The sequence below is a fragment of the Lissotriton helveticus genome, chromosome 1_1, assembly GCF_964261635.1.
Source record: "Lissotriton helveticus chromosome 1_1, aLisHel1.1, whole genome shotgun sequence".
NCBI classification, from domain to species: Eukaryota; Metazoa; Chordata; class Amphibia; order Caudata; family Salamandridae; genus Lissotriton; species Lissotriton helveticus.
Window position 1 is genome coordinate 1,289,169,648 of NC_136057.1, and position 144,179 is coordinate 1,289,313,826.

The following is a 144,179-nucleotide window of genomic DNA, read 5'->3' on the forward strand; positions in this document are numbered from 1 at the left end:
CAAAAGAATCAATGAAATGGGCAACAGATTCCTTGAAAGAGGCTATCCTAAGGAAGCAATCAAACACGCAGAAGACCGTGTAGCCAAGATATCAAGAGAAATGGCACTCACAAAATCATCAAAACCGAAAGACATCAGGATGGTTTTAGTTTCAAAGTTCTCCACATTGAGTGCAACCTACAAAAAAATCATTTTAAGACATTGGCCTATTTCGACAGTGGAACCTGATTTTAAAGATCTGTTCAAAACTCCACCCATCTTTGCATACACCCGTAATCAAAACATCAAAGAAATACTGTCCAAAGAACCACAGAAACGGGAAGCATCTAAAGGAACACGTCCGTGTATGAAGTGCAACAGTTGCAATAACATCATCAGAGGCAACACAATCACCCACCCCATGAAGGGTTTCAGCATCAAACTTAATGTTGATGCTACATGCGACTCATCTAACTTGATATATTTACTTAAGTGTCCATGTGGAATGATCTACATCGGCAAAACGGAAAGAAAAATAAAGGTTCGTCTTAACGAACACAAATCTAATATTCGAACCAAAAACGCAAAGTCTAACATTGCTGTACACTTCAATGAACAATCTCATAACGTGGCACAACTGAAATTCATGGTACTGGAAATTATAGAGAGAAAAGAGGGCAAGGACAATAATAAATGCTTATTGCAAAGAGAATTAACATGGATTTATCGCCTTCAAGCCATGCAGCCATTTGGATTGAACGACAGGATCGAATTTAGCTGTTTTATTTAACACACCATTTGGTGATTTTCTAATGCTATATATCTTTTGTGAAGCCTGTTTAACATGTACATGATGTAATGTTTTTACACCATTCCACATTATACTCATTGCGACCCGGATTACAAGATGGCCGCCACAGTAGTTGGCTGCTTTTAGTCCGTTCTTTTTGTTTGTTTAATCACGTGACCCGGAATTGGCTAACCAACCCTGTTCACGTTTGTTATTTTACCTCTCACCCGGGACCGTCGTTGCAGAAACCCATAGCCGTAACGAAGATCAGAAGCCTTTATTCACTAAGTAAGTCGGTGTTACACCGCCATGGTAATATCGTAGTCTCCCTTACGAACCGTTTTGTTTATTCACCCCGTTTTACCTCCTTCGTTTCAGCTCCAGCGTGTATTGAACTTTCTGAAGTCTTTGAAGTAAGTTCATGCACTTGCATGGTGTTTATTCACGAATCACTGCTCGTTCACTTTTAGTTTATTCGGGGTTTTTTGACACTCGCGTACACATGAGTACACCAAGCTTTGCGCGCTTATGTTTGTTAAAACTGTGATGTTGTACATGTTAATGACTGGTTATATCTTGATTTCGTAGAGCTCCTGGAAAAAGGGCTGGGTAGCCCGAAATGCATTGGAGCATGCATAAAATACAAATGGATTTCATTGCTTGAACATTGCATTATGAACTTTAAACCTTCGTTGATATGAATATTAATATCCAATGAACTTTATCGAAAAATAAAAAAAGACAGTGACATAAAGAATTTGACTGGGAGTCTTATATACAGAACCTAAGGAGTGCCCCTATTGCAGGGATGCATTCATAATCTATGTATGCACGCACTGAGCAACAATTTATCAACGTGACGGACGGACACGTTACTTGCAGGAGCACCCAACCGCACTCAACAAACACAAGCTGTGAGAAAGGTTTTATCAAATTGCTGTGCACCTTGCCCATCACTTTGAACCCCTCCACGCTAAGCCACTCCAGTCATAACACTCCACACTTCTCTATGCCACTCTAATCTAGGCCACTCTACTCCACTCCACTCTACAACACTCAAATTTATGACAATCCACTCTACAACACTCCATGCTACTTTACTTCACTCTATACCACTCTACTCCACTCTATGATACTTTACTCCACTCTACGCTATGCCACTCCACTGTATGGCACTCCACTTTACATTACTGCTCTTTACTCCACTTAATGACACTTTACTCAACTCTATGCCCCTCAACTCTACGACCCTTCACAATTCGCCGCCACTCTATGACACTCTACTTTACTCAACTCAACTTCACCCCATGCCACTCCACTCTTGCCACTCTGTGCCAGTGTGCTACACTTTACTCCACTCTGTGCCACTGTAGGCCACTCTACTCCACTTCACTCTAGGCCATGCCACTCCACTTAACGTCACTTCTCTCTCCTCTCCTCTACATCTTTACTCCACTCCTTGACTCTACCCCACTCTATGCCACTCTGTGCCACTCTATGCCATTGTACAACACTCCACTCCTTGACACTCTACGACACTTTACTCAACTCTACGCCCCTCCACTCTACTCCACTCCACAACACTCCACTCCATGACACTCCACACTACACCACTTTCCTCTACACCCCTAACTTTTAGCCATGCTGAATAGCAGCAACGCAGGTGTATAATATGGCTAAAATACATTGGCAAAGCCAATAGCTCTAGCATATCTTACATCCATTGGCTTTGCCCACAATACTTGTTTTCATATGCTTTTGTCAGCCCGCGCTTCTCACTGTCATCAGACAATTTGCCTACTGTTTCAGATTGAAGTAATCGATGATACAGTCCAATAGAGGACGAACAACACACCCAAACAGCCAACAGAAAAACACTGAGACAAACAGTGGCGTAGCTAGACCTATGGCCGCCCATGGTGGCCCCTGCATGTGCCACCCTGCGGCCGTGTGTAGAAGCGGGGGGCAGGGGGTTGCTGTTGATTCCCTTGGCGTCCGCCCCGCAATGGCCGCAGGTAAGAGCGGGGGGAAGGCTGATGCCCCCAAAACTTGTGCCGTGCAGGGCGGAAAGCCGCCCACTCACCTCCCCCTGGCTAAGCCACTGGAGACAAAAGTACTCCTGTGGATTCATTTAAGATGTGATTGAATTAGGTGTTGCAGCCAATTGCTAGGAGCTTTAAAGCAAAATAAGCCAATGACTGAACATGGCTGATCCAAAGCACCTTCAAGTAAGTATAGATACATTGTGTTAGCCATGAATGGCGCAAGTGCTGTTTATGTCAAACCTAAAACAGCATGGTCTGACTAATACTGTGTTTCCCCTCCTTTTCTGGGAGGCTTGCTTCAGAAGGCGGATGGTGCTTCTGGTGTTTTTTTAACCGTATGGTTTGCACTGAGTGATCTGCTACTGGGTAGTTTGTTGGCTCGCTATAATTTACAATAAACGAGCCTTACGATTTTAGTCTCTTGCTTTGTTATTCTGTATTTGAAATCGATTAAAAAACGCAGAGCATCAAAAAAAGTTGATCTTGTATCAAGATTGTCACGAAAAGAGTTGGGGGGGTTTAGAGAGAACAGTTGCCCATAAGAACTTCAGGAAGACAAATAGAGAACAAATGTAATCGGGAGAAGTGGAGGAAGGAAGGGGACGAGACGAAGGGGGCGGTGGAAAGGGGAGAAGGAGCAGAATGGTGGAAAGGAGGAACGAAGAAGTAAGAATGAAAATAAAATGAGACTGGGAGGGGGGAGGTAGGAGGGCCAGGGGAAGAGGAAGAAGGACGGAGGAAGGGATGAGAGATGAAATAGGGTTGCGTGAGGTCTGCAACACAGAGAGAAGAAAGGATGAAGGTGAACACAGGAAGCAATCAACACAGAGGACTGAGGAGGAAGGAAACGGCAAGAATGAGGTTGAAAGAGAAGAAGGAGAAACTGTGGTACACGGTGCACGTGGGAGAGAGCGTAGTGGCACGTTTTGGAGGAGAACATTTTTAATAAAGTAATAATAATAATGAGAATTATTCTTACCTGTTTTGAGATAGCGCTTCATGCCGCACTTCGGCCCTTGTTAAGTGCTGTAAATATACAGCATTACTATTACCCAATTCAATCATAAAATGCATATTTATTCTAAGTGCATGGAAACAGTTCAAATACATTATTAACAGTATTAGGAATTTTTAGGATTCACAGTACTTCGGTGCAGACCTATATACTAAAAGGAACAGTCTGCGGGTGTTTAGTGGAGGATCTTTGACTGAGTTGTTTATTTTGTGTGTACTTCAGGAGTATTCCCTGCTTAGTGACAGGTCAAAGGGTGTACTGCGATCTCTGTGTTTTTTGTAAAGCGCTCGATCGCCGTTGGGTAACGTACGCGCTTTATAAAAATGACTAAATAAATGTTGACGCACGTTACATTTTTTTCTTTAATTGGGTTATGAATGGGTGAATTAATTCCTTTTAGTTAACGCCTCAGGCCGCCGATGGCGAATGCGATCATTAGCACGTGTTCAATAATGGTCTGTGTTTAACCCACCTTCCAGTGGCCCTTGCTGGCCCGCATCGTGCGTGCGCGTGTGTACACAGACAGCTCACATATCAGACCGAGCGCCATGAAGGGTCCTGCCCTCCCCGAAGCCTCCTGTGTCCCATTAGTTGAAAGTACACCGGGTGGGAGGGGCACAGCTCTGAAAAGCAACCCCCCTAACTAAGTAGGCAGTCAGAGCAGACAGTTTGCCAAGGGGTTCATGCCTCCGGCTGCAGGAGGTGAGTACAGTCGGTATCTTTTTTTCGTTGCATAACGTTAATGTTACATGCATTTTTTGTTAGCCAGCTGCCCCAACAAACTGGTGGGGTTTCGTGGTGGAAGAAAGGGGCCGTAATGGGGTGACCCTGCTCATTATGCCTGCCGCTCTCCCGGTGTGGGGAAATAGATCATGGTGCGCCTATGGAATGTGTACCGCTGGTGTTGTTACTATAGATTTCCATGTCACCGGGACACCTTGTTTCCCTTCGGGCCGTCAATTTAGCAGATCGGTGTATTGGGGGTGCTGTGGTTTAGTTTCCGCCCAATTAGACAGTTGACTACAACTGAACGCAATGCTTTGCATAAGGAATGCGCAGGACTCGAAATCAATGCCCCAGAAGCACAGTCATCCTAAAAAGCACAGGGACTTTCTGTGCTTTACTCAGATACGCCCCTGTTTTATCACTGCGCGCATCCTTACCATCTGTCTGATCGGCCTACATGTGGAGCCATTCTCCTGTTTACCATTACACTGTGTTGTTTGGTAGATGTAATATGCAGCTAGGTCCCTGGTTATTCTGCACATGTATTGTACGGTGTGCGGTTCTGAGTTGTGTTATCAATACCCATAAGTAATCGCTTACCACACCAGGGTATAATATTGTGTGATTTGTGTCGTATGCAGTCATATTTATCACATTGGAGGTATTGAAGTGCGTGTGTAAAACACAGGCATGTCTGTTCATCCCTGCACATGTATGTTCGGTACTATCTATACGATATACAGCCATGCTCTTGTTTATCATTCTTTCAGCTCACTTAGACATACACTCTGACAGCGGGGTTGGTGATATTCATACAGGAGACGCGTTGCCTTTGCTGAAGTTCGTGCTTCAATTACATATTATATTGAATGTTTTAATTAACACGCACTTGGGAGGTAAAAACACTAGAAAGAAGTGAGACGGCAGCCGGATATATATTGTGTGGCATGGGAACTTCAAACGTGCTAATTCTGTTTGTGTTGGGGCCAAAGAAGCAACAACGCAGCTTGGCGCTGTAATGGCTTCAGTATGGCGTGGGGCTGGAGGGGGCTTCTCTGCACGTTTTATGCATACCTCCTCAGGCATAACGAGTTGTAAAAGTGCCCCCTGTTGCTGCAGACCAAAGGGGACATATGCAAACACTTAAACACACACAACTCCTGCCAGGATGAAATATATGGCTCTTTGTAGAATGGGCCCTCGTGAACGGCCCTCGTGAACTTGGTCTTGCTAAAATGCGTCACTGATGTACAGCACAAACTGCTAGAACATTCCTTGGTTAACAGAAAGATTAGAAATCTCTGGCGCTTTTCCCTGTCGCATATACAAGGGCAATTATACCTTGGACGGTGCGGAATGCCAATGCGAGTGTCCTGTGTTGGTTTGTCAACATGAAGAGGCCTGCCTGCTTACATTCCAATCTGACGCCATATTGTTCAGCAGGAAAGAGGGTTGTTGCTCCCCTGTGATGGTGAAGGAGAATGATTTACGTGCTTTCCTAAAGTTTGAGTCTCAAATGGTCCCATGGTTATTCTGTGAAACTCATTAATGGCTTGTGTTCCAGAAGTACTGCAGGTCTGTTGTGGTACAGACGAACGTAAACCAACTGTTTATGACTGGGGCAAGTTATTAGCATTTGTTATTGGCTGGCTTTGCCTAGGAATTGTTTGGTTTGTAACTAATTGCCTGCTTCAAAAGCCGAGTTTTTCGGCTGTCAGTCCAGCATGGCTCAAGTGATCCCAACAATGGACAGTAGCAAAATAATGAAGTTATCTGTGGGTCACAGGTTCGAATACCAGCAAAATAGACCGAGTATTTCATCCTTTCGAAGTTTGTTGGGTGAGTACCACAAACTGGGGTCATAGTAACATCTGTTTTTTACAGTGCTTAGAAATGGCATAAGAGCAGTATGAGATGATATATAACAAATACATATTATTATATTAGAGTTTTTTGTTTTGAAGCACAATATCTGAACAAACTGCGCCTCCCTAAAGAGGGGTACTGATTGAACTCTATTGAAAGTGAATGCATATGTGATTTTCGTTTTAAGTCCGGTTTCAGACAGCGTTGTTTTGATGAAATACCTCATGTATTTGTTTCTTCAAAAAGTACACTAAGAAGACGCAAACTGTGCATTGGGTCAGCCTCCGGCAGACATTGGCTCTCATATGTTTTTCATGGTTTGTCATTGCTTGGATGCCAGGTCTATCGAAGCTATGGCATTTCGTGGATAATTAAATATTTCATTTGAGTTCCCATTAGGTTATGGAAAAGGGGCATCAAGTCGTTTTTTTGTTAAACTGCCGATGTGACATGATGTTTAGCTTGTAAATGAGGGTTAGTATGTGTTCTTTTATGCATTTACTTTGCAGGCACACTAACATTTTAATTTCAGATTTTTTGTGTGCAGGAAGTGCATGTTATTTGAATTCCTTAGCCTGTCCTAAAGGCACATTGCTATTCTGTAATCTTGCCTGCACATTGTTAGACCTGACATTGTTGGCGTGGGTTTCCGCTGTATTTTTTTCTGCCTTTTGCCTCCTGTGTTTTTACTGTGTGTTGGACTTCGTTTTTGCTGGTCTAGATGCTTTGGGCACTTTGCCACTGCTGTTCAATTCCAAAGTGCACGTGCTCCCTCTATAAATTGTTGTCATGGATTAGTTTTTCCATAATGGGCTTATTTGGTATACTGTTTATTTATTTATTTATATTCTTATATAGCGATACAAAAGGGCTGAAGACGGCTGTAATGCCAGAAACCGGTCCTCGGAAGCTTGTTTCCGGTCCAGGGAAGGCATGGCTTGGAAGTTCGGGCTGGACTGTTCCCATGAGGCACAGGGTCAGACTGATTTGCATATAGCCATGTCTGAACTGGGGTGGCGGAGTGGGCTAAAGAACGGTGATGGATCAAACCCAGATCTTTTGACTGGGTGTGAGTGTTTGATTGGTTCAGATGCTCTGTCCATCACCCACCCCCCCTTTTATATTCTTATATAGCTCAGGATTTGACCCCCGAAGGGGTATCTCCGCGCTTACGCTATTGCTAGATATGCCCAATCAGGTTTTGTAATCTGTAATGTAATTAGGAAGTCGAAAATAAATATGTTTTGAGAGACTTCCTAAAAGACTGGAAATTAGTATTTTGTTTCAAAGTAAAAGGGAGTGAGTTCCAAAGAGTGGGGCCTTTATGGGAAAAAGCTCGACCTCCCTGCCTAATCCTCTTAATCCTGGGGACCTGAAGTAGTAATTGATTGCTGGATCGCAGGGAACGTCCAGGACAATACAGGTTGAGTTTTTCAGTCAAATATTTAGGGCCAGAGCCAAAGAGACTTTTATGTATTGTGCAACAGATTTTAAACTTAACACGTTGCCGGACAGGCAACCAGTGGAGTTTGTTCAAAAGGGGACGCGAGGGAGTCCTAGGCAAAGCATTGAGTACCAGTCTAGCCGCGGTGTTCTGGGCCACTTGCAGTCTATTGAGTTGTTCCTCATTGGCCGAGATGAGAAGGCCATTACAATAGTCCAGCCTGCTGACTACAAGAGTCTGGACAAGTGTCTTTCTGTGGCTATCGGGCAGGATTGGAAACACGCGCCTTAAAAGTCCAATGACACGAAAGCAGGATCCGGTAACCTGACTGACATGTTCTTTAAGCAATAGTGCCTGATCTAATCGCACACCAATATTCTTTACAGTCTGTTTAGGGCTTGCTACTGGTCCTAAGTCCAAAGGCCACCATTCTGGGGACCATAGGAGAGGGGCCTCCCCGAACAACATAACCTCTGTTTTGCCTACGTTGCATTGGAGGCAATTTGAGGCCATCCAATCTGATACTGCCCTCATACCATCTGCAAAAAAGTGTTTTTTATTGCAGGTGTGAGGGACTGAAAAGGGAACAAAAGCTGGGTGTCGTCAGCGTACGACACCGGGGTGAACCCATATGTTCTCACAATGTCAGCCAAGGGGGCCACATACACGTTAAAAAGTGTAGGGCTTAGACATGAGCCTTGTGGCATTCCCTTGGTGAGCTCCCTTGAGATGGAATGGAGGGAGCCCAGTCTGACTCCTTGCGAGCGGCCTGAGAGAAAACTCTCCAACCAGGACAGAGCCGCACCTCCTATGCCCACCTCCCTCAGACGACCGAGAAGAATCTCATGTGACACCGTGTCAAAGGCAGCGGATAAATCTAACAGCACCAGAATCATAGAGCCCCCTTCATCCAGTGCCATCCTGATGTTATCGGTCACGGAGAGGAGGGCAGATTCGGTGCTGTGATTGGGTCTAAACCCAGATTGAGAGTAGTCTAGACCCTCCACTGCCTCGATGTATTTAGACAAATGTGTGTTCACATGTTTCTCGGTCAACTTGCTAAGGTATGGCAGGAGAGAGATGGGTCGGAGGTTAGAAAGGTCTGTCCATGGAAGTGCCGCGTTCTTTCAAATAGGATTCACCACCGCTTTCTTCCACTCCATAGGCACCTGCCCCTCCCTGAGAGAAAGATTAATAACTGATTGGATCTCAGGTCCAAGCAGGGTACTCAGGGAGGCAACCATTTTGGCAGGCAGGAAATCATCAGGGGACCCCGATTTTATATGACTGATGAGGGAGGAAAAATCAGAATCGTTGACTGCTGGAAAAGTCATAAGTTAATTCTCACCATATGTGGACACTTGAGAAGGAGACGGGATATTATTCTTATGACTAGAAGCCTTCGTGATTTTATCATAAATCATGTCGATTTTGTTCTCAAAAAACAAGGAGATAGCATCACAGAGGGACTGAGAAAAGTCATCTGGACTTTCACAGGCTACCGGTTTTACAAAAGCCTGTAGAATTTTATACATTTCCTTGGAAGAATTACCCGCCTCAGCAAGCTGCTGGGTAAGAAAATTTCTTCCTTGCCAATCTAATATTTTTATAATAGTTGGACTGGGCGTCTAAATATGCTTTGTTACTTTCCTCAGTTCGAGTTTTTCTCCAGAATTTCTCGAGCTTTCTACATCCCTGTTTCTCTGTTCTAAGAGATTCTGTATACCACACTTCTTGCTTGGAGGTGGGGTATTGTTTATGTAACTTCAGAGGGGCCAGCACATTAATTGCCTCTGTTTAGTCCCTAGTACAATGTACTGTGTGTGCCCAGGGCCTGTAAACCAAATGCTGCTAGTGGGCTTGCAACAGTGATTGTGCCACACACCCAAGCAGCCTTGCAAAAGGGTCTCAGGCCTGCCATTGCAGTGTCTGTGTGCAGTCTTGTACTGTCATGTCGACCTGACAAGTGCACCCACTTGCCAGGCCCTAACCTTCCCTTTTCTTACATGTGAGTCACCCCGAAGGTAGGCCCAAGGTACCCCTGTGGGCGGGGTGCAATGTATGTGAAAGGTAGGAAATGTCCTGATGTTTGTGGCACATCCTGATAGTGAAATGCTGCCAAATTCGTTTTTCACTATTGAAAGGCTATCTGTCGCATAGGATAGATTTGGGAGTTTACTTATACCAACTTATTAGTGTAACTGCCCATGGGAATAAGATAGGAAAATTGAGTTTAGTATGCTTGAACTCAGAATCTAAAGATGCATCTTTTAGTAAGGATTATTTTTACATTCTGGGTTTGAAAATACCACTTTTAGAACGTATTTTTTTCTTGCTTAGTCATCCAGTGTGCCTCTGCTAGGGTTGTGTATTGACTGTCTGGCTTTGGAGTGACAGATGCTGGGGATGTGCATTCTGTTCAGACAGTCTCTTGGGGCAGGGGGGGGGCAGGATGTGAGGTGTGTTCTGCCTTTCCAGGGCGAGTCAGGGCTGGGCTGAATAGACCTGAGTTGCATTCAGAGTAGGGAGGAGGATATTTCTTTCACACCTGAATGGGCCTGGTCTGCTGTGGACAATGCTGTCTCCAACTCCTGCCAGGAAGCTGGGCCAGTGAGGACAGAACTGTTCTTTTGATGAGCACAGGCACTCTCTACCTCCAGAGAACAAAGGATTTTGTACTATTAAAAGTGTGACCCAGACCCCTGAACTTTAGATTACTTCTGGAATTCAAGAGGAACCTTTACCAAAGAGAAGAGCTGGGAGAAGCTGGAGGAGAAGTACTGCCCCTTTGCTGTGTAGCTGTTTCTGCCAAGGAGAGGAGCTGTGTGTGTAACCTGCTTGACAAAGTATCTTCAAGGGCTTGAGGTAGAGTTTGTCCCCTGTTTAAGAAGTCTCAGGAACAGCACAGCCTTCACCATCCCTCTGGGCACCGTCTCTGGAAACCGCTGGTTTCAGTCACCGCAGAAGAAAAGAGCAGCCAAATCTGTCACCTACAATGTCAGTGGTTCCGTGTCCTCTGGGCACCGCCACACTTCGCACCGCATTCTTGGTCTCACCAATGACGCTGGGCGATCGCTACCGAGCCGTTGCTTGCACCGTGTCCTGTGGGCCCCACACTCCACACCACCTTGCTTCAGTCTGCCCGGATGTCACCGACAAGTCGATGCCTGACCCGAACATTGACTGGCTCCTTCGCAAGCACCGTGACCTGCCAGCACCGTCTCACTCCACATCTTAAGTCTTGGTCTCACCGACACTGCTGGACGACCGTCACCATGCCATGAGGGCACCACACGCTGCATTGCTTCCACTTCAGGTTGTAACTGTTGCGGTTGCCCCAATCAACTCGTACCAACGGGATCAGCCGCAACGAGAAAGGTACTGTCTAGGAGTCTGATGAGGCTTTAGCTGTCCTGTACTGGTGCGGTTGGCTGGAACTGTTAGACTCTGTCTTTTTCAAGCATCAAGGTAGCCCCAGGTGGAGCTACAGACTCGGAAGAACTTTGTTTTTAAGCTATTCTTTCAAATTGAAGGTTATATTTTTACAGTATTGTATCTTGGATTTTTGACTTATTTGATCTTGTTGGTTTAGATACATTTTGCTTATTTTTCTAAACTGGTGTTGTGTCCATTTGTAGTGTTTTTACTGTGTTACTGTATGCATGCACAAATGCTTTTTTACACACTGCCTCTGAGATAAGCCTGTCTGCTCATGCCAAGCTATCAAGGGGGTGAGCAGGGGTTATTTTAGAAGTGTATCTCCCTTACCCTGACTAGGAAGAAGGTCCCTACTTAGACAAAGGCGCAAACCATTGCCAACTAGAGACCCACATTTCTAACATACATCATTTGCTTTACTTTGCTTTCATGATAACATGTGGTTTGATTTACAGCTTCTTTTGCTCACAGAGAAAAGATGTGCAGGCATATAGTTTTTTAAAAGATGCAACACAGTATCCTATTGTCAAAATGATCTACTGTGCAATAATCTTCTGTGTACACCTTTTCAGTTTGTCACCTACAGCGCAAACCTTATTCTCTGCCTCCTTGGTGGGGATTGTCCAGCATTTGGAATCTTGAGGACCCAGTGCTCTCAGAGTGAATCCTGAGGAAACTCAAAGACAGGAATGATTGTGACACTTGACAAGAGCTTCACTGGAACTTGATCAGAGACTGCTTAGAGCTGCAGTCCATTTTGTTAATACCTTTCTTTTCAGAACATTTCAAATAAAACATTTAACGGGCCACCCCATCTGTGTACAGAATAAAACCTTTGTCCGCAGTAACAGTATCTTCACCATCACTAAGTGACAGTGATAGGAAGATACATGACATAACAAGTCTGTTCCAGAACTTCCAATTGGTACAGTGTAACTGTGTCCTAGTTGTCCATCCACCGGCTTTGTGTACCTGTACAGTACAGTACTGTACCAGGGAGGTAGGAGACTCTGCACAATATAACAAAGTAAAAGGGGTCAAAGTGTGGCAAAACAGTGTCAATCAGTGGCGGCTGGCATGGCTCACAAGAGTGGTTGGCGCGCGGGGAAAGGTGCGCAATATTAAAAAAAAAAAATCTTACCTTGCCGCCGAGTTACACGTCTCTGCTCCTGCGCTCCTCGTCGTACTCGAGGAACAGGAAGCACAGCCTGGCCCCACTAACCAAACTAACCAATCACAATGCTGCAATGCAGCATTGTGATTGGTAGGAACCCTGCCTCCCATGACCAATCACAACGCTGCAATGCAGTGTTGTGATTGGTCTGGGTGCCCTGGTGTGATGCTCTTCCAGGGAATGGGATCCTGGATATGTTCTCCATGCAGGCTGTAATGCAACCTTAATGGAGAACAGGGAGAGGCACATGACTGTTGTGGGCGGCCCGAGAGGTCCAGCCAAAATGTCATGTGCACTTAGGATGGTGGAAAATCACTCCTACCGTGCCCAGCTCCGAGAGCATAGCAGCTCCGCCCTCCCATCCGCCAGCCCGCAAAGCAGCACAAACCACAAAATGATAACTCAAAGTTATTATTATTTTATGTTTCTACTTCGCACTGCTTAAAAGCAGTGGGGCGACACTTCTCTGCCAAAGAGGAGCCGCCACTGGTGTCATTGATAGATGGATACTCAATGCAGGACAGTATAGAGGAGCATAAATTAGGAAAACATGATAGGATTGCGCCATGTACAATCTAAGGGGGAGGGGGCAAAGGGACACAATGCTGACTGTTGCAGTGCCACTCCCCTACCATCTCGCCATCTCCAGTGTCTACCCAATATCCCAAGTGGGCACTTCATATCCACGTTAAAATAACCCCAGTCAGGACAACATGACCCACAAGCTGCAGTCCCCTTGAAGCCTTCCGGAGTATTGGTGTTAATGCTCTCACTGCAGGTCTGAGCTTTTGTCCCTTATTTTCACTGAAAGTTGGTGACCAAATGTGCCTGAAACCTTGCTTGACTCTGCATAGTTGGTTGCTGAGTTGGTTTTGGCTACTTGGAGTGATCACAATACTGGATCTCATTGCAGCTGTGTGCAAGAACATGTCTAGTCCTCATAGCAATGGCAATTAGCATAGGTCAGGCTAAGAGCAGGAACAAAGTTTGTACTAGTTAAGCGTACAGCTATTAGGCAAGTCTGCACCAATTGCTGTACACCACAAAACTTTGAGGAAAGTTGGAAGGTCGTTCAGGGAGTCAAACATCTGGGAATGAGTGGTGTAGGAAGCCAGACAACACTTGTCTCCATGAGTTTGCACTTAGTTCCTCACTCTGATGTGTGGATTAATGTACGTGAGCATGATTTTTGCTTTTTGCTTCACTGGTTTACGACTTTCCCTGGCTGTGGGCCTGCTAATCAGACCCACAGCCTAGCTGTTCTCTCTCTAAATTGACATCCATGTACTTTAAGTGCATTTACCAATTGGTACTGGGCCACCTAATCAGTCCCTGTACAGTGTACCTTAGGTATCCAGGGCATAGGTCTACCCAGGGCTTACCAGGGGCTGAAGCATGTATTATGCCACCCCTGGCTGGACATCTAAAACTGACACAACTGGCTGCACGACAGCTGGGGCAAGGTGGTGTAATCGCCCCTTGCTATAGATGTAGTATACCTATATCTAACCCTAAAATGGACACATATCCTCCTATCAGTCACTCCTATGGCAAGCCTTATCAATCCTGAAGGCAGAGTGCTTGGATTTATGTGAGATGGTGCTCTAGCATGAGCTGAGCCTGTCTACAGCTTTCGGAACCAAGTCCTTTAGCTGTTTCCATGATAACGCTATACCATATACTCTTAAGTGCATTATCAACCTCGCGGTTAAATGCTAACTCTGGTATAACATTATCAAAACATGTCGAGTAAGGTGTCATACGAATTGGAATACTACCCCCTCGCCAATTCTGGCGACGGGGGTAGCATTCCACCCTTCTAGAGGGGCACGACATGTATGTAACTGTGAACCCCGGTTAAAGTTAATCCGAGCCTTGGCATCACAAAATGGATGCTGCCACCATAGACACAAGTCTGACCTCCTGCTGCTGGGAGTCCTTTCAGCGAGGGAGGCTTGGACAAAGGGTTTCCTGCCTTGGGAGGTGCTAGCACCACCCCAGACAGGATTTTGTGTATTGGGTAGGATAGGCCTGAAAGGAATGAGACATGCCTGGGGCACACAAGGTGCCCTGTGCATACACCGGTTCAAACCAGTTGCTGGGGCACTCCAGCCCCAGCTCTGGCGGGAAACCGGACAAAGGATAGGGAGTGTAACCACCTCCCTTCCTGGTCCCACCCAGGGGAGGGACCTAGTCAGTAGTGCAGCCCCCTTTAGCAGGATAAAGGTAGGAGCTGGTCCCATTCCAAATTAGATTATCCTGAACAATTCTACAAGAAGAAACTCTGGATTTCGACGTTCTGCTCCCCAGAAGACTGAAGAATCTCCCTTGTGGACAAGGAGTGTCCACCCTGCAACTGCAGGCACCATCAAGCGTCCAGCGGCTTCACTTTGTCGTCTTCCCTCGAGGATCCAGACTTCAGAGCCCGACGAGAACTGGATTCCCAGACCTCTCCGACCTCAACTCACATCTGCAGCAAAGCTGAGACCCGTGGGTGTGACGAGACACATGGGACCGGCCATCTTGAACGAACCTGCACTACGCTTCCAGCACAACTCCCGAGGTAAACTCGACCAAGTGCTTTGGGGATTGAGAAGCCCCAGCCCCGAGCAGCCCCTGAACCAAAGATCAGCCCTCCAGCATCCACGAGATCTGCGTGGGGCCCTTCTGCTTGTTTGCTGCTCGATGTGTTGTCTGGTCACTTGCCGGCTGGCTAGTGGCCTCCTAGACGACGAACCTTTGAATCTTCACTGCTGGTCTGGTTGCTCCAGACTGGCCCTTGCTCCCTTCCAAAAGAGGGGCACCCCGGACTCTCCTAGTCCGCACCAGACGTCTTTTCCCTTCACCGCGTGGGTTGCCTTTGCCAAGGCCTGTTGACTCCAATTCCGGATCCCACACCGCCGACAGCGAGAGCCTGTGTGGGACAGCTCGTGCCTCCATCCTGGTTGTCGAAGACACCTCCTGGTCCACGTGGCTGCAGAGTCAAGCGTCCACTCTTCACCTGATCGCGACAACAGCGCCTGGTTCCTTCCTGGTTCCACACCGGTCACTGGCTAGTGACTTTGAACACTGTCCCCTCTGCTTTCAGGTCCTCTTCTTCACCGATCCACCCTTGGATTGCACCGGACATCTTCCTCCTGGTCGCCTGCAGCATCTTTTCTTTCAGGCTCCATTGACTTCAACGCGAGAACCCGACACACTTTGGCACCTATGCACCCGCAGCCCGTGGGTGAGGTAACGAGAGCATTTCAGTGCTCAAGGGTAGTCTAACTGTCCTAGTGTCCCGTTCCACAGTCATTGTCGTCCTAACTAGTCAGGATTGTCCGTACTTACCTTTTACTTGAACTGTACTGTCCATAGACGTTGTTACGCATCTCGCGTGTGAGTTCACACTCTGCACATGCGTTCCGTGGGCCTCCTATTACTTACCTAGAGTTAGTGTAGTGTGGTCCCATCGATCCAACAGCCTCTGGACAGCTGCATTCCTTTTATCGACTTTCACATTCCACTTACTTAGTATATGGTTTGTCGTGCCCCTAGGGCACCATTGTAATTTTGTGCAACAACTTGTCGTATTTTTCGTAAGAGATTGTCATGTGCTTAGCCCTCTGACCTCATAAAGAGTTCAGAGGTGTTGTTATTAATAAATATACTGTTTATTTTCATAACAACCTGTGTTGTGTCCTTTCATCTGGTATTCAAGGGATTATATTGTGGTAAAACAGCTGGCTTCACATGCCAAAAGAGTTTAGCCTAAGACTGCTTTGTCCATGCTACCATTAAGATAGCTGGTCTATAAGGTTGACTTACAACCAATCACCATAAGGGTTGTTTGGACTGATACAAGGTGATCACTAGAACTAGTGAGCATCATATATCAGGCCAACTTCTCACATTGGTGTGCAGCGGTTGGGATTTGAGCTTGCTGTTGTTTTTACCACATATAATCTTGAAATATCATTTGAAAGATCACATAAGGTACCTAGGTACATATAACAAGCTTAGAAATACTCTGAGTTCTACTGAACCAGCTGTTGTAGTAGAAAGGGCCTAGCACACCCTGACTACAACTCTTAGCAAGGGATCAGTAGGAAAACATATAGTGTAGGTAGGTGCATCACTTACACCTCACTAGAAAGCATGTCTACCCATGGAGAGTCCTCAGGGACTCCCCTAGTGGTTAGTGACCCTCCACAGGCCCTTTCCAGATATGCAGCTCTCAGTTTCCAGGAGATGAGACAATTGTGTACCTCCAGGAAATTGAAACAGGGTTCTAACCCTACCACTCCTTTTCTGTTAGGTCTCTTAGAGACATATGATGCCAGAAGGGCTGCTAACACAGACCCCTCTAATCCAGATAGGAGCATGCCCCCCTTAGAAGGTACTCCTGGAGATCCAGACCTCCCTGAAACAGAGAATGTAGAGGAGGAGGAGGAAGAAGAAGAACAATCTGAGGATGAGGCAGACAAAGGTCCTGTGATAGTCATCAGACTCACAAGGGCCAACTTAGACCTATATAGGGAAGGAACTGGGGGACCCCCAGTGCTGAACCTAAGCAGGCCTAACCATGGAGTTAGAAGAGATAGGTCTCATTCTAGGGACTCCATTAGATCTGTGCACTCTCGTGCCTCTCATGAATCTGCTCAGAGGAGGAGGAGTTCCCCTCAGAGGAGAGAACATGATGGCAAAGATGAAGGAAGCTAATCTGAGGATCCAAAGGGAAGAACTTGCCCTGGCCAAAGAGAAGCTTGCCTTTGCTAGGGAGCAACAGTTGAGTGGGGTAGTCCCCACTGGTGGCAGCAATATCCCTAGGGATAGAGACAGGAGTTTTGATAAGACACCTGAGTAAAATAGTGCCCTCCTATAAGACAGGAGATGATGTCCACAAGTGGATACCTGCTTTGGAGAGAGCCTGCAAAGTACAGCAGGTACCCCAGAGTCAGTGGGCAGCTATATTGTGGCTCTCCTTTGAAGGTAAAGGTAGAGATAAGCTCCTCACTGTTAGAGATGAGGATGCTAATGATTACCAAGTCTTGAAAACTGCACTGATTGATGGGTTTGGCTTAACAACTGAACAGTACAGGTTGATGTTCAGGGACACCCAGAAAACTCAGGCTCAAGATTGGACTGACTTTGTTGATTGTGCCACTAAGGCTCTGGAGGGCTGGTTACTGGGAAGTAAAGTTACTGATTACACAGGATTGTATAATCTAATTATGAGAGAGCAAATCTTAAATAATTGTCAGAACCAGTTGTTGCATCAGCACTTGATTGACTCAGATCTGACCTCTCCCCAAGAATTGGGAAAGAAGGCAGACAGATGGGTCAGGACAAGGGTCAAGCAGCAGAACCAGAACCAGGGTGGTGGCCAAAAGAAAGCAGACCAGAAGGGTAATGAGAATAAGCAAAATGACCAGAAGTCTTCAACAGGGCCCCAACAACCTAAGGAGGGTGGGTCCCAAACTTCCCAAAAGAAGAAGAATGATGGTCCTAAGAAACCATGGTGCCAATACTGTAAAAGTAAGACTCACTGGTTTAGTGAGTGCACCAAGAAAGGCCAAATTCCTACCACTACTGTCCCTAAGACACCTGCACCCCCTAGTACAGTTAGCAGTGGTAGTGTACCTCCCAAGGCTATAGTTGGGTTAACCCAGGGAACTGAGGTGGGTTCTGACTTAGTCAGAATTCCTACTCATGCAGTTCTTGTTTGTACTGGGGGCATGGATATGACCCCTACTGTAAGTCCTAGTACTCTGGGCAAATACAGGCAAACGCCTTTAATTAATGGAAAAATGGCTCAGGCCTACAGGGACACATGTGCCAGTGTCACTATGGTGACACCAACATTTGTGGACCCTGACCAGATCATGCTAGGTTCAGACTACCTAGTGACCAATGCTAGCAATGTCACTACCAATCACAGTATGGCAGTTGTTAATTTCTCCTGGGGAGGGGTAACTGGCCTCAAAAGGGTTGTAGTTAGTTCAGACCTCCCAGTAGATTGTCTTTTGGGCAATGATTTGGAATCCTCACTGTGGTCAGATGTGGAGTACAGGACTCATGTAGAAATGCTAGGTCTCTCCTCACATGTCCTTGCTGTGACTAGGTCACAGGCCAAGAAATGCCCAGCTGAACAAGTACTGGATCCTGGAAGAATGGACCAGACACTACCCAAGAGAAGGAATGGTAGGGTTAAGGCAGAGCCTTCCCCCCTGCCTCAGGTTGAGGATCAGCCCTCTCAGGAGGCTGACCCAGAGACCCCAGAAGGAACTGTCCTAGAAGAGCTTGAACCTGAACAGATTGAGTTTCTTGGGACAGGGGGACCTTCCAGGGCAGACTTGAGGCAGGCCCAATTAGACTGTTCTTCTCTTGAACCCCTTAGACAGCAGGCTGCTGCTGAGGCTCCAGGGAATGCTACAGGTGCCCATAAGGTATATTGGGAAGATGGACTCCTATACTCTGAGGCAAGAGACCCCAAGCCTGGTGCTACCAGGAGGCTGGTCATCCCCTTGTCTCTTAGAGGTTTCCTTCTCACCTTAGCCCATGAGATTCCCCTTGCAGGTCACTTAGGCCAGAACAAGACTTGGGACAGGCTTGCCCCACACTTTCACTGGCCTCATATGGCTGAAGACACTAAAGAGTTTTGTCGCTCATGTATCACCTGCCAAGCCAGTGGCAAATCAGGTGGCACAACAAAGGCCCCCCTTATACCACTACCTGTGGTGGGGGTACCCTTTGAGAGAGTGGGGATAGACATTGTTGGACCAATGGACCCCCCAACAGCATCTGGGCACAGATTTATACTGGTGGTAGTGGATCATGCCACCAGGTATCCAGAAGCTATTCCCCTTAGGACCACTACAGCTCCTGTTGTGGCCAGGGCCCTACTTGGAGTTTTCTCCAGAGTGGGGTTTCCTAAGGAGGTTGTCTCTGACAGAGGTGCAAACTTCATGTCAGGATACTTGACTGCTATGTGGAAGGAGTGTGGAGTAAATTACAAATTTACCACACCCTATCACCCACAGTGCAATGGGCTTGTTGAGAGATTCAACAAGACCCTCAAAGGGATGATAAAAGGGTTACCTGAAAAGCTTAGGCGCAGATGGGACATCCTTTTACCCTGCCTCCTGTTTGCTTACAGAGAGGTCCCACAGAAGGGGGTTGGTTACAGCCCTTTTGAGCTTCTGTTTGGGCATCCTGTAAGAGGACCCCTATGTCTTGTGAAGGAAGGATGGGAGTTACCTCTCAAAAAGCCTAAGCTTGACATAGTGGACTATGTACTTAGTCTCCGCTCCAGGATGGCAGAGTACATGGAGAAGGCATCCAAAAACCTTGAGGCCAGCCAAGAACTCCAAAAAGCTTGGCATGACCAAAAGGCTATCCTAACTGTGTATCATGCAGGACAGAAGGTGTGGGTGTTGGAGCCAGTGGCCCCAGCAGCTCTCCAAGACAAATGGTCTGGACCCCATACCATCATTGAGCAAAAGGGAGAAGTCACCTACTTGGTGGACATGGGAACTCCCAGGAGCCCCCACAGGGTGCTTCATGTGACTAGGCTCAAGGCCAGGGCCGGACTGGTGCTTTCGGGCACCGGGCAATCCCCCGGTCGGCTGGAGGGGGTGGGGGCCGGTTTTGGATCAGGGGGCCGGTTTTGTGTCTGGGGGCCGATTTTTGGTCCGACCGTCACAGCGTCAGTCACTCACTTCAGAGAGAAGAAGTCACGAGGTTTTGTTTGACTAGTATCGCCAGCAGCCAAGCCTGATTGACCGGTGAGGTGACAACCTAAACAAACTTTTCAGGAGGAGTGGAGGAGGAGGAGGTGCCTGTGCGCAGCGCGCAGGCAGAATTATGCCCTGCCTCCTCCTCCGGCGCGTCTGCGCGCCTCTAGGGTGCGGCTGATGCTCCCGTATGCGCATTGGACAATTAAGTGCGCAGTCTGCCCTACACGTTGCAGACCCAGCATCAGGAGTGACGAGAGCGAGAGGAGTAGAGACTGTCACCGGAGCAGCCGGCCATAATTTAATTATTGGTACTGGCTAGCCCGCCGAAGTAGCCCCCCTGTGTCTGCCACCACCAGCAGCAGTGAGTAAGTGTTTCTGCCCTGGCCCCGGTTACACTACCAAATCAATTAATCATGACCTGTTCATGACTCATGAATGACTGTCTTAAGGTATTCACAAACATTTGGGGGGCGTCGCGCGGTGGTGGTGGTCTGGAAGGAGGGAGATAAAGATAATGATTCCAATCCGACCGCGTTACCAGTGTGTAACATACAGAGCTGTGCTGTGCATATACGGCCACTCAGTGGTAAGTTACCACTGACCGTATATGCACAGCACAACTCTGTATGTTACATGAGGCCTCTCGTCAGCTAGAGCCTTGTTCAGCCTTGCCCTGGCTGCTTGCTTCTTCAAAAAGCTAGTTACATTCTCTACATCAGGCAATTCTTATGCCTCCATTGTCATCTCTGGGCCCGCCCTGGTAGTCTTACTGTACTTCAGCTCTGGCGCAAGCCCTTGGCTGCAGAGGTGTTTCCCAAAGTACGGGAGGAACATCTACTTCGGAGCACTGCCTGGAACTGGGCGCCACAGATGTGAAACACTCTGCAGACTCGGCCGGTTAACAAAATCTAGCGCCTAGCTTAGAGGGAATCCAGTCAGGTTATCGAGTGTGCTGTAACAGTGCAGTGATTCTTGTGAAATTAGCATGTGACAATTGGCCGAGGTCTATGCCCGCAGTACAGGAATGCACTAGTGTTACTTACAGAGTGGAACCGTGATTTAAACAGTGACGTAACAGAATTCAATTAATAATCCAAACAATATTAAGGATGTTTAAGGAGTGCGAATGTTAAGGCTGCGTTTAGTGTTATTCAAACAGCCTGTCCACGTAGGAAAAAGCACATGCTTTTATTTCAGCAATAATATAAATAGATATTTTTCCATTTGTTTCATAAATAATTATTTTTTTCACAGTGGGATGTAACCCAAGATTGAAGTAGGAGTGTACACACTAGTTACAGAGTACTCCCATTTTCAACATTCACTCATCTCTGGACACGCTCGAGTTCCCTACAGTGAGACAGGAAGGTACGGTCTAGCGCCTAAATTGTGGACCGCAGGACAGGGACGCTTGCGCTCTCTCAGCTGCTTCCACACTTCACATTTTCACAAGCATTTTGTGCTATTGGTCAGATTACTTTACCCTCTATGCCTTGTTTCATTAATTGTATATAGTTATATACCACAACCAGAAACGCTTAGAAACGGGCCGAATCTAGTACTGTGCGCTATGTGAATACTTCCACGTCTGAAACCCAGAAAGTGGACAGGTTGCTCGTGTACAAAGCAGACGGTAACCCAGCCTAATGAAGTATGGTGGTTCTCAGATCTGGAAACAGTAACCGGGTGCCCGCAAGTCACATGATTGCCCCAATTCGGTTCTGAAAGTGCTCTCCTAAATCCTAAGGACTTAACTGGGGATAAGACGTTTTTAGGATGTGCTTGCCTCTGAGCACTTCATAATGACAAACGTGGACAAACAAAACAGTAACCCGCAGATTGATATCCACTCGCACAATACAACCCCTCAATTCATCTGTGCCCTGCCAAACCACCGCCATCAGTATTCACTATTCACACCTGCCCCATCCCCTGCACTCACCGTTCCAGCCTCCTTCATGATGAATGATCCTTTTAACCTGCACGTTGCGGACTCCGAGGCTTCTTGTCGGGGCTCATGCTACCAATCTGTCCCTTGCTCACTTTGCCACTGGATTCAAGCAAGCCGGGCTGAAGACGGCTGTAATGCCAGAAACCGGTCCTCGGAAGCTTGTTTCCGGTCCAGGGAAGGCATGGCTTGGCAGTTCGGACTGGACTGTTCCCATGAGGCACAGGGTCAGACTGATTTGCATATAGCCATGTCTGAACTGGGGTGGCAGAGTGGGCTAAATAACGGTGATGGATCAAACCCAGATCTTTTGACTGGGTGTGAGTGTTTGATTGGTTCAGATGCTCCGTCCATCACCATCCCCTTTTGTACCACCAATCTGACTTACAGCAGCTGAAGACGGCCTAATGTGTAGAACTGTTGAGATACTACCTATAAAACAACATCCTACAATGGTTCTGTGCTGTGTTGCTACCTCGACGGTCACTACATCAACCTGTTAATGATATAAAAATGATCATAATTTTGACAAGGCCACTGCCTCGACCTCCCTTGATGATACCTGACCCCTGACCTGTCACCTGGCAATTTAAGTGATACTATCTACATCTTCACTAAACGTATCTAAGATGGAAAAATATAGAGACAATCTCGCCTGTGAGAGGTATTGGCTTTCTCAACGTTGTTTAGCCATGTCACACAGCAGCGTGGCTGCAGGGCAGCATGACTGAAAGTAAAAAAATAAATAAAGCAATACGACATTGTGCTTTTATTTTTGTGAGAAATAGGGCAGGAAGCGAGACAACATGAGGGAGGAAGGATGAGCATGGAGGGCAGCATAGACAATGCAGGGTGTGAGAAAAGAGTGATAGGATACTGGCAGCAGCGCCAGCGTTATAGTGCTTTTTTTTTTGTAATTGTGGGTGGAGGAGCAAAACAGACAACGGAGGAGCAGGCACAACATGGACAATGGAGGTAGAGTGGGTTATTATGGCTAACGTGCAACAGAGAGAGGGCAGGTGAGGGGTTGAGACATGGACAACAGAGTGCAGTGGCAACACAGAAAATGGATAGGCAACACAACCATCAAAGTGGAGGGTGTGTTGGGGGTCAATACGGAGAACAAGGGGCTGGTGGGTGGAGGGCAAGCAACACAGACTGAGACAAGTGAGGGAGGGTGGACTGGCGCAGCATGGACAATGAAGGGAGAGCAGGTGGGATGAACATGGACATTGGCGGGCGAGCAGGTTAGGGCAACATAGGCAGTGGACAGAGGGCGGGTGAGAGGTCAACACGAATAATGGAGGAAGGGCAGGTGCACACATAATAAAAATAACAAAATGTAAAGTTTTGAAATAGTACATAAAACAGCAAGTAATCCAATCTTTTTTTTAACATCGGTTCAACTATGAAATAAGATCTGTACCGTTGCTGATCCATCCCAATATATGATCTGTGCAAATCACAAGCCTGGGTTGTGTTACAGAATGGTACGTAAATATCTAATGTCCCAGAGCAATTTTTAAACATCAGAGCAACCATAAAATAGGATCTAAACCAGTGCAGCTCCCCCTCAATATAGAATCTGTGCAAATCCCAACCATAGGTTATGTGCAAATAACAGAGAATACTAGAACAATTACTTCATGAATTGCATAAAAGATTTGAAAAGATTGAAAAGAAAGTTATAACTTTTTGAGAGAATTAAAAGATGTTTAATAGGATGAGCGTAATCTCTAAACTACTGCTTGTCAAATTGTGCTTGTCTTGTACCAGACAGCCTGTAAAACCTTGCTTACAGAAAATACAGTTGTGGGGGCAAATGTTGCTTTTTAAAATGGTGTGAGCCAAATGAGAGGGGGTATACAATATTAGTCTCAGAGCTCCGACCTCTAGCTAAAAAAGTGTCACCACTGTGCACCAGACACTCTTAGTCCCAGATCTCCTTCAGCTGCAAAAATGCCACCACCCTGCACCAGACCCTCTGGATCTCCAACAAGGAGGTGAACAACTACCACCTCTCACCAGCAGTGACTACTGTCTGCCACACTGTTGGCAGTTTCATGGCAGAAGCGCAGGTGGCAAACAGCTCAAAGAGGTCATTGGGTAGCTGGCCCCTTTGCTCAATCCAGGGCCACTGTTGGGCCACGGGAGGTCAAAACAAGGCTCTAGACTGTCACATAGCCCCAAGCAGCACCAGGTGCGGGCCAAAGTCACTGCGTTGTGCGCTCAGCTCAGGAATGGGTAGCTCATTGAAGCAAGACTGAACAAGGCGCTAGCAGGCGACTGGCATCAGCATGCCCTACTCCTCCTCCTGCATTTATTTGATTTCACAGCTCAGCGCAAGGACTGACTGCCTGCTTCTGGAGTGTTAGAAAAACTTGTAGTGTATGTATTGCAATCCATACTGTTCCTTACTAAAGATATTGATTTGTTAACAACTAAACTGCAATATGGCTAACACATCAGTGTGACTGTAGACTGCGCAGGAGGGGCGAGGAAGGGATAGAAAGAGCCAGGGGGGTGGGGACTGGGAGGTGACAAAAGAGAGTGGGAAATGTACACAATGAATATACATTCCTCGTGGGAAGGAGCATGCCTGAAAAGAAGCAGTGGGGTAGCTAGGGGGGTGGTACAACACCCCGGCCGGCACGCATTTTGGGGGCAGCGGCCTCCCTCATCTATCATCTGCCAGCAGTCTCGGGGCGGCAACACCCCGCTCCTCAATGCGTTTGCCACGAGGGGGCGGCAAAGGGCGAAAATACTCACCATCATGTACACACATAGCTGTGCATATATGGAGGGGGCCCGTGCCCCTCAGCCTGAGATGTGCGCTCAGCTCCGCCTCTCACAGGACTCCTGTGACAGGCTGAGCTGAGCGCACAACTCCGGCTGAGGGGCTCGGCTCGGCATGTACACAGCTATGTGTGTACACGCTGATGACAGGACCGTCGCGGGTGCAGGCAATAAATCAAACATTTGTAATTATGATGATGAATCAATCATTATCATGATTAAAATTTTTGCTTTGGTGCACATGGTGCGGGCGGCCAGGTCGGCAGGCCACGATTAAAGTAGGAGAACTGAACTAAGCTAATGCAGCAGGCTGGCTGATTTGTTTGTTCTCCTACTTTAATCACGGCCTATGCATGAGTTGGATTAATATTAGTGATCAGCAATTGCTGTAACTTTGAGGGATTGGGCATGGAATCTGTAGGCTGCAGCGAGCTATTTTTGCTCTTAGTTTGAGAAACTATTCAGTGAGATGCAGACACAATTTATTGTTGCAAATCACTTGCAGAGCCAGAAAGGCCATCTTTGTAGTACAACTGTACACGGTGGTGCAGCCTGCAAACCTGACCCCATGGTGTCCATTGAAATTGCCATATCATGTGCCTTAGTGATAACTCCTAACAGTAAAATCTACTTATTTTTGACTAAAAACCCAGTTGTGTTTAAACCTTGGAGTTAATCGTATGATCACACATTTGTTTGCACTTTGAGGCCCTAAGGAAAGTGAGGCTGACAAACGTGAAAAAAAAAAGTTGTCGCTTCCTTTCGATCAGCTGCAGTTTACAACAAGTATTGAAATGCGGAAGTGTCCAAGTTTAGTCCAGGAAGGCTGGATCCTTGGCTGGTGTTGGAATAAGCACAGACTGTGTAATGTGTTCCATTTCAGACTCAGTGGATGTCCATTTATCTCATGTCCCTAACCTTAAAACGTCTCTATGACTATGGACCTTTTGGTTTAAGTGTTGCCTGCTGTCAATATTGGAACATATAGGTAGCACAGTCGTGCTCTGTCTGGCATGCATGTTGCCTCATAGGTGGCTGAAGCGGAGCCAGTTGGGGTGTAGAGATGAAAGGAAGAAGAAAAGACAAATGCGGACAGAAAAGGGAACAGTGTGATCTCTCTCTCGTTCTCTTATCTCTTTATCTCTCTCTAGCTCTTTATCTCTATCTCTCTCTCTCTCTATCGCTCTTTCTTTCTCTTGCGGCTTTCTATCCCTGTATTTCTCTCCCCCTATCTCTATCTATCTCTCCCTCCCACTTTCTTTCTCTCGCCCCTCTCTCCCTTTTTCACTCTCCCTCTTTCTCCCTCCCTTCCTCCCTCTCTCTCGCTCCCTCACGTGCTCTCTATTTATCCCTCTCACTCTCTCTATACCTATCCCCCTCTCACTCTCTCCCCTTTTCTCTCCCTCCCTTTATCCCCCCTCTCTCCCTCTCTATCCTCATATCTCTCTTACTCTCTATCCCTTTCTCTATATCCTTTTCTCTCTCTCCCTCTCTCTATCCCTCCCTCTCTCTCTTTTGTATCCCTGTATTTCTCTCTCCCCTCTCCCTCTCTCTCCACCTCCCTTTCTCTCTTACCTCTCTCTCCTTTCTCCTCTCTCCCTCTATCTCCCCTCCCCCTCCCTCTCTCTATCTCTCCACTATCTCCCCCTCCCTCTCTCTATCTATCTCTTTCCATCCCTCTCCCCATCTTTCTGTCATTCCACTCGTTCCTCTCTCTCATTCTCTTCATCTTTTTCTCCCTCTACTTCTCCCTTTCTCTTCTTCTGTCTCCCTCCCCAGTGGGTGGGTAACCTGATGTTCTTTAAGGTCATCATCTACTGTTTACTGTGCTTTGAAAGTTGATACAATTTGAATATGTAATGAAAAATGTGCTGTCATTTTCCCAAAATTTCTAGGGGGGAGACCCCCCAAACCCCCCTATTAGCCATCGGCCTCGCTCGCTCGCTACGCGCCGGACAGGGGCTGGCTCGCTGCGAGCCGGATGGGGGCTGGTCTGGCAAAATTTGCCAGGGCTGCTTTCAGTTCCCAGTCCGGCCCTGCTCAAGGCATTTGTCAACAGGGAGGACATGGGCTTGCTCATGGCCACAGATGAGGGACAGGAAGAAGAGAGTGACCCTCTCCCAGACCTGCTCACTCAGAACCCTGATGATGGGTCAGTAGATGGTGTAGTCTTTTCTGACAGCTTCTCTGAACATCAACAAGAGGATTGTAAACAGGTTCTTCAATCCTTTAGACAAATGTTCTCACTGACCCCCAGTCAGACAAACTGGTGCACCCATGAGGTGGACACTGGTGACAGTCTGCCTGTCAAGAGTAAAATCTACAGGCAACCTGACCACGTCAGGGACTGCATTAAGAAAGAAGTCCAAAAGATGTTAGAATTGGGAGTCATTGAACCCTCAGAGAGCCCTTGGGCCAGTCCTGTAGTTCTAGTGCCTAAACCTCACACCCAGGATGGTAAGAGAGAGATGAGGTTTTGTGTAGACTACAGGGGTCTCAATGCTGTCACTAAGACAGATGCCCATCCAATACCTAGGGCAGATGAACTGATAGACAAGTTGGCTTCTGCAACTTTTTAAAGTACATTTGACCTAACAGCTGGTTATTGGCATATCAGGTTAGCTGAGGATGCCAAGGCCAAAACAGCATTTTCTACCCCAGGAGGTCATTACCAATTTGTGGTGATGCCCTTTGGTTTGAAAAATGCACCTGCCACTTTTCAAAGGTTGTTGAACCGAATTCTCACTGGGTTGGATGACTTCTGTGCAGCATATCTAGATGATATTGCTATCTTTAGCTCCACCTGGGAGGATCACCTGATCCACCTGAGGAAAGTTTTGGAGGCCCTGCAAAAGGCAGGCCTCACTATCAAGGCTACTAAGTGCCAGATAGGGCAGAGTCAGGTTGTGTACCTGGGCCACCTTGTGGGTGGAGGCCAGGTTCAACCATTGGAGAGCAAGATACAGGCCATAAAGGACTGGTCTCCTCCAACCACCCAGACACAGGTCAGAGCTTTCTTGGGCCTGTCTGGTTACTATAGGAAGTGTGTCAAAAATTATGGGTCCATTGTGACACCACTTAATGACTTGACAAGCAAGAAAATGCCAAAGAAAGTTCAGTGGACAGTTAGCTGTCAGAAGGCATTTGATGACCTAAAGCAGGCCATGTGTACTGCACCTATTCTCAAGGATCCTGACTACTCCAAAGCCTTCATTGTCCAAACAGATGCATCGGAGTTGGGTGTGGGAGCTGTTTTATCTCAACTGAATATTGATGGTCATGACCAGCCCATTGCTTTTATAAGCAGAAGGCTGACCCCTAGAGAGAAACGTTGGTCAGCTATTGAGAGGGAGGCCTTTGCTGTGGTTTGGGCCCTGAAGAAGTTGAGGCCATACTTGTTTGGAACTCACTTCAAGATTCAGACCGACCATAAGCCCCTCCTATGGCTAAATCAGATGAAGGGTGAAAACCCCAAACTTCTTAGGTGGTCCATTTCCCTACAGGGGATGGACTTTACAGTGGAGCACAGACCAGGCACTGACCATGGCAATGCAGATGGTCTCTCCAGGTATTTCCACTTAAAACAGGAAGACTCACCTGGTCAAGGTTAGTTTAATGTCCCTAAGTTGGGGGGGGGGGGGTTATGTAGGAGAGTGGGGTCTGCAATCCTATGGTCACCCCAGATTTTTGCTTTTTGCTTCACTGGTTTACGACTTTCCCTGGCTGTGGGCCTGCTAATCAGACCCACAGCCTAGCTGTTCTCTCTCTAAATTGACATCCATGTACTTTAGGTGCATTTACCAATTGGTACTGGGCCACCTTATCAGTCCCTGTACAGTGTACCTTAGGTATCCAGGGCATAGGTATACACAGGGCCTACCAGGGGCTGAAGCATGTATTATGCCACCCCTGGCTGGCCATCTAAAACTGACACAACTGGCTGCACAACAGCTGGGGCAAGGTGGTGTAATCACCCCTTGCTATAGATATAGTATAACTATATCTAACCATAAAATGGACACATATCCTCCTATCAGTCACTCCTATGGAAGGCCATATCAATCCTGAAGGCAGAGTGCTTGGAATTATGTGAGATGGTGCTCTAGCATGAGCTGAGCCTGTCTACAGCTTTCGGAATTAAGTCCTTTAGCTGTTTCCATGATAACGCTATACCATATACTCTTAAGTGCATTATCAACCTCGCGGTTAAATGCTAACTCTGGTATAACATTATCAAAACATGTCGAGTAAGGTGTCAAACGAATTGGAATACTACCCCCTCGCCAATTCTGGCGACGGGGGTAGCATTCCACCCTTCTAGAGGGGCACGACATGTATGTAACTGTGAACCCCGGTTAAAGTTAACTCGAGCCTTGGCATCACAAAATGGATGCTGCCACCACAGACACAAGTCTGACCTCCTGCTGCTGGGAGTCCTTCCAGCGAGGGAGGCTTGGACAAAGGGTTTCCTGCCTTGGGAGGTGCTAGCACCACCCCAGACAGGATTTTGTGTATTGGGTAGGATAGGCCTGAAAGGAATGAGACATGCCTGGGGCACACAAGGTGCCCTGTGCATGCACCGGTTCAAACCAGTTGCTGGGGCACTCCAGCCCCAGCTCTGGCGGGAAACCGGACAAAGGATAGGGGGTGTAACCACCCCCCTTCCTGGTCCCACCCAGGGGAGGGACCTAGTCAGTAGTGCAGCCCCCTTTAGCAGGATAAATGTAGGAGCTGGTCCCATTCCAAATTAGATTATCCTGAACAATTCTACAAGAAGAAACTCTGGACTTCGAAGTTCTGCTCTCTAGAACACTGAAGAATCTCCCTTGTGGACAAGGAGTGTCCACCCTGCAACTGCAGGCACCATCAAGCGTCCAGCAGCTTCACTTTGTCGTCTTCCCTCGAGGATCCAGACTTCAGAGCCCAACGAGACCTGGATTCCCAGACCTCTCCGACCTCAACTCACATCTGCAGCAAAGCTGAGACCCGTGGGTGCGACGAGACACGTGGGACCGGCCATCTTGAACGAACCTGCACTTCGCTTCCAGCACGACTCCCAAGGTAAACTCGACCAAGTGCTTTGGCGATTGAGAAGCCCCAGCCCCGAGCAGCCCCTGCACCGAAGATCATCCCTCCAGCATCCACGAGATCTGCGTGGGGCCCTTCTGCTTGTTTGCTGCTCGACGTGTTGTCTGGTCACTTGCCGGCTGGCTAGTGGCCTCCTAGACGACGAACCTTTGAATCTTCACTGCTGGTCTGATTGCTCCAGACTGGCCCTTGCTCCCTTCCAAAAGAGGGGCACCCTGGACTCTCCTAGTCCGCACCAGACGTCTTTTCCCTTCACCACGTGGATTGTCTTTGCCAAGGCCTGTTGACTCCAATTCCGGATCCGACACTGCCGACAGCGAGAGCCTGCGTGGGACAGCTCGTGCCTCCATCCTGGTCATCGAAGACACCTCCTGGTCCACGTGGCTGCAGAGTCAAGCGTCCACTCTTCACCTGATCGCGACGACAGCGCCTGGTTCCTTCCTGGTTCCACACCGGTCACTGGCTAGTGACTTTGAACACTGTCCCCTCTGCTTTCAGGTCCTCTTCTTCACCGATCCACCCTTGGATCGCACCGGACATCTTCCTCCTGGTCGCCTGCAGCATCTTTTCTTTCAGGCTCCATTGACTTCAACGCGAGAACCCGACACACTTTGGCACCTATGCACCCGCAGCCCGTGGGTGAGGTAATGAGAGCATTTCAGTGCTCAAGGGTAGTCTAACTGTCCTAGTGTCCCGTTCCACAGTCGTTGTCGTCCTAACTAGTCAGGATTGTCCGTACTTACCTTTTACTTTGAACTGTACTGTCCATAGACGTTGTTACGCATCTCGCGTGTGAGTTCACAGTCTGCACATGCGTTCCGTAGGCCTCCTATTACTTACCTAGAGTTAGTGTAGCGTGGTCCCATCGATCCAACAGCCTCTGGACAGCTCCATTCCTTTTATCGACTTTCACATTCCACTTACTTAGTATATGGTTTGTCGTGCCCCTAGGGCACCATTGTAATTTTGTGCAACTTGTCGTATTTTTCGTAAGAGATTGTCATGTGCTTAGCCCTCTGACCTCATAAAGAGTTCAGAGGTGTTGTTATTAATAAATATACTGTTTATTTTCATAACAACCTGTGTGGTGTCCTTTCATCTGGTATTCAAGGGAATATATTGTGGTAAAACAGCTGGCTTCACATGCCAAAAGAGTTGAGCCTGAGACTGCTTTGTCCATGCTACCATTAGGATAGCTGGTCTATAAGGTTGACTTACAACCAATCACCATAAGGGTTGTTTGGACTGATACAAGGTGATTACTAGAACTAGTGAGCATCATATATCAGGCCAACTTCTCACACCGGGGGCAAGCGATTTCTTCTGCACTTTTGGGACCCCCCCCCGTGTGCGGCGAGCTGAGCGAGCACCCCTGCTGCAGCAACCCCCTTCAAACGGGGTCGCTACTGGAGAGAGGAGAGCCGCGAGTCGCGAGCCCTCATCGCGGCATGTGGAGCCGTTGGGAGCCACCTTGACTTGAGTCAACAGGAAATCACAAGACACCTCTTTCACGCAGTCGCAATTGCAAAACCATTCACACGCGGCAACCAGGAGACGCAAGGCAAGGCAGAACTTAAAATGAGGTCAAAACCTCACGCAGCAAGTGCGCACAACCATGAGGACAAGAAATTCAAACCTAGTCCAACATCAAGAGAAGCCATGCCCCCACAAATCAGCAAGGGGGAAAAAAGCAAAGCTGCTCTACCCCCTAGGAAGAGGGAGCTCGAAACCTGGACCAGGCCCCAAGGAGGACCAGCAAATAGGAGACACACAAATAGTACCAGCACCCGCAACCTCACCAGGCAAGGCTTCCAGATTAGACGATCCTGAGGCCAACAGGACCAGTCTCAGCACTATAAAGAGACCATCCTGCACAGACAGCAGCAGAGATATAACAGACTTCCTGTATCACATAGAATCTGATGAATCCAGGGGGGCAGTGTGCCCACCATGCCTATCACGCACAGGAGAGACCATCAGACCCGCCAGTATACCAACGGACGCTGAAAGATTGATAGGACCCCACTTACCAAAACGGCCAGCCACCCCACTTTCGCCAGAAATAATTATTTCTCGAGGGGATAGAATACCAGAAACAACAGATTTAAATACGGTACTAGCTATGCCAATCCATAATAGTCCACTCAGCTCAGCCCCTCAAAGACTAGGGGATATGCAATCGGGCCCGCAGCTAATGGAACCAACAGAGCTAATGGAGCCAACGGAACCAAAGCAAATACAATTAGCAAAACAATACAAACATCAGAATCGAATTCCTTAAATCTCAGTGATTTCACACAAGATAAAGATTCTTGGATTCTTAGTCCTCAAAGTGGGGCAGTGGAAAAAGAACAGAAGCCACCAATAATAGAAAATCACTTAGCGCTAATTAATGAAGCGTTGATTTCAATGGCAAACGCGGCAATAATGCACGCAGACAAACTTGACGCTCAAATAAACATACTACAAACAGTTGCAGGCCTGATTTCAGGGATAGACCCAAATTGGAACACTTGAACGCATTAATACATAGAGCCCAGGCTAACACCATATCAATAACCGAACCGGAGTGCTGGGGCTGCAGCCCTATATTGCTCAACTTAGAAAAACTTCCTGATATAATGAACACTCTAATCAACGACCTTAAGACTGAAGTCAGCAGGCAACAGAACAATTCACATTCCCAGCAAAACATCAAGTAGCCTCTCAATATAAAAGAAATACAAATTAGCGACATAGAATCCGCGCAAGAAACGAGAAGGTCTGTGACCGAGCTTTTAGGTAGGGCTGAAGACACTGGAACAAAAACCAGTTCCAACCCGGATAACAACTATGGTCATCATAACAACCCAAAGCTGGCAAGCCCTGACACCCATCACCTTTGCCGGAAAAATAAGAAAACATTTAAAAAGCTGAACAAACAGAAAAAAAACAAATCCATCGACAAAGGCTCCATTCGGAAATGGCTGCTGCCTGAAAAACAGGAGACCGTCGTACACATCGATGACCAATACAAGACCAATACCTCAACAAATACTGAAATCATAGACAAAAACATAGTAGGCCCGGGCAAAACTATGCCTGAAATCAACCCGACCATCGCGGACCCCTCCTCAGACCATCAGTTATACCTTATGGATACGAGCCCACATGAACAAAGCCGGCACGCCCATCAAATTCAAGGACAACAAGTCGGGGAAAGACAGCAGGACTCACGGAGAGCCTGGGAAGCCAACCTAAAAAGCCCCCTACTCACTAAACCATTGAACATAAGAACAAGTAGCAGGAACCAAGAAACCCCAAAAATATATAAACAAACTACCACGACAGCACAAGACCTTAGGGCATCCCAAAACAACACGGAGCCTGCAGAGAATAGTGAGATGAAATTTTGGCCTTCGAGACCAGGCTCCGAGACGACAGTGCAGCAGATGGTGGTTACATCAAACCAGGTAGAAGCTTGTTTGGACATCCTGGCACAGGCAACCCCAAACTCTACAAAGGCCCAGGTCCTGCAGGAGAAAAACACCCTACAAAATTTGACATCCACAAACCACTACGACCGGAAAATACCGCTGTACCCTGAATATGTTTCATATGGCAAGTGGGATATTCTCAACCGCAGCAATCTGCTAAAACTCTTTGCAAACCTCCCTGGTCTAGAAAAAACAAAAACAACGGACATTGAGAGGGTTTCTTTTCTCACCCCAGGCCCAAACGAGACAAATCAGACCACAGAGCTAATCTTTACCAGCCTAACCATGGCTGAGGCCTTGAAAAGATACCAAAATCTACTGGAAAGCTGGGGTATAAAAATGGTGACCCAGCCTGTGTCAAAATATCCAATGATCTTAAAAAACAGTGACTTGAAGTACCCATTAGCCCGCCAGGAACAGAATATTCAAAGGAAGCCAGCCACGAACGCCTTGTCCTATTCAGCGACACAAGCCGAGTCCATTCTCCATGGGACTAAAGGCGGCACAAGTACAAGTTTTACCAACGAAAGTCTCATCAAAATAACAAGTCTGGGCTCTTGCTCAATTAGGGGCAACAACAGCAAAGACTGGTCTTGGCTGCCTCGGGCTTTAAACCCCAGCCCCTAACACCGATCCTCCTGTAAGCAAGGAGATCTCTCAATACCACCCGAAAATTGTCTCAGCAAAGCATACCAACTTGGCGCTCACCATTCGCAGTTTGAACATCATGACTTTGAATGTTGCAGGGATTACAAAGCTTTTGCAAAATCGAGCGGCATTGGCATTCTTGGAAGGAGCAGATTTAATTTGCACCCAAGAAACATGGGCAATAAAACCAATATCAATAAGGGGGTACGTTGAGTATGGGAAACCAGCCATCAAAGACAACATATTTGGAAGACCCTCAGGAGGGATATCCATTTACATCAAGCACCCTGTTGAAAATTCACTTCACAGAAATAAAAAACATATCAAACATGCTTCTGGCGGGCCTTGTGAAAGGCCTCTCCATGACCACCGGCCCACTTCTAATACTCAATGTCTACTTTAACTCTTACAGGCCGGGCGCCAAGGATAAACTGATCCTGCTGATAAGCCAGATAGAATCTTTGATCTTACAGTTTGCATCAATGGAAGCTATTATCCTTGGGGACCTGAACACACACAATATTGGGGTCATTACAACAAACAGCAACCATTCCGGGGCCACAGATGCCTAATAATGCCTTGATGCAGATCTACAACCTGTGAACTGCACTCTCTCTGTTTTTAGCGATCAAGCCAGGGGCTGTCTTTGCCCCTACATACAATAATCAAACAACAATAGACTATATCATACTAAGCAAAAAAATATCAAAATCTAATGACGAAGTACACAGTGCACCAGCGAAACGAAAGTGACCATGCCGCCCTAACAATTACATTGAACCTCACGGCAGACACCCGTCACGCTACGCTGCATTGGGGCATCTAATGGAGAAGAATTGCAAGAGCTATCAAGGAGAATCAAATGGGGGCCAGCGCCAACCAATAAATTTGACGAATGGAGAAAAAAAATGGTCTGGCTGGCCATTTAGCGCGAATAACAAGGGTGCCATCGAAAAATGGGATCGACTAGCCAGAAAATTAGCCTCACTGCTCCGAGGAGATACAACAAGCATAACCCCCCGACATTCACCATATACCTTTAGAATTATCCCAGCAATTAAAGAGAGCGCCTAACATCTAAACGCCAAACGCAGAGCTTACCGGAAAACCGGCACAGTATCGGACAAAAGTGTCAGGTTTACACTCCGCAGGATCCGCATGCAGCAACAATGCTCCGCCTCCGGACCCTCCGAACACCCTGAAGTATAAACACAGGGTGTTCAGACGATACGGTGAGGGAAAAACCCCAAAGGGGGAAAAACCCGAAAGAATAAAGAGGAGAAGGAAGGGGCAGCAGGGAAAAAGAAACTGGAAGACAAAAGTACAAAGGTTAATATGGTTCTTAACCCTACATTCATTTAATTCTCACTAGACCACGACCAGTGGATTCACCTGTAGAGAACTGCTCACATACACCATACTGCTGTGTTTCCAGCCTTCCTTCTATCCTGTATAACATAAGAGAATGTATAAGACATGAGGCATAACACACCATCGGCCTGAATCATTAGTTATCGCTAGTAACATACCCCATAGCCATTACTCAGCAAGCTCTGGAGAATATAGTTCCTTAAATGAATCAAAGTATAACACCAAGGGTTTAGCAGCACGCACGTGCCAAGGAGATCCTTTTTATGTACACTGAAATCCTCCTTTGTTACGAATAGCGTAAATGTCTCCAGCTCAAAACATTACACAAAGGTCAACCCAAACACGGCATGACGTAGTTACTTCACTACAGTCATCCGTTTTGGTATTTTAGAATTCCGAAAATGGTCTAAGCAATAAACCACGTCACTGACTTCGTGACGGTAGTGCGGAAGTCCTCATCCCCCCCTGCACTCCGCCACTTGATTAACCCCAAGAGGTATGACGAACAACACCGCTGTTACTGTCACAGCGCGTGTACAAAAGAACAACAGGAAACAAGATAGGAGAAAGGTCTTTCCTCGCAGCCGCGAGGCAAGGGGACACGGAGAGATCCGCACCGCGGATGTCTTGAAAAACCAACAAAATCAGACGCGCTAGCCAGCGCGTTACACAAATACCGGGCAAGTCTTGGATCTCTCAAGACAGGAACAACGAAGCACCAAAGGACATCTCCGGAATACAGAGGAGCGGCCGCTACCTCCGTCAAACAGAATCACGAGCCCTGATTGTCAGGCTCCGCCCCGTGATATCCTGTGTCCCCGGCGGGAAATTCTGGGAACAGTAGTTTTGAGCCCTGTGTTGATGGGAATTGTAGTCTAGGCAGGCGCGGTGACCTGCAATCTGACAAAAAGGCAACTTAAGGAAGCCGGAAAAAGTCACTCAAAGACGGAGTGGGCCGCGATACGCGAATGTATCGAGGCAAAATGGCTGAAAGTCTTTGACCTGCTGAGACCATGCAAATCCCAAGAGTTTTGGAGAGACCGAAACACCTTAACTCAAGGAGACAATCACAGAGAGAATTCACTTGATGCACGCTCCTGGGTTGGCCACGTAAAAACACTGTATATAGAAGACCGAAGTAGACCTCCCTCTAATAAAGGCCTTAATGCGAGAGAAGAACTAGACATCACCGCTGACACATTGGAAACATTGGACGATGACGCCCCCCCAGGAAAAACCCTAGTTTGTACAATCCTAAAAAAAATCAGACAAAACGGGGCACCGGGCCTCAATGGCCTGCCCGGCTCCCTCTTTAGGGCAGACACAGATTTCTGGACGGAAAATTTGACCCAGCTATACACAGAATGTCTGTTCTTGGGAGACGTTCCAGATTCCTGGAGAGGGTCGCTTCTGCACCCAATACATAAGAAACGGCCTAAATCCGATCCAAAAAATTACCGCATGATTGCCCGGTTGGACATCGAGGGCAAGGCCTTCGCAAGTACCCTCCTGGCGGAACTATCAAGTTGGGTCAGCACAGAAGGCCTTTTGCCCTTCTTCCAAACAGGGTTTAGACCCGGTGCATCAACGGTGGACAACATAACTGCCCTCTTATATCTAATCCAACAAGCTGTGTCTCGCAAAAGCCCTCCTCTCTTCGCTTGCTTCATTGACTATTCTGCAGCGTTTGATGGCGTAGATCGCTCCATCCTCTGGCAGAAGCTGGCACGCTGTAACATCAACCCAGCTCTACTAAAAGTAATTCAATCCCTGTATCTAAGAACGTGGGTTAGAATTAAACTCTCGTGCGATTCTGCTACAGAAAAAATCGAAACGGACCGCGACCTAAAGCAAGGGTGCGTCTTAGCACCGTTGCTTTTCAATTTATACACTGCAGACATGGGCCAATCTTTGACCGGAGCCACTCTAGCAACACCTAGGATTGGGGGCGCTAAGATCCAACTAATGCAATATGCCGATGACATGGTACTCCTAGATCATACCAAAACAGGCTTACAAAAAGCACTCACGGCACAGGCAACTTATCAAAAATAAGCTGGTGGCCAACCCGTCCAAATCCAAAATAGTAATTTTCGGGCATTATCCCCAAAAAAAACTAGTAAGATGGAGGCTTGGACAACTGACTCTGGACTGCACAAAAGATTACCACTACTTGGGAGTCTGGTTCAGCGAAACAGGCCGCCCAGGAATTCATCTCCACAAAATTCAAACAAAAGGGAAAAGCATCACCTACGCCCTCTGTAAGCTACACGCCACTCTACATAGCCCCACAACAACGGCCATCCAAAGAGTTTTGAGGACAAAATTAATGCCATCCCTTAATTACGCACAGCAGGCGTTTCCAGGAAAACTAGCTAAAGACCTGGAAAAAAGAAACTGTACGGCATATAAATAGTTATTCGACCTACCCGCCTGCACCAGGAACACTCTAGTGTGACTAGAATTCAACTTGCACCAACAAAAACTGGAAGAGATGTCCTCGCTGAGTAAATACGTCTACCTTACAACAGCGGCACAAGAGAATACAATGAAGGCAGTGTTGAAAAGTATCTTCGAACTTGGCAACCCATGGTCTGCCACTCTCGCCGCGGCCAAAGACCATCTGAAATTAGCACTGGAGAATTGGGACCCTGAGACAATCATATAATCCGCCATCAAAAGTATAATAAAAAAGCAAGTTCGTCTGTGCTCTCGTACCCTGGATTTGGAATCGCTGGCAGAAAGAGGCTTCCACGGGTCCCAAACCCTCCCACACACAGTGCATAACCCCAAACTCCATCTCACGCAGGCAGTGGGTCGACAAGCTTTACACAGGATTTTAGCGTTCAGACTACACCCTCTACCTCTCAAAGAATTATATATCACGGAGTCAACAAGAACGGCGATCATGGAGTGCCGGCTCTGCAAATATAAGCGTGAGTCCCTGGCTCACCTCCTACTTTGCTGCCCGGCCCTGCGCTCAGACCGCAGACTTTATCTTAAGCCCATCTTGCTACAACTGGGCACACAAACTACAAAGGAGGCAGTCCACCAACTGTACACACTGAACATAGTCAAGCAGATGGCCATGTTTGGTAAATTCGTCCAATAGATCCGTAACTGATGTCTACTCTCTGTTAAGCGACCAGATAAGAATCTGCGACGAGGCGTATAACACCTTGCAACTAGACTAACACAGCCATCGGCTAAGCTTAAATAAAATAAAAAAAATAGAAATAAAAAAAACGCTGGCCTGAAAGACCATGGGCTTTAGCCCTTTTGATTTTAATTGCATCGTTTCTCTTTTAAATTGTATATTTTTTGTATCATGTTTTTTAATGTAATGGTTTTGAGTAACCACGCAATAAATTATTAATTAATTAATTCATTCATTCATTAGTGGAGAAGTGTGGCTCAATGGTTAGAGCGGCAGACCCTGATGCAGAGGTCTGGCCCGGGACCAGGGTTCAATTCCTGCCTTGACTGGTCTCGGCAGATCTTGGGCTCATAATTCCTCGGACCTGATTTCTCGCCTTGGTGCCTACCCTAAGCATGGGTCCCACGCTGCAACTCTGGGCAATAGCTTGCTTAGTCTCCACAACGGGCCCCTACAGCGCTAGGGATGCCTGGTTGCACCCTGGGGATGCCCAGGAGGCGACATTTCACGGGGAAAAACCAGGAAGGGTTCCCTAGCGTTATGAGTACAGCGCCAGGACACTCAGGAGTATCAGTGCGCTTTACAAGTACGGCTACATATTGTGTGACATAAATATTATTCCCTAAATATCATTTACAAACATATCATCCAGATGGCTGTAGACGTTTTACTATTAAATTTATTCGATGGGGTTAGATTTTTGTAAATGGTATTTAGGACACAATATTTATGTCGGACGATATTTAGATAACAATATTCTGAAAAAGCCTGCCCCAAACCACCAGCATACAAACCCCTAACACACTTGATAGCAGGATGATGCATTGGAGGCTATTGGAAGGCAGGACACAGGCAAGATTTCCAGGAGTAACTGCTTGGTGCAGGTAAGAGAGGAGATGCATCACGGCCACCGCCATCGACTCAGCATCATCACAGCCATGCGAGGGAGAAAAATCCTGTTCCAAGTCATGTTTAGTGATATTTTGAAATATGTAGGATAGCTTAACTTGATATTGGTGTGATAATAGAAGAAACACCTTTGATGATGGGTTATAGGAACTGTTGATTCGGAGAGATTATGAAATACCTCCCAGGAGAACTGCTTATCTGGTGGCACTATAAACATCTTGGAGGACACTTGGTTTGTTAAGCCTTTAGATTTACACCAAAAAGCTTTATGAAGAAGACACAGTAACAAGTGCTGATCAGTATGATGCTCAGGACCGGTTAGTTTGCCATCCCATATGCTCAAAATTATTTTTCAACATTTTCACCCCTCTTGTCACGGTCTTCCAAACATTTGGACTCTAGAGCTGAGGACACTGTTTCAACTGGGCTCCTACTGTTGGTTTGTTCACAGCTGCATCCTAGCCCCCGTATTCCCATGGAAAGCCCCAGCGTCTCACTCGCCATCCTATTGTCTCTGCACACCACCTCGCCAGCTTGCTACCATCAACTTTGGTCCTCACAGATCTGTCTTCTGTGTTCATTGTAAGTTCCACCTCCCCAGTGTATAGGTTTTTCATTGCTTTTCTATCATGAATGCACGAGACCCCTGGATGCAAATAATAAAAGAGAGTGCTGATATTTTGGAAGACATGACCACGGAAATGACTGATGGCTCAGGCTGCCATAGAGCCAGGTTTTTAACTTCTTCCTGAAACATTGATGATTGTGCTACATACATATCAGTGACAACAGTAAGAAACCTGCAACTGAGGTAATTGATGACCCCGTAATTTTAGAAACTGAGGAAGAGTCAAAAATTGATGCACCTGGACAGCTTAGAGGCACCCAGCAAAAAGCATGACCAATGACAGAGCCAGCTCAGGGGCATATACAGCCAAACTTGACTTCAATATGAAGTCTGACAAGAAGTGGGGGTGGGGGTCTTGAGGAGTTAGACCCAGGTGAGTCTGGCCAGGGGCGGCCTTAGGCATGTGCAAGCTGTGCACCTGCACAGGGCCACCAAACCCCAGGGGCCACCACGCCAATATATATCCTTAATATATTAATTCTCTGAGGATGGATGCATATTTGCGTGGCGGCCCCTGGCAGGGATTTGGCGGCCTCCGGCTCTGTTCCACTTCCAAACACCCTGACCACCCCCTCTACACTGGCCTCCGCGCTCTTCCCCGCCCGGACACCCTCTTCCACGGGCCCCTTCACTACGCTCCCTGCCCAGGGCCGCCATGAGCCTAGAGCCGCCACTGGTCTGGCCACACTATTTGCAACAATTTGGAGGCTCCGCTAAAGAGATTTGAGAACACCTGATTAAAGCGAGTTGTCATAGTTAGGCACAAATAAGTAACTGCTTCGTGGACTGTTTTTCTCCTCCAGTGGGAAAGGGCAAAGGCGTTCTAAATCAGAAAAAGCGGAGCAAAGTTTGTTAACTTGGGAATTCATGGAAAGAGCAGCAGCAATTTTTTTTCCAAGATTCGGTGCCATAGGGTCAGGCAGGGCGAGTCACCAATTTCAACAGCCATCAAGTCAAGGACCTGGCCAAAGGCAGACCTCCCAAAATGTACATGTTAGTTTTACCTGGGTTCAGTTTTAACGTGTTGCTTTTCCTCCATGAAGAAATAGATGTAATTTAGGTATAAAACATGGAAGTAAGTCGATATAGCCAAATCCCCGTCCATGTGAATGAGAACCTGAGTACAGTACACAAAAGAAAAAAAAGTGAACACAATTTTCTTTCAGCCCAAATTCCCAGTGGCACAGTAGCAAAAGAAGAGCTGTCTCCCAACGCACTACGGTGCCTTGACAGGTGGTAGGCGCCATAGTAATGCGAATAACACAATATACTTGTTTTGATGACATGGTATTGAACAAAATTGAAGAAGATTTTATTACAAAGGCACTAAAATGAAAGTTCACTCTTCAGCTGAATAAGAAGAAATGTCTCAGAATCTGGGGGCGGAAAGGGGACACTCGGTGAAGAAAACAACGTGGAAGAGTTCAGCTGTGCCTAGTCACAAACTTCCAGGCAGGCCATTTAAGAGATTAATTAAACTCGCTTATTCGTGCTCATGAGAAACCCTTTGAGAACTCCAGTCAGTGCCTAATGTCCTCATTATTAAGCCGGAGCTCTAATTGGCACATTCAGCAATTAGTACCGAAGCGGAAGCCACCAGGACCTGTTGTCCAGCCAAATAATGGGGCACTTATTTTCGACTGTTTTTTCCAAGAGTTTGTGATAGCAAGAGATGTTCTCTGTGCTGGCTCTTGGGGGTTTCTGATTTATTAAGCACATCAAATTCTAAAGCGCTTCCTCCAGAAATGCAAGGGTTGTGGGCGCTGTACAAGTGGCGCAGAAAGTCTGCTGGTCCGAAAGAAGCCTTTTCTGTATCTCGAAGCTTGAGCTCAAGACGTCTGCAGAAGAAGAAAGATTGTTCCAAATTTGGGGTATGTCTAAATGTTTCTGCAGTTAACTATAGCTGTATGATTTGCTACCTTTGTGCACTATGTCTGTTAGGAGCTGCACTGTTATGTTGATTTGTATAGTGCACTAATCACCCAAGAGGGTATCCAGGCGCTAGGGCAGTTGTGAAGATGTGAGGTCGTATACGAAGATCTAGGTCATCAGCTTCTTGTGGGACTTAAGAGATGAGGAGGCGGTTCTGATTTGTTGAGGTAGTTCGTACCATGTCCTGGGGGCAATGTAGGAGAATCGGAGACTTCCAGTTTTGCTTTTGCGAAAGCGGGGAATGTGTGAGTAGGAGTGAGGCAGAGCATAGGTGTCTGGTGGGTTGGTGAAAGTGTATGCAGCTGTTCAGATATTCTGGTCCTGTGTTGTGTAGGGATTTTTATGTGTGCGTGAAACATTTGAATTAGCTGTGCTTGTGAATGGGGTGCCAGAGAAGTTTATTTAGGTGCGGTGTGATGTGGGTGCGGCGTGGGAGCTCGGTGGTCTGGAGTCTGTGTAGAAGTTTGGAGATTCCGACATAGAGAGCATTGCCGTAGTCCAGCTGCTGGAGATGAGTGAGAACTAAATCAAATGCTCACCATCAAATTATATGATTTGCCCTTTAATCGTCTCGTATCCCCATCCCCAGAGAAAGTCATTGGAGAAGTTTTGCAAAGATAACTTCAAATTCATAATTTCGTGACTTTTATCAACTGCATAAACTTTTGCGTTTGTGGCCATTTTCCAGCCAGACAACATTTTTGTGAGCCGTTTTTGTCCAGCAAAAAACGTATTTTCCAGAACACTTCTTCCACATGATCATAGGGGTAATAGTGGTTTACCACCAAGGCTAAATATTTGCGGGACATATCACTTCTGTTTTTCGAAAACTTAGGCAATTTTGTGAATTGATCACCGCTTGCAAATTAAAAAAAAAAACTTTATAGTGCTGGTGGACGCTGATTTCTCAGATTTTGCATACCCCCAGTATTTACACTTTGCACCAATCACGAGTTGAGTGGAAATTACACTTGGCTGGTTTTTACACTTCCATTTACTACCAGCTATAATGTGGCAGTGCAAAATAATGCAAACAATTGCTATGTAGGTGCAAAAATCCTTAGCACCTCTTATTCTCCATTATTAACATGAAATACTGAATCGGGTGGTAAAAAGCTGCACAATCTAAAATGAGTCTGCAGTATTACCAAATTCCAGATGAACATGTCTCCTCCCGGAGCTGCTAGTGCTGTGTCTACTGATACTTCCACTACTCTTAGTATTATCTACATATCTGTTTCTTCTCTCCGCCTTTTCATCTGCATCCGTCTATCTATCCCAATGAGCTGAGACTTGCTACCCAACAATTCTTGAGGATCAGAGAACGATGGAGAAAGAGAACCCTAGCGATGATGCTAGTGGGACAGGGAACACACTGAGGTAGGGTACACAGAGACTCTCACACTAAGTGATGGTGAGCCAGGAAACATCAACAACAGCAAAACAGGAAGCCTGCAATAGAGAACAGAAACAGTGCAGGAGAGGAACAGTCCAGTTCCAACTGCAAAGAAACAACAAAACAAGAGACCACGCGCCACGTTTCCATTAGATCTTAGATCAAGAATAATACACCCCAGATGAGAAACAGATGATCTACAAACACTGCACTAAAAAGATTCTCCTGTTCAACCACCTACGTTTATAAAGGCATAGGATCAATTGTTGCTACACAACATCAGTTCCACAGTTGATACAGGTTAATGGGAGGGTCTCACGACACCACTGCAAACCACCAAGCAGCGACAAATCTCTACGCTATTAAAATTCACTTGAATTAGGCTGGGAGATTGAAATGCCCCTTTCAAAATCGACCTTGAGCATAATCACAGCCTCCAAACCACCTGCAAACTTCAGTGTGATTCAAGAAGGAAGTCCCTAGTGGAGAACCTCAATTGGATGAATCTCAGCAGCAGTGACATGTGCATACACCCTACATTGGACGAGGAATTGATCATGAGTAGGCCCAGAGTGATTTATGTTGACATAATTTTGGTTGGTATTTGTTAGAGAGCGTAAATATATTTTATATTTTCTTTTAAATATATTACATTATTCATACTCCAACCCATACATTAGAGAACCTCTGTGGTTAAGCTACCTATAATGCTGCACAATTTCATAGCAGTTCTTAATAGCACATTTTGGAAGGGTGGAAACCTGTAGCTCTACCTAGTAAGCGATGAGATTAGTTTGTTGGTGGATTGGTTGTACAATAGGGGTGTATTTCTACTTTGAAAACTCTTGTTTGGCTTAGTAGCTTTAGGGGATATCCACATAACACCGCAGTCATCCACAGACTGCATGATCCAACCTTTGAGATAAGGGCTTATTTGCTTTAGACATTTCATCTTCTCCTATGAATCTTCTAACATTTAGGCCCTCATTATGAGTAGGCCATTTTGTCCAATTTCTGTGCAAACATACCATTTTACAGGGATCGAAAGCACACATTTTGTGTCAACTACCCCATGCCTGCCATATTCAACAGGTGAATTTCAGTAGGTCCAACCTGCTGAAATTTAGTGGGCAAATGCCTTGTAAATACCTCTACGTGTGGTTTTTGGTGTGCAAAGCATCAAAATCAGCAAGCTATGTCCATTTTAAAGGGAAGAACTTGTAATAGGCAATAATAATCGCGCATTTTAAATTTCAATGCTGATTTTAAAGGTACGATAATTGTCCTATCTCCAGCCGAGCCAGTCCTAATGAGGGCCTTAATGGCTGATACATGATTTCAAAGCACTGAAATGTGCTAGTTCTGGAGAATCATTCCATGAGATCCTTTCTTAAAGTTCTTCAGACTGGTGCCTGTATGGAGCATCTTACCACTGCAGCGACTGCTGGATCTTGACCACACTTCTATGGGGAAATCCATTTAAAAAAGAGGTAGAGAAGGGCAATCTTGAAATATCGCAAGATGACCCTTCTGTCAGGTCTCCCTTCAAATGGGAAACCTTTAAATGTGGCAGGACAAGAGAGGGTACGGCCTGCATCACCCTAGAAGGTTGGTGACGCCAAACCAAAAGCTAAATCAGCGCCTTAATTTTTTGCATGAATTAATTTTTTACATATGGCAATGTAAGGTCTGTCAAACTAAAATTTTGCAGCCACAGTTTTATGAAGTTGATACCTTGCCTTTGTACACCAATGTACACTCTGTATTGTGGATACCAGGGGCAAGATATATGTGTAAACAATCTTATTGAATGTTTGCCAGTGGTGTTCAAGCTTTTATTTCACAGAAAAGAGATCTTAATTATTTCCTATAATTCGTTTTTATGATATTTAGCTTTTCATAACAATGGATTGACAGAGCATTAACACTTTCTATCAGTGTTGGTCAAAATCAATACTCCTGACAAGCTCACCCATACAGGCCCATCTTTGATGCTTGCATCTTGTAACAAACATTGTAAGCACGGAATCCAGCAAGCAAAAAGTTACACTGCCCCACATTGCACTTTATTTTCTTCCTTTATGGCGTCAATGTACTACGAAAGAAAAACACATTGTGGAATGCATGTTTTAATTTCCTGACAATGTGCTTTCCATTCAAAATTTGGCATAACAATACACATTGGCCCATAAAACACAATGTAAGTACTACCACAATTTCCACATCAAAAACCGACATTGTCAAAACATTGACAGACCTATTGTCAGTCTCAGACAAATAATGAATAGTAAATAGAAAATGCTGCAAATCGTTCTACAGAGAACAAAAAGCTATAATTAAATCACGTAATATTGAAAAATACACAGTGAGTAAGATGTGTAATATGGTCCTATATTGTCAAAATAACTATTCTAATATAGCACAGTGACCTATGAACTGTCAACAAAGAGCTGCAGGTAAACTGCATGTATAACTTAGAACTATATGTTTTTTCCACAGACTTTCATTTTCCTAATGTTTCTAAAAAAAGGTTTTATTTGAGTAGAAATACATTCTTATTAGTAAAGCCAACTCCAAACACTGTGGTATGTTTTAAATCCTGATTTTGTGCTTCTCCAGACCAAGGACTCTTAAAATATTCTGCCTACCAGTATAGCTGACATTTGATTTCTACACCTTGTAATCCTAATTGTTTTGTGTAACATTTCCTATAGACTGGTTTACACACGTATCATTTATTGTCTCTGTATAATGTGTTTGTGATGTAAAGCGCTCTGACGCCCTACCTTGGTATGAGCAGTGCTATAAAACTAATGAGATGCATGTGAGAGAGAGGCTATGGCGAGGTGAGGATCACTGTTGGAGGAAGGTAGTGAGGGAATCTGTGGAGAAGGAGGCCATGGGGGATGGGGCGAAAACAATTTTGCACCAGATGCACCAGTGCTAAAGCTGGCCCTGTAAAGCTTTATATATATGCGGGGAGAGAGAGAGAGAGAGAGAGAGAGAGAGAAAGAGAGAGAGAGAGAGAAAGAGAGATGCATATGTCTAGATCTAGTCCAATGCTTAAAAACAAAAACCCATAGGCAAAAAATGAATCCAGTAGAAACCAATTTGTAACTGGCGAACTACAATATCAACCAAAGTCACAATGATAGAGACTCCCATGACCCACACTGAGCCCCGGGGCAGAGAGACCTTCAGCACATGCCTTCTGGAATTAACCAGTGTCAGAGTCTGGGTAATAGCAACCACCTATGCATGAGCTCTTTCACCCTTCTCGTCATTGGTGAGGCTGGTTCAGGCAGCATTAGCAGTCTGATGACAAGTAGCCCAGAGATGTGGACCTCAATCACTCTATTCCTTTTGACTAGAGTAAAATGGCCTTTGTGGCACTGTTTCATTTTAAGGGGCTCACCTTGAGATTCTGACATATGTGACTTTTTTGTTCTTTCTTAGGACTCCTTCCTCACTACCTGAGCACAAACAGTGCACAATGTGCACACAGTTCAGCAAGTCCTGCCTCAGTGGCTTGGCAGTTGCAATGCTGTGCATCCTGGCAATAGGGCAACAAGTCAAGCAGGCAAAATCTCCCCTCCTGCTGCACAAGCCATTCATTGTTGTCTGGAACGCACCCACCGAACAGTGCCGACTGCGCTACAAGATCGATCTGGACCTCAGCGTGTTCGACATTGTTGCCAATACTAATGAGACTTTAAGTGGTTCCAATGTTACCATATTCTATCATACACACTTGGGGTACTACCCCTATTTTACAGATCATGGCTTTCCCATCAACGGAGGGGTTCCTCAGAATGAGAGCCTCACAAAACACCTCAATAAGGCCAAGTCTGATTTTGACACTTACATCCCCTTTAAAAACTTCCAAGGCCTTGGTGTCATTGACTGGGAGAACTGGAGACCTCAGTGGGATAGAAACTGGGGCACAAAGACCATTTATAGGAACAAGTCCGAAGAACTGGTCAGGAAACATCACCCGCATTGGTCAGAAGCCAAAATACGGCAAGCGGCCAAGGAAGAATTTGAGAACGCTGGCCGAGGCTTCATGAATAATACTGTTCTCCTGGCTCAGCACATGCGGCCCAATGGGCTGTGGGGCTACTACCTCTTCCCTGACTGCTACAACTATGACTACAAGGAACATCCAGATACATACACGGGTCGATGCCCCGACATTGAGGCTGCACGCAATGATCTGCTCCTGTGGCTTTGGAAGGCAAGCAGCGCTCTCTACCCTTCCATCTACCTCGATTACATCCTGAAGTCAAGCCCAAATGCACTCAAGTTTGTCCACCACCGTGTGAATGAAGCAATGCGAGTGGCATCCATGGCAAGGAGCAACTACGCAATTCCTGTGTTTGTCTACTCAAGACCGTTTTACTCGTACACATTTCATGTGTTGTCAGAGGTAAGCGGTGTGTGCAAAGGGCATGTGTGCTTTGTACTCCCTATTAACAGTTTATTCTTTAATTGTTCTCTTTATGTGTATTGTGAAGATTAACCAAATTGACTTCAATAAGTTGTTTTTTAAGGATGTCTAGTCAATTGTCTATGCTTTCTTTACATTTTCAAAGTTTGTCTCTCACGTCATCTTCTAAGGGCTATGTGGGCAGTGCTTTAAATGGAAATACATAAGCGCTGGTACTCACTACTCAGAGTACCAATTTGCTCCTAAGAAGTAGCAGCACTAGTCCATTAAATGTATTGCAGCAGAGCTGAAAAGTGAAGATACCTACCCGTTCAAACTACAGAAGTGCTGGTGCTCAGTACCAGAGAGTGCCTGCCCTTTTAAAGCACTGTGTGTGGGTTACTTAAACTGATATGAAATGAGAAGAGAGGAATAACACCAACACCCTGCGCTGTAGCCTACTCTACACAGTGCACAGCAATAACCAGGATCCAGATGAGAGATCCTGCACCTTCATAACAAACAAACTGGTGCAGTTTGATATTATACTAGGTGCCTAACATACTCTCTGTAATGCCAAATAGGCACTTGTTCTTACAGCAAGCATGTATTTGAAAGAGAGTGTCCCTCTTGTTCATAAGAGTTTGAGGGAACCCTTACACCTGCTATATATTACTGAAATATCTGGGCAGGCAAAAATGTCCTAGGATTGCACTGAATGATGTTCAATCAGGTGATGTTGCATATTTTGTGCCTCCCACCCATTTCACCTTTTGGATGCAAACTGGGGTTCCCATATGTGCTAGAGGGCAGTCATGACTTGTGGGTGGGGGGCAGCGGGTCGTGTGGGGAGGGGGTCATGAGGGGAAGGGCAGTAAATAAAAAATAAATAAAAATTAAAACATATTTTCGCCTCCGGTCCCGCGACGCGTCTCTTTCTCTAGTCCAAGTCCCTGGAAGCAGGCAGCCTCCCTCTCCTCCCCTAAGCCAATCACATTGCTGCAATGGCAGGGCTGTGATTGGCTGGGACGCCGACCACACAGGCCTCTATGGGGAGGCCATTTTCTCCATGCAGGCTGCAAGCAGCCTACATGGAGAAAACAGGAGCGTGCGTATGACTTGTTTGGTCGGCCCTGGGGCTGACCAAACAGTCAGTGCCCACAACAGTAAGCAAGCCACTCGTCCCCTACCCTGTAGAAGGACCGCCCACCCGCTCGCCCCCAACCAAACCCTTCTGCTTTCTTGCAGTGCGAGAAGCAGAAACATAAAATGGTATTCATAATACCATTTTATGTTTCTCCCTCTCGCACTGCAAGAAAGCAGTGGGGCGACGCTCTCCGCCCACGTGGAGGAGCCGCCCCTGCTATGGGGCCTGTCCTTAGCCTTGTGAAGGCCTCCTCTGCTCACTAAAGAGCTAGGGAATTCCGGGACATACACAGCATGATAGCTGAACTACAACAGCATGACCGACTGCTGACACTCTCCTGCATTCACTCAAAGTATCAGGCTTGCCATACCAAGGAAACAGTACTCTCGGCTTATTTATGTTATGTTATGTTTTATGTTTAGGGAGTGTTGGTGTGAGAAAGTGTCTCTATATATACTGGACTAGAAGGAAGTACAGTGTGTATAGAGTCCACCAACCCCAGAGGTATAACAGAGGTTAAAGTCAGAACTGACCTTACTCTCCAAAATGGTAGCTTGGTCGAGCAGTAAGGCAGTACCAGAGGACAGTGTAAAGCATTTGATGTACCCACTCAGTCAGCAAAAGTTTTCACACACTCAAGGACTGAACTCCAGGCCAATTGTTTGTACATCCAAAGATATGGTTGTTTCGTTTTTAGAACCAACAGTTATAAAAATATACTTTTCAAGTTACGAGTACTCTCATGTAAATACTTTGCAGAGGAGCAGTAAGTTTGTACATACAATAATTACAGGTTAGCTAATAAGCCATACAGTTCTGAAACACACTCTAGCATTGAGCTCAATGGGTTTTCATAGGAAAGAACAGCTAATTACTTTATGGATTACTTTGGTAGTTCCAGGACTAGATCTTGGATTCAGTCCTGGGGTCTAAACTGAAACCAGATTAGCAAAAACGTTTTAGTTACAGTGATGATTTTTCCTGAATATAAAGCTGTTTTAAAAGTTCACACTTAGAAACTTTTCGAGGTGATTCTCACAATGTTATTCAATGGGAGGAAATTCAGGTTACAGGTAAAGTACGATCGCGTTACTTTTGTAACCCAGCACTAGTCTCCTAGGGCCAGCACTGCGGGCTTAACCCAAAACAGGTAGGTAATTGCGTTTCAGTATTTCGTACTTTTTTAAAGAATATTTGCAGTTTTCAAAAGTAGACACTTAAAAGAAATTTCATAGAAAAGCAGACAATGGGTTTCTATGGAGAAAATACAGGTTACTAGTAAACCCGCTAGGGATTACTTTTGTGGTTCAGTACTGGGCTGAAAGGTACAGTACTGGCTTCTCTCCTGATCACAGGTGAGTATTTTCGAATTCGGACATTAGCTGATTTTATAGGAATATCTTCAGTTTTCAGAACTCCACACAGAAAATGTTCGAGTCAAAAATGGGTCAATGTTATCCAATGCCAGGTAAGTGAATTACCGGTTTCCAGGTGAGTACTTGGTTGGTGAAGTTAGGGTTCTGGGCATAGACTCAGGGGCCCCCCAGGGTCAGGTGAGTACAGTTAGTTCAGTCCCAGCGGCGCAGCGGCGGCGGGGTGCAGAGGTAGGTAGGCCCAATGTTATCCAATGAGGGAAAGGGGGTCTTCGGTTGGTGGCTGCTGGCTAGCAGGCCACACGGCTCTGGGAGCTGGGCTCCTGGTCACTTGCTCAGGGAAAGAGGAGAAGTAGGATAGGGCAAAGAGGTCACAGCCAGCGGCACTCGGGCGGCTGGGTGCAGGGTGCTTTTGAGCCGACGGGCGCTCAATGTTATCCAATGAGGATCTTGAAAAAGGAACAAAGGCTGCAGGCTCGGGGACGGTGACTCTCCAGGGGCGACCAGCACTTCGAGAGGTAAGTTGGGATGTTGGAGCACAGGTAGGTACCCCAAAGGGTGGCACAGGGGGCCGCGGGGCGCCGGGTGCAGGGGTGTCTTTGGGGGTCGGAAAAGCTTACCCTCGGACTGGTCGCGGTTGGGGTGGCCCCTGGTTCTGAGTCTACAGGCATCGGCTGGTTCATCGAGGAGGGTCTTTGGACACTGGACTTCGGGTCCCAGACACCGGGGGGACGTCCTCGTGGTGTTGGTTCGGGTTGGTCGGGCCCGGGCTCGGCTGGTGCAGAGTGGGCTGGTCCGGAGCTTCCTGGTGGGCACCAGGTGGGTTGTTGCAGCAAAGCCTCTTCTGATGGGAGTCCCAATCGTCGAGAGGGTCAAGGCAGGCAGGTCCTCTGGGTGTCCCAAGGTTGCTGTCCACGGAGGTCGCCGGGTTTAGGCAGGAGCAGGTTCCAGGATCAACAGGCCGATAGGGCTGGGGCCAAGTCAGTTGTTGTTGTCCTGTTGCTAGCAGCTGCACGGCGGGTCTTCTTCTTCTTGATCTTCTTTCTTCTTTTTGATATCGGTATTTGAGGAAGGAAGGTTCAGGGAGCTCCTAAATACTAAATTTAGGGGCGTTACAGGTAGGGCAAGGGCAGGGACCAATGGGTCCCTGTCCTGGGGTGAGTACACCCCCTAGCCTGCTCCTCTCCTGTGGGAGGGGTGCAGGAGCCTAGCTGGGATTGGGCAGGATTTCCCATCTACAAGATGGCTGGAGCCCGGGGTCTTCCCGCCAGAGTGGGGGTAGGACTGGTGGGGGGCTGGTTGCTGGGTACAGTAAATGGTGTGGAGAAGCTCTCAGAGGCGGTATACCTTTGAAGCTTCCCCCTGTCCATCCTGGGGGAGGAGACATAGCACCTCACCCAGGATGTGCTTTGTTGCAGACCCAGGAGAGCGGGGGGCTCTCCACCCAGGGGTCCAGCAACATGTCTGCTGTGTGGCAGCCTCTGCAGCCACTCAGCCCAGACGTGGATTTTAGGTTCGGGTTTTTTGAAGGCATCTCTAAGATGCCCTCTCGTGCATTTTACATTAAATCCCACACTGGCATCAGTGCGGGTTTAATGTGCTGAGAGGTTTGGTACCAAACTTGTCAGTCTTCAGTGAAGCCATTATGGTGCTGTGGAGTTTGTGAATGACAACCTCCCAGCACCATATACTCTTAAATGGCAACACTGCACTTACAGTGCCCAGGAATGGCCCTGGGTACTGTAGGGGCACAGAGCTCATGCACCTGGGCCCTCACCTCTGGCATAGGGCACCCAGCTAGAGGGGTGACTGAAGTATGCCAGGGCAGTGGGTTCTGTGGGCATGGCACACAGGGATGTGTGCCATGTGGACTCTTGCTTTAGTTTTGTACTTTAGGCACTCAGCCTGTAAAGGCAGTGTGTGGGAGCCAGGGTACAGGGCCCCTGAGGGTGGCACAATAAGTGCTGCGGCCCTCAGGTGTCTTCTCTGGTCACCATGCCCTGGGTACCTAGGGTACCATTTACTAGGGGCTGACAGCGGCCAGAGATGCCAATTGGGTATTTTGTTTCAGCATAGCTTTTCTTTGTAGGGAAGGAACACAGGCCCTGGGTACCTGATTGGCAGGGACCCAGGGCACACTCAGTCAAAGTACATCAGCAGTTCAGAAAAAAGTGGGGGCATACCAAGGCAAGAAAGATGGCACTTTCTCACAGTTGGGCACCACTGTTCACTGCACATGTGGGTTTGGTCGGCTGTCTCAGGCCGGCCAAACCCACATGCGCAGCGAAGCTCTCTCCAACACCCAGCTACATTGCCCAGTTGGAGAGACCAGGCACAGGCTCCAAGTCTGTCTGGGTGCGCAAATCATCTGCTCCCAGACCAATCCTGAAGCTGCTCTTATGTGTGAGAGGTGTTTCTGGATTGGCCGAGGGCATTGTGGGAGACTGTGCCTGCCTACAATGGTGAGGAGAGGAGCAGAGAAGCATGATCCTGGAGGGAGGAAGGTAAGTTCTATTTATTTTTTGTCTCCATCCCCTCCAACCACATCCAGACTTCAAGTAAATTCTAGGGTGTACACAACAAATTCTGATTTATAAGTAATGTGATCTTCAGTTGTGTTTTCTGGACGTATGTACTTCTTGTGACTGTCTAGGATGCTATATGCACTTATGCTGTATATCGTCTACATTTGTTGAAACTTTTTGTGGCTTCGCTTAACCAGTTGGAGTTCCCAGTTTTCTTGTCCTTAAAGTAGCTATTAACTACTTTAATTTTTATAGATACTTGTTTGTGTGAGAGTATTTGTGAATGTTACCTATTCCTTCCTTCATGTCATCATCAACAATGAGCACTGACCAGCACTGACAAAATGCATCTAATAGGCTTCTGATTGTTTGGTGCTCCCTAATCATCTTGTGCATTACATTTGCTTTTTAGAATATGCTTCTTTTTTCCGCAGCCCGTCACCCCGCATGTTGTTAGAACGTGGTTGTTACCACGACCGCGTTGTAACAACGCATACCATTACCTCGCAAGCCGTAACAATGACTTGTGGAGGGGGCGCTGGATGTTGAAATAGTATAATTTACTATTCCAACTCCAGTCTGTGCGGACAGTAGGGAAGGTGTTGGATTTTAAATCCAACACATTCTCACCCCCTCCGCAAGTCGTTGTTTCGACTTGCGGGGTAATGGTATGCGCTGTTACAACGCGGTTGTTGAAACGACCGCGTTGTAACAACATGCGGGGTGACGGTATTGTGGTCAGGGTTGTTTACCGCTTTTTACAGTGCTGATTATGTGTTTGTACTTTTGTGACCAGCAGATGCTCTTTTGACTTTGCATGTTCCTTTTAACTTGTTTTAGGTAAAATCTGCTCGGATACTGTCTTCCACTGAACCACATCTGCATTGTGTTTACCTCATATTGATAATTTTTACTTTATGAGTTATATCATAGTGTAGGAAGTGTAGTAAATATCACGCTTAAATAGAAACTGTAGACCAGGAAATTAGTTCCGTCACAAAATACGTCTTTAATCCAGGGACGGCGTGACCAGACCAGTAAGTTCAGATGACTGATAATAACAACAGCCAACCCTCCCATATATATACATTTCCTCCACACACACACTCCTTCAACAAGCAAAAGGCAATGGAAAGTATCTTCTGAAATAGGCACAAGCACTCCACAAGCGTGTCATGCTCATGCCTATCTCATTATAATATAGCCAGATACAAACATAAACAGCAGTGCTCAAGCATAACATAAATGTCACACACGGGCATGCAACACACCTTCCTCCTTTACATTAAAACATAATCCTGGAATCTCATGGATGGACTCCATGCACGTGCACTTCTAGGAGCATCCTTGACACTGTCTGCACCACAGGAATTTGTTGCAATGCTAGACCCTGTGTTTGTAACAGATTCCCCAAAAACTTTGCTCTTATGTTTATCAGTACACACTTTCCCACCCCTGACCAACAATACCCCCTTGAGATACCAAACACCACCCCCATCTATATGCACAGCATTCCTGAAAATGTCAATGACTTTTGTGGGATCCGACGAACTAGCACATCCTTTGCCATCCATTCTCCCTTTGTAGATGCAGACCATGGCACCAATCTTCACAACCTGCCTACTTACAGCACCTTTCCTCCTCCTTAAATCCTGTCTCATTTTAGATTTTTACTCCTCCACCCTGCGTCGAATCCCTTTAAAATCCACTTCAGCACTTCGCCTACTGTAACCTGTTTGTTCTTCAGCCACCAGGGTACTAGCTTAGTGCTAGGTTTACATCCTCTCAATAATTCAAAAGGACTCACAGAAGTCACAGTGTATGTGGAAGTCCTATTCGCTAACAACATAGATTGCAACACATTTCTCCAATTTAAACCTCCTTTCACAGATAGCTAAATAGCTTCTTTGACCACACGATTGAACATCTCAACCTGACCATTCGCTTCTGAGCGGAACACAGCAGTTCTCTTATGTGTCACCCCACTCTTCTCCCAATAACGTTTGCATATATTTACTAATGAATTGGGGACCATTGTCAATTACCACTTCCTGGGGAATATCCTCTCTGCAAAAGACTTCATCCAAAAACTCAACATTTTCTGACGTGACTTCTTTAACATTTTCACCTTAGTCCATTTTTTGTAGTAATCAGTCAAAACAATCCCAACTGCCTTCTGCTAGGTAACACATGGTGCTTCAGGAAACTCCCCGAGCTGCGGCTCAGTAAACATTGCCTTAGCCGATTTATCACTAGAAGCCTACTCTTCACACATTGTTACCTGATGTTCAACAAAAACATCTGTCCCTGGCAACCAATAACTTTCCTTGACTCGCTATCATGTAATTGAAATTCCCATGTGACCATCATGATCAAAATCCATGATTATTTTCCTTAGATTAAAAGGAGGTACAAACTTGTCACCTCTCACTTCAATACCTTTTATCACAGACAATTTCTCCCACACCTATTCTCCGGACATCTTGCTTTCGTCTGGCCAGTTGTGCAAACTATACTGTATCACCTTGTTAAGCTCCACATCTTTCTCCGTCTTCGCTTTCCATTTACCTTCTAGACCAATAGGTTGATCTACAGCAATTAAATTAACATCCCATAGTGTAAATGCTACTTCACAATCTTCTCTATCTGTGTCTCCAGGATCACTAGCTGGTACAGGTAACCTAGACGAAATCAGCAGGCACATTAATTTTACCATGCACAAACTCCAACCTATGCTGAAAACTCTGCAATCTAGAGGCCAATTTGGCCAATCACGCAGACATGGCATGCCTTCCACCCAGCGCCATCATATACACCAATAGATTGTGGGCCATCTTAATGATGTAAATGTACAGGAATTTATATAGCGCAAATCACCGAGCGGTTTCTAAGCGCTTGCTTAGGGAACCCGTCCTGGTATTCCCCTGTGAGATAACCCCGGCAGGGTATCCGCAAGGTGAAAGCCAGGCATCCCACCGCGAGGGGCCGTTGTGGAGATTAAGCAAGCTATTGCCCAGAGTCGCAGAGTGTGAACCCGTGAATCGAGTAGGCACCGGAGCGAGAATTGTCGAGTCCATGGACATTTTAGGACTCAAGACCCCGCCGAGCCGGGAATTGAACCCTGGTCCCGGGCTGACCTCTGCTTCCAGGTCTGCCTCCTCTAACCAGTGAGCCACACTTCTCCACATGATGAACATGGTTCCCCGCGGATGGGTCATAAAATGCTTTGCCCCCCACACGCAGGTCATCAACTCCCTCTCTATCACAGAATAATTATTTTCAGCATTCCGCAAGTCTTTTAATGCAGAAGCAACAATCCACTCCTTAACATGTTCCCTCTGCTTTAACACACCACCCAATCCGCAATTGCTGGCATCCACCTTCACGATACGCTGCTTTCCAACAACAAAAGGTTTAAGACATGGTGCTGTCGCAATAAGTCCCTTCAAAAGATTAAACGCTGCAGTCATATCTTCAGTCCAATCAAACCTTGCACTTTCTTTTTTTTAACAAACACCTGAAAGGGTCCACCTTGAATGTGCAATTGCGGATAAACTTTGCATAAAATTCAGTTAGCCCAAGGAAAGCAAATAACTGCTTCTTGCAGTTGGGAACAGGGGCATTGGTGATTTTTGACACATGGTTCCGTTTGGGTTTAATGCCCATGCCACTTTTGCTATGCCGAAGCAACACTCCTCGTAGACACAAGCTCCAACCTCATACTCCCTGTGAGCCCAAACCTGCTTTTACCATCCAGCGTGTCATAATCATGGAGACGAAACCCCAACAACTTACACCATGACATCCCACGAACGAATAAGCTCGCCGCAACGCCTGACAGGCTCCAACTGACCAATAGTGGACACTAACCATACCGCATTGCTCCATAGGTGGCAAGTAACTGAAACACAAAGCCAATGAGCGGTGCTCCAGTAGCACTTCTGCACACCGTTACTGACTTCAGCCGATGTACAATGAAATGCATAGTCACTCCAAAGTTGCAAAAGTGGCCAATAGCCAAAGAAGATAAAATCAACCTATTACAGTTTCTACAGAGAATTCACACGTAACTCTGTGCCCTCTCATCCACAGTGTAGGAAGTGTGGTAAAGGGCACACACTTAAATAAAAACTCCAGACTAGGAAATTAGTTCCGTCATGAAATCTGTCTTTATTCCAGGGACGGTATGGCAAAACCAGTAAGTTCAGATGACTGATACCACCAACGGTCAAACCTCCCCTATATATACATTCCCACCCCCCCACCCCCGCCCCACTTGAATATACGCACACACCTTCCATGAGCAAAAGGCTCATTCCACAATGGAAGGCACCTTCTGAAATAGGCATGAGCTTTGCCGTCATGCTCGTGTCTACCTCATTACAATATAGCCAGATACAAACATAAACAGCAATGCACAAGCGTAATATACATGTCACGCTCATGCATGCTACACACATATGGCTCATAGAAGCTCACTTGTAGGATACTCCACTTAAGGCATGAGGGGTATCCACTTGCTGTAATGAGCACTGTTTTTCTTGTTGTTGGCTTTTGATATAGGTGAAGTATTACTTACTTTGTTGTCTTGTACTTCTACTGTTACATCCATGATGGTCACTTGTTGTGCATCAATGAGTATTCTTGTTTAACATATTTATGAAAAATAGTGCACTTCTTGTGGTCTCTTCCAGATATAAAAGTTGTTGTTATACCTGGACAAGAGTATTAGATTCTCTATGTTCACATTTTTGACCGTCATTTACTCCCACCATCCCATAAACAGATTTGCACACAAAGGCGTAAACAATGTGTCCTTGGCTGTTCTCTTAGTCTATCATACATTTTTTGATTGAAAAGACCTTTTCTTATTTAAACAAAACTATATGATTGGGAGCAACGTGTCAGTATGTACTTGTGTTTATAGAATTAAATGGGCCGAAGGGAACGCTGAAAAGATTCAATTCCATTTTTATAATTTATTGACATATACAAATACCCCACATGTAGTGCCATCATAAGATAATCAGGTTGCAATGATATGAGGTTGATTTTGGACAGTACATATGTGGTGTCATGGCTGTAAGACGATACAAAAGGGGATGATGGACGGAGCGTTTGAGCAAATCAAACACTCACACCCACTCAACTTATCTGGGTTTAATCCATCACCATTCTTTAGCCCACTCAGCCACCCCAGTTCAGACATGGCCATATGCAAATCAGTCTGACCCTGTGCCGAACTGCCAAGCCATGTCTTCCCTGGACCGGAAACAAGCATCCTGGGACCGGTTTTGGATTCATAATCCTCATCAGCCAGGCTATCTTGAATCCAGTGGCCAAGTGAGCAAGGGACTCACGTCTGACCATACCCTGCCAACTTAGGGCGAACAAAGCGATACAAAAGGGGATGATGTACGGAGCGCTTGAGCAAATCAAACACTCACCCCCAGTCAACTGATCTGGGTTTAATCCATCACCATTCTTTAGCCCACTCAGCCACCCCAGTTCAGACATGGCCATATGCAAATCAGTATGACCCTGTGCCTCATGGGAACAGTCCAGCCGGAACCTCCAAGCCATGTCTTCCCTGGACCGGAAACAAGCATCCTGGGACCGGTTTCGGATTCATAATCCTCATCAGCCAGGCTATCTTGAATCCGGTGGCCAAGTGAGCAAGGGACTCACGTCTGAGCATACCCTGCCAACTTAGGGCGAACAAAGCGATACAAAAGGGGATGATGGACGGAGCGTTTGAGCAAATCAAACACTCACCCCCAGTCAACTGATCTGGCTATAAGACGGCAGTGTTTCCACCAAGGGGAACAGGAATGCACCAGCTTACTTTGAGGTGTTCTTAATCAATCCTCTAATTGAAAAAAAAACTATAGCATTGCCAGGAGTGGTGGGGATAAGTCCTGCATGTTGTGAATTTTGAGGGGGGGTTAAATATATTATTTTCGTGAAGGATATTCCACTTGCAGATATTTATGATCATCCCTTTACAGTGAACCCTCTCCCACCGGATTTGCACTTGTAAATCAATTTCTTATTTGAACTTTGATTGAGTTGGTTGCCCTCTGTTCATAACATGATTTATCTCCCACTTGCCTTTGGCCTGTGTTTTTTTTTAACAACTTTATTTGTTGACATTTTGTCTTAAACCCCAACGTGGCGGTTGTACACAGCATTTAAAACAATCTTCATCAGGACATTTTTCTGAAACAGCAGTTTCCAGTGACACATATATCAAGCACGCCATCTATGACTTAAAGCAGAAGGAAGTACATTCCATACTACTAAATGTAGATACCTTGAACATCATGCAATGTGACAGGATAATAAGATCTCTACTTTACATATCACTATTACTATCAGAGGCATCATTCTGATCATTTCCATTTCCCACTGGGCTAAGAAGCTTCCTGCACAATTCTCTCCAAGGTACAACATCCTCAGCTAGTTAATCGTCCTTTCTGCAGACTTTCATGTGTAATTCTTCAGCAAGTGACCATTCGCCTACATCCCGCATCCAACTCTTCAGAGTAGGCACTTGTGTGCTCATCAAGCATATAGCTACCCTCCGTTTCACCAGAACCTTAGTTAATAGTAGTAATTTATAGGTCATCTTGCCTCCCTTAGGCTTCATTATCTGCCCCAAGAGGCAATGCGCTGGATTAGCCTCCACTTGAATACCCATCATCATACACCCTCGCTACCACACGAGTCCAATACTGCTGTACATTCCCATGCCAAATGCAAAAACCCTGCTTGAGCCCTATGACATCTCAGGCATTCATGAGAACGAGTTGGATCTATACTATGTAGTCTTGCAGGGGTAAAATCTGCAGGAAATTGTAATGTATCAATTTTAGGCATGCATTACAGAATACTTTACGTGTTAAGGTACATGCATTCACCCAACTTTTCTCTGCCAACGGGTATTGTAGATCCTCTTCCATACATCCGATGCCTTATGGACAAGGGATCCCGAATCTGCCCTCATAGCCTTGTATTGCACTGAAACCAAATAGCGCCCACTACCGCATGTAAGCAACACGTCTAGGGTATCAGTTGTTTGACGCATGTTTGGGTATGTAGGCCATGTAACCCTGGCTAACACCACCAAACCCGCTTACTGTAGATATTGCCCCTGCCCCAGATTGAAACCCTCACAAGCCTGCTCAAATGTAATGAAGGTGTCGTTTGTGTATAAGTCTGCAAGAACCAGGCACCCACCCTTCCTCCAAGCCGGAAAGGACATATTCTTGATCATATTATTCACTAGGGCTAATAGCCAGATATTTAACTCCCGGTGGAATGGTGCGTGCCTAAACATAGCCTTTGGCCTGTGTTTGAATATATTTTAGTGTATATAACTATGAGGATTCCCACTTTATGAAATGGTTTTATAGTGAGATTTAGCATTTAATATGGTTTCTGTAATGTCCTGCATTGTTGAAAAGTTATGTTAATTATTCTTGGTCTTTTGACATTTAATTTTAATGTCTTAATTTCAAGGCCTCCAATAACCAGATTGTGAAAAATATCATTATTCCCTGGTGGTAGTACTGGAGCGGGGGGGGGGAAATGTAGGCTTAAACCTACTACTTGCAATATTCCCCTTTAAATCCCAATCAAAGTTCCTGATGCTTAGTAATATTTTGCCAAAACTTGTTTCTATGGTTATTTCTTCTTATGGTTAAACTACACCATAAAGTAATCTTACATCTCATATTTGGAGATTAGTGATATTCTTCTTTACCTCTCAAGAACTCCTTGGTTTGTCCTTTAGGATGAATTTGAAACTACTATTACTGCTTGACATTTTGAACAAATGTATATATTACTATTTTAGCCAAGGTGTAGTTATATTTAGCAGTTGAGCAGAAACTTAGTCTCAATCTTCGCATGTTCTCTTGGCTTATTTTCGATATTCTTTTGACTTGATTTCCTTACAAGTTTCTGCCGGAATTGGATCTTGTTTTCTTGCTATCTGGCGGTATTCCTCTTGTCATTTATACCTCTCCTCTTCTTTGCCTCCTTCTCCGTCAATAGTTGCACTGTGAGTCCTAATCAAGTATTCTCGTTGCCTATAGAAATTATGCCTTGTTCGTGGTTCGGCATCAGCTGACAAACTGACTTCTGAGCTGTCAGCTGATATTAGTAGTTCATTAGTGGCTTCTGTGTCCATCGCTCCTCTTCTTGCTGTGGCCTCAAAACATGTGGCGCATTTAAAGGTCCACTGTTTCTTAATAGTTTTTATTCTGATAAACTTGTGCCATTTTTTTTCTTTTGTATCTGCTTCAAATTTATCATGTGTTTTCTCAAGTTTGCACTATGTTCCTCCTGATTGAATAACTACAGTTTTATTATAGCTAATTCTGCCTTTTCATCTGTTAATTTCACTTTTGCTTCCAGTGTTCTCAAAGAGAGTGTAAACTAAAAAAGAAGTGGGCAGTCCTGCTTTCCCCTGAGTAAAGGCTAGTATTGAAACTAGTTGGCTCCAGTGGTCATTGTTAACATTATTCAGCACTTCGATAATTCTTATTTGTCTAAACTGATAAGATAAAGTCAAAAGTCCATCCGGTGTCACAGAAATATGTGTCTGGGTGGATTAGAGACAGACATATGGTAGGTTTTTGACTCAATGAGGTTGCCACAGTTGGGCACAACCAATCATCTTGGTTTACTGAAGATTGTTAGACTGAAGTGGAGTCAGTAGCATAGGTAACCAAAAAATTAGGAGCTGGAGTGGAAGGGCTGTTAGGGATTAATCATATAAAACACACAAAAGTTGAAGGGAATCAGCTTGCAATAAGTCTGTCCAGTAGCAATCACTCAGGGTAGCACTCCAACCCATCATTCTTTTGCTCACCATGCCATCTCAGTTTGGATCCAGCCATATGCAAATCATTCTTGACCCGGCTACTCATGGGAACAGTCCACCCTGAACTGTCAAGCCAGGACCCGCCTGAACTGGAATACAAGCAACCCAAGACCGGTTTTGCCTTAGTCATGGGGTTATCAGCTGGGTACAGCTTGGTTCCAGTTCCACAGTGACCATATGGCCCACGTCTGGGCATACCCATGCCACTTAATGCAATACGTGAAATAAACAAAAAGTGATAGGAGGCTGCCTGCAATACTGAAATGGCACATTTTCGAAGTGTTGGAGTCTGTAAGGGAAACCATAGACAGAGGCTCTTTAGTCATGGTGGTATATTCGACCTGTCGGCAGAGTTTGACATGGTGTCCCACACCACTCTCCTGAACAGATTAAACCAATTTAGCTTTCAGGGCACAGACCTTTCTTAGCTGATTGCAAGTAGCCTTCCATCCCCCTTTGTGTGTTTTAGGGTTAATCATATATCAGGCTCATTCTTCTGGGCTGGTGGCAGGTGGCAAGACTGTAGTGCCATCAGTTTGCATGTTAAGCTGGTGCCTTTGAAAGGCCAGAACTGTTTGAGTGGAGTCAATGGCTGTTGTGTCTGGGATCAAGCCAAACATATTTCAAACCAGTACCTCAGAGACAAGGTGAAAGGGATAAACTTTTACCTCGTCAAGTCACGTTCAAGCGCAGATGCCGCAGGTCCTTCCTTTCATGGGCCGTGCTTGGACGCACCCGCTGTGGCTTTTCTCTTCTGCGGTCCCCTGCCCACATTTTGTCCTCCTTATCTTGGGACAAAAAGGTATCTCTGAAAGTCATTTTTTCTCTTCCTGTCCAGTCAGCTCAATCGATCCCACAAAGAATTCTGAGAGACTTCCTCCTGCATGCTGGCACTGCTACACTGCATGCAGTCAGACTTTTTTTTTGCTAAAACTTCTTCTATAGATCGCTTTCTAAATACACTTACTACCATCTAAACTTATTTAATCTGTCTGGCCATACCTGTAAATTACCAAGTGATTATCATATTGGATTGATTTTATTCTAAGAAAGTGCACATATTTTCTGCCCAAGCAAGATGGCTGAACCAATCAATTAATCAATCAATCAATCAGAACATTTGTAAAGCACACTACTCACCCGTGAGGGTCTCAAGGCGCTCGGGGAAGTGTGCTGCTACTGCTCGAATAGCCAGGTCTTGAGTAGCCTCCTGAAGGTTAGTAGGTCCTAGGTCTGCCGTCGGAGGATGGGGAGGGTGTTCCAGGTCTTAGTGGTGAGGTGGGAGAACGATCTGCTGCCTGTGGTCATTCTTCGGATGCAGGGGACGGTGGCGAGGGCGAGGTTGGCAGAGCAGAGCTGGCGGTTCGGGTTGTAGAAGGTGAGTTGTCTGTTGAGGTATGCTGGACCGGTGTTGTGGAGTGCTTTGTGTGCTTGGGTGAGGAGCTTGAAGGTGATCCTCTTGTTGACGGGATGCCAGCACAGGTCTCTCAGGTGTGGTGTGATGTGATGTGGCTGCGGCGAGGGATGTCGAAGATCAAGCTTGCAGAGGCGTTCTGTATGCGTTGTAGTCGTCTCAGGAGTTTGGCCGATGTTCCTGCGTAGAGGGTGTTCTCGTAGTCTAGCCTGCTGCTGACGAGGGCCTGGGTGACCATTCTTCTTGTTTCGGTTGGGGATCCACCTGTAGATCTTGCGTGGTCGGCCACCAGGAGTCGTCCCAGGCTGAGGGGGTGGAGCCGAGGATGAGGACTTCCATCTTGTCCGAGTTCTGCTTCAGACGGCTGTTCTTCATCCACTAGGCGATGGCTTTCATTCCTTCGTGGAGGTTGGTTTTGGCGGTGAGGGGGTCCTTGGTGAGGGAGAGGATCAGCTGGGTGTTGTCGGCATAGAGGATGATATTGAGGTTGTGCAGTCGGGCGATGTGAGCGAGCGGTGTCATGTAGATGTTGAACAATGTTGGGCTGAGGGATGAACCATGGGGTACGCCGCAGATGATCTCGGTGGCTTCAGACTGGAAAGGGGGAGGCGGATGCTCTGGGTTCTGCAGAAGAGGAAGGAGGTGGTCCATTCCAGTGCCTTGTCTCGGATCCCTGTGTTGTGGAGGCGTGTGCGTAGGGTGAGACAGTGTTGAAGGAGGCTGACAGGTCCAGGAGGATGGGGGCCACTGTTTTGCCATTGTCCAGCAGGGCCCTGATGTCATCAGTGGCGGCGATGAGGGCGGTTTCAGTGCTGTGGATGCTGTGGAACCCAGTCCAGGATGCTGTTCTCCTCAAGGTAGCGGGTTAGTTGTCTGTTGACGGTCTTCTCGATGACCTTTGCCGGGAACGGGAGTAGGGAGATGGGTCGGAAGTTCTTGAGGTCCTTTGGGTCAGCCTTGTGATTTTTTGAGTAAGGCGTTGATCTCGGCGTGTTTCCAGCTCTCCGGGAAGGTCGCGGTCTCAAAGGAGATGTTGATGGCCTTGCAGAGATGGGATGCGATGGTGGCGCTGGTTTTGTTGAAGATCTGGTGTGGGCATTGGTCTGCCGGAGAGCCGGAGTGGATGTTGTTCATGATTTTGATGGTGTCCTCGTCGTTTATGTTGGTCCAGGTGAGCAGGGGATTGGTGTGGGTGGTGACCGTGAGGTCGGAGGTCTCGGTGGCGGTCGGGGCTGTCAGGGTGTTGAAGCTGTCGTGGATGTCTGCGATCTTGTGATGGAAGAAGTTGGCAAGGGAGTCGCACAGGTCTTTGGCGAAGGTGGGATGTTGTTGGTGTTGGAGAGTTCCTGTACGATGTTGAAGAGCTCTTTGCTGTTGTGTGCGTTGTTGTCGAGGCGGTCCTTGAAGGAGGCCCTTTTGGCGTATCTGATGAGGTGATGGTGTTGGCTTTCTTGTTGGTGTGTCTGTTGGAGGGTTTCCTGATCGGGCGAGAGTGTTGGCGCAGTCGTCGATCCACTGTCTGAGGTTGCGGGCGGCGGTGTCGGGGTCGGTGGGGTCGTCGGGTGGGCTCCGGGCGAAGGAGATGTTTAGCTGGTCTTCTGTGACTTTGCTCCAGCAGCGGCAGGGGATCTGTTGAGTGCGGTGGTGAAGTACAGGTTACACAATATTCCTTTAAGTGTGAGGAAAGATCTTTCTGAAATGTTACAAGACGTGTGCTTAGGGTATCATTGAAGACGTTCAGGTAACCTTATGATTATCTCAAATTGTGTTAGTATGGGAGAAGTCAGTATGTGTGTAGATTTTAGGAGTGTTAATGGAGACATATGGGTGAACGATTTTTGTTACCAAGAATCGAAGATTTAATCACAAAGATTGGACAATCCTGTTGGTTCACTAAACTGGACTGAAGGACATAATAAAATCAGGTGGAACTTGATAAAGAATCTCTGCATATAACTGCCTACATTGCACCAAAAGAAGTCTTCCAATTTTGTAGGATGCCGTTTGGCCTAGCATCTGCCACAGGTGTGTTTCAGAGACTGATGTCAAATATGTTTACTCATTTTCCCCAAGTCGTGCTTTTTTGGGATGATATTTTGATATTTTCCAACAGTGAGTGTGAGCACGAGTGTGTTTTGAGTAATGTGTTGAGAGTGTTAGAAAAAGAGGGGCATAACTTAGAAAAGAGAAACACATTTGTAAGAAAAGAGGGATTGAGTATTTAGGTCATGTTTTTTCTGGGCAAGCAGTGAAGCTCAAACCTAGTTTGATCAAAAGAATAATTGAGACTCCTCACCTAAGAATAAGAAGTAGCTGTTGTCCTTTTCTAGGCCTCTGTCAACTTTATGCCAAATTTATGTACTATTTTGTAAATATGACTGAATGATTTAGAGTACTTAAAAAAGGTGCTGAATTTGTGTGGCTTGAGGAGTGTGAAAGTATGTCCTATCCGGTTAGGGAACCCACCACAAAGAGTGTGATTGATTGTTTTCAGAAGGTATTTATCAGAGAAGGAATTCCAGGATCATGACGGATAATGGAGTTTAGTTTACTTTTTCAGAGATGTTGTCCTTTTTGAACAAATGTGCTATTAAACATATTAGGACACCGGATGTCATCCTCAAAGCAATGGAAAAGTGGAGTGTTTCAATAGAATTTTGGTGGAATGTGTACAGTCTACATAAAGGTGTCACATGGATGTTGTCAAAGCGGTCAAAGTTGTATTGCAGCACCCCAGGCAACACAGGGTAACTGAGAAGACTCCATTTGAATGAATGACAGGGATAAAAGCTTTAACAAAATTGTTTCCTTTTTGAATGGCCTAGTTATTCTCGAGGGGAGGAGATGTATGTGATTTGTGGATATTGGCTGAAATGAAGACTAATATGGTTAATCTGGAAAGAGTGAATATTGATAACAGAAAGAAAGTAAGTAAATTGAAAGTAGGAAATTGGGTACATATTAAAAATCCCAACATAGTTGGAAAAGGCCTTTTGAAGTTTGAAGAGTCTGTAAACATAAGTAAGATATACAGAATCATTCTGTGAAATTATCAGTTGATAATTGGTGGGGCACATCTCAGAGTGCCTTGGATCCCAGTGTACGTAGTGACTTTGACAATGGTTGCAGTAAAGTGCAAGAAAGATCAGTATTGGAGAAGAGTGAGAGTTGTGCTAGAAGTTCTTCTTATAGGTCTGCTCATAAAAATGGCAACATTTTATCAAACAAAAAAGAATAGAAAGTAAAGTAAATGCATTGTCATTATTCTCTTAATTTCATTGCATGTAATATACATTTTTTCATTTAGTTTTTTTTTAGTTGGTGAGTGGGGTGGAGGAAGTTGCTATGCAATGTTATTGCTGGTTTAGTTTTTGTTTTTTTAAGTAAGGAGAAGTGTTTAATGTGTATAAGGTTAAAGTTTGTAATTTATTGAGAAGGGAGAGAAGTGTGGTGATGTCTTTAAGATGATGGATTGTTAGTGTGACATAGGATGTGGTTATGTCATGAGATTATGCACTCTGATGGCAGTTATCTCTATGCCCCTGCTAGATGTATAAACATGCTCACTCTCAATGCAGTTCTTGTCTCACTTTTCTCCATCTGTGATGACTCATTTGTGTATGCGATGTTTATAAGGTTCTAATTGTGGTTTGAATACGACAACAGTTCAACCCTACTTTGGGTGTCTTTTGCTTTGTAATGTAAAAGTTGTTCTCCAGGTATCCTGGCCTTCCTGTGGATTTTATAGTCCACCATTTTTGGTTGTACGAGTAGCGCATTAAGTCATGTCTCGTAGCCATTATATTTTCATCCGACTCTGATGTTTATGAGCATATCCAGTTGCATCTCATAGCTTGGCTAAATATTGTAGAATGTTAGGTGCACTTTGAGTAAAAGCATCCTTCTCTTTGGATAGCTGCCTCAGACTGAATGTTTGCATATTGTGTGTGTGTTTGTACACACCTGCACAAGCTTGGTATCTGTTGCCTCCATGTTGGCTTTCAAATAGACCAGAAGATGGTAACATCTGGCCATGGGCCAGTGTTAGACCTGACACCCTTGGCGTGGTTTTCCCCTATCTTTTTGCCTCTGCCTCCTGTATTTTTGATGCTGTGCTGGATTTCGTTTTTGCTGGTTTAGATGATTTGGACACTCTGCCACTGCTGATCAGTGCCAGAGTGTAAGTGCTCCCTATGGAAATTATCATATTGATTGGATGTACCTGATTGGCATTTCTGTATCACCACAAAGTCCCTAGTAAAGTGCACTGGGTGTGCCAGGGCGGGTGATGACAGATGCTACTAGTGGGCCCGCAGCACTGATTGTGCCACCCACCTGAGTACCCCTAAAATGGTGTCTCAGGCCTGCCACCGCAGTGCCTGTGTGCAGTCAGTGAACTGCCATGTCCTCCTGGTCAGTGTCCCCACTGGCTAGGCCTAACCCTTCCCTTTGTGTACACATTGGTCACCCCTATGGAAGGCTCAAGGTACCCCCTTGGGCAGGGTGCAGTGTATATGAAAGGTAGAGCATGTACTAGTGCAGGTAACATGCTCTGGTAGTGAACAGCAGCCATTTTGTGTGATCACTGCTGCAAGGTTATCTTGCTCCATAGACTAACATGGGGGAGGCTGGTCCCAATGGATACCAGCCTATCTTCCCACAGGAACAAGATAGGACATAAGTGATTGATATCCCTGAACTCAGAATTTAATAACACATCTTTTAGGGAAGGTTGTTTAGGTTTCGCACTGCGAACCGATCGCGAAGTGATCGTCGCTGCGAAACTCTATTGTAATCGGTTCTGCTTTCAAGGAGTCAAGGGAGACAGGAGACAAGTGATGTGCACGCGCGCATAAATGGATCAGGTCACGCGCGCTTCGTGTCTCCCATGGCTTCTTGGAAGCAGACACGCACACACACAGATACAGACCCCCCCGCCGCCACGCATACACACACTCACACACACAGAGAACCCCCACCAACCCCCCGCCCTGCCGCCGCGCATACACACACGCACGCACACACACACATAGAGAACCCCCCACCCCCCCGCCGCCGTCGCTCATACACACACGCACGCACACACACATAGAGAACACCCCGCCACCGTCGCACATACACACACGCACGCACGCACACACACACATAGAGAACCCCCCCGCCGCACATACACACACACACGCACACACACACACACGCGCACACACCCCGCCCCCGACTCACCTGGCTCTTTTGTTGCGACTCCCGAGTGGAAGCGGACGTCGCGTCCCCAGCGCACCCCTTGCCTGTAGCAGCCGCCTCTGCTGACCCGGAAATGCTCCAGCCGGCTCCCCGCCCCCGGTACCCGGATGTGGGAGGTAGCCATGAGGTACGTCATTGTTTTTAATCCGAGAGAGACGTACACACAATACTGCACACATTCGTTAACATCGGTCTGTCAGGAGAGGTTTCGCTGCTTCCTGTGCGGTACTTTTCTCCTTATATGCCAGATAAGCTTGCACTGCTTCTGCCTGTTTTCCCTGGGTGCGATGGAACCTTGCACTACTGCTGCCTATACTGTACTGGATCTGCCGTGTGTGAGGAAGTCTGTGCTTAAACGTCTGGTGTAGTAAGCGAATAGAGTACTTCTCTTGCCCATAGTGAGCCTTTTGTGCAAGTAAAACATGCGATGTCGATGTGTTAGCGGCACCGGCTGTAAGGGAATCTTGGACTCTGACTGCAATTTTCTGTATTAAGATACTGCACTTCTACATACGGGTACTAATGCAGAGGATTAAAGGACCCAGGTCCAGTATTCAAAGAACGCAAGCGGGGTTACAGAGGCAACATGTGGGGCTCTTGCCCACAAAGCACAGAAGTGATGGATGGAGAGATGTGGATCAATAATGATCTCTGTAACGAGTAAACTAACATCACAGTAGGAAATCCTTTGTTTGGATTTGGACACGGTCCCATCCATTTGCAAACCATATTTGCCCTGGCCTAAAAGGAAAAGTGGATCCTGTGTGACCACGCCCTCTCTGTCAGGGGACACAAGGATCCAGGGACCTCTTTTGGCCTCTATGGTGAAATACAACTCCATTTGCTGTGGCACAGCAAGGCGCAGAAGCCAGGTCTTTGTAAACCACTCGCACACTTGCTTATATGGCCACAAATGATGGGTAGCATTACTTGAACTCGCATGAATCACTGGCAGTGTCTCTGCTACAATTAATTTCTAGTAAATTTTGTTTGCAATTTTTTGTGAGACTAACCATCTGCAGTTCATGGCCTCAGTCCAAAACGAGCAGAGTGTCCCAGAGGAAGATGGACATAGCCTTTGTGAAGGATCAGAGCTCTCCTGTTAATGGTGGCATGCGTTCTGTAATGAAATGAGACATTTGGAATCTGTTCTGCCTCTGTAGGACTTTGTTCTAGAGAATTTAGACTCCTATCTCGGAGAAAACCTCACGTGCCTACTACTTTCCTAATATGGTGAAGATTTGTTGGGTGATTGCGTGGATGCATAGTGGATGAATGTATTGAAAGGGGGTGATTGGGCGGTGGATGGATGGATGGATGAAGGCACCGGTGGGTGGGTGGATGGAAATGCAGATGTGTGGATGAATGTAGGGATGAATGGGTGACTGGTTGAATGGTTCCACATCCCTCTCAGTCCTATGCTGGAATCCATGCATAAGCTCTGCTCATGTTCCCATCAACAAAGTAAGAACACTCCCTGCAGCACAAATACAACACAAAAACACTTGCCCTCCACCCCCCCACACGCAGACTTTTAAGTGGCTTATAATCATAAGTTTCCTATCTGTCTCTCATTTCACATCACTATAGACACAGTGCAGTATAACAAACATAGTCCAAACACAACTGGTCACTACACATGACATTTGAACATTCCTTAGCAGAAATACACACTGTTCCATTCAAGCGCTCCCGCAGAGAAGCATGCTACCTAACTGCAAATAAGCTTTGGCACCTTGTAAGGAGTACGAAGCGCTATGTGCGGATGTATGTGTTGGGAAATTCATTTTCCAGTTCATAAATATGCAATTGATGGCAAGTGGACAGATTTCCTCATGGGTGTAATACAATGGGTGGGCTGATGGATGAATGCGTGGATCGATAGATGCATGTGATGGTGGATGGATGAGTATATGGTTGCTGAATTGATGAACTTTTATAGTTGGAATCTGGCAAACAATCTGTGAATGTTTGTGATGGGATTTTTATAGTGCAAACCTAGTTGGGAAACAGAATGACACCAAGTTAGTAATCCTAATACTGTTGGAGATATAGTGCTTTCACTTTATTTAATTTTTAATAAAACTGCACGTATTGCTTTTTTGTCCTTGAACTTGCCAGAATCTGCCTCCTTCAGAGTTGCAGTGTGTGCTAGTGACGTCAGTAGGCTTGGTTGGAGGAGCTCGGGGATTGCCCGGGGAGGCAGTGCTGTATTTTGTGTTTTGGCATGTTGACGAAAGGCGAAAGTGGATAAGGTGTCCTTTGAGTGGCAGTCCTACTGCTAATGCTGGTCTTCTGAGAGGATAAAGTGAAGGATGCCTCCGAGTTGGCAGAGTGTTGATGTACTGACTCCTATCTGACATGGGCATCCAGCGTCTCTTCTTGGGTTGAGGGTGATCCTCAGGCGCCTTGTATGCGGAGCGTGACAACTGGCCAAGATGACACGTGCCAGTGGGGTGGTCGGTGGGGCTTTTCCATTCCAGTGCACAGGTTGTTCCTGGAGCATGTTTCAAGAGGCTCATGCCAGTCGGTGATTCAGCAGCAGGCAGGAAGTTTTCTCGGCACTTGCTACTCGATGCACATTTTACTAAGGACCCATTGAGCCTCACTACTTCAGAACACTACTGACCCCAGCATATGAATAGAAATGAAACTGGCTAATATGGAACTATAATGGTTATATATCTTTTAAGAGATTTCTACTGACTTTTAATACCATTTCTAGATTACTGCAAAAAGAACAATAGATGGACACAATGCTTAACAATGTCAAACATTCACCCCCAGTACCGAGATCTGGGCTTAAATCCATTGTTTTGTTGCTCACCACGTCATTCCACTTTGGACCAAGTCTTATGCAAATAAGTCTTGACCCTGCTCCCCATGGGAGCAGTCCAGCCCGAAATGCCAGGCTTGGTCCTCCATGGACCGGAAACAAGCATCCTGGGACTGTATTCAGGGTATCACCCCTCATTAGCCGGGCTAGCTTGACGCCAGTGGCATGGTAAGCGCAGGACACACGTCTAGGCATACCTGTCCCACTCGGGGTGACAAATGCAAACAAGCATTTGCAATGCAATAGGTCTCGCATTATTAAAGTTTGAGCTATTGGCATTGCTAAATAATGCAACACCAATAACTCCAACTTTAATAATGCGAAACCTATTGCATTGCAAATGCTTGTTTTAAATTCTGTGTTTGAGAACAGTACTTTTAGAAAGTGGCTGTTCTCTTGTCTAAACTTTCTGTGTGCCTGGGCCTGCTTGTGGATTGACTGTCTGGTTCGAGGGTGACAGGGGCTGGGGAGCCCCCAGGAGGTTGTCTGAGTCAGCCCTTGGTTGAATGACTGCATCTGCAACGAGAGTGGTGGGAGGAGATAGCACCTGGGAGTGAATAAGGCTGTGCCTGCCTGCCACAATGCTGGCTCCACCTCCTGCTGGGCGGTTGACGACTCTGCCCCTCACTCTGAAAGGAAGGAAGAAGCCAGGAAACCAAAGTACTCCAGCAACACCCAGAACTGGTTTAGACCGGGCTCAGGGCCCACTTGCACAAAGACTTCAAAGACTTTTAGGGGTATAAGAGAAGGACCGCTGACAACAGATTTTTAGACTTCTACAATCAAGAGGAATCTCTGCCAGAAGAAGAACAGCTGGAGAAACTGAGGAAGACTGCCCTTGCTGTGTGCTCTGGGGCTGACCTGTTTTGCTGCTTCAACTAAAAGGAGAGAAGGGGATCTTGCTGTGTCCCCTGCCTGATTGCAACCCAGACTTTGATGTGTGCTGTGTCTATTTAAAGTCACCAAGGGCCTGAGAAGAGCTGGCCTCCTGTTCCTGGAACCCAGGGTTAAAAGGTTCCTAAAGAAACTCCTAGACGCTGTGAGAACATCTTTATTTCCAGTCTGCGCTCTGCAAACCATCTGCCAGCCGTGTGAGAGAATCGGTGTGTTTATCAACACACAACCGACGCTGGCCGTAGGACTGCTTTGCTTCCCCCGCGAGTTGCTATCTGCGTAAGCTGCAAACATTGTGGGCGACCTCTCTACATCCTGTGCCCTGTGGGGGGACTGCCGGGCCCCGAATCGCCAGACCTGCGCATCACCGCCGCTGCCCGGGACACAGAACAGCTGAGGAAACGCACCGCCAGCGGCCCGGGGCCCGCGAGTAGCATCGGAGCGGCCGCGCTGTGATTGGCTCGCTCTGGGGGGCTCGCCTGGAGAGGCCGCGCTGCAATTGGTGAATCGCCGGAGACTGCACGAAGGGGCCGCGCTCCTATTGGCCCAGAACAGAGAAGGCGTGCGGCGTCATCAGGGGCTCGTCCCGGAGCCGCGCACGGATTGGTTCAGCGCCTGTGCCCCGTCTGAGAGAGCCATCATCGAGGAAGTGCCTACGGAGGTGCCGCGTGACCGCCAGCGTTAACGAAGCAGCCAAAGCCCCAGGTAACGCTCGGGAAAGAAGTTCTGAGCCGTGGTGTGGCCGCATCTGAGGAGGGGGAGTGAGCAGTAAGAGCTGCCTTGCACCCTAGTTGACCACAGACACGCTGAGAGCGCCGATTGCTTTGGGGGCAAGAAGATAGTATTGCTGACCGCGAGGCACGCGGGAAAACACCGGCAACTTGTAGGAACTGCCCCCAGTGTTCACATCGAGGCAGTGAGGGGCGCAGAGGTTATTTAGAGTCCCCGTTTGAGGATCAGCAGCCGTGAGATACTTGCTGCATGAGTGGAACACTGGGACTTCTGTGTGATTAAGGCCCAGCCTAGAATAACTGCCTAACTGTGCTTTTTGAGAGGAGAAGTGAAATAATAGTGACTACCACAGTGCAAGACCTCGTTGTTGTTTGAATATACAAGTACCACTTGCCTTCTCACCCATCAAAAAAGATATTGAGTATGTTGGCATTTGATTGTTGATTTCCTTTGCCTAAACTAGATAAAGATATATATTTTTTTATATACCCACCTGTGTGGTGTCAGTTTGTGGTGCGTCATTGAGTTATTGTGTGTGTTAAGTGCAACTACCTTACACATTGCCTTGGGGATAAGCCTGTCTGCTCGTGCCAAGCTACCTAGTGGGTGAGCAGGGGTTATCTACAGTGTGTATCTCTCTACCCTGACTAGAAGTAGGGGTCCCTATTTGTTCAAAGTGGCCAGCAATACCAATACTAACAGGAACATTGTTGAAACTAGTGTTATGGGTACTGTGAACTCAATAAAGTGGACATACTTGTGCAATACAAAAAAAGGCAAATGCATACATATTGGGGGCTAATATAATGTGGGAGTGCTGCCTAGTTAAGCATTAGGGGAAGTGATGTAAACCTATTGAGGAATTAAAATAACAGATTTTGTTTCTGTCCCTCACCGCCTGCTTTTCATGGAGATAACCTACTAAAATAAAAGTGATTATAATGACCTTGTGGTATTCCCAGGACAAATAGGCATACAACCAAATGTATTTTAGGTCTTTATTTTTGGTCATGGCTTTTCTCAAGGTTCCTCCCTTTGGTAGGGTTCTCTCACAGGTTTCCTATGAGGTTAGGGTCTTCTCCGTCAACCTTCTAAAATTCTTCTCTTCCTCATGCGCCATTGTCTCCTCTTCTTCAGGCATCAAAGGACAGGTGGGGAGGTGATGTCCTCAGAAGAAAACCATATGAAAATTTGAGTGTCTTTCTTAGACCATCACTATCCCAAACATTGCACCCACCACCTTCATTGTGCAGTGTGTAGTGCTCTCACCATGGGTGTTCTATTTTGCTTATACCTGTGTGTTCCCACAAAGGGTGCAGTTCCCCAGACCACCACCTCCATAAAGACAAATAATGTAGGTAAGGCACTTGGCAGAGGCCCCCACCCTCCCCCGTGGTCATGGGGTCAGGAATCACAGCGTCTTTCTGCCCTGTATGTCTGAGGATTAGTATGATTGAGCAATGTGGTTTGAATGGAGAAGTTTGAATGGCAATTTTGTGACACTTTTTAGTAGGGGTAGGGTCTTGTGTATATAGACTGATTTTTTTTTTCTTTAATTGTATATTGTCTTCTGAATACTTTGATGTGGTGTTTTTTCTACATTTAAGGGAAAATGTGTTGTTCATTTTGTCCAAAAAAGAATTAAGTTATAAAATAAAAAAATAAAAAACCTTATTGATTAAGAAGGGTGTATATTGACTTAAAGCTTTTGCGCCTTGACAAGCAGGTACAACTGAATATCAGTACTGGCATTGGTGGTTGTTTTGTTGTTTTCTGAGTCCACCTAGCGGGCCAGCCTCCTGAAAGTATATAGCTTGTTTCCCCTGGCCCATTGCCTCCATCCAAGAGTAGTTGTCCTCACACATATGTCCTCCTTCCTGAACTCCATCCTCCCTGCAGTCACTCTCCATCTCACCTCCTCTCCTTGCACACCATTTTCCCAGCCCTTCCTGCTTTCATAACTTGCCTTCCCCGCGCGGCGTTATGACGTTGCTTGTGGTTACGGCAGCTAGAGCAATGCTGCTCCACTTGTCAGGGTGGATTAACGTTGGCCAAATTGGTTTTCTTGGCCTGGGCAGTCTCCTGATCACAGTCCTATATGTGTTGGATGATAAAATGTCCTTCCTCCAACGGGCCCTACTCGGTCGAGCTGTCGGAGAAAGGTTTCCATCACTGGAGTCAACGGGGGAGTCATCTATGGAAAACTCTAAATGAGGAGGGTGGACTAAGAGTTTGGTGGGCAGTGTAATCTGTTGCATTTGTGAAATCCGATTCTAGGCTCTTGCCATATCTAATCTACTTTGGGTAATATACTGCGGCATTATGGAAAATTTTCATTGTACTTACCGGGGGTATAATGAGAACAGTGAAATGTGTCAATGCAGCAAAATGTAAACCGTTAAATATGCTTACTGGGAAGCAAAAGGGATAGGGGCAAGTATGTAGCCCAATGCCCACCTTCTATATGAGATTTGAGCTTTCCTTTGCCCTTTTGGTCTACTGTGTAAAAGGTGAAACTCACTCCACCTGCAGTTCATGCAGTTTTATACACAAAGAACACAGATCTATCAATCCCATGCAGCAAATACCGTTGGTTGGTTTCAGTGAACCCCAAAGTGCACAGATGTAGGACCTAAGTATACTATACACCAGATCCAAGGGCTGGGGCTCGGTTTGGTGCCATTGATTGACCATGCACTATGTTCATCACACACATATAATTACATAAACATGGTCTAGTGTCAAAAGGTTGGCACCATGTTTGCTGCAATATTATCAAGCAACTGCTAAATGACATAAACACATCATAGTATAAGGGGCAAAGAGAAAATAGCAGTGACTATTCCATCTGCCTAGGACAAATTAGGGGAAAGCTGTAATGTGTACAGAATGGTCACCCACTCCCACGAGCCGTTAATACATAAGAGGAGCAATGCATATTGTGGAAGGATGTAACCCACTGCTGGCATACAGAAGATGGCCATGCTCAGAGTCAATCAATAAATCAATCAATCAATCAAAAAGTGTTTGTAAAGCGCAGCACTGTCACCTCTAGGGGTATCTGTGCACCTGGAGTGCGATGATTCTGTCGAAAAGCCAGGTCTTGAGGTTCTTCCTGAACTCCTGCAGGGCCGGGTGCTATTCTGAGATGGAGGGGCAGGTCGATCCAGGTCTTGGTGGTGATGTAGGAGAAGGAGCGGTCGCCGCTGCGGCTGATTCAGAGGGTGAGCATGCAGGATAGCTCAGAGGAGTGTAGGTTTCTTGTGAAACAATGTAAATTTATGTAGGCTGGTCCAAGTTATTAGGGCTTTGTAGGCATGTTTAAGGATCTTGAACTGCCATCTCTTCTTGATGGTGAGCCAGTGGAGGTGTCTGAGGTGGGGGTGATACGGGTCCTTTTGGGGAGGTCCAGGATGAGTCTGCCTGCTGCGTCCTGAATTGTCTTGAGTCGTCTGAGGAGCTGGTAGGAGACGCCAGTGTAGAGAGCATTGCCGTAGTAGAGTCGGCTGGCAATGAGGGCCTAAGTGACAGTTTTTCTGGTGATGGCTGGGATCCATCTGAGGATTCTGCTGAGAGTGCGGAGGGTGTAGAAGCAGGCGGAGTCAACTGAGTTAACTGTGCATTTCATAGTCAGTTGGCTCTCCAGAATGATGCCTAAGTTGCATGCCTGGTCTGTTGGTGAGGGTATGGGTCCAAGTTCAGTCAGCCACCAGCAGTGGTCCCAGATGGAAGTGTTCTTCCCAAAGATCAGTACTTCTGTCTTGTCGGAGTTGAGTTTAAGGTAGCTGTCCCTCATCCAGTTGTCTTTGTTGGTCATGGCATTGCAGAAGTTGGTTCTGGCAGTCGAGGGGTCTTCGGAGAGAGAGAGGATGAGTTGAGTGTCGTCTTCGTATGACATTATGTTGAGGCTGTGGGATCTGATGATGTCTGCGATGGAAGTTACGTAGGTGTTGTAAAGAATTGGGCTGAGGGATGATCCTTGGGGTATGTCGCATGTGATGTCTTTGGGTTCGGTGGAGAAGGAAGGCAAACGAATGCTCTAAGTGCAACCTGTCAGGAAGGAGGCGATCCACTTGAGGGCGTTGTCTTGTATGCCAACGCTGTAGTGTCTGTTTATGATGGTGTGGTGGGATATGGTGTTAAACGCTGCTGAAAGGTCGAGGAGGATCAGGGCTGCAGTTACTCCACAGTCGAGGAGAATCCTGATGTCATCTGTGGCAGCGATTAGTACAGTCTTGGTGCTGTGGTTTGCATGGAATCCTGATTGTGAGGTGTTAAGTAGGTAGTTCTGTTCAAGGTACTCAGTGAGCTGTTGGTTGATGACCTTCTCAGATATATTGGCTGGGTAGGGGAGCAGAGAGATGGGACAATAATGATTGCGTTTTCTGGGGTCGGCCTATGTTTGTTTTAGGAGGAGTCTGGCCTCTGCGTGTTTACAACCGTCTGGGAAGGCTGCTGTGAAGATGGAGAAATTATTCATGCTGCAAAGTTCTGGGCTGATTGGGTTGGATCCGAAGTTGAAGAAGAGGTTGGGGGCAGGGGTCTGGTGGTGCCCCATAGTGTTTGGATGACATCATGGCCAAGGTTGTCTGGGTGGTGAGCGAGGACCAAGTGGTGATTATTCGGCTGGTTTGCTTTGGTTGGCTGGGGCTGTAGAGGTTGAGCGCTGAGGGTTGAGAGTTGAAGTAGTTGTAGATGGTGGTGATATTGCTGTGGACATAGTCTGAGAGGGTGTCACAGCAATCATGGGAGGGGTGAATGTTGTTCTCTGTGGCTGTTGGGTTGGAGAATTCTTTGACTATCTTGAAGAGGTCTTTCATGTGATAGGCTGCTGTGTTGATGCGGGTTGTGATGGCCTCTCTTGGCTTCTTTGATGCTCTTTTGGTAGTTGAAGGGGGCTGCCTTGCAGGTGGCTCTGTCGGTGGGGTTTTGTGAGGCACACCATTGCTTCTCAAGTTGATAGTGTTCATGCTTGGAAGCTCTTAGCTCTGGGGTGTACCCGCAAGCTTGATTTGATGTTTTGTTGGATTTCACTAGTTTTTATAGGGGCGACTCTGTCGGCACATTCGGTGATCATGTTAGAGAAATTCTGGATGGCTGGGTTGAGGTCTGCTGATGATTCAGGAAGGGTGAAGATGAGGGCCTATGTCCACTGTGTCTGAGATATCTTTCCCCAGTTGTGGGGGAGGAACTGTGGGGCTTTGTGATGGTGCACTAAGCATTGGACATGGTGAAGTGCATGATGGCGTCATCGGTCCAGGTGAGCTCTGAGACGTGGCTGAATTAGATTTTGCTGCTCGAGGTAAAAATGACATTGAGTGTGTGTCCGGCTTTGTGCTTGGGTCTGGTGACCAGTTGGGTAAGGCTGATTTTCTTCAGGTTTTCCAGGAGGGCAGTGAAGTAGGCATCATTGTGGTTGTTGACGTGGAAGTTGAGCTTGCCGAGCAGGAGGTAGTGGTAGGAGTCCATAGCTATGGGGGTGATGATGTTGATGATTGGGGCCTGGTGGTCTGTATATAAAAGCGCCTATACTTGGGACTGCTGGAGTGGTGTGGACAGGGGAGCACACTCTCCAGACTTCATGCTCCATGAAATAACTGGGCAACAGTACAAACTCAGTATAGGATATAAGCAGCACACTTTTGATGCCCAACCACGTGGGAAGCACCAGAGAGTGCATTATATGTGCTACCAGAACATGCTTAGGCAAAAGGAAGGCTCTTTAGTGGCAAGAGAATGTGGGGGGACTTCCTACCACATGAAAACACAACTCAGCAAAGGCAATCCCAGCACAGATGTCAGAGTCCAACCCACGCTTTTGTGGCTAAAGATGTTCTATCATAGTCAGTGCACTTTACTTTGGACTTGGTCAGCCACGGCCGATGGTAGGTGTAACTGCAGGGCGGTGACGTAGGGAGGGGGAGGGGCAGGGTGGGGGGGTTGTAATGTATGGATTACGGACTTTAACAGGTAAGTAAACATATAAATTAATAAAACGAATTTCGTTGTGTGCACTGCATCACCAAATGCGATGCAGTGCGCGCAACGAAATTCGTTTTTATTAATTTATATGTTTACTTACCTGTTAAAGTCCGTAATCCATACATTACAACCCCCCACCCTGCCCCTCCCCCTCCCTACGTCAACGCCCTGCAGTTACACCTACCACCGGCCGTGGCTGGACTTGGTGATGTTTTCATTATGAGAAGGATGACCAGGGCTGCATCTGCAGCCAGTAGCATTGGGCTACATCTTATGTTATCACTTTACAAACTTGTATTCTATTTATGATTTATACCTTTGAATTGTAATGCTGTATTACTGTCAGACCCGAGACATAAGGGAGCTAATGGAATCTCCTATACTGCTTTGCATATCTCTGGAACAGACACAGCCTTCGGATATTGCAACCCAGACGTTTGCTTGTAATGGTTTCTCCCTGCAAAAGCACAGAAACCATCTAATAAATAACTTAGAGCAGAACATTGTATTAACACCACAAGTCATGTGCTATGACTAAGAAAGCAAATTCCCTTAAATGTTTTATGGAGCTGTCTGAAATGTCAATCAATCAATCAAAGTATTTGTATAGCGCGCTACTCACCCGGAGGGTTTCAAGGCGCTTGGGGAGGGGGATCCGCTACTGCTCGAACAGCCAGGTCTTGAGCTGCTTCCTGAAGGCGAGGTGGTCCTGGGTCAGGCGGAGGTGGGTCGGGAGGGAGTTCCAGGTCTTGGCGGCGAGGTAGGAGAAGGACCTTCCCCCTGTGGTAGCTCTTCGGATGCGGGGGACGGCGGCGAGGGCGTGGCCGGTCGATCGAAGCTGGCGTTTGGGAGCGTAGAAATTGAGGCGGCTGTTGAGGTATCCTGGTCCTTGGTTGTGCAGGGCTTTGTGTGTGTGGATGAGGAGACGGAAGGTGATTCTCTTGTTGACCGGGAGCCAGTGCAGGTCTCGCAGGTGTCCGGAGATGTGGTTGCGACGGGGGATGTCCAGGATGAGTCTTGCTGAGGCGTTCTGGATCCGCTGGAGTCTCTTCTGGAGTTTGGCAGTAATTCCGGCGTAGAGGGAGTTGCCGTAGTCCAGTCGGCTGGTGACGAGGGCCTGGGTGACTGTCTTCCTGGTCTCGGTGGGGATCCACCGGAAGATCTTGCGTAGCATGCGTAGGATGTTGAAGCACGACGAGGAGACGGCGTTGACTTGTCTGGTCATGGAGAGGGATGAGTCCAGGATGAAGCCCAGGTTGCGTGCGTGGTCTGTTGGTTTGGGTGCGCTGCCTAGGGCGGGGGGCCACCAGGAGTCGTCCCAGGCGGAGGGTGAGGATCCCAGGATGAGGACTTCCGTCTTGTCCGAGTTCAGTTTCAGGCGGCTGTTCTTCATCCATTCGGCTACCTCCTTCATCCCTTCGTGTAGGTTGGCTCTGGCGGTGGCGGGGTCGTTGGTGAGGGACAGGATCAGCTGGGTGTCGTCGGCGTAGATGATAGAGGTTGTGCTGTCGTGCGATGGCTGCGAGGGGACTCATGTAGACGTTGAAGAGGGTTGGGCTGAGCGAGGAGCCTTGAGGAACGCCGCAGATGACTTCGGTGGCTTCTGATCTGAACGGGGGGAGGCGGACTCTCTGTGTCCTTCCGGCGAGGAAGGAGATGGTCCACTGCAGCGCCTTCTCCCGGATTCCGACGTTGCTGAGGCGCTGTACTAGGGTACTGTGGCAGACGGTGTCGAAGGCCGCGGAGAGGTCTAGGAGGATGAGGGCCGCTGTTTCTCCGTTGTGGAGCAGAGCTCGGATGTCATCGGTGGCTGCGATCAGGGCGGTTTCGGTGCTGTGGTTGGCCCTGAAGCCAGACTGCGAGAGGTCGAGGGATCCGTTCGTCTCGAGGAAGGCGGCCAGCTGCTTGTTGACGGTCTTCTCGATGACTTTTGCGGGGAACGGGAGCAGCGAGATGGGTCGGTAGTTCTTGAGGTCGGAGGGGTCGGCTGATGGCTTCTTTAGTAGGGCGCTGAGTTCGGCGTGCTTCCAGTTCTCCGGGAAGGTGGCGGTGTTGAAGGAGGTGTTGATGATATCCCGTAGGTGGGGTGCGATGACAGCGTCGGCCTTGTTGAAGACGTGGTGAGGGCAAGGGTCGGTCGGAGATCCGGAGTGGATAGTGTTCATCGTGCGGATGGTGTCTTCGGTGCTGATCGGGGTCCAGGCGCGGAGGGTGGTGGTGGGGGGCGGTGGTTCGGTCGTGGAGTGCGTCGGTTGAGTGCTGAAGCTGTTGTGTATGTCCGCGATCTTGTTGTGGAAGTAGGAGGCGAGGGAGTTGCAGAGGTCTTGCGAAGGGGTGATGTCGTTGTTTCCGGCGTTGGGGTTGGAGAGCTCTTTAACGATGTTGAAGAGTTCCTTGCTGTTGTGTGCGTTGTTGTCCAGTCGTGCCTTGAATGCAGTTTTCTTAGTGGCGTGGATCAGTTGGTGGTGTCTTCGGGTGGCGAGCTTGAGGGCAGTCATGTTGTCCGGTGTTGGGTCTCTGCGCCAGGCTTTCTCGAGGGCTCTGCAGTTCTTCTTCGAGTTCTTGAGTTCGTCGGTGAACCATGGGGCTTTCTTGCTGCCGGGTCTGCTAGGCGGGGTCCTCAGAGGGGCGAGGTCGTCTGCGCAGTTGCTGATCCACTTCGTGAGGTTGGTGGCCGCTTGGCTGGGGTTCTATGCGCTGGTGGGTGGGTTCTTGCTCAGGGAGGTTGCGAGCTGGTCGGCTGTGATCTTGTTCCAGCTTCTGCGTGCAACTTGTTGCTGGTGGTGGTGGATCGTGGTCCTTTTGAAGCTGAAGTGGACGCAGCTGTGGTCCGTCCAGTGGAGTCCGGTGGCGTGGCTGAAGGCGATGTCCTTGCTGGAGGAGAAGACGGGGTCGAGAGTGTGTCCGGCGTAGTGGGTGGGGGTGGTCACCAGTTGCTTGAGTCCGAGGTTGGCGAGGTTTTCCAGCAGGGTGGTGGTGTTGCGGTCGTTGCTGTTCTCCAGGTGGAAGTTGAGGTCCCCGAGGAGGATGTAGTCAGCGGAGGGGAGGGCATGCGGGCTGACGAAGTCGGCGATGTCCTCGCTGAATTGTGTGCGTGGTCCCGGGGGTCTGTAGATGAGGGTGCCTCTGAGGGTGGTCCTGGGGTTGATGTGGATCTGGAAGTGCAGGTGCTCGGTGGGTGCGAGGGTGTCATCGGTGTTGGTCGTGATGCGGATGGAGTTCCTGTGGATGATGGCGATGCCTCCTCCTGTCTGGTTGGTGCGGTCCCTCCGGATGATCTTGTAGCCGTCCGGGATGGCGATGGCGATGTCGGGCGCTGAGGAGGCGTTCATCCAGGTTTCCGTGAGGAAGGCGACGTCTGGGGCTGTGGTGTCGAGCAGGTTCCAGAGCTCGACGGCGTGTCTGTGGACGGAGCGGGTGTTGAGCAGGATGCACTTCAGGTGGCTGCTGCTGTTGCTCGTCGAGGTCTTGGGCACTGCTGGAGTGGTGCAGGTCCGGATGCAGGTGAACTTGCAGGCGTTGCAGCAGAAGGGTCCGTGGGTGCATCTCGGGGTGGCTCGGTAGCAGCCCGGGAGTCTGCCGGCATTGAGTGCGTAGAGATTGGTGGCGGCGTAGGTCCGGCGGGAGGGCTGGTGACTGCGGGAGCCGGGGGTCCTGGCACTGGGCGCGGTCCAGGCGCGGACGGGCGCAGACGGGCTTACCTTTGGCGCACCTTCGGCGCTCATTCGGTGCTCCCGCTGCGCGCGTCCGCTGCGCGGTCGCTCTGGGGGCGTCATAAGAAGGGAGCCGGTAGGGAGGGTCTGCGGGGAGGCGGGAGCGGGTTAGCCAATCGGCTGGTGGGGGGGCGGGGCCGCGGGCTGGCAGCGGTGGGAAAAATGAGTGCGGGCTTGCGGGCGGCCCTGCGGCGGCTGGGGCGCAGGCGGAGGGAGGAGGGAGCAGGCGGGGTCGGCGGCTGCGGCGGCAGGCACAGGAGCAGGTAGGCAGGTAGGAGCGGGATACAGGCGGAGCGTGGGGGCGACCAGGCCGGTAGAGGCGCAGTGGTCGCTCCCTGGCTGGCGTCTGGGTCCCCTTAAGAAGGGAGCCGGTAGGGAGGGTCTGCGGGGAGGCGGGAGCGGGTTAGCCAATCGGCTGGCGGGGGGGCGGGGCCGTGGGCTGGCAGCGACGGGAAAAATTAGTGCGGGCTTGGCGGGCGGCCCTGCGGCGGCTGGGGCGCTGGCAGAGGGAGGAGGGAGCAGGCGGCGTTGGCCGCTGCGGCGGCAGGCACAGGAGCAGGTAGGCAGGTAGGAGCGGGATACAGGCGGAGCGTGGGGGCGACCAGGCCGGTAGAGGCGCAGTGGAAGTGTAGTTTCCTTCTCTGTAAAGGGTCAGTTTGACTGGCAACTGGCATTCAATAAAAAGCTCTGGAGTTGGTACTCAACTAAAGACTTACTTTTAAACTTCTTCAGCAGAAAGCTGGGGTGGCCATTCTAGTGTACACACACTTTCAGTGGCAGGTTCTCTAGATACACTCCGAAATCATGGGTCGCATGTTGGCTGTGCGGCTCTTCCTTCACCAACACACTTTCAAAATTGTCTATCTTTATGCACCCAATGATCACCAGAAGCCCTTCATAAACCAGGCTGTTGGAACAAGCCTTACTACACCAGATGTCGAAGTCCTAATAGGTGGGGATTTTAAACTTGTGTCTAGCGCTCTTTTAGATCGGCCTGCAGGAAATTAAAGGCTTTCAGATGTGGGGTTGATGGACATTTGGAGGTCTTCCTCCTTTTTCTCGGCTAAGCACCAGTCTTTTGCCAGAATCAACTACTTTTTAGTATCTATCCCCTTCTTACAGACAGTGATCCAGGCAGACATAGAGGTGGCCTCCATCTCGAACCACTCTCCTATCAAGCTTACCCTGCACCTTCCTAATAGCTGCCCGGGATCTAGGATGTGGCGCCTTAACCTAAACTATTATCCTATGTCCCCACAATTAAAGAAGTGAAAGGAGTGATTAAGGAATATTTTGAAATCAACAACACAATCAACAACACAAGCCATACCTCAGTAGCAACCTTATGCAAGCGGTATTCAAGGGGACCTACCTAGCTATCGAGGCGCGGATCAATGGGGAACAAAGGGCCAAATGAATAGAGCTAGAGACGTAAGTGAGGGAATTGGAGGAGTCCCACAGGGTAAAACAACAACTTACCATTGCTAGGAAACAGCTTACGACCCTCGATCTGGATGCAGCAGAATACGCCCTACTCCGCACGAAGAAATAATATTATTCAGGGGGCAACAAGGCTGGAAGGTTTCTAGCCCACGGAGTGCACGCGCAGATCCACACCCATCGCGTTTCTGCCCTAGTAGATCACGCTCAGCATCTTCGGATGCGAGTTGAGGATATTGTGGCAGAATTTGGCAGTTCTATGCCCAGCTATACAGTGCAGCACTTCTACTCCTCAGGCACTGCTCCGTATACTTAAAGCAGGCCCTTCTAACGAAATTGCCAGAACCCACCGCAGCACCGCTGAACACAGACATCACGACACAGGAGGTTTTCGAGGCAATAGGGAGGCTCAAGCTAGACAAAGCTCCCGGCCAGGACAGGTTTACAGCTGTATTTTACAAAACATTTGTGGAGCAGTTGTCCCTCTACTTGCCCGGCTATACAATTCCTTTAGCTCCCAAGGTGTCCTCACAGTGTCTATGAAATCAGGTATAACAACAGTCCTGCCACAACGGGGAAGAGCCCCCAGCACTGCCCCTCCTACCGCCCCATATTATTACTAAACGTAGATGCAAAATTATTCACCGGGATTCTCGCCAACAGACTGGGACGGCATATGCCCAGGTTGGTAGACCCTGACCAATCAGGCGCCTATTCCACTTAATCGGCAAAACTAACCGTTCTCAGATTCCCATGCTGCTCATATTGATTGACACTGAAAAAGTGGTCGTCGGGGTGCACTTGCCCTTTCTGTGGTTGGTACTAGAGGCTGTCGGCCTGGGCCTCTGCTTTCGTCAATGGATTTGGGCTAGCTATGCTGATCCAGTTGCACTCATACGAGTCAATGCTTCGATGTCTCCCCCCTCCCCACTCTTGTTTGAGCTATATATGGAGCCACTGGCAGAGCGCAATCAGGGACACCCCCTCATCGAAGGGGTTTGGATGGGTGGCAAATCCCATAAGATAGTGTTGTATCCGGACAATGTGCTATTTTCTATTACAAAGCATCAACAGTCTCTGCCCCAGTTGTTGGAGGAATTTACACTATTTGGGAAGGCATCAGGTTTTAAGGTGAATGCCACCAAATCTCAGGCCCTTAAGTTCACTGTTCCGCTGGATGAGCAGGCGTACCTGGCAATGACATTCCCCTGCTCATGGCCTACATAGGGAATCTCTCATTTGGGCGTTCAACTGTTTCCCACTACGCTGCTATGCTGGCTATAGTTCGATCCCTAATTCAGTCATGGCATCGGGCCCACTCTCCTGGTTGGGGCGTATAGCCACTGACAAAATGTCCCTCTACCCTAACATCTTATATCTCATGCATGTGATGCCGCTACAACAGCCCCCCGCTCTCCCACATTGAAGAAACTCCGGACCTCCATAGAATCTTTCATGTGGGGGGGGTAAGCGAGCTAGAATAGCCAGGGAATGTGCATATCCCCCAGTAGCTATGGGTGGATTAGGCATACTACATTTACTGGGTACAACACTATCTTATGTGGAGAAGTGTGGCTCAATGGTTAGAGCGGCAGACCCTGATGCAGAGGTCTAGCCCGGGACCAGGGTTCAATTTCCCGCCTCGGCGGGTCTTGGGCTCAAAAATTCCACGGAACTGATAATTCTCGCCTCGGTGCCTATTCCAATCATGGAGTCCCACTCTGCAACTCTGGGCAATAGCTTGCTTAATCTCCACAACAGCCCTCACAACGCTAAAGATGCATGGCCTCCACCTTGGGGGTGCCCAGGAGTGGACACCTCACAGGGAAAGCCAGGATGGGTTCCACAGCGGTATTCGTACAAGCGCCTTGAGACCCTTGCGGGTGAGTAGTGCGCTATACAAGTATCAATTTACAATTTTAATTTACTGCGTTACCACTAGGCAGCTCAGCAGTGCAATGGCAGCATCCATACACAGAGAAACACTGTTACTTCCTGGACCAGGCAGTGGTGGGGATCCATATATGGAAGATTCCATGGCTTCCGCGATGAAATTGCCCACTAGGAGTGTATATTTCCCCTGTAGTCAGGGCCAGGGTTGGGGTCTAGGATAAACTTTGTGTTCCTAAACTCCTTTGCACTCCTATCTCGCCTCTTACCCCATTTATGGGATTGCAGACTTTTCACCGGTATTGCATGGAGCCGCATACTCCCAGTGGAAGGAGGCAAACGTATAGAAGACCTCTTCGACGCACAGGATTAGTTAGAGTTTCCAAGGGTCCAGCAGGACATTGGGTGCCTGGACTCTGAACTCCGGCACTATGTCGCCCTTCGTCATTGGGTGACCCATCTGTCAATTCGGCCTCACGCAAGTAGACCGCTCAGCCCATTTGAATGCTGGCTTTTGTCAAGGTGGGATGACCGACGCCTGTTGTCGGACATTTATGCCTTTTTGAATACCTCTGCAAAACCCTTGACTTCACCGGCCATAACGCAGTGGGAGACAAAGTGTGAGTGCCGATTCACAGATAGGAAATGGACCAACATTTTGCATCGAGCCCGCACTTCAGCCTGTAGTGCCTCAGGGAGAGAAACTCTCTCAAGATTGTTCATTATTGGTACTATACGCTCTCCTGTTTAGTTAAGTGGAGAGGGGGAGTGTCGATAGATGTTGGTGTCACTGCGACAATTCCGGCACACTATCCCATTTACTATGGTATTGCCCCAAGCTGCATCATTAATGGTAGGAGGTTGTTACAGATATCGACCACGTGTTCATCACTGAATTGCCTCACTTCCCTAGCTACAGCATACTGGGACTTCCCAATGCATTAAAGTACCCAATACGTACCCCAAGGGGAAGGGCCTTAACCCCAGCACTGTGTGCTGCGAAGTAAGTCATACTGTCACGATGGGGAACGGACATTATACCCATGCAAACAGATTGGACATAAAAGCTCTGGCACTTGCTCAGTATGGAGAAATTGACAGCAATTGTAAACCATACCTTACCTAAGTTTGAGAAAACCTGAGGCCCTTGTTTGAAATACTTGTCTACCACTTTCCGAGAACTCTCTTGTCCAATTTGTTTGCGAGTCCTACGCACCACGTCCGGCATGCAGACCAATACTTAATACCCTTGCATGGTGGGAGGTGGGACAGGATTTAATAACTGCATCATTATGTGTGAGCATGGTATGTTTTGTTTTATTTATTTTATTGGATTGTTGTCAAACCCCTATACTCTTTACCCCTTTCTCCCCTCTCCTCTTCGCTGGCCTTTGGATGTAGGCGAATGATTATGCTGTATCCTTATCCAAAAATTAAAATCAATACAATTCTAAACCTCTTCAGCAAATGCTTTCAGTTTTCAAGGAACAATCTGCACCAACAAGCTTCAGTCAGACTTTACTCGCTGAAGAAGGTCAGAAAAAGTTCTTCTATCTTTGCGAGGCAGATTCTTCTGGAGCCATTTCCCACTTATTTACCACACCTAGAAAGTTAACCTTCATAGTTAGTGTCTCTTCACATGTCCAGTGTGCTCTACAGTGTTCTGCCCAATGAACATCCACCTGTTCACAAACCATGTTCAATGAGAACCAAACAAAACACCAACCATTTTTATTTCAATAGTTAAGAACTTAGTTAGAGTTTGGTAAATAGTATACTCTACTGCAAATGTAGCAGAACAGATAGTCCACCAAACTCACAGTTCTCCCTCTCTATTTAAAGTGGGGAAACCCCTATGTTTATATCAGTGGTGCTCTGCTGGCATTTCCAGTAGAACCCTTTGCCCATTGGCCTGACTGACATTGAGCCAATGGTCTCTAACTCAGATTGTCCAGCCTAATCAGGGCAGATGTTCCATTGTAAGGGACCACGAGGGAAAGTGTGTCAGTCCTGAACTAAAAACAAATAAATGACTCCCACACACTGGGCAACAAATTCTCAGCATGTTGGAAACATATATGTTTCGTTTCTTAGAAAAAACACTCTTTAGGAATTTTGGAAAAACGAAAAACGTGGCTGTGCACACATATTGCACATTGTGGCTGCACAGCAAGCTTCAGCGCTTTCAGGAGAGCCACCATGGTCGTAGCTCCTCTGATGGCAAATATATCTCTGCCTGCATGTTTGAGCAGAGTACAGCCTGCAATCTCTAAATGACAGCCTAAGTTTTTGCACAGTACTGCAATCCACACAATTGTACATCGTGCTAAATTTGCAAAAGAATAAGAGCTGGTGTCATGAGGCTAACGCATAATGGACTTCCTCAGGCTGCTTCTAGTTCTGGACGTCTAGGTCTTCACAGTCCTGTGCCAAAGGTAGAAGTGACCTCATCTAGTAGCCATGTAGCCACCGATACTAGTTCGTGCCTAGGAGAAAGTGTCTTCTGGAAAGAGCCCCAAAAGAGAAAGAAGCACTAAGACAAAAAAACTGTGAAATGGCGATGAGGCTCCAGGGCTGAACAAAGGTACTTGCCTCAAGAATCAAAGAAGCAGGCTGAAGGAGGAGAAAAAGAAGGCAAACTAAGCAGAGTTGAAGCTGAAGACCGAATGAGGAACCTGAAGGAAGTGAAGCAGGAGTCAAGACTGACAAAATCCAGGGAAAAACCCAAAGAGAAAGTTTAAGAGCAAGGGAACACAATGAACCCACTTGAAGCGTTAGGACATAAAAAGTAGATAAGATTTCCTCCTTATATAGACAAGAAACAGGAATGTACTTCAGGAAAATACTTCCTTCCATATTATATTAGGGTAAGTCTCCTTAGGGATCTGTAATATAGACATATTGGATTGCGTTCAATATTATCCACTTAGAGATCTTTAATGAGTGACCATGGGAAGAAGAGAAGCCGTGCTGATGGAGGCGCATAGCATGTCTCATAGTGAAGACCTCCCAGGGAGAGCAGCGATGAAGAAGGAGACTGCTCAGGCATGCTAGCCACAAAGATGTGAGTTTATTTAGGGAAGACGGTGGCCTGCTGGCACTCCTGAACAGAGGGAGCAGCCCAACTCACCCTATCAAGGAGTGATCAGTAAGAGATGGCAGGTGGGATAGTGGCTATCGTAGCGGCACAACAGTCAGTCCAGAGGTTTTGTTCAGGAGCCCTTGGCCGGAACTATTGGAGGTCAGGGTGCTGAATACCAAGGCTACATAGTCTTAATTCCACCTCATGCCACTTTAACCCACTTAGGGCCCGATGTAGGTCACCAAATACCGGTCGGTAATGGCCGAATTCGGCCGTTACCGACCGGTATTTGGTGATTGAGATGTAGGGGGCTATATTTTACAGATTCGGTAAATTTACCGATTAGGTCAATTTACCGAATCTGTAAAATACCGAATCGGTAATTTTTCCGATTCGGAAAATTTCTGATTTACAGGCCTTTCAGATTCGGTATTTTACCACCCAATCCAATTGGGTGGGTAAATACCGGAACCGGGTGTGCATGCACATGTGTGCATGCACACCTATGCCATGTGACAGACAGACATGCCCTTAGGGCATGTCTGTGTGCCACATGGCACACATGCCTGTATTTGGGGTGCTAGAGGGTGTCAAAGTGACACCCCCTGCACCCTTGCTAAAATCGGTATTTACCGATTCTGTAAATACTGATTCGGTAATGCCCATTGATTCCTATGGGCTTCAATGCCAATAGGAATCAATGGGCATTACCGAATCGGTATTTACAGAATCGGTAAATACCAAATCTTACCGATTCGGTATTTACCGAGTCTGTATTACCTACATCCCCCCCCCTCTATTTTACCACTTCTTAAATACCGATTCGGTATCATTCGGTATTTAAGAAGTGGTAAAATAAAATTACCTACATCGGGCCCTTAATGCCTCTATATCTCTTTCATTCAGAATCTTTTTTTATCTCTTCTTTCTCTCTTTGTGACTGTTTTTCCACCTTTCTCTTCCTCCTTCTTCTCCGTTTTGTGTTTTTCTCTCTTTTGCTCGGGATCAAAGTTTATTGAGGAAAGATAAGTGCCAATCCCAAAAAAGAGTGCCAGTGTGCTTCACCGGCAGCCACTGGCTTAAATTAAGCACTGCCTTTACACCTCAGTTCTGCTTCACAAGGTCATCTACTACAATGCTTCTCCAGGTAGACAATTGCAAAAAACACAGTTGATGGACAGAATGTAGAACAATGTCATACATTCACCCCAGTACAAGGATCTGGGCCTAAATCCATCGTTTTTTTGCACTCCACACCACCCTGGGTTAGACACTGGCTATTGGTCCTTGGATGCTTGATTCCAGTCTGGGAAAGACATGGCTTGGTAGTTCGGACTGGACTGTTCCCATGAGGCACAGGGTCAGAGCTGATTTGCATATAGCCAGTGTCTAACCCAGGGTGGTGTGGAGTGCAAAAAAACGATGGATTTAGGCCCAGATCTCTGTACTGGGGTGAATGTATGACATTGTTCTACATTCTGTCCATCAACTGTGTTTTTTGCAATTTTCACCCCGAGTGGGCTGGGTATGCTCAGACGTGAGTCCCAGGCTCTCCACACCACTGGAGTCAAGCTATCCAGGCTGATGAAGGCTGATAGCCAGAAACCGGTCCTTGGATGCTTGATTCCGGTCTGGGAAAGACATGGCTTGGTAGTTCGGACTGGACTGTTCCCATGAGGCACAGGGTCAGAGCTGATTTGCATATAGCCAGTGTCTAACCCAGGGTGGTGTGGAGTGCAAAAAAACGATGGATTTAGGCCCAGATCTCTGTACTGGGGTGAATGTATGACATTGTTCTACATTCTGTCCATCAACTGTGTTTTTTGCAATTTTCACCCCGAGTGGGCTGGGTATGCTCAGACGTGAGTCCCAGGCTCTCCACACCACTGGAGTCAAGCTATCCAGGCTGATGAAGGCTGATAGCCAGAAACCGGTCCTTGGATGCTTGATTCCGGTCTGGGAAAGACATGGCTTGGTAGTTCGGACTGGACTGTTCCCATGAGGCACAGGGTCAGAGCTGATTTGCATATAGCCAGTGTCTAACCCAGGGTGGTCAGATATAAAGCTACAAGTGGTTCCGTTGGCTAATTACCACGGGGTACTGGTTCAGAACCTGATTATTTCTGAACCAGTACCCCATGGTACTTACCCAACGGAACCACTTGTAGTTTTATAAATTTTAACCCAGTTTCTTAGGGATACAGGGTGACCCTATTGATCTTAATTAGATTGGTCAGAGGCATGGCATTACCTAAGGGAGTTGGCGTTAGAGCAGGCTTTTGTTTTGTCCAACTTAAAATCCTGCATAGGGCATATTTCACAAGATTATACAAGATTGGATGACATCAGTACGTCTGTTGCCGATCCCACATTAACATATTTTAATTGTCCTCACAACAGCCTTTTAATCGTTTACGCTCAGTTGGTACTATTTGCCAGTTCTTTGTGTGTTTGTATAACTTACTGGGTAACTTAGTGGGTTCTCAGCGCTCACACCCTTTCTGCTCTTGAGTCCTTCACCCGCCTGACTGGTGACCTCTAGCCTGACGTGTGTCTCGCCCTTTTCTGCCGCGGCTGTGTGCTGTTTGAGCAGAGGGATTGCGACGACACTCAGGCCGCTTTCTTTCACTTCCAGCATTTCTGGTGGTTGTGCGGTCTACTGTTCAAGGCCACCACTGTACTTAACTGATGCCGAAGCGGGCACGTAAAAGGCAAGCACGTCTGCACCCGTCCGCGGCCGGCTTGGGCCTGGGGCCACAATCCCTGTTTCTTTCCAGCATAACCCTTCAACTTATTCGTCTCCGATCCTTTTTTCACTCATTCATACTCCAAAGGCCAGCTGACAGGTTTTTGATCCTTCCACCTGCCCTGTGTATTGTACTAGCTGCCAATTTCATTAGACCTGTAATTTCCAGCAGTAGGCAGGTTCTGCTTGTATTAATGGAGGGGAGTCTTAATGGAGGGGAGTCATTCTGTCCCCCTTTATTTGTGATGGCCGATATATGTGCCTCCAACTAATTTCATTATTTTAGCCTTGATTGACGCTCCCTTCCCAAACATCAACTTCACCTTTTGAATTTTCTCATAGCTATTGACCCTGTTGAGGTCTAGAGTTATGCATCAAAGGAGGAAAAAATGACACAGCAGTGTTGACTAAATTATGTAGCAAAAAAAGGCTGTAGTAATGCAGTATATTTTCTGATACTTTATTTTGACATGTTTACACATGCTAAGACTCTCAAAAAAGATTTTGCCTTATTAGAACCAGTTTAACATGCAAATGCAGCATTGAGAAAGGTGATCAGTCAACCTTTGCAGAGGGCTGTCCACTTCGCAGCAACACAAGTCACCTTTTTTAGTAACCTTTGATCCGGTTAAGCTACAATTTATTATTTAAAATTGTCAGATTATACAGCAGATGTTGTATTTTGTGGCAAAGCCATGATTATATAGAAAACATTTGCAAACTAGGATATTTTGTCATTCATGTTTGAACTGCTCTTGTGGAAAATGGGAGAAGTGCTGATGACCGAAACTCCATGGCTCGGATACAAAAGGGTTGTGCTTCCACTTTTAAAAGTATGTGGGACATTCTGTGAATGGAAACATATCCCGCTTTGTGAATGTATTTTAATGTTACTAACTTGTATTAAACCTTAAATAATCATATGTATCTATTGGTTCAATAATTAAATAACACAAGAAGCTGTAATCTCTTTTATAAAATGAATGTCACTTTTTTTAACAGCATCTGCTTTATTAAGGGTGAGGTCATAAGCATTACTTTTGGTATGAATGTTACAGTTTTGCGTTCCCTACGTATTTCTGCGCTTTTTTGGCACTACGCAATAGAAATTCATGTAATATCCCAGTACTTCAAGATTTGGCACAGTACATGAGAGCATTATTTCGCTGCCACAACAAATCATGCATAAACTTGCAAAAACATTCTAATACGGTCCATCAGTGTCACTTTCATGGATGAATTGATTAGGGGGTGGGGGTAGCTCTGGCTGCCTGTGAGAATTTAAGCTTCCAATTCAAAAACTGAACCACAAATGTGTCCGTTCTAGGAGCCCAAGGCCTCTTTGATATAACATCCCTGCAGTATTTCCTCTTCTTAAGAATTTTAATGTATGTGAGAAAAACATTTTCGATGTGATGGGCACAAAGAAGCAGCGTTTTGAAATAAATGATTGATTCCATCTTTCTCACTTGCAGGCTGACCTGATCAATACCATCGGCGAGAGCGCGGCGCTGGGGGCCGCCGGGGTGGTGCTCTGGGGGAGCATCCAGTATGCCAGCTCTCCGGTAAGACAAAAAAAGAAGAAAAAACATTATTTTATTGTAAATATCATTTTCTGAGAGAAAATAACACTTGCTGTCTTGTTATAGTCTGTAACATGCACTGGGCATCAACGTCAAAACGAAGTCTCTCTGGTTAGTAATAGTAACACATGTACATTTTATACAGAATAACCTCTTTCATTTGTTTCTTTCCAAATCCAAACAAGAGCATGAAAGACGTTGTCACTCACCCTTAGTGACGTAACGCAAAATGATGGGGTCCATCTGCAGAATGCGATCAGGCGCCTCTGAGGCTCCCATCCCTCACAGTTTGGTTGTCCTTGGGCTGAATAAAGTGGAGTAAAGCAAAATATTGTGGTTTCCCTGCGGAATGTGATGAGGTGTCCCAGAGCCACCCATATCTCACAGATATTAATTAGTCATGTATTGGCTGGATGTGGCCCCCATTCATGGATTGAGGGCCCCATGGAGCATTAGGGGTCCCCCGGTGACGGAGCAGCCTATGTTATGTCCCGTGTTAAATGGGGGGCCCCCTCATAAGTTGAGGGGCTCCTAAAGGATCCGCCCACCCTCACTGCAGGGGCTAGCTTTCTGACCCTGCGCATCCTGAGCATAGAACCTGAGGTGTATATGAAGCAGTCATATCATAACGCTATGCCACCTGGCCAGGAACCAGCGACACTCCTCTTGTTACTCTTACACCACCCCCTTCTCTTTTAATAAAGTCTACCTTCTAGTGCCTTCTCTAGCATGAAGGTCTACCAGACGTAACTTCCTATTTACCCTCTGTTGCAACATAATTGCACAACAAATAATCAAAGATGCTCTACGGAACTGTGATATTCCCCTATACCCTAGTGTCTATGAATCGCTGAACACCTTTGTTGCTGTATCTTCTGTACCTGTTGGCAAGTCTTGACCGTGGGCTTGCTGATGTGCGAAAGGCACAACACAATCACCACCCGACACCCACCTACACTGGTTTCTGCCCTCTGCAATGTCATTAGACCTCTATGTTTTTCAACATCTGAGCTGTTATCCTGGCTTCACCTATACCTCACTATCCACACTCTTAATATTTAATCAATAAAGCATGCTTTAAGGCTTCCTTCTCTGCCATAAGCCTGTCTGATACAAACATCGATCTACCGGAAAGCTTTTCTAATACCCCAATTGTTCTCTCCATCTACAAAAATGGGGCATATGTCTCAGTCAACTTTCACGATGGCTTGCTAGCAATCTGCTAATGGATGTCCAGACATTACCTCAAATTGAATTCCACAAAAACTGAGGTGACTGGTTTTGGAAACTTATCCCCTGCCTGGTCCTCCTGCTGGTGGGCAGAAAAACTAAGACCTTCTCCCGACCCAGTGACCAAGGCAAAACATTTGGGTGTCATCTTAGTTGACAAGGTGAGTTATAAATTCCAGGTTATGTCTTTGGTCTATTCCGGCTTTTATATTCTTAGAATGGTAAAGAAACCGTTCCCTTTTATTCCAGTTGAAGCTAGGAGGACAATAATTTCCACTTTTGTTTTTGTCAAAAGTGGATTATTGTAACAGTTTATTGATCAATGCCCAAGAATCGGTTTCAAAGAAACTACAGATGGTGCAGAATGCAGCTGCTAGGATGCTTTCTCGGCACCCCTAAATTTAACTCTGTTTCTAAAGTTATGAGACAACTCCACTGCCTGCCAATTAGAAGCAGAATAACATTTAAGGTGCTGTGCATTGCATATAGGGCGATTCACAACACAGGGATGGAGTTTCTGAAGAACTCCTTGAAGATCTACACACCCAGCAGATCCTTGCGCTCCTTTGGGGCACACCTGCTAACCATCCCCAGGACCTATAGAACCAACTGGGGTGACAGAAGCTTTGTGGTTGCTACTGCAAAGTTATGGAACACATTTCCTCCTCAGATCAGAGCCCTTCCCACTCTTATTGCTTTAAGTAAACTATTAAACACCTGGTTTTTCAACATTATTCTTTTTTACCGTACCAGGAGCAGTCAGCGCCAAGACACCTTTTTTGGTATATGTGCGCTTTACCAAGTTGTTTTAACTTAACATAACATAACATAACATAACATAACATAACATTACATAACATAACATAACATAACATAACATAACATAACATGACCAATCACAATCAAAGCAGTAAAACATGCTAATGCTTTCCGCTGTTTACATACACTTGTCTTAGCTATCCCTAGAATAAACATGCTAGCTAATCCCATTAAAGTCATTCTGCACTTTTTAATGCGAGTTCTGCCTGCAGTAGTGCGCTGGCATAAGATCCACACTCTCATTCCAAATGGCCATGTGGACATTCTGGCTTTGATTCACTAAAGGATATTTGTTCATCTCAGAAATATATTGCATTTTGCTTTTGTGCTAAAAGCTCCAGCTGCACAAAGATCAAGCTTCTCAAAATACACATGCATACATGGATACACGCGCTGAACTTGCATAGGCTGAAGCTATAAATGCCCATAAAACGCAGGTGGAGCAAGAGGAGTCACAGCAAAATCAATGCATTTTCAAATGCTAAATGAGTGTCTAAGGAACTGCCAAGGAAACGCAATGGGAGGAAAGGTCACAGAGGTAGACAGAATGTCAGAAAATGTTCTTATTCTCATATGTGGAGTAAATGTGCCTTTGTTGGACAAAGACTCTATTGGTTCTGAGATCAACTTCAAAAACAGCTTAACCGAAGTCATTTGGGGCCAGATGTAGGAAGGCTATTACCGGTCGGTAACGGCCGAAATCGGCCGTTACCGACCGGTAATAGACTTTTCCTATGTAGGAGGCACATTTACCGATTCGGTAAATAACGAACCGGTATTTACCGATTCAGTATTTACCGAATCATCATTTACCGATCCGGTATTCGCCGAATCGGTAAATGAAATGTAGGAAGCACTTCAAAGAGTGCTTCTGGGCTTTCAGGATTCGTTATTTACCACCAACTATTAGTTGGTGGTAAATAACGAATTCTTATGTAAATGCAAATCTGTGCATTTACACCTGTGCCATGTGACAGACATGCATGCCCTTAGGGCATGTATGTGTGCCACATGTGCACACAAGCACTAATCAAGGGTGCAACAGGGTGTCAAAGTGACACCCTGCCACACTTGACTTTTTCCCAATTTTACCGAATCGGCAATTACCGATTCGGTAATTGACATTCATTCCTATGGGCCTCCAGGCCCATAGGAATGAATGGCAAATACCGAATCGGTAATTGTCGATTCAGTAAATACCGAATCTTAACGATTCAGTATTTTTTACCAAAAAATTATCTACATAGCATTTACCGATTCGAAAATACCGAATTGGTAAAATTCGGTATTTTCGAATCGGAAAATGTCAATTACCTACATCTAGCCTTAGGTGGATGCACGCAAATCATCTCAATTGCAACGCCAACAAAATAGAGATTATACTCCTCTGGAAGTCCAATTCCTCTCACCTGGCCCTATGGTGGCCAAATGCCACCACCTCCTGCAGTTGAGGTCGTAAAGAACCTAAGGGGTCAAATTGGACGCCACTCTGTCCTTTCGCCCACAAGCTATGGCAGTAGCTGGAACGAGTTTCAGCCTCATAAAATCACTGGAAAAACTCCTTGAAAATCTGCCACTGTCGGACAGAAAACCAGTAGCCTTTGCACTGATAACAGCAAGACTGGACTACTGCAATAGTGTGTATGCAGATGTATCTAAACAAAATCTGCAGAAATTACAGGTGCTGCAACACGCGGTGGCCAGATCGGTACCCAAACTCCCCCGACAGGCTTCTGCCTCAGCCTCAGCTGCCCTGAAAGTACTCCATTGGCTGCCAGTGCACAAATGGGTTCTTTTTTAAATTATTTTATTAATCTTCAGAACCTTTACAGCACTGGTGCCAAAATACCTAACTTCCAGAGTGACTCACTACTCTAAGACATGGACTCTTAGGTCCTCACAAGCCAATCTGCTCAAACCCCTTCTTGTATGGACTGAAAACACGAGGAGGAAAATCCTTTACATTTCTGGGTGCAAAGGCTTGGAACTAGCTTCCTAGGGAGTTGAGATTTATCGAATCAGAAGGTATTATCAAGCGGCAGCTCACAAGATGGCTTTTTGGCATGTCTGATGTCCCTTGTTTTTCTCTTATTCTCTGATGCACATCCCCCGAGAATCCACTGAGTTCACATAGTCACATTCTTCACCGCTTAGCGACAGGATGCTCCTGTGGGAGTGGCAGCGCACTTTACAAGTATATGTTTCATTCATTCAATCATTCAACGTAGCAAACACACAGTAGCAAATAAAGTGAGTATTTTGTGGGTTTGAGAAAACGGCAATATTGAAGCAAGTAAAACATGGAGTGCAAATTCGAAGGTTGGCCCTCAGAGGTTAGAGTTCCCAATTCCATGACGTGGATTAATGGAGGAGGAGCATGGATGTGCATGGTGGCTGATTTGAAACATTACGAAAAGAGCAGTGAGCCCCTACAAAACTTTGAGGATGTAAGACTTGAATAAGCCACGCACACCTCATAGGGGATGCAGTAAGATCCTCCACCGTTGGGCATCAATCCGTCCCACCCAAGCAGGTGGTCAGCTACACAGTATGCAGAAATCCCTCAGCCTGTCTAGGAGGTCCACTACTTTGTTTCCAACTGGGTTACACAAACAGCTGCCAGCAGGAAAGTATTTGGAGGGTGAAATGCTGGAGACCTTGGGACGGTTTTTTACCTGCTAACACTGCTATATTGTATTTATAACCTTTGGCACACCTTGGCCTTCTTCCACGGAAATGCCACTCGGGGCATTTCAGAATCATGGACAACATAACCTGTACCAGTAAACATGGAGGATTTTCAGTACCTGCATTCTGGAAACGATAGTGTTGTATCCCGTAGAGTGTGCACACCCCTTCACCCTGTCTACTTTGTGGAAACTAAAAGTGGATTACTTAAAAGACCTGCTCCTTGTATTAAAGACAAAAACCTATCATATGGGCAATAACCACAGAGTTCCTGTCCTTGAATGGCTTGGAATTTGTTGTAGTAAAATACATAGTAGACATGTTTAGTTTCCACAATTAGAAAAGCAAAATGCGGCTGACCAAAGGCTCAGCACCTTCGTTTCTCAAGTAAACAAGTTCATAAAAAGTCTGTGCAAACACATCCAGAGTACGCCACACTTTTACTCCTCTGGAAACCAGATAATTAGATTCATAAGAAGAAGGACAGTGCACCAGGATGAAGTCAGAAAATTCCGGTTGTATTCCAAAATATATTCTTTATTAAATTTTCAATTTAAAATTTGGAAATCAGCCAACGCGTTTCGAGGAGTATAAATCCTTTTTCATTGGTTCCTCCATTTTCGCATACATTTTTACATTATCTTTTTTCATTATCTTTTTAGTTTTATTTTCAACTTTTTCCCCTTTTCTTCCTTCCTTTTTATACCGGTCTTGTTATGTAACACGGTTCTTTTTTGCTACACACGCGTGGTGTTCTCTGGAATCTCCGCACTCTCCTCTTTCACGGTCTTAAAAAATTTAGTGTTTGTGATAAAAGCGTATTTTGATTTTTCTACCAAAAATACGGTATGATTTGGATTAGAAAACCGTTCCTGTTTATGCATATGTATGTGATGTATTATATATTTATATATCCAGTGTCTTTTTCTCTTTTCTCTGTTGTGTCAGGTACCCTAATTTTGGTACGAATATACATGACGATTTTATAATTTCTTGTTAGACCATGATTGTTGTTACTTTGGAGTAATATTTATAGGTGTTTTTAATACATATACACAACATGAGACTGGACTTTTGTCTTATTGTTTTTCTTGCTGATTGTTTTACGGATTTCCTTTGATTCTTGTTGCTTTTGCCGTTCTTTTAATGTAATGAATCTAGGTGTGTTATATGCTTACCTTATATATGTTGTCTAGACATGTTTATTTGTTGTTTTATATGGCAGGTGTACTTAGTGTGTTTTTATTTGTTCACATTTTTCAGCCCTGACGAAGTTCCATTTGGAACAAAACGCGTTGGCTGATGTCCACATTTTAAATTGTAAATTCAATAAAAAATATATTTTGGAATACAACCAGAATTTTCCAACTTCATCCTGGTGCACCGTCCTTCTTCTTATGTTTAGTTTCCACATTATCCAAAAGTGTTAATTCTTTGTCCCATTTGGTCCTTACAAATATAATCCAAGCCCCTTCGCGTAAACATTCTTACAGGCGATCACACAAATATCTCTCTCAAACAGACCCTAACTGCCTTTCATAGGGGATAGGGTCGACCAGATTGTGCACCGGGATATCTTGCATAGAGGATTTGCTTTGCTTGTTGGACAATGGTATATCTTGCTAAAGCCTCTCAGCACAGAACTCTGTTTCTCTTCAGGCGGCCTATAGCAACTAGATCAAGCATGATCATCTAAGCATCTGATGGAAGCGTGTGAACAACATGGGTCTGGGCCTCAGGAGGAATTTGGGGATGTTCCCCCCTTCCCTTTTTCTGAGTTTGATTAAATTGACTTGGTTTACTGGGAATCTCAGCCAAGATCATTTAGCTTGGTTTGCTATGAGTCTCTTCTGGACAGATTTTCTCCCCGTTCCTCCAAGGGATAGCATGCTGTGACAGACCTAGAGGGTTGGTTGGCCACTATAATCCTACAACGTTGATGGACGAAGATCTTCCAGGGGCAAATTCTCCAGCCAGCTTCTCAAAGAAGCCCATTGATCACTTGGATGTAAAGTATCCTCACCCAGATCCGTGTCTTTGGCAGCTCTCTTCAGTGAAATACTCTTTTCAATCAATCAATCAATCAAAGCATTTGTATAGCGCGCTACTCACCCGGAGGGTCTCAAGGCGCTTGGGGAGGGGGGGTCCGCTACTGCTCGAACAGCCAGGTCTTGAGCTGCTTCCTGAAGGCGAGGTGGTCCTGGGTCAGGCGGAGGTGGGTCGGGAGGGAGTTCCAGGTCTTGGCGGCGAGGTAGGAGAAGGACCTTCCCCCTGTGGTGACTCTTCGGATGCGGGGGACGGCGGCGAGAGCGTGTCCGGTCGATCGGAGCTGGCGTTTGGGAGCGTAGAAATTGAGGCGGCTGTTGAGGTATCCTGGTCCTTGGTTGTGCAGGGCTTTGTGTGTGTGGGTGAGGAGACGGAAGGTGATTCTCTTGTTGACCGGGAGCCAGTGCAGGTCTCGCAGGTGTCCGGAGATGTGGTTGCGATGGGGGATGTCCAGGATGAGCCTTGCTGAGGCGTTCTGGATCCGCTGGAGTCTCTTCTGGAGTTTGGCGGTGGTTCCGGCGAAGAGGGCGTTGCCGTAGTCCAGTCGGCTGGTGACAAGGGCCTGGGTGACCGTCTTCCTGGTCTCGGTGGGGATCCACCGGAAGATCTTGCGTAGCATGCGTTGGATGTTGAAGCATGACGAGGAGACGGCGTTGACTTGTCTGGTCATGGAGAGGGATGAGTCCAGGATGAAGCCCAGGTTGCGTGCGTGGTCTGTTGGTTTGGGTGCGCTGCCCAGGGCGGGGTGCCACCAGGAGTCGTCCCAGGCGGAGGGTGAGGATCCCAGGATGAGGACTTCCGTCTTGTCCGAGTTCAGTTTCAGGCGGCTGTTCTTCATCCATTCGGCTACCTCCTTCATCCCTTCGTGTAGGTTGGCTCTGGCGGTGGTGGGGTCGTTGGTGAGGGAGAGGATCAGCTGGGTGTCGTCGGCGTAGGAGATGATGTTGAGGTTGTACTGTCGTGCGATGGCTGCGAGGGGACTCATGTAGACGTTGAAGAGGGTTGGGCTGAGCGAGGAGCCTTGAGGAACGCCGCAGATGACTTTGGTGGCTTCTGATCTGAACGGTGGGAGGAGGACTCTCTGTGTCCTTCCGGCGAGGAAGGAGATGGTCCACTGCAGCGCCTTCTCCCGGATTCCGACGTTGCTGAGGCGCTGTACTAGGGTACGGTGGCAGACGGTGTCGAAGGCCGCGGAGAGGTCTAGGAGGATGAGGGCCGCTGTTTCTCCGTTGTCGAGCAGGGCTCGGATGTCATCGGTGGCTGCGATCAGGGCGGTCTCGGTGCTGTGGTTGGTCCTGAAGCCAGACTGCGAGAGGTCGAGGGATCCGTTCGTCTCGAGGAAGGCGGCCAGCTGCTTGTTGACGGTCTTCTCGATGACTTTTGCAGGGAACGGGAGCAGCGAGATGGGTCGGTATTTCTTGAGGTCGGAGGGGTCGGCTGATGGCTTCTTTAGAAGGGCGCTGAGTTCGGCGTGCTTCCAGCTCTCCGGGAAGGTAGCGGTGTCGAAGGAGGTGTTGATGATGTCCCGCAGGTGGGGTGCGATGACAGCGTCGGCCTTGTTGAAGACGTGGTGAGGGCAGGGGTCTGTCGGAGATCCGGAGTGGATGGTGTTCATCGTGCGCATGGTGTCTTCGGTGCTGATCGGGGTCCAGGCGCGGAGGGTGGTGGTGGGGGGCGGTGGGTCGGTCGTGGCGAGCATCGGTTGAGTGCTGAAGCTGTTGTGTATGTCCGTGATCTTGTCGTGGAAGTATGAGGCGAGGGAGTTGCAGAGGTTTTGCGAAGGGGTGATGTCGTTGTTTCCGGCGTTGGGGTTGGAGAGCTCTTTGACGATGTTGAAGAGTTCCTTGCTGTTGTGTGCGTTGTTGTCCAGTCGTTCCTTGAATGCAGTTTTCTTGACGGTGTGGATCAGTTGGTGGTGTTTTCGGGTGGCGAGCTTGAGGGTAGTCATGTTGTCCGATGTTGGTTCTCTGCGCCAGGCTTTCTCAAGGGCTCTGCAGTTCTTCTTCGAGTTCTTGAGTTCGTCGGTGAACCATGGGGCTTTTTTGCTGCCGGGTCTGTTAGGCGGGGTCCTCATAGGGGCGAGGTCATCTGCGCAGTCGCTGATCCACATCGTGAGGTTGGTGGCCGCTTGGCTGGGGTTCGCTGCGCTGGTGGGTGGGTTCCTGCTCAGGGAAGTTGCGAGTTGATCGGCTGTGATCTTGTTCCAGCTTCTGCGTGCAACCTGTTGCTGGTGGTGGTGGATCGTGGTCCTTTTGAAGCTGAAGTGGACGCAGTTGTGGTCCGTCCAGTGGAGTCCGGTGGCGTGGCTGAAGGCGATGTCCTTGCTGGAGGAGAAGACGGGGTCGAGAGTGTGTCCGGCGTAGTGGGTGGGGGTGGTCACCAGTTGCTTGAGTCCGAGGTTGGCGAGGTTGTCCAGCAGGGTGGTGGTGTTGCGGTCGTTGTTGTTCTCCAGGTGGAAGTTGAGGTCCCCGAGGAGGATGTAGTCAGCGGAGGGGAGGGCGTGCGGGCTGACGAAGTCGGCGATGTCCTCGCTGAATTGTGTGCGTGGTCCCGGGGGTCTGTAGATGAGGGTGCCTCTGAGGGTGGTCCTGGGGTTGATGTGGATCTGGAAGTGCAGGTGCTCGGCAGGTGCGAGGGTGTCGTCGGTGTTGGTCGTGATGCGGATGGAGTTCCTGTGGATGATGGCAATGCCTCCTCCGGTCTGGTTGACGCGGTCCCTCCGGATGATCTTGAAGCCGTCCGGGATGGCGATGGCGATATCGGGCGCTGAGGGGGCGTTCATCCAGGTTTCCGTGAGGAAGGCGACGTCTGGGGCTGTGGTGTCGAGCAGGTTCCAGAGCTCGACGGCGTGTCTGTGGACCGAGCGGGTATTGAGCAGGATGCAATTCAGGTGGCTGTTGCTGATGTTCGTCGAGGTCTTGGGCACTGCTGGAGTGGTGCAGGTCCGGATGCAGGTGAACTTGCAGGCGTTGCAGCAGAAGGGTCCGCGGGTGCATCTCGGGTTGGCTCGGTAGCAGCCCGGGAGTCTGCCGGCGTTGAGTGCGTAGAGGTCGGTGGTGGCGTAGGTCCGGCGGGAGGGCTGGTGGCTGCGGGGGCCAGGGGTCCTGGTTTGGCAGAACTTCAGCTCCAACTTCTCCTGACAATGCTCTTCATCGCAGACTCTTTTGCGCTGACTATTGCTGCTAGGAGTCTGTCTCTATCCAGAGTTTAGAAAGTCCTTTCCATCTTTCTAGACAATTAGACTCATGCATCGTATGTGTTAACTAATAGACACATCAAGACAGCCATCTACTTCTTGCTAGGTGATATTCCTAAAGTTGTCCCGTCTACACATGAGTGTACGCCCTATAATGCCACCTAACGAGACATGCATCCAGGGCACTCTCCTAATGGGTACGCTCTTCTGGGGCCTGACACATTATACTTTCTGCCACACACCATTCATCCAGCAAAGGGCGGCACTGAAGTTTTAAGCTTAAAGTATATGCTACTGAGGGAAGTATTGGATAAAGCAAAGTCGCATCAAATAGGCTAACAAGAAAACTGGGCAAGACAAGTAATCTAGACTTAACTCAGAAATTGACTGTTAGATGTGATGTCCTTTTCCATGTGTCATTCATGACTTATAGTGATACCATTATTCCAGTTTCCTAGCTCCCACTTCTCCTGCTTTTATTGCCTAATCTCTGGTGTATCTCTTCTCCCTGTTTCACTTCTGCATCTCAGACTTCCTTCCTGGCAGTGACACCTCCTCATATTTGCCCAGTTCTCCACCATCACTGAGTTTCACCTCCTATTTGCACGAAGATGCCGAGCACAAGCCTATTACTCCTAGTTGTCAAACCTCCTTGCAGCCAGCAGCACTACCCTATCTGAAAGACTGAAGCTCAGGAGCATTTTCCATTGCCATTTATTCTTTGGGCAATCATGCTGGCTCATAAGGTTGTTACTTCTCTCTGTCCCTGTTTCCACATGGTATGTGGTGTCTATCATATCTCTGGCTATTCCTACACTGATGTTAAGTCTCTGCATGATTTCTATGCAGACCCCCAAACTAACTAGTCTTTCCTTCACTTTGGGGTCATACCAAAGGAGTTTGCGATCCCAAACCAAATCACTGAGTTTGCGGATGCAGAATGTCTTTTTCTATGATACAAAACCCATTTTACGAGTCAGAAAAGGTTTTCTAAACTCGTAACATGGGGTTTGCAACTCATACTGAATCCAATTTGGAAGGGGCAACAAAATGTGTGTTCCTTCCAAATTGCCATTCTGTATGCAGTGTATCAGTGGTTGGGTACCACAATTCCTGTAGCAAATCTTTGAACAGTTACTGCCACCTCAAAGGAGAAGGTAACTGCTTTGTGATGCAGTGCTACTCCGGAAATAATTTCTAAAACCATGTCACCTTTCCCTGAAATACCAAATCATACATCTACTCAGCAGTGGGGCCCATAACACTGTGAGTTACTCACAAAACACTTTCATCCTACTTCATGGATCTGTGAAATTCAAAGGAGAGCTGCTGTATCATAGCGGAGTGTCTAAATTAAAACTAAATATTTATACTATTTACACCTGCAGTTTAAAGAGTTTTACCATAATTTCTATCGACAGGACATTTATTTAGACACACCACCGCTATGGTCAACGGATCTGCTAGTAAAAATTAGGTGTAGGAAAATGCAAGACCAGCTTAATTCTCCATTTATCCCATTTTTATTAAAAGCAAAATTTAGCATGTCTAACAGTTTATTTGCTTTATTTATTTCTTTATTCAAAAGATAACTTTAAAGAGTAAAAGTTTTATCTCAATCAGTTATATTAATTTTTTATTTCAGAAGTTCGAAAATAGACATTATTATTTAGATTTCAGAACACAAATATTAGCAAGAGACAGATAGTTCCCAAAATTCACTTTTTCTCCTAACTTCCCTGACTAATAACCTCATCTAAAGCTCAGACCTCCTTCAAAGGGAAATAGAAAATTATTCAAAGTCTTACATCTCAGGAAAAATCAGCATACCGTCAGCATCTCCAGAGGAAATTGGAAGAGAGTTTTTTCTTAAGTAAAATCAGCACTTTTCATACCGTTTTCACTAACTTTATCTATCTACAAAAGTAACTATCAGCATAAACTCGAGTTCTGATTGGACAATTTATGGGTGGATGAGCATCACCTCATCATTCTAATATTCAATTTCCGTTGTATCAGCCGAATTTTAAAGAGCTCTTTGTTTAAGAAAGTCTTTGGCCTAGTCACATCCTCAACTAGCAACTCCATGGACTTTTCCCACGTTCAGTAACTCATATGTCCATTCTTTTGGCAGTCATCTGGGCTTCCAGGGCATGCTGTCTTTGAACTTGTTTTCGTTCGTGCACAAGCAGCTCGCATTCATTCTCAGTTTTCACCGCGTGTGCGCATTATCTCTCACTGTCACAGTAATCGAGAGATTCCATGTTTTAGTAGGCCTCACGAGCCAAAATGTTAACTATCATAGAAACAAACACAAATAAATGTTAATTATTGAAATATATCCTTTCTGTTTACCTCCCCCCATACTAAGGTTTCCCTGTTAGTTATTACCTAGCAACCAAGCTACATTTATGCGTGATATGCTCACCTGTCTCCAACCTCCAGCCACAAATACGTAAACAAAGAGCACATTTATGCCGTTTTTGATTATTTAATAGCTGCTTATTAGTTCAGGACACGACAGAATCGCATAATTAGTTAATAATGATTGCAACATAAGCAAAATTAGTTTCCCACGTGTACTTGTGTAGGTGCAATTTTTATTCTAGGTTGGTTAATTTCACACATCACTCCATTAGTTCAAGTTATGGTTATGGAAGTGTGACTTCACGAGGGGTATAAAAAATTTTGTTTCTCCACCTCGCTCCATCATTTGCAAACGAGAAGCGTCTCTATGGGAAGTTTGTTGGAAGCTTTGAAGGGAGCAGGCAGTGGTCCTGGTGCAAATGTAAACAGCATTTGTGCCAGTGTTTTCATCTGCTGGCACATTAAGACCAGATACTTGCTTAGTATCTGGTTGGTATACACTATGCCCACCTTCCTTTGCACAATTAAAGCTATTACTTCAGACTGACGTCATTATGTCCAAGTGATTTTTTTTATTTGATAACACACACAAATCACCCCTTCAGGGGTATCTCTTGATCGAATGGTCAAATTGGAGATTAACTTTACATGTTTTAGACATATCCCTATCCACAGTCTTATTGGCAATCTTTTTTTCAATTGTCAGTACCAAATATCGAAGACCGCTTATCCACAAAACAGCCCGTCTTGGCATCTTGGAACTTCAAGACAAACTTTTTGCTAGGGATCAGAGACTGCTGTTTATAATCACAGCTAGGTTTGCTCAGCTCACTAGGAAGCAAATTTATCCCCAAATTACTGCAACTAGTTTGTGAAGATGCACGTTATTTGTAAACAGGAGCATCAGTGTGACCTGCAAGTTAATCCTTCGTGAAACTTGTTAAAAGTTGGAGCACCTTGGGTAAAGCGATGTTAAATCAGGATTAGGCATATTTGGGGTATGTTTTGAGAGTGGAGCTGTGCTTAGTTTGAGCTGGTGGTTTTATGGTGCTCAGCACAGGCACTTAATCGCCAACACCGGCACTTATGTCAGTCTGCTACATGGTGGCGCTGTTTGTCGAATTTGGAGACCAGCTCAACAACAGTTGTTTATAAATTCAATATATACAAAAAATTACTAATACCTGCCACCAGGGCCATTCTTATACGTTTGGGGGCCTAGAATAGTCAGAATTGTCTCACTTGTACAAGAGTGATGGTTAGTAGTTTGGTTGGCACTGTAATTGGCAGAAGTGACAGTGGAATTCAGAGGTGCAAGCGGAAGTGGCCTCCTGACGAGCCACCTAGCACTTATGTTTTTCTTTTTTTTTTTAGAAATTAAGCACTGGAGTGGAGTAAATGGAATTAAAAGCATCAAAGTAACAAATTGCTATTTTATTTGTATCCTCATCTCTAAAATGCTGATTTTCTTCTTTTCATGTGTGAGGGCAGGAAGGAGATTTTGTAATCTGTATTTTTGTAATCAAGTGCGTCAAAAAAAGGCATCAAGAAAGCATCAACAACTTTTACAAATTCAATGGCACTTACTGATTGTGTCAGTAGATTGTGCTTTGAGGCTGAAGCCATATAAATATGATTCCCCGGGATCCAATGCCTTTTTGAGGCAAGAAAAATGTGCTTTAGGTCCTCTAAATAACTGAGAAAATACATAATACGAGTACCAGATGTGAGTGAGACTTCCTGGATCATGAGTCTTCATCTCAAAATAGAAAGAATTATGCCTGAAAATTCTTGGCTTATTTTGGGGAAATTAACAGCCTCATTTACATTTTAATGGACAGGGTACAAACGTGGCAGAGTACCCTGTCAGCCAACTGTTAGTTAAACACAAGTGTCAGACAAACCGCCGTTTCCACTGTGGACCGCCATTCTAAATACCAATTTAGGGCAGGCATTCTGAAAAACGTAGCAGCCCCACAGTAAATAATAAAGATGGGCCATCACACCAAAGGAAGAAAACTCCCAGGGTGTCAGTGCCATTAGTTTTGGATTTTCTAAAACAAACTCCCGCTCTGAGAGTTTGCTTTTGAAAAACAAAACCTTTGCTGAGCTGCGGTCGCCTGGCGTCCTCTCAGCAAAGCCACGGCGCCTCCTCTGAAGGACGCAAGATGCCTGACAGGTAGGCAGAGATCTTGAAATTTGAAGGGGCATTCGACCGCCTAGGTGGTGGCGGCCAATCTACATCACTCTCGTGTGACAGCAGGCTGCCCCCAACCTTTAACTAAAGCCCCATTTCTGCAAGGCACCTAGCATCTTTTCTTACCTGTAATGACATACGTAAATCCAGTAGGCCCATGGATAATTCAAGAAGGACAGGTCAGCAGTTCAAGCTCATTGGAAGGAATAAAAGAAGAGAGTAAATACTCATAAAGGTAATTAAAGTAACTAAACTAAAATAAAGAAGTTATTTATGAACAGAAATAAGGACCCGTCTAATAAAAACATATTAAAACCAAATAAATATCACATTCATTGTAAAATACATTAACTCATGTCAGACAGATAGCTACACCATCCTGAAATTGTTAATTTAGCATTTCAATTGAGATATTTCATTTTGTACACTCCTGCAGGTTAGTTGTGTTCAACATAGGCCTGGAAGCCTGGTTCCATGTCATACATTTAGGATAACCAGGGACCTGTAAGTGAGTGCGGTTAACATTTATGTGACATAAATATATATAATGTGGAAATCTCGGATGGATCCAGTCCTTAAGTCCCTATATTAGACATAGATGTTTAATATGATTGTTTGTAAAGCCATGGTTCATTCTTTTAAACAACTTTTCATATCATTATAAATTTGATGTTGGATTTTTACATGTAATACATGAATATGAATGTTGCATGAGCACTGCTGGACAACAATAACTGTCTGCTCTTGTGAACCACAATATTGTCATGGAAGCACCACCTGCACCAATGATCTTATATAAGGGTGCTGGCGTGTGTTATCTATTCTGCTGACCTTACAAGATGACAAGATGACAGGAGCCAGAATTGTGTTAGTACTGAGTTATGTTTTATGCTTCACTTCATTGTGGATGGCCTGATGACCATTTCTGTCTTCCTCCAGGAGAGCTGCAACACAGTGAAAAAGTACATTGATGGCCCGCTAGGACACTATGTCATCAATGTGACTGCAGCAGCCAAGCTTTGCAGCAAAGTACTTTGCAAAAAGAATGGACGATGCATCCGGAGGAATGAAGACTCAGCGGCCTACCTGCATCTAGACCCCAAGGACTTCAAGATCCATACTCGGGCTGCTGGGAAAAGTCCACGATTCTTTGTGTCTGGGAAGCCAGGAGAGAAATCTATCAGGCTGATGAAGAAAAGATTTGTGTGCCAGTGTTACCAAGGATGGACGGGTATATTTTGTGAACTGCCCATCCAGATGAAAGACAACAAACCGAGTCATAGTGTCCATAATAAAGCAACAATGCATGTTAGCGGTTTCCTATATGCAGCTCTACTTTTTTCCACTCTGCTTTAAAACAAGTCGGTGGGTCAATGTTTTCAAGATTATTTCCAGTGGGATGACACTGGGTGTAAAGAGTTGGTAAGGTCAGCCGACTTCCAGTGAGCCAGGATCCACTCATCTAGGCTGTCGTGAGAAATGGCATTAGAAGTACCAGTCTCAGAAGAGCCATTATTAACTTAACAAGCCTAGGTAAAAATGCCATCCCTGGGGTTGGTGAAATTAAAGAAGTGAGATTTCTCAATTTAGACAGAGTCAGTCTTTCAAACCATAGGTCTTATATTGTTTTATAGCAATTTATAAGGTACCGGAGTGGTCTGCCAGAGACTTTTTTTAAAGGGACAGCAATCCATACTATTCCTTTTGTTGTTAGAATTTGTATATTCATGTAACTCATTGGTATATCAGTGTTGATATTCAAATGACACATCTAGCCATATGCAGAATTGTACATGGGTTAATATCAATAACGGTGCTTTTGACTTGCATGACTTTTGATATTTGAAGATCTTTCATTCTATTTCCCATGATTTTAATTTTTGTGCTAAGTTGGATCATATGATTTCATCTTACTGAGTAGACCAAGTAGTTATACATTGGGATATTCACTAGCTTTAATCTTGTGCATTAAGTATCTTAATTTTCCAAAAGCATTTTGTTCCTCAGTAATTAATCAGTTGTCTGCACTAACATTTTTTATTTATAAAACATACCTAGCTATTAAGTCTTCCTTCCTTTTACCCAATTTCCACCTTCTTCACCCTCCTACTTGACCATTTCCACCCCTAATTTGAATTTAGGAGACTTTTATTTTAAAAGCATTTTGTGTAAGAACGTTATTGTTGGGCTCCCCTGCACTTGCAAGACTAGCTAAATATTTGGGAGAAACTGTATGTTTTTTTCACGGACTATATCATTTTTAATTGTGATAATAGTATAGTTTTTTTTAAATTTCTGGCTCACTCTCCAGATCTGTGGATTAGTTATTAATCTGTTACTTGATGCTAATGTCTTTGTTTTACGTCTTGAAGAGGTGTGTTTAATAACTGAGCCGAAATGCCATTAACATTTTTTTTATATTACGTATGCAACATTTTACAAATGTTCATTCATAGACTCCTTACTCTCTGCTGCCATGTGTAAAAGGATTATTTCTGGCGTTAGATGTAGGTGTCAAACTTTGTCTTTTCTTATTTGCAAAAGAAAGAGCAGCTTGTGAACTTTCTTAATGAATTGTAATTAGAATTGTATTTTTGATATTCAAATTGATATCTTTGATGCTTGCAATAAAGGATAGTTTTGTATGTTTGAGGTTTTTCTTTAGATGCAGTGGTAAAAGTTGACAGTGGCACACAGATTCTTCCTCTAGAAGGTAACAACTCGTAAACATATCCACAGCTTAAGTGAGACAAATTCAGCCCAGTCTTGACTCAATTGTTTATTTCTTTCCAATTGACATGTCTTATGGTTTGTGCTTTCTTCCAAGTGTGGCTACTTAGTAGATAAGGCCCTGTGCTGCTGTCTCCCTCTCATTCAGTGCAGCAACTTGTTGCTGCCTAACATTGCGTGAAAACCTTGTTCCAATGCATTTTTGGATACTCAGTTGTCACTGAACAAAGTAACACAAAAGCATTTTTATACTTAATGAATAGGTAGTATATAAAAGTTTAACGTAGCAATGTGTTATTATCCATACTTATATGATGTCATCTGATAAATTCCCTTATTTATTTGGAGTAAAGGCTGGGAATGGCGCCTCCCAGTGAAAGGATTTTTCCTGCATAGGCATCAGTGGTAGATTACGGAGACTTGCGTATGCAGACATTATTCAACCCCAAAGTTTGCTCAGGATTTGAAAAAAAGGAAAAAAAATCAATGCAATATTGAGTTATCCAGCGATCGAGACTTCAAGAGGGCTCACAATTGCCTATTATCTTATCACATGAGCTTCATAACATACATCCTCACTTAGACAACTTCTAATGCAAAGATCACACATTGATCATTCTCACGATTTCATGTGTTCTATAAAGGAACAAGCTCTCATCTGTCTTAATGATTATGCTAGTTTCATATTGGGGTCACTAATTTTGACTCCTCTATTTTTAACATCAATAGGTTGCTAGTCCCAACCCCCGTCCTGAAGAAGACCCCACCGCAAGGGTACAATAAGTCCTGCTTCTTTTGAGGGTCGAAACGTCGACAACACTTTCCTGTTCCGCAGCCCCATCTCAAAATATGACATAATATGTATTTGTGGGGCATGTGTTTTGAATGATTTTTGTGATTTATTATCTTTGCATTATTTTCACACAGATGCAAATGTATCAGATCTTGTTCTGATTTTTATGTCACCTTCCCAACTTGCACTATCCTCACCAATCACTTACCCTTGTTCTTGGGCACTATCCAACCACTTAAGATTCAAGAATTTGACAAATTGTTTGATACCATATCCTGGCTTCATCTACCGTGTGATTAAAACATCGTAGATTCATTTAGTGCATTATTATTTGTGTTTATTTTCTGATATAATTTTTTGATTCATTAGCATAATTTCACTGGGACCCCCCTCTTCGCAATACCTCATACAACCCAGGTCCCAGCGACTCTATTGGGTAAACCCCCTCGCTATACCCCTCATCTGTCTTCAAGCATCTGGTTCCAATACAGAGGGCATCATTACGAAGATCCCATCTGCCTCAATGTTCACTCTCTAATTCCATCTCATGGGTGTTTGCCTTCTGTACAGATACCAGTATATTTCAGTAGTTCCTTAAAATGGAAAATAACTGTGTATGTGTCATCGCCCTTCTTAATGGACCAAATCTGTCACCACAGTTTCCCTGTTGTGTGGCCTATATAGAATAAGCTAGAGAGGCTCTACAGAATGTAAACAACATCTATACTTCTTCACTACAAATTGCTCTGACACGAAACATTTTCAATTCAAGCTTGACTCTGGAAATGTCTTGTGCATTCTTTCCACAGGGAGAGCACTGCTACAGATGTTCAGATTTCCTGGTGGGAATTTTACCAATGCCCACCTACATACAGAATGTGTGGGAGTGAAGCGGAAGTATGGAATGGTAGGAGAGACAAAATAGAGGATGTGATGGAGGAATGTGACTGCTCACAAGATCCAACAACATCAAACATAGAAAAGATGAAATACAAGGCAATGAAATCATTGATATGCACACACAGGGCACATACTTCCAGGACAGGAGAGGACTCTTGTGCTACACACGCCACACTTCAGCCAGCTATAGTGAGTAGCACTTTCGGGTCAATAAAGGCAGTGTTAGCATAGAGAAGTACCCCTGGCATAAGCTGGCGCCTCGCAGCAGCAGTTGTTACAACTTCTTCGCTTGTGCTGCAGTTTACACTCAGATTTCCTTACCCTCACCTTATTGTTTTTTACTTTCTTAGTTCTCTTTGTCCCTTTTCTCCAGTGAGTTTGGTTCATATTATGTGATGCTTAGTTTTGTATTCCCTCTTGTAAATGTCCCACTTACTGGTGCCGTGGTTTTCTCACATCCTACTTCTCTCTGGGCAGGATTTTAAGCATGCTTAGTGGCTTGCCTGCTCTCTGCACAGGTAAGTCAAATGTAGAAATACCCGTAATAGGTCTAAAGTATACATGCTACATATTGACACTCAATAAAAGCAGTGGCGATGAGGAAGGCAATGGTATACTAAATACATTTCAGTGAGGGTCCCAATGGAATCAGTCAAAGAGAATCTGATTACTACCCAAGAACCTATGCAGCAGAGAAACATAAGGAAATCTTCAACACCTGAGGTAAGATAACAGAAAAGAAGGCCTGGAATATGCTTTTTTTGGTGAAAGGCAGCATCCAACTCAATTCACCACTTACTTGTAGATCCGAATGTTGCTGTGGTAACGACATGGAGCTCACCAGCCTCATAACCCGAAGACAGTGCTGAAGAGGTCATAGATTGTACTTGGCGCTTATGGTTAAAAGGGGGGCCGGGGAATAGCGATATGAGAGAAGACACCCAAGAGGTGCTGTTGGGTAGTAGTGACACAGCTCATCTCATTAGATTAAGGTTCTCTCAGATTTTCTGCAGTTTTCAATGAGAGATGGCTTTTTTTTTATAATAAATGTAACACAAATCTACTGTTACTCTTACATCAACTTAAAGTGCACACAGATTTTTTTCATTACAGGAAATGATACCTACACAAGATTACAGGATGATTTAGAGTTTGGCAGTGAAGGGACTCTGTTGCAATGGCGTTGGGGTACCCTCTCCACCAAACACTTGGCCCACATGCCTAATTTAGAGGTGAGCAAACAGCCAGGTTTATGCCACCAGAGTAAAATTTACTTCATCAGCGTAAACTTTCCACCAATGACATGAGAAAGTAGGATCAGAGGTAGGCCATCTCACCATCCGTTCTATTTAGAGTTGGTGGTCAGATAGATTATTTTAATGTAGGTCACCACCGGATATATCCTGGTGGTGAGAGATAGTAAAAAAAGAACAAGCATTGGCAAAGCCAATAGGTCTTGCCTATACAAGAGCTATTGGCTTTGCCAATGAGTTTCAGCCATGTTGTACATTAGCGTGGCTCCTTGTCAGCATGGCTAAACGTTAGCAGCATAGAGAAGAGTGGTGTGGAGTGGGGTGTCGTAGAGTGGAGTGTTGTGGAGTGTCATAGAGTGGAGTTTCGTAGAGTGGAAAGTCATGCAGTGGCATAGAGTATTGTGGATTGGTGTAGCGGGAAGTGGCATAGAGTGAAAGGGTTTAGAGTGGAATGACGTAAAGTGGAATAGAGTGTTGTATAGTGTATAGTGTCATAGAGTGGACTGGCATAAAGTGGCATAGAGTGCAGTTGCGTTGAGTGGATGTAGTGTGGAGTAGCATAGAGTGGAGTAAAGTCAGGTAGAGTTGCGTGGAGGGAGTTGTGCACATGTGGAATTTTTGTTATAGTGAGCTTCTTGCTTTCTACTAATAATAATAATACTAATAATAAATGTTATTTGATTCAGACCAACTGAGGTCAACAAATACATAAATATAGAACATATATAATTGTATTTTTTTTTAAACGACTTTAAAAACTCTTTATAAGCTTAAACAGGTTATAGCAATTTGGGGTCCGCAAGTACATAATACACGTGTTAAAAATGTTACATTTGTACACTTTTAAAACAGTTTTATAAAACTCTTTAAAAACCTAAACAAGTTATGGCAAACAAATTCATTTGGGGGAGGCTTACACACCGTAATTAAGTCTTGAACTAAAATAGCATTATATCTTAAGCAGATTGGCTTTATAAATTGTCGCCAAGCCTCTACCAGTATCGGGTTTGGACAGATTAGTAATACATGAAAAAGATCTTGTGTTCCACCATTGCACAAATCACAATTACCTGGAGAATTTTCGGGGGATTTCCATCTGGAGGAATGTACTTTTAAAGTGAGAATACCAAATCGCAAAAGAAGGATACAGCGCCTTACTCTGTGCTCTAACAGGAACTGTAGATAGTGCTGAGGGGTTTTATATACTATGTTTTCCACCATTTTTGTATAATTTTTTATAATACTTTAATTGGATACAGTGTTACTTATCTAATTCAAAACTTACTCTTGTAAATACCATGGAGCACAAGATTCTTCTCTGATGGTTTCATTTTGATGTATTCAGTACCAATGGAGTTCGTATGGCTAATAGCAAACATTCAGTATCATAGCTATAATTTCCAACACATACATTTTAACACCTTTCCCTTTTAATCACTATGGAGCATTAAACATGCTCTATTTCTTTGATATTTCTTTGATATTTTTGCTACATAATATGCATTTTTAACAAAAAATGTTTCCCGTGATTTCACATTTATTTTTTTGTGGTAAGCTGTTTTATATTTGATAGGATAAAGAAGCCGGAAAATACAACATGAAACAGAAAACTCCCAGCACGATCGAGTCAACCTTTCACCATTCTCATGTTGACAATTACTTAAAATGAAAACTATCGCTCATAAAACAAAGAAAAGCAAATAGCATAAAGAAGCAACGAAAAACAAAATAATCCAATTAAGCAGCCCTTTTATTCCTGAATGACCCTTGAAATTAGTGATGTACATTAAAAAACTAAACTTTTCTTTTATTGTCTATAAATAATGGCGATGCAAAGTGTAGTTTAGAATATCACAAGAAAGTAGTACTTGTAATAAAATTAACTGAGCGTGTAAAATGGAAGTGTAGAAACAACTAAGAAATCTCATGACACAGCGGCAAACCAGGGGATTAGCTAGTTGTTGTGCAGCAGGTGCAGTGGCACCATGAACTATTATGCTCAAAGGAAACCTGTGGAAGCTCATAATAAATTGCTGGATTTTCCCTGGTGTTGCTCAGTGGCAGCCAGATTTTCTTGGTAGCTTGTGCATTCTACTTTGGCTGCCAGCTGCAAAGCATTACATACAATACACCATTATCTGCTGTTGGAAGCTTAGATTTACAGCAGGTATACCTTTTTTCTACAGAGAGGGAGAAATTATAGGCAACAATTAAAAAAAATGTATACAGCCGCAAACATTGGCCAAAGCCAACACCATGTCATAAAGGTTGATCATTGGCCTTTGCCCAATGCATCGCCAGATGGAGCTTTGTGGCTACTGGGAACGTGGCAGCGTGTGGAGTTAGAGGGTTGTGGTCACATACATTGAAACAAATGAAACATTACCATATGCAAAAGCTGTGCTTGCCAGGTCAACTCATCACTCAGTTTATCTCACCCATGATGTGACAGAGGACTTTGCAGATGAAACCACTGACATCATTGATGACATTGCTTATTTTTGGAAAAACAGTACCACGACCTTACGTCAGTGCATGGTCCCAGGCTGCTCATACTCAATTAATGAAAAATACTGGTGGTCGCCATTTTTTAAGATACAGAGACGGAAAGGTAAAATAATGGAAGAGATGAATTTTGCCAGTGGAAAAATAAATGCAAAAATAGGGCATTGGTTGGCTGGAGTCCAGTCAGCTACCGAATTCTATTGGTATCCTTGCCAGAAGCACAATATTGTAAGAACAATGAAGAGCTGACCCTGAAGAGCCAAGATGCAGATGTGTTCCCATGAGGCACAGGGTCAGACTGATTTGCATATAGCCATGTCTGAACTGGGGTGGCAGAGTGGGCTAAAGAACGGTGGTGGATTAAACCCAGATCTTTTGACTGGGTGTGAGTGTTTGATTGATTCAGATACTCCGTCCATCACCACCACCCCCTTTTGTACCGCAAGATGCAGATGAGGAGCACGGTCTCTAGTAACCCAACACACGACACACCAAGGTCCTCGCCTCTAGCGAAGGCTGCCCTTCAGCAAGCTTTGTTCAGGGATAAGAAAGACATGGCAGACAAATTGCCTGCTAATGTCTCCCAGTATCCTAATCTCACACCTGTGATTAGTTCTTGAGCTGTGTTGGTATGTGGTGCAGCATCTAGAGCTGTGGATATTAGAATTGGGCAACTATGGACCCAATTCACAAAAGTAATCTGAGACAAAATTCTAACTTTACATCTTTTGGTATTCACAAAATGCATTTAGTAGTAGTAAAGTTAGGATTCCTAAGTTTACTACTACTAAACTGAGACAAAATGCTAACTTTACGACTTTCGGTATTCTTAAAAGGCATTTAGTAGTAGTTAAGTTTAGATTCCAACTTTTACTACTACTAAACTGAGACAAAATCCTGACTTTACGACTTTCGGTATTCACAAAAGGCATTTAGTAGTAGTAAAGTTAGGAATCCTAACTTTACTACTACTAAATGCCTTTTGTGAATACCAAAAGTTGTAAATTTAGGATTTTGTTTCAGATTACTTTTGTGAATCGGGCCCTATGTTTGCATTCCGGGGATGTTGTTGAAATCCCTGTGAATTGAACAATGGATGATTTCATACGTTAAGACCAAGGCCGGACTGCCAATAGCTGACACCGGGCAATCCCCCGGTGCGTCGCAAGGGTTGGGGCCGGTTTAGTGCCCCTGGGGGCTGTTTTTGTTACAGGGCCATTTTTTCAGCATAGCTACAAAATCGGACCTGTAACAAAATCGTTCGAAAACAAGCCCCGGCAAAGAGCTCGGCGACACCTCCAATCCCCCCCGAGTGGGGAGGGAGGGCCGGCCGAGCACTTTGCCAGGGCCGGTTGTGGTTCCCAGTCCGACCCTGGTTAAGACGCTCATTTACAATGGAGAACACAATTATGTAAAAGGATGGTCATTTCACTATTGGAATATGCTGTTGAATAAACTAAACGACAACTGGAGAGTTGACTTTATAAAGCGATCTTTTTAGCATAGGAGCGCTTAAATGAGTGCGCCCTTCCAGTGGTGAAGGACTTCCTATATTGCATTCCGGCTTCGGCAGCAGCATCTTGTGGTTCCAGGGCAAATCGCTTAATCACCTCGTGCTTTAAAAGAAAAGTTATGTCAGGGGAGCGGACTTTCTTGAGAAACCCTACACTACCCTCAGCCAAATTTCCGCAATTAAAATCTGCAAAAAAAAAAGCATTAGCAGAAGAAATGGGGCGAGTGTGAGGGGAATTATGGGTAAAAGCAAAACAGGACAGGGGGTGGAAGAGAGCGAAGAAAGCCATAAGAAACCAGGTGGTGGCAAAGACCGAAATAGTGTATGAATCACAGCTCGAGCTGCGGACGGACAATAATTAAGTTTATTAATCAATGCTTTGGCCATGCTCCACTGAAGGAACAGAACTGGTGCATGGCTTTGTGATGCCCAACTAAAAGGCAGCGAAAAAGAGTGAAGATCATGCAAACCCATGGTAAGTAATCGGCGGGCTACAAGCCCTTTACTGTCTACAATACCCCTCACAGCAACAGCACTTGCACGCTGTTAGGTGACACCTAAAAATGACCCTGACACCATAGGAGAAAACTCCCATAATGTGGGGGTCATTAGCATTGGGAGTTTGCTTTTTTAAAAATTAAAAAAACTTGGAGAAGTTTCACCACCACCCATCAAACGTTTGCTACATTCACATGAACTTCCAAGCGGTTCCTGTCAGTGTATAGAGTTGACCGTGGGGCTGATGGCATCTCAGAATTTGGCAGGTGGAGTAAAGGCAGGATGGCAGGCATAAAGTCCGCTGCCATCCTGTCTGTTTTTACTCTGTCCACCAAACACGAAATCAGTCCCTTATTCTGGTAACTGACGCACTGTGCTAAGCATTCAACTTATCAATGGTACAGTACATTTATCTTGTTAAAGCCAAAAAAACTTGTCAAGTGAATGATCCTTTTCTGATCTCCTATAGCGATTCTGAATGCTCCGCAACTTGTGACATTGATTGGAAACAAAGATTCACAGAGGATCTGCATACAGCATTGTATAGGCCCAAGTGACATTGTTACAGCACAGCTTTGGAAGCGAGAGAGAATCCCACTGTGCAGGTGCAAGGGACAGTACAGGGGTCCAACAGTATTTCCACAATCCAAACTCATAATAACTAACTCTCCCTATCACTAAACTGAGACCTCTGAAGAGAATGCTGGGAAAAGTCAAATAACTGCATGGATGCAAGGAAAGTCTTTAAGGTGATGCTGCAGAACGGACTTTAAGAAGCCCCACAAACGGAAAACGTCTCAGTCATCTGCCTTGAAGATAATCTTGACTGGAGAGCCAGGAACACAGGGGAAGAGCTGAGCGCAAGCATAGGAATATAGGTGAAGAGCAGATTGCAAGCTGAGGCTTTCTCTCATCAGCAGAGAGGAACGCTAATCATGTGGTCACATCCTGTGTGTGGCTTTTGTAGACATTTGTATCCTTGAATCCTGGAGTACATCCTCGAATCCTGCTTAGATTCTCGAATCCTTGTAACCTCAAATTCTGCAGTAGATCCTTGAATCCTGCTGTAACCTGGCAGTCACAGGGCGCACAGAGTCAAAGCTTTTGGGTTACCCAAATGGGGACAGGATTGACTGTGCTGGTGATTGGGGAGTAAAATCTGCAACAGACATTTGGCAACCAGAATCTTGGGGGCATGATTCGTGTCGCGCAATGTAGATGACATCCTCAGTGGTATTGCCATGAGTAAATGGGGTAAGGAGCATCCAATAATGCCCAGGAACACAGGTGGATGGGAGTGGGGGTGAGCACCTGTGACCAGCTAAGACATACAAGATATTTTGTAAGACGTTGTTCCACAAATTCTAGGACTCAGCCATGAAGGACTAACCACGGCAGAGTTCCCTTTAAATCCAGAGGTTCATCCCAATCTTGGAAGAATACAAAAGGAACATTTCCAGCTATTTGTACAACGTCTCAAGCCACAGGAACCTTTAACCATATTGGCTCAATTTGACTGTGGGGCTACAGGCGGTTTTATTGATCAAATCTTTCATTGTTTCCCTATGTAACAAATAAAAATCCTTGTGGGCATTGATGGTAACCTCTTCTGCCTGAAAATGAATGCTGGGAAACACTATCTGTTGGTTTGTAAATAACCTGAATTTTTCCCTGGGTCTTTGCTAACAAAGTAACACAAACAGGTGCAAAATCTTTTTAAATCTGGGCAAAAATGTTTTATTTACTTACGCATCATGGTTCTGAGTTCTTTTTTTTCTTAAATTTTATGTTTTATGTTTAGTCCTCATTGGGCATTCTTGAAGGGATTCCTCCGCTCTTCTCATCTGGCTTACTCGTTCCGGACCATGTCTTAGGCCAGTAATGATAATGAGATGAGGTTCCCTCAAGTCAGAACTGTTTCCTTAGTCCACTCCTGTTCACCATAGCTCCCAAGCCATATGTTACTTAGGAGAAAAAAGAACCAACAGTACCCAGGTAAAAATCACGGGACCACTTTACTTACTGCGCCAGGCCGCAAGGGCCAACCATATCTTATCCAGGCTTGTAGTGTCACATGCAATGTCTGATTCACTAGTGAATATTATGTGTGACAGGCACTCTGCAAAGCTCAGGGGGTTTGGCGATTTCCATGCTCTGCAAATCTCTCTTCTAGCTAAAATGACCACATAAAAAATACATTTGGATGCTAGATCTTTCAAGCAGTAGTCTGTGGTCAGGCCGAAAAAGATTGTCCTGGGGTTAAACTCCACCTGTTGTTGAAGAACGTCTTCAACAAACCTTTTTACCTCAAGCCAATAGCTGATAATCTTTGGACAGTCTACAAACATATGGAAATCATCGGCCGCCAAGTGCTTGCATCTAGGGCAATGATAAACTGACCCCAACTCCTTGGCTAGTTTCCCTGGGGTCCAATAAACCCTGTAGACCGTAAAGAGAAGATTTATCTTGAGGGCAGCTGGTTTTACTACTGTCTGCAGCAGAGTGAAAGAGTCCCTTCAGACGTTGTCTAGGTTATGCGTGTCGGGACCAAAGCTATTTCCCCAAAGACGCTGACTTTCAGATGCCACCAGACTTTCATCTTCCACCAGGGCCCAATACCAGAAATACATTTCTCGCTTCCAGCCTCCCTTTCTAGAGACCAAGTTAAACCTAACACTCGAGTCTTCATGATCCCAGGACTGGGTTGCCCACCACTGAGACAGTTGATAATATTTAAATCTGGTGAGCGTGCCACCTGTGATGTTGGAAAGAGATTCTCAGCTTATCACCTGTGAATCCTTCTGGAGATCACCCCAAAACCGAATACCTGCAGTTTTGAGAGGCTGAGAGAGATGATCCCTAATCCAAGCAGGAGTGCCTGGAGAGTCCCAGATAGGAGCATGGGATGCATAGTGCGGTATTTTTAGACTCTTCCTGACATAAATCCAATTTTTTAATGCAGCCCCCAGGACCTTCAGCCTGACCTTCTTGTAAAACTTAGGGTCTCTGAATTTAAAAAGAAAAAAACTCCTGTCCTCGAGGGATATCATAGAGTTAGGCCAGAAACAGTAAGTCCAAAGAGGACGGGACATGTTTATTGGCCAATATTCTGAAGTTCTTAAAATGGAACGCGTGGCAATAATTCAGTAAATCAGGTAGAGCTAGACCCCCCTTTGTAAGTTCCTCCTGAGCTTTTTATAGGCAGTTCTGGGGGATTTGGTGTTCCAGATAAAGGAGCCAATTTTCCCCTGCAATTTTGAGATATCCGCAGCACAAAAAGATAATGGAATACAGTTACTGGGCAAAATAATCATTTTAATTAGATTTACTTTACCGAATATATTCAGCGGGAGGCTTGACCACCACAGAAGGAAACTGCAGACCTCTTTGGAGACCTTGCTCCAGTTGATCATAGGGATATCCTCAATTTTCTGAGCTAATTGGATGCCCATATACCTCATACGAGATTTGGCCCCTTGTCCCATTAGCCTGATTCCACTCCATGATCTCGGTCTTAACCCTATTTATTCTGTACCTCGAGATTTTCCCGAATACCTCGGCCTGCTCTACCAGTCTAGGTATAGACACTGCTGGATTGGTTGTAAACATAAGAAGGTCGTCTGCGTAAAGGGCAAATTTTAGGACCAGGTCCGAGATTTTAAAAGGTATAATTAACGGGTCAGTCCTAAGCCGACAAACAAAAGTTTCTATAAATAAATTAAACAGAAGGGGTGATAGGGGGCACCCCTGCCTGGTTCCTCGAGAGATATTAACCCAGTCCGAAAGAGCACCATTCACCAGAATTTAAGCTCGGGGCAGAATAAAGAGATCTAACGCTGGAAATAAAATTGCTAGGGAATCCAAAACCATTTAACGCTTCCCAGAGATATACCCAGCTCACCTGATCAAAAGCCTTGGCGGCATTGATGGCAACCAAAGTTAGCAGGAGTTGTTTATCTGCCGCCACGTCGATGGCGCCAATGGCTTGAAAAGTGAGTTCATTCAGCTGTCTTCCGGGAATGAAGCCCTTTTGGTCTTGATGTATAACAGTTTTTATAGTTTTAGCGGTCCTAGTTGCCAATACCCCAGCAAAGATTTTATAGTCTATGTTTAATAAAAGAAATGGGTCTGTAAGACTCCGTTTTTAGTGGATCTTTATTGGCTTTGAGTATGAGGGTGACAGTTGCTTCTGACCAAGAACTTGGTATGGGCTCTCCCAGCATATATATTTTATTGAAAAGATTTTTTAGGACAGGCACAATTATATCAGTTAGAGCAAAGTATACCTCTGTGGGGAGGCCATCAGGACCGGGAGCCTTACCTCGGGCCATTTTCTTGAGCTGAGCCTCTACCTCGCCCTCTGTGATACTAGAATGTAAAAAAACTTGATCTACTTGGGACAGCTGAGGAAAATCAGTCTGGTTTAGCCAATCCTTTACTCCCTGGACACTAATATTTAGATCTACCTTATATAGGTCCTGCATAAATAGTCAAGCTTCCTCCCGGATCTCATTATCATCATGTAAGATGTTTCCTGTGCTTTTTTGAGATAGACTATTTTATCTGATTCCTTGCTCTGTCCGCCCTAGCCTTCCAAGCTAGGAGGGACCCACATCTTTCCCCATGAGCAAAGTTTTGGAGTTTACTGACGTCCCACCTGTCCTTTAAAATCTTGTCCAAATTTGCCTGGAATTCTGCCCGCAAGCCCTCAAGCTCAGTCTGTAGACCTAGGACTTGGTTCCGAGCATTAGCTGAGGCCCACTGCAGCTCCTGTTCTTTGCTTTTATTCTTACGAGCCAATCCTCCTCCACCTTTCTCTTGGATTTATTTTGTCTGATTATTAGCGAGGTAAAGACGCCTCTTAAAAAAGCCTTAAAGGCCTCCCATGCTATCTGATCATTTGTAGTCTCAAGATTGTGACTAAAGTATTGTTTTGCTTGAGCTATTACTTCAGCTTTTACCACCTCTTTTAATAGTAGAGATCGATCTAGGGTCCACCTCAGCTGGCGTTTTGTTTGCTTTAGATTCACTACCAGGGCCACAGCTGAGTGGTCAGAGAGAGTAGCAGGAACATAAGAGATTGAGTCTAGATCTGAAAAAATAATATTATCTAACAAAAAATAATCTATTCTGGAATGGTGTCTCTATTTTTTACTATAAAAGGAGGAGTCTTTTTTAGAACCATTTTTCACTCTCCATATGTCTATTAGACTAATTCCTTCTGTGAGAAGTTGGCCTGATATATGATGTTTCCAATTCTGGAACCACCTTGTATCAGTCCAAGCTTTCCCTTATGGTGTCTGGTTGTAAGTCAACCTTGTAGACAAGCTATCTTAATGGTAGCATAGACTAAGCAGCCTTAAAGGCTTAACTCAAGAGGTCGTGTTAAGCGAGCTGTTTTACCAATCACAGTCCTGTAATATCAAATGAAAGGACACCACACAAGTATATATTATAAAAATATATGTATTTATTACTCAAAATAATCCCCAGTATTCTTTATGAACAAAGGAGCACAAGCGTTAAATCAAAAGCACAGTATAACATACAAAGTTGCACAATTATGGATGAGGGCGGGTGGCCACTCAAACCATATATTAAGAAAGTGGTATAAGAGATACCAATCGAACAGTGGTTAGGCCTAGGGCCTAGGGAATCGCTGGGAGCAGTCGGGACAAGCAATGCTAAAGTCGGGAAAAGCACTCTTCAGGACAGAGTAGTTTTTGGCATCCTCAGGTCTAACTGTGAGGAGCCTATCCCTCCCTTTCTCAGAAAAGGAGTACCATAAAATTGCAGCCCACTGATCCTGAGGAACCTGCTGTACCATGCAGGCTCTCTCAAATGCAGTCATCCATTTGTGGATGTCATCCCCTTCCTTGTAGGGGGGGCAACATTTTTGTCAGGTTTCTATTATCATAGCTCCTGTCTTTCTCTCTAGGAATTATGCTGCCACCAGTGGCATCTAAGCCACACAACTTTTGCTCTCTTGCCAAGGCAAGTCTAGCTTGAGCCAGGGCTACCTCCTCCCTCTCTATCTGGAGTTTGACAGCCCTCATCCTGGCTCTATGTTCTATCTTCTGAGAGGAAGTCATCCCTCTCTGAGATTTTCTTGAGGCACTAGAAATGTGAGAGTCCCCTGATGGAGATCTCGCTCTTCTGTTGCCTGGGAGAATGATATTTTGGGATCTGGGGAGGTGCTGGCCCTCTCCATTCCCCAGTAGGTATAAGTTGGCCTGGTTAAGCCTGGCAACTACAACCTGGTTACCTCTCTGATCCTGATTCTCTGGGTCCTCTACATCTGAGTCCTCCTCCTCCTCCTCCTCCTCTTCCTCCTCTTCTTCTTCCTCCTCTGGAGTGGTATCAGTTACAGGGGGGTTCACTCCATCTCCTGACTCTAGGGGAGCTGCACTCGCCTTAGCTAAGTCATCCTGTTCTAGAATGGCTATCAGGGTAGGAATGGTGGGACCTCTGCCCCTTTTTAGCCCTCTTGATATGCACAAGGCACACAAGTCTTTGTGGCTAAGTTTGTCATAGCTGGAAGTTGCCTGGGTAATGTCAACTGTCACAGGCAGAGAACTTGGAGTCTCACCTGTGCCAGACATGACTGCTAGTGAGGTGTAAGTGGTGCACTTACCTACACTAAGTGTTTTCCTACTGTACCTTGCTAGTGAGTTGTAGTCAGGGTGTGCTAATCCCTTTAATCTACAACTACTAAGTTCAGTAGAACTTAATATGCTAAGCTTTTGATTTATATGTACCTAAGGTACTTGATGTGATCTTTCAATTTGATAAAAAGATTGCAATGGTAAAACAACAGCAAGCTCAAATCCGCACCGCTGCGCACCAATGTGAGAAGTTGGCCTGATATATGATGTTTCCAATTCTGGAACCACCTTGTATCAGTCCAAGCTTTCCCTTATGGTGTCTGGTTGTAAGTCAACCTTGTAGACAAGCTATCTTAATGGTAGCATAGACTAAGCAGCCTTAAAGGCTTAACTCAAGAGGTCGTGTTAAGCGAGCTGTTTTACCAATCACAGTCCTGTAATATCAAATGAAAGGACACCACACAAGTATATATTATAAAAATATATGTATTTACTACTCAAAATAATCCCCAGTATTCTTTATGAACAAAGGAGCACAAGCGTTAAATCAAAAGCACAGTATAACATACAAAGTTGCACAATTATGGATGAGGGCGGGTGGCCACTCAAACCATATATTAAGAAAGTGGTATAAGAGATACCAATCGAACAGTGGTTAGGCCTAGGGCCTAGGGAATCGCTGGGAGCAGTCGGGACAAGCAATGCTAAAGTCGGGAAAAGCCCGCGGGATTCGGGTGCAGTGCTGAAAGTACACGCATGCACCAATGCAAGTCAATGGTGCGTAAAAGTTAAGCAAATAGAGTTTTAGGACATTTCCGCTGAACCTAGAAAGACAAAACTTAAGAGACAGACCCTAGAGGTGTGTACCAGTGTGGGAACATCGGCGTTGCAATGTTACCTCACCCACAGGAAGCGGATGCACAGGGTCGAAGTAGTGTCGGGTTTCGTCACGCTGGTTCTTGGTGCTTGAAGCTGAAGAGGCTGCAGGCGCTGTGAAGGAGAAGTGTCCGGTGGGATCCAAGGGTGGATCGAAGTCAAAAAGTACCTGAAAGCAGAGGGGACAGAGTCTGGGTCACTCAGCAGTGACCAGGGTGGAACCAGGATGGAACCAGGCAATGTCGGGCGCAATCAGGTGGTTGTTGAGGAGCTTCTCTCCGCTGTCACGTGGGCTCTGGGGCATCTACGAAGTCCAGGAGCAGGTCAAGATCTGTCCCACAAAAGCTTTCACCGTCGGCACTGTCGGCTTCAAGATTGGAGCAAACAACACTTGGCAAAAGCAATCCACGCGGAACTGGGAGATTGCTTCTCACTCGGGCCAGGAAGGTCAGAGTGGGGGCTCCTTTTCAGGGGAGCTGGTGCAAATCTGGAGCAACCAGAATCACAAGTTGTATTTCGTTTTTCGTTGGCACAGGGGCCACAAGCCAGCTGGCAAGGGACTGGCTAACGCGTTGAGCCAAAAGAAGCAGAAGGGCCCCACGCAGCACTCGTCAAGTGTGGAGGGCTGAACTTCGGTGCAAGAGTGGCTCAGGATTGGGGCTTCTCAAACCCTGGTGTACAGCTTCAAGGGTTACTCGTGGGCTGCACGGTCAGCATCTCGTGGTCTTTCCAAGATGGCGTGCCCCACGCTTCCGGTCGCCTCCACAGGTCTCAGCTCTGCAGGGACTGTGGATCGGGCTGTTAGAAGGCAGGCAAGCTTGATCTCGTCGATCTCTGTTGCTCGAGTTCCGGCGGGAACTGCAACAAAGCAGACGTCGAGGTGCTGGATGGTGCCTGTTTGCACAGGGTGGTCACTCCTTGACCACAAGGGAGATTCTTCAGTCTTCTACGTTGAGTAGGATGTCGAAGGGTCCAGAGTTTGATTTCTTATGTTTCATCAGGATAATCTGAAGTGCATTGGCACTGCTCCCACTCTTATTCGAATCTGGGGGGCTGGATTACCTGCTAGGTCCCCTCCTATGGGTGGGACCCAGGAAGGGGGGTGGATACACCCCTTTCCTTTGATCCAGGCCACGCTGGGACTGGGGCTGGTGTGCCCCAGAACCGGTTTGACCGGATTATGCAAGGGGCAGCCTTGTGCTCCCCATGCAGTGTCTGGTTTCTTTCAAACCTCCCTGCTACAATCCACTATCTCCTGTCTGGGGGGGTGTGACACCTCCCTGCGACAGGAAACCCTTTGTCCAGGCCCCTTTGGCTGAGTTTCGGTCAGCTTCAGGGGGTCAGACTTGTGTCTGTGGCAGAAGCATCCATTTTGTGGATCTGAGGCCCTTTTAGAAATTAACCGCATTTCCGTAAAGTAACATGTCTTACCCCTCTAGAGGGGTGGAATGCTATCCCCGTCGCCAGAACGGGCGAGGGGATAGTATTCCAAATCGTATGACACCTTACACGACATGTTTTGATAAAGCCAAACCAAAGTTGCTATATAACCGCGAGGATTATAATGCACTTAATAGTATATGGTATGGCATTATCCTGAAACAGCTTAGGGATTTGTTCCCGACGGCTGCAGACAGGCTCAGCTCATGCTAGAGCTCCATCTCACATTAAACCACGCACTCTGCCTCCAGGATTGATCAGGCTTCCATAGGAGTGACTCACAGGTTTATATGTGTCCAGATATAGGTTTAGATATAGGTATACCATATCTAAGCAAGAGGTGATTACACCACCTTGCCCCAGCTGAGTGATCAGCCAGTTGTGTCAATTTAAGAACCAGCCAGGGGTGGCAAAATATATGCTGCAGCCCCTGGTAGGCCTTGGTGGCACCTATGCCCTGAGCACCTATAGTGCATGGTACAGGGGCTAACAAGGAGTCAATTTCCAATTGTGGTATGTACCTATAGCACATGTATTAATAATTTAGAGAGAAAACAGCAGGCTGGGGGTCTGATTAGCAGGCCCACAGCCTCAGTAGTCGAAAACCAATGAAGCAAAAAGCAAAAATTTGGGGTGACCATAGGATAGCAGACCCTACTCTCCTACACCTTCATAAGAGTTTTCAGCTCAGAATATGATCTGCGAGGGACAGTGTATTTAGCTTTAGAGGTACGGCCCAGAAACTCATTGAAAACCAAATTAAAATCTCCCCCCAAAACAACAGGAGCAGAGGTGGCCAGTAAACTCGTCTTTAGCTTAATCATAGCCCCTGGATTATCGTGGTTCAGCCCGTAATATACCGCACATACCAGGGGGGTGCCATGTATCGTGAGAATGGCCACCAGCCACCTTCCGGATTGGTCTGTTTCAAACTTTTCAACCTTTATCCCGCTATTTCCTCTAATAATAATTGCCACACCCCGAGAACTACCCCTTTGTTCTAAATACAGGCCTTCCTGGATCCATCTGAACTTACTAAACCCCGTCCTACACTCTTGAGCCTTTAGGTGAGTTTCTTCCAGGAGACATAAATGGGCATTGCAGTTATACAGAAATTCGGCCACTCTAGATAATTTCCTCAGGCCATTTACGTTCCAACTTATTATTTTAATTCTTGTAGTACTAGCCATTTAATAGAGTTTCCAGAAAAGAGAGAAAGAGAGAAAGAGACATGTTACACACCCAAGCTAGTGATGCACTTTCTTTTACTTTAGTTGTATCAGGACAATTTTTTTTATTTTGCTTCCCTCCCCCAACCCCCCACCCAACACCCTCCGCCCCTTGAGAAACCCCCTCGAGTTTCCCTATGGCGGTCATTGTCGCCTATTCAGGACTACCCCTACACCAGCAACAGAACAAACCCCTAATGAGTGTAAAACAACCCCTTTTCAACATTAACGTTGACATCATGCTAAAGGCTAATCAAAAAAGATTTTTTCCCCCCATCCTTTTTCTATTTGTTTTATATCTTAATTTTTTAATATATATATATATATATATATATATATATATATATATATATATATATATGTATTTTTTTCCCTATTTTCCCTTCCTTATTATTTGTCCCCCAGCTATAGGGGGGGATAAGTCTTATATTAAGGGATTCGCCTCCAAAACACAGGCTAAGGAGGACCAGGTGGAGAATTCTCTTTCATAAAATCAAAAAAGTATCCACTTCCCTGGGGGGAGCTAAAGTTGTGGAGTTTGTTCCTCCACATCACTTTCAGGCGCGCCAGGAACTTCATCTGGACGTTCGCCCCTAGGCTTTTGAGTTCGGGCATTCTTGAACCCAGCTCCCATTGCCTTTGAGCTGTTAGTTTACCGACATCAGAGCGGATTTGATAGTTAACAGAGTTGATTTGTAATGTTGTATCTGTTAACACCCTTCCCAAAATCAGCTCCTTAACTGTATGTGTGTGGAGATTAACCAAGGTCTTTCTGGGAGCCTTCCTGTCTGGATGGAGCCTGAAGGGATCTCTATGAGCCCTCTGAATTTCCTGTTCTAGATTGATGTCAGGCCTATCCTTCAGTAGTCCATCTCTAAGTAATTTGCAAATGAAAGTTTTGACATCTCCGCATTCCGCCCCCTCTGGAATTTTCAAGAACCTTAAGTTATTCCTCCTTGCCTGCATTTCTAGTCTTTCGATATCCATCTGGAGTGAGTTGTTCTGTGTCTTCAGTTCTGGAATGTTATTTGTGTTCCCTGAACTACTTCAGTGAGTGCTTCTACCTCTAATTCTAAGGCCCCAGTGCGCTTACATATGTCGTCTAGTTTAGACTCCAGTGTTTCGCATTTCTCGTGTATAGCTTTTTGGTTGGCTTCTGAGGTCTCAAGTTTGGTGAATATATCCCCCCTGAGAGACTGAAATAACTCTCCCAGTTGTGAGTGCCCCTTATCAGCCTTTTCAGGCTGAGGCTCAGGCTCTCTGAGCTATGACTGCCTTCGGCCGTCTGAAGTTTAGATCTGTCGCCATTGCTGTCAGAGAAGGCTGGTGCAAAATCTACCAGGGAGCTAATCGAGTCCGGGCTGACGATAGGTCTGGAGCGCAGAGGGGATGTAACAATGTCCATCTGGTCAACTTCATTCATATCAGGGTCACAAGGCAGAGAAGCATACCTATTCTCGGTAGGAATGGTAGGAAAATCTTGTTTGGCAGGATATTTCAGGGTTTTCCCTCCCTTAGAGATGGCCACCTGTTCCATAATCTTAAAATATTATTTGAGTGAGGTTGTGGGCTTTAAAGGGAGGACAGAATTTCTGTAGTTTTTTCATTTTCTGAGTTCTCCAGCCTTTGTAGATTTTTTCCTTTTGAGAGATGTCAGTGCGACTAAGCCTCCCCCCCCCCCCCAACGCCCCCTCCTGGACTGCTAGTGTGGCACTGCTCTTAAGGTCGTTCTGAGAACGAAGCTGGTATCTGTTCCTAGGTGGAAGCGCAAGAGGAACTAAGGGTATTAGGGGTACTGGATGTGCGAGGAGTGCTCGCTGTCTGTTTTATGCAGGGGGGACCTCTTCCATGGACAATGCTTGTTTGCCAGCACCCTTCCTCCCCAATAGTGAACAGTCAAACCAGTCCACCCCCTGCCACCACTGACAATGCCCGTGCAGCTGCTGCCCCTCCTGGAGTTCAAAAATCAATCCTGGCAACTGCCGCCTGAAACCTCCTCCAAACCTTAGAGCAGCAAGCGCCGTATAATTCGCGGGCTCGAAGATCCGCGTTTGTCTCCACCCCCATAAAATGTTCGGCTCCGCGGTCCTAGAGCGCTGCCATGTCTCATCAAGCCTCTCGTCTCCTTGGTCTCCCAGCAGCCGCAGCACATCAGACGGCAGAACCGGCAAAAACAAGAAGAGACACAAAATCAACGGCGCTGACCCCCCGCTCAGGAAAGGAGAAGAAAAAGCGCCGCTCTCACCCCTCAGATGGACGCCGCTAGCTCCGTCAGCTCCTCAGCCCGGAAAAACAACAGACACCGCTGCGCCACGTTACACCTGCGGGACCTCCCGGCAGCCGCAGCCCATCCGAGCGGGGAAGACGAGAGTGCCCAGAAAAAACAAAAAAAACCAAAATCATTCCATCTCGTGCCAAAACAAGAAAAGATATCGCCCACCGCTCTCACCATTTCGAATCGGCTCCGTCGGCAGTGAAAAGATACTGCGTCCTGAGCATTGTAGGGAGGATTTGTCTGGCTGGTGCAGGAGCTCCTACGACCGGCGTCAGCCCGCCGCCATGTTCCTCTCCCAACTCCCCCTCATGGTTCTGAGTTCTGAAATAAGACTGCAACTCCCCACAACACAAAGTGGGCTGAGCCCCTGACCCCAGTCGCAATGAGCAGCTCTTACTTTATTGAGCATCAGTGATCACTTCTGAAATGCTAACACACTGAGCAGCACTGCCATTTTTGTAAATCTCTCTTGCAAGGCCAGCACACTGAGAATAATGTTAATAACAGCATTCTGAAACATTTTACAGAACCATAAAATCTAAGTATTGGCATGTTTGAACATGTCAATTTTAGAAGGTGGTTCTGACACTCTGAGCCACCAGGATTTTTCGCTTTTTGAGCACCTAATTGTTGAGCTTTTACTGTGGGGGAGCCTCATAAGTTGGGACTCACCCACAGTGTACTCATGATGAAAGAGACTGCATGTGGATTTTACTGGTGTCCCCCTGGCTTGACTATACCTCGACGCTGCAGCTGGAGTAAGGGGCACCAGGCTGGTTACATGTAGACACGCGTAAGGGTTGCGCAGCGGACTGCATGTGTATTTTTACTGGTGTCCACCTGGAACGAGTAGGCCACTGCGCTGCAGTCAGAGCAAAGGGCACCGGGCTGGTTACATGCAGACAAAGGTGTACATGTGTGTGCCCACCAAGTGTAACGGCGTGCACAGCCCAGGAGCAGCTACAAAGTGAATGGTGTGGCAGGACTAATGCAGAATTGGGTGGTGACATGGAATAGGCTTTATACAGGGGAGGAAACATGCCAGGAAAAGCCAGTGTGCTTTACTGTTTTTCACTCCATTATTCTCCTATGAGGATGAGGAGCGCATGGGCTAGTTTCACTTTCCTAGGGCCTACAAATTACATGAACATGCACTAAAGTCCCCTGTAACTTATGTGAGAAGTATTCTTCATATTTGTACTGCTTTTGGGTCATCCAGAAATGTCATATTTCTCAGTCAGCTCATAACCAGGACCCGGCTGGGGGCTGACCCTGCCAGGCCAAATTAATTAACTTCCTCTCTAAGCTGTAGTCTCAGAGGCTCAGCCCTGCACAACAAACATTCCAAGGGCGAGGGCCTCCACTCCAAGAAGAGAAGATGGGTGGAGGTACAGGTTCATCCATCAGTAGCTGACACCTGGTGTCAGGCACCAAGCTGCTCTGGAGAGAAGGCAGCGAGGGGGGAAGGGGCTCTCAGAAACCATGTGGCATGAGACCCCTGGACGAAGCCATTTTGAACAGACCCAGAGGCCTGGGCAAGAAGGGGAGAGCCTGGGCAGAGAAGTGATGTGTCGCTGTGTGATAGGGCAAACAGAGACTTTCTGCCAGCCCCCTCCCCAATTCTTTAAAATAACTTGCACAGGAAGAGGAGCTCTCTCTGGGGTGTGACCTGCTGAGGCAGAGGGTGCTGGAGCCTGGCACTATGGGCAGATGGAAGGAGGAACCCCCTGACTGTCCCAGGATCCTGAATAGCGCCAGGAGAGGAGTCCAGAACCAGTGAGCAGAAGCCTGGGCCTCTGCCCAAGAAGAAGAGAGGCCCAGGAGGACAGCCAGTTGAAAGGTTGGTGCAGGGAGCCAGAGAAGACCGCTCCCTGCCAAGTGCACCCTCTTGGAGACATGGAGGGCGAAGGAGAGTGCTCCCAGTGGCTGGGGAGCGCCACCAGGAGGAAGAAGAGGCCAGAATTGTGAAGATTGGACCCCTGGGAGTTGAGAGATGCCCCCCACAAGGTAAGCAACCTTTGACCTCTGGCAGACCGATGACGGAGCACGTGGGGCTCCTCTGCCGGTCTTCGATATGCCTCTGGTGTGGGCCAGGACCCGGGGGCTGCCGTCGCACCCCCAGTGAAAGTGGCCTTTGGGGGGCCCACGATCCCAACCCCTGGCCCCGAAGCAAAGCCAGGTCGCACCGTCACGCTCCCTGTAAAGTTATGCCAAAAGGGGGTGCCAGGAGCCCACCCTGGCCCCCCAAAGCCAAGGGAGGTAGAGTAGCACCGTCGCACCCCCTCAGAGAGATCTTGGGGGCCCGGGACCCCCAACTCTGGGCCCCGATGAAGGCGAGGAGGGGGGTGTTGTCGCACAACCCCCCTCGTGGGCAAAGATAAGCCAGGGACCGCCGCTGCGCTCCCCGTGAAGAAGGGCGCGTGCGATGCCAGTAGCCCACCCTGGTCCCCGCAGAGGAGCACAAGTCGGGGAGCGCCGCAGCGTTCCTCGTGAAGGCAGCGGAGGGGCCCGGACCCAAACTCTGGGCCCCAAAGAGGAGGAGGGCAAGCCGGGGAGTGCCGTCACGCTCCCCGTGAAGAATTGCCTAGGGGGCCCGGGACCCCATCTCTGGGTCCCGAAGTGCTGGGAGAGGATGGGGCATGCTGTCACACTCCCCCGCAGCTGCAAGAGGAGGGGGGAGTGCTGACGCACTCCCCCGAGGCCAGCTGGACCAGCTCTGGCCTCCGTTTCTACCAGCTGGAGCGGGCAGACCAGAACTGCAGTGCCGGCTCCGGCGGCAGCACGCGAGGGTGATGGCTGTGCGGGGGGCCGGCAGGAGCCACCGGGGATGGGTTCCCCAGGTGGTTCTTCAAAAATGCACCATAAATGGAGGTTTGAGGGGTCCGGGTGGCCCCCCAACAGCAGGAAAATGCGGCAGAAGACCGCCAGCACCACCAGCGCGGCACTCCCCAGCACAGCGGGAGAGCCTCTCAAATACTATTCACTGAGGACGAGGAATCGCCCTATAAGGCCTTGCAGGCCTGGACCGGTCTACAAGGGGAAAACAGCTTTTTCTCTGTTTGTAGTGCCCCAGGAGAACGGGGTCACCACCAAGTGAGTGCCCAGGTGCAGGGTGAGCTGCTGGAGCCCCACAGTATCCCCCAGCATGACGAGAAGTCCCTCCCTAGGTCTCGGGGGACTCAGGAGAAATAACCCTTCAAGGGCTCAGGCAGCAGTTATCAACTTCCTGAAGCTAGAACTTTTGTTCTGCAGCCGGGGGGGGTGGGTGTTAGGGACTGCACCAATGGATGAAGGGCTGAAATGGGGATGTCTGGAGAAGGGCATCCCCTGAAGGCGAAGAGGTACAATGACACGAGAGCATCACTAACATACTTTCTACCAAGTGCCTTGACCAATGTTATTTCTATGGAGAGACTGTAAGTCAAGTGAGTAATGTGAAGTCATAAGCCATGAGGGGTTATGTTGCTAGACATTCCTGCTAGGATATCTGGCTGTATATGCTTAATCCTATGATTTAATCTGTGATGCCTTTTAGAGGTTGTAATTGCAAACCATTATAAATGTTATTAAGTCTAATATGTACCTCATTTTAAAGGAATACTTAAACATGTATTATTGCTGCCGCGTTAGGTGAAGAAGAACCCAGACTGTCAGCCCCGAAGATGTAGAGGTGTATACTTCTTGTTCAGTTTGGGATGCTCAGTCAGAGATATGTGTCACCAGGGCAGGTATGCCTATTTTAAATGCTAGTTGAGATAATGGGGTGGGACGCCACTGGGATAGTGCCTGTGCGTAGGGCCCTCGCTCCAGGTTATGTTCAACTAACTGCATTAGGGGACAAGATGATGTGCATACCTGGGAGTGGTGGTACTAGACCCCAGCCCCCCTGCGGGAGGGGTGGAGATATTATGCAATGTAACAAAGTAATTCCAACAGCTTATGTTATATTTGTAAATTGGTGCATAGTATTGAGTAGTGTGTGTGTTTAATAAATGCACTCTTGCTTTTATAAAGCAAAGTATAGACTGGGCAATAAATTATTTAGTGTTATTCCTGAATACCTGTAAATGGCGATTACTAGCCCACACCACCTCCCTTGAGAAAGCCGTGAACAAAGGGGATATGTGATAAGAGTGTTTTGATCCTGGCACCATTCTTGCAGCAGCATTAGTGCACTCAGTGGTGCATCCAGTGGTTTTCAGGCTTCCCCAACTCCCAAACACATTCAATACACAATGATAAGGCAGACCACAGGTTGTTGGTATTCATAGTAGGGCTTGGCTTTCTTTACTTTCAAGCAAAATATAAAGCAGGTTCAAAATTACACTGTTGTTTGCACAAGTCCCTATTACAGAATCTTATTATACATCATATAAGGTTTATATTTACATTCTCTCAGGACAGGCTCAGCCAACAAAAACCTCATTGCATGTACAATTCTTTACATTGGATATCATTATGCCACAAAAAACTAATATTTTACGCTATACACGTTTATAAGTCAATGCAACCAGGGAACTTAAGGCATTGTCACTGATTGGGCACCTGTAACTGAACTCATCCACACCCAAATGAAACTGTCCATCCATGAGCAACCTCAGGGTAGGGTTAGAAGTTTTCGACTGCCAAGGCACGCCCACCTGCAGTGAGTCCTGTACCCATCTCAACCTCTAATTGTGAGAGAACTCTTCTAACACAAGGCAGGGAGGGCTCTGCCAAACATGCCTTACCCCCAAACAGGCCTCTGAAAGTTTTGACAATAGACATTGATACAGAGAGGTGAGCCTCCAGCATGATGACAAAACCTTAAAGTGTGTCCAAGGTGAATCAGCCATCCCCTGATTCAGTATACCCACAAAACCTCTTAATAAGTCTTAAACCATCTTTTTGCATCTTCTCTAGCAAATAACTAAATGGTGCTCTTTTAACTAGCTCGCAGGATGAAAGGATGTTTGGGATCACTATGTTTCCCACCTGTGAACTTCAGGTTCCAAAAAGATTCAATGAAATAGGGAACTGGTGTGTGGACTTATATTTAAAAAACATGCCTTTAAAAACACCCCAAGGCATGTTCAAGGCAGCTTTGTGTATACCTGCCCCACGAGGTAAAGACCATCATTGTGCTGGGGTCTCTGGAAAATATATATAGCAGCAGAATGCCTCAAGACTTAAAGTTTAAATGCTACTGAAACTTGTCCGTAGAAAAGCGGGAGAGGGAGCAATTCCTAATACAAGCACAAACAACTGACGTTTGGGTCAGAACACATACAGAAGCCAATTATTCTAAAAAAGAAAATATATTCATAAACGTTGACATAGCTAGGCCTGGGTCTTGAAGCCGTGACCTATAGGTCTACTTGATCAAAGCTTTGATCCCTGTGCTAGCTGAGGCAGGTTATATTGGACCAGTCTATAGAAAGCAGATTCATAGCCCTCCATTGCGCTGCTGTTTGTTATTCTGGGGATTAGCTGTGCAGCTCAGGCCTATAGACCCGCTCCCGAACCCTCCACATTTCTGATGTCACTGAGGTAGACCACTTCCCCCAGGAGCTACTTGATAGCAAAGACAGTAATCAGGACCGAGGAGAACAGAGAAGGCATAACCCGCCTAAGCCAGGCTAAGTACAACTGGCGCCCTTGGAACAACTAATGGTGGAGTCCGCTAGCCTCTTGTATTCTTTCCAGGAGAACCACCTTCAAAAACGTAGGGTGTTCTAAGTGTACCTTAGGTCTTATGACAGATGAAGAATGTGAAGGCAGTCTAGCCTTGCTTGTGCCACAATGCAGCTGAGTAGGAGGTAAAAAAGCAGAAACTTGGTTAACATTGGATGAATATGTTGCTGTAGGGAAGGCGGTGCTGGGAAGTAGGGGTCACAGATCCAGCAGCTGTCTCTAGGCGGATTTGGAACCTGAGCAACCAATAAAAATATATTGAATTTGTCCTTGTGTCATATTCTGATTCTGGGTCATAACTCAGCAGCACCCGCACGTTGTCTCCTTTCTGTTTTTTCAGAACAGCAACCTGCTGGTGGCAAGGAGGCTTGCTTATTTTCACTTCCAGCAAGGCCCAAAACAAAGGCCTAATTTGAAGGACTATTGACCCTTCTCTTGTTGAAGAATCTCACTAACTAGGAGCCTCTCGAACATAGCACCTAGACACTAATACAATGGAAAGAAACAAAGGCATACAGCTTATCACTTCACAATACGCGTAATGAAACTATTCCTTGGAAGACAGTTTTTCACTTTATTTAACCCCCTTACTTAAGAGTTGTGTGTGCACTGTAAGAATGTCAGATATATCTTTGTGTATGAGCAAGTACACAAATAATGGTTTAATTGTATTACTTTTTTAAATGTAATTATTTTATAGTTCTACTCATCCCAGTGTAGGGTATTAGACTGCATTATATCACACATAGTCACAATACATCATACAAGTGTGTAAATCAATGTGAAGGAATTGCTACATAAGACAACGAGGGCTATAAGGTGTAGGAATCACATATTGTTCATACTTGTAGACATTATATGTTAAGCGTGAATGGTTAGTAGAAACACAAAATCTTGATATAAAAAGTATTTCAGTGATGGGGGATGTCTCGACTAACAAGACTTTCTTTATTCCCAAATGACCCTTCTTTGCAACCTTAAAACAACAACTGATTGAAAATAAAAACCAATAAGGACCTAACCCCATATCACCAGTAAATAGTTCACTGCACTATATTAGAATGATTGCAGCTTATGGACTGGAAGTAACAAAATGATCACATTGTCAAAAGCAGTGGCCCTCTTACTTATCTACATAAAATCCAAATCTGTGGTCTGCATTTTATGCGGAGTGCTTTGCAGCAGGCACATTAGCCCTCTATGCTACTTTAGGAGTGAAAACTGTGACTGGACAAAACACCGAACTCTTCTAGAACTGCGTTCATCATCAGAGTTATCTTACTGCCACTGTAATCTGCTCAAAATTGCTGGGCACATAAAGATCTCTGCAGCTGGTTACCTTGTAAGTTATTTTAAAATGGAGCCTCTTTGTGACCAATTAAGAAAGCTAGAACAGATTTCCTGTCACATTTGTCCTTGTTGCCAATTTCTTTGAAGAGATTTTATTTAAATAAATGTATAAGTTGACTGTCATACTCTGCTTTTTGAGCTGCGCCCAACGTGACTCCACCCCTTTTCCTCTGCCACACCTTGACCCCCAATGTATGGTTTGTGAGTACATATGTTCCAATTCCAGCACTGAGTGCAGGGGTGCTTCTGGATACTTTTTCAGATTAAGAACTATCAGAATGTTCCCTTAGTTCCTCTTTTGGAACTACCTGGAAACCAGCATCTTTTTAGCCAATGTATTTGAAAAATAGTGCTGTCAAATGCAGAATTTGGTCATAATGTTTCCAAAATTGTCCCCTGCGAATAACTACTCTAAAATTCTAACTGGTGCTGTTTACTTTTTTCAACGCATTTTAGACAACGTTGGGCTGGTATACATCTCTGTTGCTTTGGTTCGCAGTCCGGCCCCGGCTCTGAGATGAAAGTTTGCACTCTGCCCTTCTACCATAGTCTCTCCCCCAAGGAATTAGGGTCGCAGACCAGTTTTTCCCCGGGGTGCTTCGCGCAGAGGCGAAGGACAAGCTGGGGAGGGGGTCAAGAGGTTGGACAATGGGAGGGATTAGGGTGGGTTATAAAGGTGCAGGGAAGGTACGGCTCTTCCTGCTCCTGGCACCACCGGGGAGGGTTGGAAAATTTAGAGAAGAGTTTATTATAGTTAGGCCGAGTTAGGTTTTCTGGCCAATCCATTTATTGGTGTGAGGCTTTCTTAGTGGACATTCAGGCAGTGGTACAGTGAGGCCCCTCGTTAGCTGACTGAGCTGCGGATATGGCGGAACCTGATGCAGAGGCCGTTTGGGGTGCGCTGAGGGTGTTGGGCCAGGTAGGACGCGAGGACCTCCTACAGCCTGGCGTGCTTGACCAAGTGTGGGTAGGCATGGTCTGAACCCCGTGGTCAGCATCTGCAGGTGTTGTGGCTGTGGGGTAGCATGTACGGAGGAGCCGCTATTGCAGAAGAAGAGTAGGTGCGACAGGGGGTGGGCCAACAAAAGAAGGAGCTGACGAAGCGCAGAGGTCGGCGTCAGAGCCTGTCCACGTGGCAGTCGGAAGACACGCTCTCGGATAACACAGTGAGGCAAAGGGAGGTGCTGCATATGAGCCTTCCGGCGCAGCAACGCGCTGCTGCTGGGGTAAACCCTGGTGTGTCCTCGTGTCAGGGAAGGGGGCGGAACAGTCTAGAACTGGCCAAGCAGCACGCTGAAGCCGGCAGGTGGCCAAAGGAGATTATGCCACAGGGGATTTGGAGAGGGACTGGCTCAGCAACAGGCTGGAGCAGGTATGAGGCCAGATAAGGAGGCCTGGCAAGGGGATGGGACCCCCATGGACCTCACATGGAGACCGCTTTTGCTGAACAATCCAAAAAAGCGGGGGCCCCATTGGGCAATACCTATGCACACCAAGGGATAAGGGAGGTGGACAACAGGAGTCAAAGCCCCCCGCCCATACTCCCCAGATGGGCTGGGCTGGACCTAGAGACTAAGAGGGTCATTATGATGGTGGGAAGTCCGCCACCACTGGGCCGGCGGTGAGGACCACCGGCCCGGCAGTGGCGGACTTCCCACCATCACCCTGAATATCCCCACCGCCAAATTAGGATGGTGGTGGGAAGGGGAAAGGTATCTCGGCGGACGGAAAGACCGTCCACCGTGGTCCCACAAGGCGGGCCTTTTCCACCCGCTTTGCGGCACCCGGTACTATGGGGCAATGGAGGCGGTACCATGCAGGCACCGCCGTGGGCATTATGATGCCTGTCTTTTGCGGCGGCAACGAGACAGGGGGAAGATGCCTTTGGGGGCCCGTTGCAGGCCCCCAGAGGGTGTGGGGGGTGGGGTGCTGCACATGGGGGGTACCAATGGTACCCCCTACATATGCATGTACAAGGTGGCAGGCACCGCGCAGAGTCTGTCACGTTGTACAGGCATGTGCAAAACATGTTTTTTTAACATTGTGGCGGGAGCTGCCATCTGCCGCAATGTTAAAATATAGAATGCGCCCGCCAGTATGGTGGCGCATCCTAATTCGTTTTGCGGGACTGCCGTATCTATGGCGGGCAGTCCCTTTTGCACCAATGATGGTGGGCGGACTTTGTCCGCCCGCCATCGTAATCGGCCCCTTAGATCCATGAGCAGCGCTGGATCATCCAGGAGACAGAACAAAAGTGGGAGGCCATTGGTGTGCAGCCAGGGAGCGCAGTGGTTTTGAGCCATGGGGCGAGAGGCTGCCTACCCCCATTTGGAAAGCGGATGCTGAGATTAAGCAGGGCTCCAGGGAAGGGGGAGCGCAGGGCAAGTGGGTATGGGTAGAGGAGGCAAATCACCCAAGGAATGGACTAGGGACAGCTGGGACAGCGGAGAATCCTGGTGGTGCTGGGGGGCCCCTCAGGTTGGAGAAGCCTGGTGGGGGGCACAAACTGGCAGCTGAGGCCGGTAGAAGCATGGGGACGCCAGTGGGGTGCAAAACGGCCTGATACGCTGGCAAGAAGCAGCAGGTGGAGGCCGCAGTGGCCTACCCTTCATCGGGGGATTGGGAAGTTACAGAGGATTGTAGTGATGTGTCTGTGAAAAAAGTGAAAAGGCTGTGTGTGAGAAGTTGGCCTGGTATATGATGTTCACTATTCTAGTGAACACCTTGCACCAGTCCAAACAACTCTTATGGTGGCAGCGGTGCAAGGTGTTCACTAGAATAGTGAACATCATATACCAGGCCAACTTCTCACCTTGGTGGCAGCGGTGGGATAGCTCCTCTCCAGCACCTGGTTGTCCTCGACGCCTCCTGGTCCGCGTGGCTAAAGAGACAAGCTTCACGACAGCACCTGATTGCTCCTCGACGTCGTCTGGTTCTTTCCTGATTCCACCCGGTCACTGGCTAGTGACCCAGACTCTGTCCCCTCTGCTTTCAGGTCCTCTTCATCCTCGATCCACCCTTGGATCCACCCGGACATCTTTCTCCTGGCCGCCTGCAGCCTCTTTCCTCCCGGTCTCCGTAGGCTTCAACGGCGAAACCCGACACATCTTCACACCTATGCACCCGCTTCCTGTGGGTGAGGTAACGCGAGTACTTCGGTGCTCCCAAGGGTATTGACTATTCAAGTGTCTAGGTTTTTAGATGTTTCCTCCTAGCTAAACCGGAAGTGTCCTAAATCCTTCATTTTCTAACTTCTAAGTTCCCATTGACTTAACATTGACTCTCGCGTGAGTGTAAAGACACTGCACGCGCCGCCTGTGGGCCTCCTACTTCTAAACTAATGTTCAGATAGTGTAGCCCCAGCGATTCCCTAGGTCCTAGGCCTTTCCTTTTCTCGTGACGTGGTACTTATACCACTTTCTTAGTATATGGTTTGCTTCGCCCCTAGGGCTTAACTGTAAATTGTGCAACAACGTATTCTGACTAAGTAACTTGTTATGTGCTTTGGCCTCTGATCTCATAAAGAGTTCAGAGGAGTGTGTTAGTAAATAAATACATATATATTTTATATATATCCTGTGTTGGTATTCAAAGGGTTACATATGGTAAAACAGCTGGCTTTACACGCCCTCAAGAGTCTTTTAGCCTAAGACTGTTCTGTCTACGCTACCACTAGGATAGCTGGTCTATAAGGTTGACTTACAACCATCTCCATAAGGGTTGTTTGGACTGGTGCAAGGTGTTCACTAGAATAGTGAACATCATATACCAGGCCAACTTCTCACACTGTGCACAAAGTGATGTGGGTGCCTGCAGAGGATGAGTCGGAGTTGCTGTTAGATTATGGTGATGAGAGTGACGAGCTGGAAGAAGGTGAAGTGCGGGGCGATGATGAGTTGACAGTGGGGTTCCGGGGGCTCTGGGAAAGGCAACCAGAAAGGTTGGTGTTTTGCAGGAGGCAAGTGCGGCCATGGGCAAGATGAAGACAGCCACTCAGAAGAAGACCAGCAGCAAGGGCAAGGACAAGGAGGCCCCAGCAAACCTGTCAGGTGAGGGTGACTGGTGAACAGGTTGGGGTGGGGGGGAAAAAAGCCTGTCATTTGGTGGATGTGGGGGACGGGTCTGTGAGAGACACAAGGATTCCCACAGGTGCAACAGCGGCTCCAGGGACAAAAACAAACAGAGCAAAACAGTTACTTGGCATGAGTGTCCAGATGGATAAGGTAGAGGGGAGTGAAGGGAAGGAAGAAAAGGGGGAAGACAAACATCACAAAGAACTGCCCTACATGCGCCTGGCAATGCCCTTTGGATCACATCTATCTGACAAAATGAGAAGCAGGATATGGAGGCACGAATAAGTGGATGTATTTAAGCTGTTCCATAGGGAGATCCAGACAAAAGAAGGGCCAAAAGAATAGGAGTGGGAGCTAATGAGGAGGCCCAGGGTTCCCATTAACATGGAGAACTGGACCTCAGCCTTTCTCATATACACCAATATTTATTGTGAAAAGCACCTGTACACGGCTATAGCATTATTAAAATACATGGACATCCTTCAAAAAGCACAGATGCATTTCGGAGGATTTGCTTAGTTGAATTATAATAAGGAGTTTAGGGCCAGGATTAGCATTAATCCTGACAAGCCATGGGGTGATGTAGACCAACAGCTGTGGATGCAATGGATGCCATCCATCCAGTCATCGGCATCTACACTTACGGCTAGCGGCCTACCAGTGACATACTAGTCTAACCCAATTAGGATCAAGGCCATGGGCCCGTGGCTCGCGATGTACCCTGACAGAGAGGCTGCGTCGAATATTCAATGGGGGTTTATTGAAGGTTTTCGGATGGGATATCAAGGTCCCAGAAAAAGGAGGTGGGCAGAAAATTTGAAGTCAGCCAGAGAGTTGCCGGAAGTAGTAGCAGCAAAATTGAGGAAAGAAGTTGAGGAAGGAAGGATAGGCCCATTTGAAAGCTGGCCGGTGGGGGACTTGATTATATCACCTCTAGGAGTGGTTCCTAAGAGAGAACCAGGGGAGTACAGGATGATCCATCATTTATCTTGGCCCGAAGGAAGGTCAGTCAAGGACTTCAATGCAGAGGACTCGAGGGTGCTGTATGCGTCAGTGGATGATATGATCTGCCTTCTGAGGTTGTGTGGGCAGGGAGCAGAAATGGCAAAATGTGACGTGAAATCGGCCTTTTGCTTACTGCCTATACATCCTGCAGATTTTTCGGTCCTGGGGATGCAGTTTAAAGGAGCCATCTTTGTAGACAAGGTCTTGACAATGGGTTGCGCAATTTCTTGCGCACTGTTTGAGATGTTCAGCACTTTCTTACAGTGGGTTTTCAAGAAGAGTAGTGGTCACCGGGAAGTGTCACATTACCTGGATGACTTTTTATTCATAGAAAAAGAAAACTCCGGAGATTGCGGGATGGCGTTACAACATTTTCAGGCTTTGGCACAGTGCTTTGGGGTCCCCCTAGCGCCAGAAAAAACAGCTGGGCCCAGCTGTAAACTGATGTTCCTGGGAATCAAATTGCACTCTGTCTAGTGGGTGGCCAGGTTGCCCCGCGGGAAAGTGACAGACATACAGGCTTTCCTGTTATGGGTGATTGGGGAAAAGAAGATTGACTTGAGAACGGTTCAACAACTGATGTTTTTTTTTAATTTTGCTTGCCGGGTGGTGAAAGCGGGGAGAACATTTTGCCGACGCCTCGGTATGGCCATGTCTGGAGCAGTGCTACCACATCACAGAGTTAGGATTTTGATGGGAGTCAGGGCAGATTGGAGAGTCTGGCAGACTTTTTTGGCAGAATTTAATGGAGTGTCCTTGGACTTTGTAGAAGACAGGGCAATCTGGCAGGTTAAAAAATGTTTCTGATGCGGGTGGGCCTCTGGTTTTGGTATTTTCTGGGATGGACGATGGTGCACGAAACAATGGTCGGGCCACTGGTTGAAGCAAGATTGGAGCATAGCTTTCCTGGAATTTTTCCCATTGTTGGTAGCTTTGGCAGTGCAGGGGCCGAAATTCCAGAATAGGTCGGTTTTGTTCCATGTACACAACATGACGGTGGTGGAGCTAGTGAATAAACAGAAAGCGAGGGATTTGAGGGTCTTGTGACTGCTGCGGAGTTTCATGTTAAAATGCTTGCGATTGAATGTCGCATTTTGGTCAAAGCACATTCCGGGGGAAAGTAATGACATTGCGGATGCCTTATCTTGTTCGCAGTGGCAGGGATTACGACTGGCACCTGGAGCGGATGCATGCAAGACAGAGCTGCAGGACTGCATCTGGGTCTGGGGGTAGTGAGAGTGATAGGCCTGGTCGAAAAGTCACGGAATCTAAAAGGCGCAGCTACAGGCTGGCTTAGGCTGAATTTGGATCTTTTACGGGACGGACTGTAGATGCATGGAACTTGTCAAGACAGGACACTGAACAGGGAGTTATACGTTGTGTTTTAAGTTGTATTGATAAGAGTTTGTCGCAAACAACAATAGTGGGAAAATTGGCAGGGATCTAATTTTACAGCA

At 46.4% G+C, this 144,179-nt stretch overlaps 1 protein-coding gene across 2 annotated transcripts; it reads left to right on the plus strand.

Annotated features, from left to right (window-relative positions):
* The first annotated feature begins 4,498 nt into the window (after positions 1 to 4,498).
* Positions 4,499 to 110,649, plus strand: LOC144772684 (hyaluronidase-4-like). 2 transcript variants are annotated; one of them, XM_078657153.1, is made up of 4 exons: positions 4,499 to 4,531; positions 47,004 to 47,973; positions 93,354 to 93,443; positions 108,944 to 110,649. In XM_078657153.1, the coding sequence occupies exons 2-4, from the start codon at positions 47,041 to 47,043 to the stop codon at positions 109,358 to 109,360; spliced, it is 1,440 nt and encodes a 479-aa protein (XP_078513279.1). In that variant the 5' UTR covers positions 4,499 to 4,531; positions 47,004 to 47,040; the 3' UTR covers positions 109,361 to 110,649. The 2 variants fall into 2 exon arrangements, with proteins under 2 accessions (XP_078513279.1, XP_078513288.1); XM_078657162.1 differs by lacking the exon at positions 4,499 to 4,531 and adding an exon at positions 41,962 to 42,090.
* The last annotated feature ends 33,530 nt before the right edge of the window (positions 110,650 to 144,179 follow it).

Excerpts from the sequence above, each read along its gene's own strand:
- LOC144772684 (XM_078657153.1), top strand. The coding sequence starts at position 47,041 with ATGTGCACACAGTTCAGCAAGTCCTGCCTCAGTGGCTTGGCAGTTGCA. Across the intron at positions 47,974-93,353 it reads CATTTCATGTGTTGTCAGAG|GCTGACCTGATCAATACCAT; the intron begins GTAAGCGGTGTG and ends TCTCACTTGCAG. Across the intron at positions 93,444-108,943 it reads TCCAGTATGCCAGCTCTCCG|GAGAGCTGCAACACAGTGAA; the intron begins GTAAGACAAAAA and ends GTCTTCCTCCAG.